We start from the raw sequence: 141,553 nt of genomic DNA on the forward strand, positions 1-141,553 counted from the left end.
CTGCTGTACTTTACCTTAAAGAACTGGTGGGGGGGGGTCTCCAGGGTCGTCTGCCCATCCCACTTTTCTCAGGGAAGGTGCTGAGACCCGGAGAGGTGAAGGGGGTTCTTAAGGGCTCCCCCAAGGCCGTAGGCAGCCTGCAGAAAGGGCCTTGACCGGAGGACGCCGATCTCACTCAGCATCTTGTACTAGGCATGGCTTCTCAGAAAGGCACTGAAACTGCCTCAGATTTTTTTTTTTTAAAACAAAGAGAAATAGAATATACAAAATGTTTACAAACATGGTATCTATTATGATGAAGAATTTTATGTATCAACCTGACTGGGCCACAGGGTGTCCAGATATTCAGTCAAATGTTATTCTGGGTGTTTCTGTGAGGACGTTTTTGGTTGAAATTAGCATTAAAATTGGTGGACGGAGTGAAGCAGATTGCCCTCCTTGGACAATGTGGGTGGGCCTCACCCAATCAGCTGAAGGCCTGACCAGAACAAAAACCCTTCCCTCCCTCAGGTCTGGGGGGAGCGCTTCTTTCCTGACTGGTTTTGGATATGGATTGCAACAGCAGCTCACTGGCTCTCGAGCCTCAGACAGAAATTAAACCACCAGAGCTCCCGGGCATCCAGTCTGCTGACTCCCTGGGTGGATCTAGGGACCTGCCTGCTTTTGTAACCACGTGATCCAGTTCCGTATTACACACCCCTGTTGGTTCTGGTTCTCTGAAGGGCCCCGACTGGCGCCTCCATAGCTGCATAGAAGCCCCCGTGACAGACTCAAGGTCCCTGTGGGCCGTGCAGACTCGGGCCCGGGCGGGGGCAGGACAGGCAGAGAGTCCGGCCACACAGCTTACAAGCCCCACTCCCCCCCCCCGGATTGTGAGCTCCGCCCGGTGAGGCCCGGGGTGTCCGGGTCTCCCCAGGCACGGGGCCACCCTGGGAGGGACCTCGGTCAGTACTGCTCTCAGTGCCGGTCACTTCATCTGTGTCCTTTCTGAGCTGCGGCTCTGGGTCATGACAAAAGGGATGGACATTATTAAGTAGAATTAAAAAATTTTTTTTTTAAAGAAAGAAAAATAACCCCAAATTTCACCTGAGACACCACACCCGGACACGAAGACGTGGTGTGCGTTCACATACCGGACACAGACCTGCCCCGCATTCCGCCCTGGCTGGGCGCCTTCCTGCTCGGCACCTGGGGAGATAACGTGTCCCCCGACACAGCACAGGACAAGTGTCCTTGTCGGTGACTCGCCCGTCACCTTCCTGTCCTGACCCCCCGCCCCAGGACTCGGTGGAAGTGGGAAGGACATGCGTGACAAGCGCGGGCGTGGAGACCTCTCTGCCCGCTGCCCCTCTGCCCGGCCTGTCCCCCGGGAAACCGGGACAGCTTCCGCCACCCCGAGGGACTCTCCACACTGGTGCAACACAGTTTCATCTTACCTTCACGGGGACTCCAGAAAATTCACATGCTTTTTGTTTGTTTGTTTTGCTTTAACAAGGAAACCGAGTCAAGTTAATTTGCCCAAAGTCATTCAACTGGAGAGCAGGACTCGGGGCCGAGAGACGGGCACAAAGGCGGTGAGTCGGGAAGGGTCACTGTCCCCGGCACCCCCACCCCCGCCACATCAGCCATATTAAAACGCACACAGAACCTCCATAATTTATTCATAATGTATATAAGCGTTCATTTGCAGTGGCTTGGCTGCGATAAAGAATGTGACATTGCAGATATATTTAAATATTCATTGATTTCCATTTCGTCGGGTGCGCGGGGTGTTGGCCCGGCTGTCCTCACTCCTTGTCCTCACCCCTCCCTGTCTGCTGGTGCCTGTGGCCCCTGTCCCGGGGTTTCTGCCAGCGGGGGGCCCGGGCGTGAGGAGGGGAGGAGGAGAGTGACGAGGGTGTCATCCCCTTGCTCGGCCACCGGCTGCGTCCTCCCCTGCTCGAGCCCCGTGGCCCCTGCTGCCCCCGAACGACCCGCCTCCGGGACTGGAAGGGACCCGGGCGAGGGACAGGGTGCCTGCTGTCACCAGCTCGGGGGGGGCTCCTCACTTCTGGTGGCTGCTCAGCGACCCCAAGTTCTGTGACACAAGCCCTCCCCTCCCCAGTGTCCCAGTTGGACCCTGCAGACCCACGGCGCTCCTGCACCCTCCGTGTGGGTGAGATAGAGCCAGCGGTCTCCTCGGCCACACAGCTGTGATGGACGTGGACACTCCGTGGGACCCTGCCCCGAGCTGTGCAAATCGTGTTCACTGGTGAGTTCTTGGAGAGTCCTTCCTGAGGAAGAGTGACAAGTGAGGGGACACAGAGGCACCACACCCCTTCTGTCCACTCAGCTCCCCTCTGCGTACCCACCCACTAACACACACCCACAGGCAGGCCCTCAGACCGCCTGGGTCCACCAGGCAGCGCCAGGCCCTGGTCCTGTGGCCCCAGCACCCCGGGAAGACATACTGTGAGCGGAGGTGACCAAGGGCACCCCCAGGGTGCAGCCCGCTCACGAAGCTGACCCGAGAATGTTCCCACCAGCTTTGGGTTTGAGGAAGTGGTTTTGGGGCCCAGCTCAGGGGACCCCACAAGCACAGCCGAGGAGCCCCAGGACTTGGTGTGCCGGAGTTGGCCTGGCCGTGTCTCCCGGGCTCAGGAGGTGGGTGGGGACCTCCCGGTCAGGAAGCTTACAGAGCTGTGCCCCAGTGGGGGCCACCACGGTCCCCCCCTCAGAGTCAGGCTGCGAGGCCACGGTGACTTCACACGGTGACCTTTCCGACCTCACTGCGGAGCCTGGCCAGAAGGCACGTGCTGTCCAGCCCGTGATCGGGCGACTTGAGTGACAAAAGTTCTCTGCATTCTCATCCCACTTTGACTACAAAGTGAGTCCCACAGGCTCCAAGGGCCGGCCAGCTGTCCACAGTTGACCAGAGAGCCCCGGTCAGCGTAGGGTGGCCAGCGGAAGGCGAAGAGGCTCTAAGCAGCCCAGGACCCCTGACCTAAGGACCAGGAACCAGGTCCGGCCCGGAGGAAGCACGTGTTGTTTCTGCAGACGCACCTTCCCCTCTGCACGGGGAGGAGGCGGTCACCTTGGGGAAGGACGCCCCGGAATCTCCACAGGACAGCGGGCTGCTTTTTTATGGGCCTGTTTCTTTGGCTACTCTGATTTGCATATTTGAAAACAACCGAAAAAGCAATTAATTCAAATCTAAATAACTTCCACGCTCAGAATTACGTTTATGGTCTTCCAGCAGACAAATTTATGGGGACGTCGGGGACCAGGCCTCTGACACGGAGCGAGCATCAATCTCCCGGGGAGACCGGCCGCGGGTGCATTTCTCGAACTCGTGCGGAGTGAGGGAGCGAGAGTCTGGAGTGTTCGAGACCTAATGATAATTACACACTTCAGCACGTTTAAATCATGACGTGGCGGGAGAGGCAACCTTGGCTTTCAAGAGTTCCCAGCCCAGTGTTCCCGGAGGACGGCCCTCCCTCAGGGAAACCGGAGACTGCGTGGGCTATCTTCCCGGGGTGGGGTGGGGGGGGGACTTCTGAACTGGGAGTTTTCCTTGTTGTTGTTTCTTTCTTTCTTTTTCTTTCTTTCTTTTCTTTTCTTTTCTTTCTTTCTTTCCTTCTTTCTTTCCTTCTTTCCTTCCTTCCTTCCTTCCTTCCTTCCTTCCTCCCTCCCTCCCTCCCTCCCTCCCTTCCCTTTCTTTTTCTTTCCTTCCTTCCTCCCTCCCTCCCTCCCTCTCTCCCTCCCTTCCTTCCTTCCCTTTCTTTTTCTTTCCTTCCTCCCTCCCTCCCTCCCTCCCTTCCTTCCCTTTCTTTTTCTTTCCTTCCTCCCTCCCTCCCTCCCTCTTTCTTTCTTCCTTTCTTCCTTCCTTCCTTTCTTTCTTTCTTTCCTTTCTTTCTTTCTCTCTCTCTCTCTTTCTTTCCTTTCTCTCTCTCTCTCTCTTTCTTTCTTTCTTCTCTCTCTCTCTTTCTTTCTTTCTTTTTTAGTACCATTCACACAGAGGTCTGGCTGCCAGCGTGATGGTTGAGAAACACCTGCTGGAAACGTTTTCTCTATTAATTGACAATGGTTTTCTCCTCCCCGATCCTCCTCCTTTGGAAAGGAAAAAAAAAAAACACAGCATGAAAGAAGAATTTAAGAAAAGCAAAGAAAGAGAGAAGAAGAGGAGGAAACATCCGGAGAGCTGGAGGTGAGACGGGTGACCCTCAAGACCCGAAGGAACCCGGGTGCGGGCAGGATGGCCGAGTGTGGCCGCGTCCCAGCGCTGGACGCTGCTTTGATGACATCATCCCCCCCCCCAAAGGAAGGCGTCTCTCGGGAAAGGGGAAGAGGCAGAGGAATGCCAGGATCCCCGGGTTCAGTGCCGGTTTTCTGAATCTGTGACCCTCCTCCTGGGCACACGCGAGACTCCAGGAAGGGGCGTGATCCTGGGAGAAGAGGTGGACGGGCTGCTCTAACCCAGACCCCCCTGCGGCCCCTGGCTCCCAGCCCCCAGGCCTCGGCCCCGCCCAGCGTCGACCCGGACTGTTTCCACGACCGCGCCCAGGAGAGAGAGCTCACCCCGAGGGTCCTCAGTGACCGTCCGGGCGCATGCGTCCCGGCTCCCAGCCCCCAGGCCTCGGCCCCGCCCAGCGTCGACCCGGACTGTTTCCACGACCGCGCCCAGGAGAGAGAGCTCACCCCGAGGGTCCTCAGTGACCGTCCGGGCGCATGCGTCCGGCTCTCGGGACCCACACTCCGTGTCGCTGTCGGTGCAGGACAAGGTGGGCCTGTGTGGTCAGCACAGACTCAGCCCAGGAAAGAGCAGCGGATCCTACGTGACCCCAGAGCTCCCAGAAGCCGCCTGGGGCGCCGGGTTTGTTTGACTCTCCTCTGCGTCACGCCGGCCGCGGGCTCAGTGTCACCTCTGTCCCGCGGGCCTTCACACCACAGCATCTTATTCAGTGTCCCTTTGTTACAGCATCACGGAGGGTCTGTGGGAGCTCAGCCCGCCTCATACCCGTGAGCGGTTAACCGGGTTTCCTGCCGCGCCGCTCTGCTCACCTCTCAGACGCACCTGTGCCTTCCGTGCAGCTGATCCCAGCAGCGTGCTCAGGAGAAGAGAGGAGCCAATTCACTCTCCCCTTTACAAAAGGTGCGTCTGCTTCTCCCGCTCTGGCTAAGACCCTGGCGTGGAGGTCACCGAGCCTTGTGACCTGGGCAGTTCCCCTCCGGCCCGGGTCCTGTTTTCCTCCAGTGCGAGGTCAGCGAGGGGGGAGGGCACTGACGTGCAGGCTGAGAGCCGTGGACGTGGCACGGTCCCTTAGAGACCTTAGAGACGCAGGCGCACAGGTCACCCACCTTGCCCGCCCCTCCCTCCCTCCCTGGGGGCCCCGCCTCCTGGTCGTTAGTGTCAGGACCGCCGTCCTGGGCCCTCTGCACGCTGCTCCCTCTTCTGTCCATTGTCCGGTATGCTTTTTTAATGAGTGCTTTCTTTTTTAAAAAATTATTTTTATTTATTTACTCATTTTAGAGAAGAGAGAGAGAGAGAGAGAGAAAGGGGAGGAGCAGGAAGCATCAACTCCCATATGTGCCTTGACCAGGCAAGCCCAGGGTTTTGAACCTGCGACCTCAGTGCTCCAGGTCGATGCTTGAGCCCGTGCGCCACCACCGGCCAGGCTGTCAGGGTGTATTTTTGATGGCAGCGCTGGGTGACGATGAGTCACGAGGAGACTGCGATCCTGGAGACAGTATGGGTGGAGCGAGACGCCCTGAACCAAGTCTGCCCCTGCCAGCAGGTGGAGTGGGTCCCCGGTGGCCCCTTCGCCAGGCGGGGAGGCCGGGGCGCAGAGGGCGGCTGCTGGCCCCTCCCTCTCCCCTTGGTCCTCCTCTCCTCGTCCCCAAGCCGCGCCCCCCCACCTCGAGTCTCCTTTCCCCAAGTCCCCCTCCTCATCCAGGGACCGTCCTGGCTGACAGACCCGCCCCTGAAGGCGGTCACTTCACCACGTCGTGGGAACCTTCTCCCCATCTCATCCTCGTTAGTCTAGTTACGTATACACTGCGCAGAACGCACATGCAGCAGGGTTCACCACCTCCCGAGGGGGGTTTGGAAATGGCGGCCGTGTGCTTGGCGACATTGGCCAAGGCGGCCATGTTCCCGTCCCGGGACTCTCTCCCCCGACCACGGCCCCGGGGAGCACACACTTTCATTAGTTACTATGTCTTTATTGTTTAACTTTATAGATAAACAACACTGCGTGCTCTGTAGTCTTATAGGTCTAATTATTTCACTTAGCATTGTGCTGTGAGGACTATGTCGTGTGGCTGGGTGTTTGATGACGTTCTGTTGCGGAGTGAGATTTCCGCGTGTTGGCTGGACAAGGGTTTGTTTCTCTGTGCACCCTGGGGGTGGACGGTTGTCCTGGTCCCACCCTGAGGCCATGTCCATGCTGTGAACCTGCGTGGAAAATGTGGACATGCATCCCAATTTCTCTCGCGTGAGCACCCAGAAGAGGAGCTTCTCAGGGATGCCGTAATCACGCGTTTGACGTTCCAAGACAGTGACAAACTTTTCTCTCTCAGGGTGGCCGCACCCAGGGACGAGATGTCCGGTTACTCCACATCTCGGCCAACTCTTGGTATTTTCAGGCTTGGAAAGCGTAGCCACGCCAGTGGGCATGCCACAGCATCTCCTCGTGGTTGTAAACTGCGTTTCTCCAGAGCGTGGAGGAGTGGTTGCAGGGGACGGAGACAGGGGACGGGGACAGAGGACAGGGGACAGGGGACAGGGGCGCTGTTGGTCGAAGGGTGCACTTCCAGCTGTGAGCTGGCTGAATTCAGCGGGTCAGGCGTACGGCGTGGTGATGATGGTTAACACTCCTGCATCATGTACCGTGGCTCGCTCAGAGAGTGGACGTGAAGAGCTGTCCCCCTGTGCCCACACGAAACGTCACGATGCAAGTGACGTATGTTGAATTGCCTTCCATGTGCCTGACGAGGTCAGTCTGTCCGCAGGGGCCGGGTGGCCACTCGTAAGCCTGCTTTGCTGACCGTCTTGACGCCGCTCGACTCGACTCCTCTTCATCACCTCCCCTTTTTACTTTCTTGGCATTTATGTTTTCTGTGATGGACTTCTTTCTTCATGCCTACCTTTTGTTTCAATCGGAGGATGTTTGTTTTTTGCCTTTTTGAAGTGCGCGCCGGGCGCTCACGTCCCTCCTGAGCGCGGCTGTGGCCCCGTCCTGTCTGTTACACAGAGTGGACTGTTTACTCTTCATTCATAGCTTGCCGTGCCTCGAGGTCTTTTTCTGTCAATTGAGCGTTATTTAAGTGATTTTTCCCCCCTGAGTGAGTTTTTGCTTCTTACCCCCTAATCCCCTCCTTTTGACATTACTTTGACTCACTTTCACTGTGGTCAGAGAGTAAGTCCTGAGGGACCGCTGCCTTTTTGTGACTCACGTTAAGCCTTTTGGTCTAACACCGAACACCGCTGAGTAGGGGTCCCGCAAGGCCGGTGGCCGCCATGGCCGACGGGTTCCCACTGGGCTGGGGCAGACGGAGGATGACGGGCCGTTGAGTTTATTAGCGTCTCCCAACCACAAACGAGCAAGCAGGAGGGGCAAACCCACTCCCCCCCCCCCCCGGACTCTCCAGCCAGGCAAGCGGGGTGCCGGGGACCCCTTCTCCCGCAAACAATAGCAACTGAGGGCCCCTCCCTGTGGCGGCAGGCAATCGCTGTCTACGCTCTGCCGCCCGTTGGACAGGCAGCCGCAGCCTGGCATGGACGACACTCAGGTGGGGCCGCCCTGTGCTCGTGCACCAATCGGGCAGAGTGCCAGCGAGCAAGCCTCACACGCATGTTTGCCCGACAGTGTGGAAAGCGTTGCCTCCTCGCCTGTTTCTGACATCCTCGCCTCGGACCCGCGCGGACGCCCCCTCTGCTGCTGTTTGTGGTCAGCACCCTGATCTGCGTCTCCGTGCGTGTTGTATAAACCTCAGCCTTCTGTGTTTTTCTCTCCTGCGACCCAGCTGTCCTGTTCCACCTGGTTTGTGTGTCTCTCTGAGGACAGGTGCGTGCCGGTCTCGCTGGACCACTGAGCATCCGGGAACGCTGCCTTCTGGTAAGTCAACCGAACCCTCCCAGAAGCGAGCGTAAGAGACTAGACGTGCACCCCACTTACGGGGGGGGAGCAGCGAGGAGCAAAGGGTCAGGGAGGAGAAGGTAGGGAGACGCCTTCCTCCGCCCAATATTTGTAATAGAAATATTATCAGGAGAATACACAGCCAGGGCGAGAGAGTCAGCACCTTCAGAAGCCCTCGCTCTTGGGAACAGGAGCTCCCGCCCCTCCCCTCCGCTCCCCAGCCCCCCAGAAGGGCACACCCTGATGTCTTCAAGCCTTCGTCCTGTTATTTCTAGAACTCGGACTCACCGTTATTTCTAGGACTCGACCTGGACGCTGTCTGCGACTTCTTGCCATGTTCGAGGGAAGGTTTTCCTTAGTTATATCACCTCCTACGTTTCCAACTCTCCTTCCCAACGTGTTTTTCTCGCCGTTATCAACGTCCCCGTGGCCTGTCTCTCAGGTGTCAGCAGACATGTACGTGATGCTTACCGTGCCCGGGAGCCAGTCTCGGGGACTCAGGTAGAGGTCTGCATTGAAGGTGGGCACTGTGAACACCCCCAGTTCTGCAGAAGCTTCCTCTGCAGGGGGCGGCCGCACTTTCTGGGGCGGCGGAGGTGTAGACATTTCCATCAGGGCTGAGGCGGGATCTCCTGCCGGGCAGGCTGGTTGAGATAAATGGCAGGTAAGATGCGCCCTGGCTCCGTGGCTTCTGAGCAGACAGAACCGAGAACCCTCCCTTCCCGTGTCGGGCTCCACGTGGAAGCAGAGACTCAGAAAACCCCCCGCAGGCGGGGACGACGCTGTCACACGCACGCTCCACCGGAGCCCTCGCGTTTTACACCCCGCGCCCCCGTCCACGGCGAACATCTCGCCGTGCGGGAGACTCGCAGACACAAAGGCCAGATGTACGCACGGGGCTCCCGCAAAACCCCAGCCTTTTTAGTGCCTCGCGTTTAAATCCGAGCGCGTTTCGGAAACAGCGGCTCCGACTGTTGTAAACCACAGAACAAATGGAGAATCCCCGGGGAGACAGATGTTGGAGCTTCTGATGGCAGTAAAACACCCGGGAAAAAAATCGTGTAAATATGAACAAACTTGACTAATCGCGTCTTTGGCAGTTAAGGAGACGGGAGCGTGTGCGCGGTTACCACTGAGCTCCATCCGAGAGCGGAGCGAGTGTCATTAAAAAAAAGAAATATTCGCTCAAATGTCTGTTATTTAGTTTTAAAATGAAAAAATATTGAATAGTTAAACTTTATTAAGTGTAAAATTGGTTTTTAGAGCGCTTTGGCACGTGCGCTCCCAGGAAGCAAAACTTGAGATGTCATCGAAGACAGCTGTTCTCTTAAAAATAAAAAATTTCAAGAGGCTGGTTTTCAGGAGCAGGTCCAAGGTGGAGGCCCCGGGTTCACTTAAAGGGTGTTTGGGGCTGAGGACTCACAGCCCCGGGGGCTCCGCAGCTGTGGTCAGGCCTGAGCCTGGGCCCCACGGACCCCGCGCTGTGAGAGGTTCAGGCCGGGGGCCGGGACCCGGGAAGGCGTTGGGCTGACCGGGCCCTCTCCCGAGCCTCTTCCTTCCTGCCCTGGCGGGACGCGGGGTCCGTCCCTGGTCAGGAAGGAAGAGGTACGGGCACGAGATGGGGCCCCTGTGGCCAGGGTCTCGGAAGGTCCCATCTTCTTCCCGAGGCTGAGCAGGCCTGGCTGACTCACTGGGTTCTCTGAGTAGTTTGACACATATCTTGTTCCACTCTCTGCCCACCTGAGGGACATGGGAGAAGTGGACGTTCGTGTGGGCAGCACCGGGACACAGGGCTCGTTTTCTCAGGACTCAGGAGGACGTCGCTGTAAGCAGGGTTCCAGGTGTGTCCCATGTGGACGCGTGAAGCTAATGTGTCCTTTTTTCTTTTGTAATTTTTTTTAATTTTTTATTTTTTTTTATTCATTTTAGAGGGGAGAGGTAGAGACAGAGAGAGAGAGAGAGAGAGGAGAGACAGAGAGAGAGAAGGGGAAAAGAGCTGGAAGCATCAACTCCCATATGTGCCTTGACCAGGCAAGCCCAGGGTTTCGAACCGGCAACCTCAGCATTTCCAGGTCAACACTTTATCCACTGTGCCACCACAGGTCAGGCTGATGTGTCCTTTGAACTCGTAGCACTCCAGCCTCCATCTGTGTCCCCTTGCAGCGGGGACACAGCGTGACACAGGAGAGACCCAGCTCCTGGGACGACCCCTGAGGTCCTCCCAGCCCCTCCCTGCTCCGCTCACCAGCCAGCTGGGCTCCGTCGCCCTGGACACGTCCCGATGCCAGGTTCCCTCAGTGCCCGGTTACCCCTGAGCCTGCATTTCTGCGGGACGGGGCGGGGCACCGCCTGCCACAGGGGATTCCATCAGAACACGTGCGTGAGCGAGTGTCACCGTGGGCACGCGTCTCCCGGACGGAGGGGCCGGGTCCTCCTGGGGGGTCTTCTCACAGCACACCCCAGTTACTGACCGTCGGCCCTGCCAAGCCCCTGGGTCAACAGTCCCACTCAGGGTGCTGCCCCGTGTGGGGGTTCAACAGCTTTGGCTGCGCGCCAGGCCGCATCCCTCCTCCAGCGCAGCTGCGGTCTGAGGTGAGCTCCACGCTGCGGCGTCGCCCTGGGGAGGGCTGACTGGCAGGCCGGCTCTGCGGTGAAGCAGCGTGGGGGGGGGGGCGCCCGCCGGGGTGTTTGACCGGCCGTCTGCGTGTGCCTAGCGTGTGCCCAGCGTGTGCTTCCTCCGGCTGCTCGTCCCGTCCGGGCTGCAGTGTCCAGCGCCTGGAGAGCCCGGGTTCCCGCCGAGGGCCGTTCCTCGGGAGCCCACGCGAGGGGCCCACAACTCACTCTCTAGTGACTCTTACGCGGGAGCGCGTAGTTATGGCAACAATTACCCACATTCTAGGTTAGAGAGAAACAAGCCATCATCAGCCCAGGTGCTGGTTTTCTGTAAATGCGGAAATGCCCTGTTTGTTACCCCTGAGAGGAGGTGACCCGTGGGTGGCCGGGCCACCGCTCATGGACACGCTGCAGCAGGAAGCCCTGGCCCGGCAGCTCGGTGCCCCTGAGAGGAGGTGACCCGTGGGTGGCCGGGCCACCGCTCGTGGACACGCTGCAGCAGGAAGCCCTGGCCCGGCAGCTCGGTTGGGGCTTCGTCTCCGTGCGCCAAGGTCGCAGGTTCGATCCCCGGTCGGGGCGCATACAAGACTCAGCCACTGAATGCGTGAATAGGCAGAACAGCAAACCAGTGTTTCCCTTGCTCTCAGAATTAACAAATAAAGTTAAAAAGAAACTCTGTAAAGGGAACGCACACCACCCAGCTCACGCGTGTGGCCATGGCCAGTTCCTGCGTAACCGTGCCCACACACGTGCTTCTGACGAGCCGTGAGCGTGGTCCAGGCTGGCCGGAGCCCCGGGCAGAGGAACCTTCCGGTTCTTGGTCTGGCTCAAGGCGGAGGAGGTCGGAGGCTTCGGGACAGTGGTCACCTGGACCTGCACTGGACCCATCGTGCTCGGCTGACCCCGGGCGCTCCTCTCTCATTGGGTGGGTGCGGCTCCTACCTCAACTCCCGAGGCCCCGCCTTCCGCCCGCCAGGCCCCAGCGGCCCCCGTGGGCAAGGCTGGTGTCTGCTTCGAAGGCGGGGCCAGGGTAACTCCCCGGCCAAGGCCCATGCCAGCCCGCTCTGAACGTGGTCCCCACTGGGACCTTGACTTCCCACCCGGGGCTGTCCTGGCCTCAGGTGCACACCGGGGTGGAGAGGACCAGACAGGAGGGGTCTGGGGGCTTTTCTGCTGACCACGACAGTTAGAACCAAAAGCTGAGAGAGGAAGACTGTCCTGATTCATACAACCTTTTCCCCAAAATGGCTTCTCATATGCCTGGTCGTGTGCCCAGGACAGGGGCGTGCCCAGACACGCTGCTGACAAAGGTCACCTCAGGGCCGGCGCACTGACCGGTCCCCCAGCCAGCGTGGCTCCGTCCACCTCCCCCACGCTCTGCCCACTCTCTCCCTCTCTCCCCACTGCGGCCTCCCACCCCACTGACCTCTCCTTCTCCTTCCTCTCTTCCTTCTCGTCCAGCCCTTCTCTGCCCTCAGGGCCTCCTGCTCCTCCCCTGCTCCTGGCCGGACACTCGGTGGCCTGGCCCCCGGGATCACCTGGACTGTGACCCTGTCTGCCTGTCACAGCGTGAACCCCGTCCCCATCCAACACACGTAAAGACAGGGAATCGCCCCAGAGCGTGTGACTCTGTGTGACTCCCTGGGGCTGTCTCTCAGGGAGGGGGGAGAGGTGGCCCGAGCGTGCCTGGGCCCCAAGCGTGTGACTCTGTGTGATTCCCTGGGGCTGTCTCTCAGGGAGAGGGGGGAGGTGGCCCAAGCATGGCTGGACCCCAGAGCGTGTGACTCTGTGTGACTCCCTGGGGCTGTCTCTCAGGGAGGGGGGAGAGGTGGCCCGAGCGTGTGACTCTGTGTGACTCCCCGGGGCTGTCTCTCAGGGAGAGGGGGGAGGTGGCCCGAGCGTGGCTGGGCCCCGAGCGTGTGACTCTGTGTGACTCCCTGGGGCTGTCTCTCAGGGAGAGGGGACAGGTGGCCCAAGCGTAGCTGGGCCCCAAGGACAGGTCGGACCTTGGGAGGGACATTCTAGGGCTGTTTCTTTTTGTTAATTTTTTTTTATTGATTGACTGAATTTTAGAGAGAGATGAAGGAAGAACGAGCGACAGGATCAGCGACGGTTGTACTATACTTATCTATACAAGTCACCGGTTGGTTCTTGCATGGTGCCCTGACCAGGGATCGAACCTGCGACCTTGGTGCATCCAGCTGGGCTTTTTCAGAGAGGACAGCTGGACCGCCTTCCTAGCAGAGCGAGCTCCCTGAGGTCCCCACTTCCTCTGTCTCAGACTTCTCCCTCCCCACCTTCCTTACCAGGCCCCTGCCCCCGGCCCCCCGGCCCCTGGCCCCCGCCCAGCCCCACCCCAGCGGTAGTGAATTCTGAGCAGCTTGAAGGACCATCCGAACTGAGCCCCTGGGGAGAAGGGGTGACTTCGCTCCAGATTTGCTGAACGTCTGACGCCACTTCAGGGGTTCAGGGAACCTGGCCTGTGTGTTGCCAAACACGCTTCTGCTCAACTCCCGGCCCCCAGAGTATTCCAGAGTATTCCGGAGTATTCCAGAGCATTCCAGAGTATTCCGGAGTATTCCAGAGGAAACGAGGCCCACATGTTTCTGATCGTTTACACTTAAATCATCAAAACACTGCCTTTCGGGGCTCTGTGTGTCAGGAAACCCTTGGAGCCCGTTCTGCGGGAGTTCTGCGGCCCCGTGGGAGAGAAGCAGGAAGCGGCGGTCTGCGGAGGATGATCCTGCTGACCCCGGGTCTCCCTGGAGCCCAGGGCCGGGCCCTCCTGCGTGGGCCGGGCGGGGACCCCACTGACAGACGGCAGGGCTCCCGCCGCGGGGTCGGGGGGGCTGGCCCTGTGCCGTCCGTCGACTTGCTGCCCTGGGACCCTGGGCACAGACACTCACCTCTGAGGGTCTCTGCTCTGTTTCCTCCTAGTTCGGGGGGGGGGGTGGTGGCTACAGAGCTAACTGGGTTAAAACAGCATCTAGGAGGGAAACACAGATTCAGAGAAACCTGACAGGCCCGTCCACCAACCTCGACATGGGCCTTCCTCGGGCCTGAGCCGGACGACGGCCCTGCTTCCTGCCTCGCCGTCCAGCCCGTGGCCGCGAGAACTCGTAGCACACGCGGCCCCTGACTGTGCAGTCGGGGCGCTGACCTCTGTTCCCCGAGATCGTCAAATAAAAAACGTGACAGCAGCCAACAAACACAGGAGCGTCCAGTACGAAGGAATCAACGTGATGCCTTGTGTCTATTTTTTATTTTTGGTCAGATCGGCAAAAAATACATTTTTTGGATGTGCCGCGGAATCTTAGTAATGAGCTCACGTGTGCCGTCGGGTGAAAAAAGTAGAATGTCACCCGTTTATTGGTTTACGTGGATTGTGTGTGTCCTGAACCTTTGAGGATATTGGGAAGTAGTTGATAATTTAAAATGTTTTGATTATAGGTTATTTTTAAAAAGATTTCTTACCCTTGAGAAACGCATGTTGAGCTATTTTCTAGGGACTGGCCGTTGGGGGGCGCGAGGGAGCTGGCCGTGAACTTAGTGACCGCGGGATCTCGCGGGAACCGTCTGGTGGGGACGGTGGGCTCCCCCCGGTACTTCCATGGGCGGCTTTAACTTTTTAAGACATTTAACGTGGAAGCTAATCTCAGGGCCTGTGTCCCCCCGAGGATAGGATTGGGGAGTACCTCGAACGTACGATATCAGCAAGCCCCCCTGTGGAAGGTCCAGAACTGTCTGCTGATGAGTCAGAAACCCCACTAAAGGCAGACGGACCTCACTCATTCAGGGTGAACGATGTGAAATTGCAGTTTCTGTAGCTCGAACAGTGTCAGGACGCTGTCGGGCGGGGTGTTGGGAGGGACAGCAGGTGACGCGTCTGAGCCCGGCCCCATGGGGCGGGGCAGGGGAGGAGCTCAGAGTCACGAGCCCGTTAGGTGTGGTGAGGTCTGTGGAGGTGGAGTTTATACACCCACTTCTGGGTGGGTGAGCTGAGTGTGGGTGCGGGTACCACACCTGACTGTGGTCTCAGGTGGGTGAGTACCAGAGCGAGATTCTGCAGGCCCCCGTGCCCGAGCCTGTCCCCTCTTCTGTTGCAGGGGTGACACCAGGCACGACGTTGGGGCAGGTACAGGGAGGGGAGACGGCCCCGGGCAGGAGGGAGGAGACCTCCACTTGTCCTTCACCTGTCACCAGCTTGGGCTTTGGGCCCCTTTCAAGTTCAAGGAAGCCAGACACCTGCTCCCTCATCCGAAATAGCAGACTTCCCACTGGACTTATATTTCAAGGACGAGGGGAGAGAAGAGCCAGAGCCAGAGCCAGCAGGAGGGCCCCGAGTCTGGTCTCGGTGTAGGACCCTGGGCTGGGTAATCTACGGCAGACCCCAGAAGTCTGCTGGCTTAGACGGCGTCTGTCTCGTGGCTGCCGATCAACAATGTTAACGTGAACCATGGCGTGCTTGAACCTCTTTCTTCTTCTCTGCTGTTTGATCCGGGCTGGCCCAGTCCACCCCTGCGTGCACCCTCGGCCGGAGGCATCTCTGACACACAGCCTCCCCCCCCGCCCCCGTCCCTGTCGTGTCCGGCTCACACCCCAGGACACCGTGACTTCCCAGGGCTCAGATGAGGCCAGGAAGGTTGGTGTATGGTCAGCCCCGAAGGGGCCTCAGCTCTGCCCTGGCCCCCAGGGAGAGAACAAGCCTGGGGGGCATCTTTGCTTCCCTTTCGACCCTAGTGACACCCACGAGGACACGGCTCCCGCTTGGGAGCCCACAGCACCCGGCAGGTCCCGTCACAATGAGTGTGTGCAGCAGAGCTGAGGACATGAGGAGCCTGCAGAGGCGAGGGATGGTCCAAGGACATAGATCAGGTCTCCCCCCACCACATACAGCCCCCCAGGATTGAAAAAACAGGGAGACAGAGGAGGGACGAGAGTCCTGCCTCAGCTGGGCACAGCTCCCGCCGGGACCTCTACCCCCGGACAGTCTCAGCCGGGGCAGAGCCAGGGGCACGAGTGGTTCTGGCCGGAAGGGTCATTCCCCTGCATTCCCCATGGGTCCCTCCTCGTGGCACCTTGTGTCACGCGGGCAGTGAGAGCGTACAGGTGGCTCAGCTCCCTGTGGTGACGTCTGTGTCTCAGAGGCACTGCGGATGTCCGCTGAGTCCTTGACTGGGTGACTGGATAAACCACAGGGTGAGGCCCACCGATGACCTGTTTCTATTCTGTGGTGTGTGTTTGTTTATGAAAGCCATAGTTACTATTATGGGGTATTTTAAAAAAAAAAAGATTTTATTTATTGATTTCAGAGAGAGAAGGTGGGAGGAGCAAGAAGCATCAACTCTTAGTTGCTTTTCGTATGAGCCTTGACCAGACAAGCCCAGGTTTTGAACCGGTGACCTCAGCATTCCAGGTCGACGCTCTCTCTATCCACAGCGCCACCACGGCTCAGGATATTGGGGGGTGTTTTTAAAAAATGATTCTACAGCTTGTGACAATTGCATTGTAGAAAATTGTACAAAAGATCAGACTTCTGTCTGCTTTCCACCTCACAGCCCCTGGGAAGAGGACCGGGAGTCCCCTCTGTTTTCTTGTGTGTGTCTGTCAGCGTTGCGGGTCCCGCGGCCTGGGCGTGGCCCCGAGGACGGGTTAGGAGTCTCTGAGCTCCACGCCTTTGCTAATTCGCGTGCCGGGAGTCCTGCCGGGGTGATAGTTTTCCCTGTGACACTTCTGGTGTGGCAGAGGTGCATGTGGTGGGCGTCTCACGCAGAGAAGCAGCACTTAGAGCTAAGTCCCCCCGGAGGGCACCTTCACGGTCGTGCAGGGTCTTCCAGGACAAGGGGGTGAGGAGTGAGCCCGGATCATGGCCCTGCTGGGGTCCTTCCCCAGGCTGGGTGCTGGGCCCCCGATCTCCCCCACATCTGGACAAAGCCAGCTCCATGGTGGGCAGGGGCGGGGGGGGGGGTCTGACAGTGCGAACGTCCACCATCACAGGGTCTTCCTCCCGTTGTCCAGACCTGGCCAGAGACAAGATGCCGGGTCACGTAGCTGTGGCTGCCCCTGTGGGCTGTGCCCAAGGAATTGGGCAGCGGGGGGCCCTGAAAATCAAATTGGACATTACCAATTCTAAATTTTTATTTATTTATTCATTTTTTTAGAGAGGAGAGAGAGTTAGAATGAGAGAGAGAGAGAGAGAGAGAAAGGAGGGAGGAGCAGGAAGCATCAACTCCCATATGTGCCTTGACCAGGCAAGCCCAGGGTTTTGAACCGGTGACCTCAGTGTTCCAGGTCAGCACTTTATCCACTGCACCACCACAGGTCAGGCATGGACATGACCAATTCTAAACGACAACAAAACCCTTAGCCTTTTTCAGAAGCTGTTGCTCAATAAGGGATTTCAGGACACCATGTTTAAGTAATTAATTTTTTTAATGCATCCGGACCGAGAATCTCCCCTCCCCCACCCCCCCACCCCCCGTGCCAAGTCAAACAGAAACCATGAGTGTAAATTGATGAGGTCACATGCTCTCTCCTGTCATTTCCTAACCTCTCATCCCGCCCCCTGGCCTCTCAGCAGCTGTGTCTACTGGCTGTCCGGAAAGAGAGAGCAGGGGATCCTGCGGACTCGCGTGTGCAGACAGTCACACCGTGACTGTCACAAGGACCAGCGGGAGCAGGTCCCGAGTCGGCTCCCTGAGGACAGCTCGTGCCTCACCCCCAGCACAATCGTGGGGATTCCCGCACCTCGGGACCATCAAGTCTGGGGCTCCTCAAGTTCCAGCAGGAAGAGCTCATCTGGAAAGGAGTCTCCTGTCCCATCCTGACGGGTGAGACCACAGGACGGGGCACTGCTGGTCACAGCAGGGACAGAGGCTGGACGTCCCACCCCTGCACTGCCCCCTCCCTCCAGAAGTGCCCCCGGGGCTCCGAGGTCATCCGCCTTTATTCTTCCTGCACTTTCTCTCTTTCCTCCACCCCAACAGCGGGTGGAATAGACTCCAGGATGGTGAAGACATAGGTGGGAGGAGCCTGGACCCTGCGTCACCCCCTGAAGAAGTCCCCACGAGAGCCGTCCGGCCCCCCTGGACTGTGGGCAGGAGTCCGCTTTGGTTAATGCGGGGAGTTTCACGCTAAGCAGGGAGTTCCCGAGGGCAGGAGCCTCGTCCAGGCTACATGGTGCTTTTAGCAGCCAGGTCCATTCATGCTGGCTTCCGCGACAAACTGTCCCCGAGTCAACAGGTTAACGCAGTGACGGCATCACCCTTATGTGGATTGTCACAACGAACTCAGCGCACGGGGGCAGAAGAGAGGAAGGCCGCGTGGGGATGTGTGCACGAGACAGCGCTCTACAGGGGACGGCGCTCTACAGGGGACGGCGCTCTACAGGAGTCGGCGCTCTACAGGAGACGGCGCTCTACAGGAGTCGGCGCTCTACAGGGGACGGCGCTCTACAGGGGACGGCGCTCTACAGGGGACGGCGCTCTACAGGGGACGGCGCTCTACAGGGGACGGCGCTCTACAGGGGACGGCGCTCTACGGGAGTCAGTGCTTTAGCAGGTGGGGCCGAGATCAGGAGAGAACACACAACAGACATCCTGTCTCACAAGTGGGTTCACAGACAGTTTCTCTGGGTACCCGAGCTTGTGCATACCATGCTGAGGTTGGCAAATGGCTCAAAGGGTCTGAGTCGTCCGGGAGTGCTGTAAGCTCAGGGGTGACCATCCTGGGGCCGAGAGGACGGCCAGCTTCCAGACCAGCCTAGCTGCCGCGTGGCTGAGTCTGCTCACAGCAGCGCCCTCCTGCCCAGGGCTCTGTGAAGGAGCACGTGCCCCCTCTCTGCCCTGCTGTGACCAAGCTGCACAGAGCCGGGGAGGGGCCCGTCCCAGCAGGGGCACGCTGCAGGACTGTCCCCTTCCCAGTCCCGGCTGAGGGACCGACCGGCAGGGGCTCTGAATAGAAGCCTGGGCCATCTGGTCGTCTGCCTTGGGAATGTGGCGTCGGAAACGTGGGGAGTGCCGAGTGTCTAGAACTGTTCGGAGGGAGCATTCCGGGGCGGAGGAGGTTAGGACGCAGTTTTCTGATTATAACGAAGTCGGTGCCTTCAAAGGGCAGTGTGAGTCCCAAAGACAGGAGCCGGCGGGAGAGAAAGTAGCTTGCGTTGGGGGGGGTGCACCCCCCGTCCTGAGGAGCAGCAGGGGTCAAGAGCGTACCTGTGGGTGCCCAGAGCACCCTGGGGTTGACCGGAACAAATGTCCGTACCTCCCGGTCAGGAGAGGTTGCCAGGGGCTCGGGGGTCACTGTGGGCGGGCTGAGTGTGAGGGTCAGTGGAAGCGTTAAATGGAGTCTTCACACCTAGGAGAGGCCCCCTGACCTGCTGACACCCCGGGGTGGGCGGAGCCAGTCTAAGGAGGGGCTCAGCTTTTTCTGTCCAGGTTCCCGGCATGTCCAGAGCCCGAGGCCTTCTTTCTCCTGCTGTGAGGCTGGGCCGGCCGGGAGGCGGGACACAGAGCAAGGAGGGAGGAAACAGGACTCTGGGGGTGGGGACCTGAGGTCCAGGTGCTGCGGGGGTGGTAGGGGTCCAGCTGCACTAAGAGGAGGATGTGAGGACGTGGATGGGAAGGGACAGCCTGCTGGTGACGATGATGTTAATGACACCACAAGGGTTATGTTTCGAGAGTCCTGGCTGAGTGGCTGTGAATTCTGGTCCCTCCCCTGCACTCGGCTACTCTGTGAGGAGATAGGACAAAGGACATGGCCGTGCAGGGGGCCACGGCCTTCGGCTGGCACCTCGTGCGTGCTGAGGCCTCCCCACACCGCCCTGCCGGCAGCGACCTTCCCCACAGCCTGCTGCTGGAGGTGTGAGCGCGCAGACGTCCCGGGAGGGAGGGGTCCTCGCTTCTCTCTGTGATGGTTGCCCCCAAAATGTGCGCAGTCCATGCTCGCATAGTCCTTCAACGTCCGTAAGGGCAGCTGCCCCTGTGGCCCATTGCCACAGCCGGGACTCCAGGACACGGATGTACGTCCTCGCCAAGTGTGTGAAGTCTTCCCCTGCAAAGTCTAAGCAGCTCTTCCGATCACAGCCCAGGAGCCTGGGGCAGCACTGGCTACCGGGCAGGAGGGGACCGTGCCCAGTGCCCTCCCTCCGGGCAGAGACAGAGACAACCTCCCTCCAGGCAGAGACAGAGACAACTTCCCTCCAGGCAGAGACAGAGACAACTTCCCTCCCGGGCTACGGTCCCAGCCTCCACCCCATTTGGGAGCCATGGACAGACCTTGTCACCTGAGCTTTCTCCGAACAAAGGACCAGGGAGTCCCCCAGCTCTGCTCCCAAAGCACACGCTTCCGTCTGCACACGCTCCCGACACGAGGGAGCACAGACCACCTGTCACTTCTGGAAGGGAGACGCACAGGGAGAGAAACCTGCAGAGCAACACCCAGCCTGCAGCCAAGATGACAGGTCACTCTCCTTCCGGCCTGTGTCCAGGGTGCGGGGGTCTCTTCACCCCCATCAAAGCTCCGAACCCCATCTGTTCTGCCGTCGGCGGTGCCTTCTCCTCCGAAGCCTCCTCCTCTGCATCGGCGAGTCACCCCAGGCCTGACACGGCCCCTCGAGTGAGTTCATGTGCGCCCTCCATGGGCACACTGCAGTCGCAGAGGACAGCACAGGTACTGTCACAAGGGCTGGTCCTGCCCGGGAGCCGGGAGAGGAGGGCTGGGCATCAGAGGACACTGGGGCACGGCTTCTGCCCTTTTAGGGGAGGAACAAACCCGACAGGATTGTCTTGCCTTTGCCCACACCAGTGACCCGCGATGACACCCTGTGGCTCAGGTGTGGCTGGGGCTCCGACCGGCGTCTCCTGCAGCACCGTGACCTTGCCGGTCTGTGGCTCCCAGCGCCCTCCCGGCCCTGAAGCTCTGCTCGGCCCTAAATAACCCTCCCCTGCACTGTCTGACACAGAGAGCGTCTCCCCGATGAGTTACTGACACACAGACGACAATCAAATAAATCTCGGTCTCGCCACCTGCAGCCGGGACGCCCTGCAGTGTCCCAGGTCACAGCACAGATCACAAGGGAGACGGACAGCGGCAGGCGGCCGGACACACAGCCGGCCCTCCTGGCCAGACAGACTGGCTGTGGCGGACACGCCCGTCACCAGTTCTCGGGGAGCTGCAAGGCCGTGGGCCCCACGTCCAGGAGGAGGGGAGGGAGGAACAGAAAGGAAACTGGCTGCATGAACACTTACCCGAAATCCCGCTCTGCCGGCCAGGGTCTCCCGCTCTGCCGGCCAGGGACCCAGCAGGGCACCCATCCCACCCTGCCGGCCAGGGTCTCCCACTCTGCTGGCCAGGGTCTCCTGCTCTGCCGGCCAGGGTCTCCCGCTCTGCCGGCCAGGGTCCCCTACTCTGCTGGCCAGGGTCTCCCGCTCTGCCAGCCAGGGTCTCCCACTCTGCCGGCCAGGGCAGACCCAGCGGGGTGCCCATCCCACTCTGCTGGCCAGGGTCTCCCGCTCTGCCGGCCAGGGCAGACCCGGCCGGGCGCCCCCAGGACAGCGGCAGGGGCTGGTCCCTCTCTCCTGACGGCACCATGGCAAACAGGGAGCCAGATGGCTGCCTTTGTATTTCTTTTTTCTTTCTTATCCTTTTTCTCTCAATTTTTTTTTTTTTTTACTGCAATACTAAAGCCACCATAAAAAAGCAAAGTTGAACAGACAGAGCTAATAATATAATCATTCAAAACACCTGCAAAACCGTGCAGATGGGCCATTTCTGGCTGCAGACGCATCGGTGCAAGACCGCCTCCCCATATGGGCCTTTCTGGAAGCTCCAAGCCGCCCAGGCTCTGTCCTTACCTTAAGAAAACCTGCGCGGAGCATATGCACGCTTTTTATAGCCGCGCCGGAGACTCGGTGGCTGATTATTTATGTCCTTCTGGTACGTCTCAGAGCCGGGCAGCCCGCAGGGGGTCTGGGCACCCTGGCTCTGCAGGTGGAGCTGTCCTCAGGGGGCTGGGGGCCCGGCGGCAGCCACACGGGCAGGCTGGGCGCAGACAATGGCTATTGTCTGGGTGTGGACGCCATCCTCCGCCAGCCGCCCTGAAACGCACAGCCCTGCGTCCCGCGGCTCCCTGAAGGTGCTCCGAGCGGGTTTGTGGCACAGGGCGGGCTCACCGTGTGGAGGGCCATTCACTCGCTCACTCAGAACGGGCTCCTCATGCCGCTCCTCCTGCTCCCGACGTGGAACTCAGCTCCCAGGAATAACGGGCGTGTCTGAGGCCCATGGGGACTCAGGCTGTGGCCCCACTGCAGGGCTGTCCTCAGACATCAGCCACGCCCCACCCCCACCTGCCTCCCAGGGGGACACTGGGGCCCAGAGGGCAGGGGTGGCAGAGGCCAGGCCGGCTTCCCGTCCGGATCCTTGTTTTCAGATCCGGGGCCCCTCTCCCCGCCTCCCCTCTGGAGTCGGGGTCTCTGTGGGTGAGCTCAGATGGACGGCCGGGTGGACAAGGGTCAGAGGTGAGGCCCGGCCGCCCACCAGAGAGCGGCGTCACGGGCATCTTCATCCAGGCAGACGGGCAGCTCTGTGCTGTGGGCATGACTGAGGGGCCCATGTCAGAGCCAGCGCCAGGCACTGCTGGGGGACGTAGGGCAGGACGGGGTCTCTGTCCTCAGAGGGCTCACGGATTGCGGGGAGGGACGGCTGTGGATGATACAGAACAGAGCCAGGGTGCGCAGAGAAGGCCGCCCGCCCTCACCGCAGGGCTCAGCTGGCAGAGAGTTTAAAACCAGGGTCTAGTTGAGAAAATCAGAGAAGGCTTTCTGGAGGAAGCAGCGTGAGAGGTTTTTCTTCTAAACACACACAGACCGTGCATCTCTCCCCGCGGTTGCCCCTGACATCAGGTCCACGTGTCCTCCTCTCTCCTGAGGGCTGTCACTAGGTCCCCCCATCCCCCCAGGGGTCCCCAAACGTTTTACACAAGGGGCCAGTTCACTGTCCCTCAGACGGTTGGAGGGCCGCCACATACAGTGCTCCTCTCACTGACCACCAATGAAAGAGGTGCCCCTTCCGGAAGTGCGGCGGGGGGCCGGATAAATGGCCCCAGGGGGCCGCATGCGGCCCGCGGGCCGTAGTTTGGGGACGCCTGCCCCCAGCCATTCTTCAGACTGTAGGCAGAGGGGTCATTTTAGACCGTAAACTGACCCTGTTCCTTGCTTAAAACAAACCAGCGGCTTCTCATCACCCTGCCATCCGCATCGTGGGGACTTGTTCAGGATGCTTTGGGCAGCAAGGGGCAGAGTAGCAGACGAACTCAAAGTGTCAGAGGATTAACGGCCTCCCAGGACCGTCCTGAGGTGACGGGTGCAGGTTTGGTGAGCGCTGTGGTTCCGTAGCCGCGTCAGGGAGGCAGCCTCTGTCCAGCCCTCCTGGCCTCCTCTGTAACGGCTTCCTCTGGGGGGGACCCAGGGACGAGGACGCCTGTGCCACACGGGCACGCGGCAGCACCCAATGCCAGAGCACAGCGCCCCCTGCTCTTGTCCCTTTAGAAAGGACAGGAGTTCCTGAGAGCCGCCCACCCACCCGCCTCCACTAGCAGGTTCCACTCACACACGTCCCATTGGCCAGAACTGGGTCACGTGTCCCCTCCCCCCACCTCTGCAACCAATCCGGGCCAGGAGGGCGGCCTTCCCATTGGTCAGAACTGGGTCACGTGTCCCCTCCCCCCACCTCTGCAACCAATCCGGGCCAGGAGGGCGGCCTTCCCATTGGTCAGCCCTCCGCAGTTCATCTTCTGCGATGGAGGTGGGCCCGAGCCAGCCCTGCAGAGGCGGTTTCCTCGTGGGAGGTGACAGCTTCTCAGGGCGTTTGCCGGAAGAGGACGACGAGGGGCCTCGGGGCTCTGCGGTGGCCCCGGGCACGCGGCCGGCTCGTTGCCACACGTGTCTTCTCGTCCTCTCAGATCTTCTCAAGTTTTCTAAAAAAACAGCAACAACAATGTGAATCATCACTAAACTGGAAACACTTCCTCCTCCGTGTAGCCGCTGTCCTCCGAGCGAGGGGGCGCCTGCGTCAGACTCGCCGAAGAGCGGCGTCCCCCGCGAGCGGTGTCCCCCCGCGAGCGGCGTCCCCCCGCGAGCGGAGACGCAGGCTGTCTCACCGGCGTGGAGGTCCCGTCTCGTTCGCCTCGCCTGCGCTGGACGGGCCGGTGGCCCCGGAGAAAGGAGCGCAGAGGAGGTGGCGCGGTCTCTCCTAAAGAAAACCGCAGACAAACCAAAGGGAAGAGGAGGACGAAGCGCGGCGTGCGGAGCCCGCTGCCCGCGTGGCCGCCCCGCCCCCGGTGCTTCGTGACGCCCGGCGCCGCCCCGACGGGCCTGCGACCCGCCCTGCGTGTTCCTGACGTCTCCGGGTCTCCTGGGAGGGACCGGCCAGCCCCCGGGTGTCTCGGGCCGTGACAATGAAGCAGCTCAGAGACTGAGGAGGCCCCGGCTGCCGTGCGGGGCCTCGCGGAGCCCGCAGACGGACGGACAGCCCCAGCGAGGGGGTGCTGGGTCCCGGGAAACGGGTCCTAACCGCCCGTCCAGAAACGGACTAGACCCGCCTCGTGGGTGGGTCGTGGGTGGGTCGCTGCCCAGAGAGGTCTAGGAGCGTCGGCAGCGGTGATGATGGCGTGTCTGCATCGTGGGGTGACGGAGGTGTCCCCGGGACCGCGGATTCTGCTGGGCAGCGCTCCGTTGTCCCAGAACCGGCCTGTTCTCCCTCCGGCTCCCCCTTCGGTGAAAGAGTTCCGGGCTCGCGTTCCCGAGGAGGGAGCTCCCGTGGGCCTGCGATGTCCCGGCCCCGGACCGGGGGTTCTGGGCAGCCACGGGGGTCCTGACCGGCCGGGGTTCCATGGTCTTGACCGTCCCGAGGAGGGAGCTCCCGTGGGCCTGTGATGTCCCGGTCCCGGGCCGGGGGTCCTGACCGCCCACGGGGGTCCTGACCTGCCACGGGGGTCCTGACCGCCCACGGGGGTCCTGACCGGCCGGGGTTCCATGGTCTTGACCGTCCCGAGGAGGTCGTGGCCAGGGTGGAGGGGCCCCTCTCCCGCAGTGCGGCTGTCTGTCTGGGAGTCGGCATTTCTGTCGGAAGAACTGATTTGTGTAATGAGGCGAGTGATTTCCTAGGAAGATTTTGCATCCATTTGCAATATAATTTTTTCTGTAACTGTTAATTGAAATCACTTATCAGGTTTTTAAGCTGAAAAGAGTTAACTTTTTTTTTTTTAAAGGTGTGAACTGCTCATTTTTTATGCAATCTCAACAGTCTTTGAGGCAGCCTTGATTCCTGGTTCACACCCCGGGGCTGCCGGCTTCTCGCGGGAAGACGTGTCCCCCGAGGGAGGCGTTCTCGCCCCCCCCCACCCCCGGGCTGCCGGCTTCTCGCGGGAAGACCTGTCCCCCGAGGGAGGGCGTTCTCGCCCCCCCACCCCCGGGGCTGCCGGCTTCTCGCGGGAAGACGTGTTCCCCGAGGGAGGGCGTTCTCGCCCCCCCCCCACCCCCGGGCTGCCGGCTTCTCGCGGGAAGACCTGTTCCCCGAGGGAGGGCGTTCTCGCCCCCCCACCCCCGGGGCTGCCGGCTTCTCGCGGGAAGACGTGTTCCCCGAGGGAGGGCGTTCTCGCCCCCCCCCACCCCCGGGCTGCCGGCTTCTCGCGGGAAGACGTGTCCCCCGAGGGAGGGCGTTCTCGCCCCCCCCCCAGCTGCCGGCTTCTCGCGGGAAGACGTGTCCCCGAGTGAGGGAGTTCTCGCCCCCGCACCCCCGGGGCTGCCGGCTTCTCGCGGGGAGACGTGTCCCCCGGGGGGGGGGCATTCTCGCACCCCCACCCCCACCCCCAGCTGCCGGCTTCTCGCGGGAAGACGTGTCCCCCGAGGGAGGGCGTTCTCGCCCCCCCCCCCCCCGGGGCTGCCGGCTGGGAGACGTGTCCCCCGGGGGAGGCGTTCTCGCCCCCCCCCACCCCCGCCCCCCGGGACTGGAAACAGCCATCTTCACCCTTCCCAGTTCAGCGATGGTCCTGGGGGACTCTGAGGCGACAGGCACCATAGAAACGATCACCTGAGAACCTCAGGGGGCCGCACTTGTGGGGACCCCCCCCCACAGGCAGGAGCTCCATGTTTGGAGGGCCTTGGGCCGCCGGCCGGCACAGCTGTGCGTCATCGACAACGCAGAGGCCCCGATTAGCGACGGCCCTCTGAGGAGGAGCAACAGGGGACACCTGACCCCAGTGAGCAGGAACGTGAAGGGGACTGAGCAGCGTCCCGCACCTGGGAGGTCGGGAGCCCGCGGTCTGAGGCTCAGCAGCAGCGAGGTGGGGATGAGGGCCTGACCCCGGCCCCCACTCCTGCTGGGACGGGCCTCACCTACACCCACACATCCAGCGTTATTCTACCCAAGGGGCCCCCCAGAAAGACGGTGGTTGGTTGAGCTGAGGTCACGGCTTGACCAGGAAGGGAAAACAGCTGGGAACAGGCTTTCGGCCGGGGACGTCCGCGTACGGAGGTAAGAGACCTGAATTCTCGTTCCCCAAACCCGCGTGCGTGTGATCAGAGAGAGGGCCTCCCTCCCCAGGACACCCCCACAGGCACGATCCTAACATTTATGCCCCCCCCACATAGGAGTACAAATATTTTTAAATGTTTCAAATCAAGTTACAGAACTATTAAGTAAAACATGTTACCTCCTCCTACCTGGATACATACAGCTTCATGTTACCTCCTCCTACCTGGATACATACAGCTTCATGTCGCCTCCTCCTACCTGGATACATACAGCTTCATGTCGCCTCCTCCTACCTGGATACATACAGCTTCATGTCGCCTCCTCCTACCTGGATACATACAGCTTCATGTCGCCTCCTCCTACCTGGATACATACAGCTTCATGTCGCCTCCTCCTACCTGGATACATACAGCTTCATGTCACCTCCTCCTACCTGGATACATACAGCTTCATGTCGCCTCCTCCTACCTGGATACATACAGCTTCATGTCGCCTCCTCCTACCTGGATACATACAGCTTCATGTCACCTCCTCCTACCTGGATACATACAGCTTCATGTCGCCTCCTCCTACCTGGATACATACAGCTTCATGTCGCCTCCTCCTACCTGGATACATACAGCTTCATGTCGCCTCCTCCTACCTGGATACATACAGCTTCATGTCGCCTCCTCCTACCTGGATACATACAGCTTCATGTCGCCTCCTCCTACCTGGATACATACAGCTTCATGTCGCCTCCTCCTACCTGGATACATACAGCTTCACACCGCCTGCGAAGGCAGGTTTGCGTTTGGAATTCCCAACCACCGCAGGGTTCTGGCTCCACAGGGGGCCACACCCAGTCGCCCCCACACACCCCTGCCACAACCCGCCCCTGCAGACCACCTCCGCTGGCCACCTCCGCTCAGAAGTGGTGTCCAGGGGGCCACGACGTGGTGGCCAGGTCACCACACGGCTGTGGGCCTTGGAGGCTTTGCTGCCTGGAGGCGTCTTGAGCCGCCTGTCTGGCCCGTGCTTCTCACCTGGGCACCGAGCAGTACCCTCGGGGCCCAAGTGCTTCCCGGGCCTCAGGACGCAGCACCGGCAGCGCTGTCCACGGGATGCGTTAGGGGTGCGCAGGAAGGGCTGGCCTCGCCGGACATCTGGACTTGCTTCTTCCTTCCCAGAGCCTCTGCAGACAGTCCCCCTGCTGGTCCAAACCCATATGGCAGATCAAGGGGCAGGCAGGCCCAGACGCACCCTCTCCCCCGGTGACCTCTGTCACTTGGCTGAACACATCTGGACTTCGCATGCGTGTCCTTAGGCCAGGGTCTCGTGTCTTCATTTGGGCGTATCTGGTACATAGCGCCGAACCTGGCACTCGGTAAGCACTCAGCACACCTGTGGGCGGAGGTCCTGCCTCCCAGGCCACCGCCTGAGTGCGACGTGGCCGTGTTGTGTCCTGCGGGGCCAGGTGGGAGGTTGGTGTGAGGGAAGGAGACCCCCCTCCGGGGAAGCAGCAGCAGCAGGGACAGCGTGGCTCAGCCCCGTGGCCTGTCCACTGGCAGCTGAACTGTCAGCGAGCCTGGGTTCCGGTCCTGGCTTGGCCAGTCGAGTTCAAGCTATAAACAGGCCCCTGCATTTCCCTGGCACCTCCGTCCACTCCAGTTCGGGGGGTGGGGGGGATGAGAGCCGGAAGTCACAGAGGACGGGCATGTCAATCTAGCAATACAGAAACCTCTAGAAGGTGGATCTTCCCCCAGAAAGGCCTGCCTGGGTGAGCAGGGCTCGGATCACAGACACATGGACTTTGTGTGAGAAACGCAGGGCACAGCATTGAAAAGCCACGGATTTTTTTTTTTTTTAAGGTGAGAGGAGGGGGAGGTGGAGAGACAGACTCCCACGTGCGCCAGGCCCGGGATTTACCTAGCACGTCCCATCTGGGGCTGATACTCGGACCAATTGAGCTATTTTAGCTCCTGAGCTGACACACTTGAACCAGTCGAGCCTTGGCTGTGGAAAGGAGAAGAAAGAGAGAGAGTAGGGAGAAGGGAGGGGTGGAGAAGCAGATGGGAGCTTCTCCTGTGTGCCCTGACCGGGATTCGCACCCAGGACTTCCACACACGGGGCCGGCGCTCTATCCCTGAGCCAACCAGCCGGGGCCTGCGAATGTGTCACAGTGGAAGGGCTGCTTCCCAATATGTTCCGCCTCACGCTGACAGAGCTCATGGGGTCAGCACAGGGAAAGGGAAAAGGAGCCACGGACCCCGGGGGGTTCCCGGAGCTGCAGGAGCCCCCAGGATGGGAGCGTGGGGGTGGAGGCCTGTGAGCACGCGTGTACTTCCGCGGCTTCTCCAAACCCTCCCCCACCATCTCCTGCCAGCTCCCCTCCCCTCCCGTCCTCTCACGGGAAGAGCTCGCTGCCCACAACTTTGTCCGACAACTTTTGAGAACGGTGCCCAGCGTTCATCACACGGGTGCTCGGTGTGTTTCTTACACGGAAAGAGCTGACAGCCTGCTCGTCTATGATCGATGTACTTATTTCTTCTAAACTATCACTAACCAAGCACATCATCTTTATGCAGTAAGTATATATTCAATTTTCTACAGTTTTGTCCACTAACCAGGCTTACCGGTGAGACAGATGACAAATAGATTGCAGCGTTACCAGAGGCTGGCTTCAACCCACGCGAGAGGGTGGCCTCCGCTCTGTTCCCAGCTCTCCTCGCTCAGAAGGGGAGAGCGGGGGGAGGGCTGGGGGTTGGGGGTCCTGACCACGCCTCCTCGCCACCCCACTGCTGTGGCTTCCGGTCCAAGAGGCTGGCGTCCGGGGCACTGCGCTTCCCACACACGGTTTTTTATCTGGAAAGGCGTTCTGAAACTTGGTGATTTTCTGTCCTTCCCTGGTCCCCCCAGAGGCAGCTGCTGAGACCAGGATGTCTTGACTCCTCCAAGGACCCTACTGCCCGGTCCCAGGGTCCAGGCCCGGTCCGAGCCACGCCCAGGGAGCCTCAGGCCTCTGGTGGTGGCAGCTGCACTCCTCACTTCCTCCTCCTTCCTGCATTTGTTCACACGTGCCCCCCCCCCCCCCGGGAGCCTCACACAGACTCCCCCCCCAAGATGGTCAAGTCTGAAGGAAGTTCGGGCGATTCACACTCAGAGGTGCATTAGGGGGAGGTGTGGTCTCAGGGCGAAGGCCGTGGTGAAGGAAGCTCAGGACGGGCAAACCCAGAGAGGGACCTGGCGTGGGCCCAGGGGCGCGTCGGGGTGGGGGCGTCAGTAATGGATCTGCCGCGGTTCAGCCCGGAGATGATGTACGAGGCTCTCCCGCTGTCATTGAATCAGGTCACTGGGCCCATTGCGTGCGATACAATGTCAATGAAACTGTTATGTGTTATTGATGTCAGTCATGGAATAGATAAAAACATTATAAAAATAGCTTTTGTCACCATTTACATTTTTTTTTTCATAAATGGTAAAAGGCACCGGTCCCCACCAGCCGGGGAGTAGCCTTGTCCCCGTGGCTGTGGGATCTGGGAGGTCAGAAACGGGGCCGGACAGGACTGTGGGCCACACAGCTCCTCACCAGGGTGGACGCTGGCCCCAGAGTCAGCGCCTTCCTTCTTTCCCTCAACGAACACACAGGCTGTACTGAGTGCCCGCGTGGGGTGTGGACGTGACCCTCCCTCTCCCGATGCCCTCTCCGGTCCCCACCTGGGCTTGGGGACCACACCTGCTCCGCAGAGTTGGGAGGGCACCTGTGCAGCTGACATTTCTCCTTGCTCCCCAGAGTTCTCCATCCTCGGGGCACCACGCCAGGACGGTCCTGAGGGCAGGTGTCGGCATCAGGACCAGGCTGGGAGCTCAGGGTCTCGTCCTGCGGTCCCCTGGCTGGGCACCCCTGCTGCAGGGCCGCGTCACCAGCTCCGAGTCATGCAGGAAGACAGTGACGTGACTTGTCTGAAGCCACAGGGTGAGTAACTGGCACAGCCTGGTGAGGTCCAGGTCTGCTGGACTCTAACACGTGTGCTCAATTCACTGCTCTTTGCTGCTTCCTCGTGGGACAAGGTGTCAGGGTGCCACCTGGGCTGCCATGGTTGGCACTGAGGGGTTCTGGATTCATTCGGAGGGAGGCTGAGACTTGAATTTCCTGCCCAGTGCTCCTTCTCCTGGACCCCACTGCAGGGACCGTCCATGCCCACACCTGTCCCACACAAGGGTCTGCATAGCTTACAGACAGGCAAGTGGTCTCAAACACACCAGGCTCCAAGACATAGGACCCTCAGCCCAGCATGGCCCACCTGATGTTGGGTGTGTCTGCAGAGTCAGAAGCCTGAGACCTTGAACCCGGACCCATGTGCCTTTTATGCTAATTCCCATCTTCCCGAGTGAGCAGAGGCGGGGGTACCAGAGCCCGAGAAAACCAGAACTGTGCTAGTCCATCCACCAGGCTGAGCCTCCCCACCCTGAACTTCTCCACAACAAAGCCAAGGAGACCAGATGGCCCCATGTGGGGTGACATCCTCTGAGCCATCGGTCAGTGATTCCATCTGACTGCTGGTCCCCCTACTTATAGACTGTTGGCCCCAGCAGGGCTCATTCTGAACTTCCACGGGGAAATGTTCCCCTTAGGACAGGACTCACCCCCCACAGCTCACCCTCAGGACATTTTTGCCTTGAGTCAGAAGCCAAGTGGGGCCCCTTCCACCCAGGGCCACCACCCATGTAATGAAAACTAAGTGACCTAATCAGCTAAAAGGAACCCAAGGGAGTGGGCACACGTCTACTACCAAAAAAAAAAAAAAAAAATAGACAAAAAAAGAGAGAAAATGGGAAATTAGAGGAAACAATCATGAATAATAATGTAACAATACATCCTTTATAAGGGTAAAAATATTGCCCAGATGCTGAAGTTCTTTACAAAGAAAACACTAGAATCCATTCTGACACATTTATCTACGTACGGAACAGTTATTACATAAAAGATTCTGAGTGAAAGCATTAGCTTTTTATTAAGCAGTGTATTAAAAGATTGTAGTAAAAGACAGCTCTCAAGAGACACACATTTTCTTGGCAGTAGCTAAGGCAGAAGTGTGGGGCTCACCTCCATGGTGGAGCCTGCGGCTACCCCTCCCCACCACAGCCCCAGCCTGAAGTGCTGGTCATCCTCATGTCCTTCTCTGTGATGGTGTCACCTTCTATGGCTACCATTCACCTCTGCAGCCCACCCCCTGGAGCCTTCCACTGACCACTGACCCCTCCTGAGCTCCTGGCTCTTGGATCACCTTTGAGCTAAGACTTGGCCTCCCCTGGACTCCTGAATAGAAAAAAAAAAAGCCAGAAAACAAAGAATATTTGTTTTTTCCTCTTAAACAAAATAACTTTCAAATAAGAATTCTATATCCCTCAAAATATTGTACCAGAATGAAAATGAAATATATTAAAATAAGACATCAGTTTCCCCCCCAGGAGGAAATGGGGTGCTCTTGATGCAAATGGGGTGCAGCTGCTATGACTGCACCACTTTTAACAATTATACTTAGAGTCTGGAGACAACACAACGTCCAGGGGGCCACAAGTCACAGGAAGAGCAGCAGAGACTCCGAGGTCTGTGGGGCATGTACCTGGAAGCCGAGAATGACAGGAGACACTAAATGTGGCAAAAGGTGTTTGAGGACATAATGCCTCACGTACTTCTGAATCTTGTGAGAGACAGGTTTACAGAGCTGAGAAGCTCAGAAAGACTCAGGTGTAAAAACAATTCACAAGGAACCGCGCTAGGCACACCTTTGTCAAAGTACTGGAAATCCAAGACAAAGGAGAAATCCTGAAAACAGTTAGAAGAAAACAGCTCGTGATGTTCAGGGAAACAGCACTAGATGACAGCTGACTTCTTCCCAGGAACACTGGGAGCCAGAAGGCAGTGGAATGTCACTTCTCAAAGACGGAAAGGGAAAAATAAAACAAAAAACCGTCACTACAGAATCCTTTAGCATAAAGGTAACATAGACGTTTCCAGGTCAACTAAAACTACGAGACTGTGTTGCTAGTTGACAAATAGTACAAGAAACAGTATCAGAAAGCCTCCAGGCTGAGGTTAAATAATACCACACAGAAACTTAGATTTTCAAAAAGGAATGAATGAACTGTCCCAGGAATGGTAAATATGTAGAACTGTAAAAAAAATTCTATTTTAAATGAAAAAAACAAGCACACATTAATCTCTTCGAAGCAAAACATATGACACTGAATTGTGGGATTTATAAATAGTGCAGTTGTTACAAATGTATATTCCGTATTTCCCCATGTATAAGACGCAACACTTTTCAAAAAATTTGGGGTCTATGAACGGTGCATCCTTTACAGTGGTTGTAGATTTTTTTTTAAAAAAACTTTCATTTCCCACTTTTTCGCACTTGTAGTCTTTTTTCAAATTTCGGGCCCCAAGATTAAAGTGTGTCTTATACATGGGAGTGTCTTACACATGGGGCATATGGGTAGATCACAACTCTAGCGTGGGCATAGGGAGAGGCATGTGGATCAGAGGTGAACGATGTTAACACAGACACGAACCTAACTCAGTTAACAGAGTATGCCCCGGAAAACAAGGGGTGTCTTATCTTCATCCGGAGAACAAATCTGCAGCTCACAAACACGATGGGATATTTCAGAATGAATATGAAGTGATAAAATATCCCCTCGTGTTTGTGAGCAGCATAGTAAAAAAATAAAAATATATATAGCTAAAAATCTAAAAATAATAAAACCATAATATATCATTATTAAAGCAAAAATAAATAAATAAATAAAAAGGCAGGAAAGAATGACCAGAGGGAAAAACAAAGGACGTGGCCGTCCGGCATCGGCTCGGGGCTGAGAAGGAAAGGTCCTGTTCTCTGTAGAAACCCCGCTTCCGCTGGCCTCCATTCCCTTTGGGGTCTACGGACGATACTTTTATTGCCTTTCTCAGCCCCTAGAGCCACCCCACTCCTCGTCCCATGGTGTCCGACCTCCAGCATCAGGAACGGTCAGGAGTGGTGGCTGAGCCCCTCCCCTGTCCCCTCCCTGGCCCTCCCTCTATGGTGTCTCTTTCTCTGACTCGGCTGGGGGACGTGCTCCTTGGTCCAAGGACTTGTGGGGTCAGAGCAGGCAGCCCTGGACAGGGGTCAGAGCAGGCAGCCCTGGTCAGTGGTCAGAGCAGGCGGCCCTGGTCAGTGGTCAGAGCAGGCGGCCCTGGACAGGGGTCAGAGCAGGCGACCCTGGTCAGGGGTCAGAGCAGGCAGCCCTGGACAGTGGTCAGAGCAGGCGGCCCTGGACAGCCCAGGCTGACCTGCCGTCCCAACGTCTGTACTCTTCGTCCAACTGCAGGGTCCCTGCCGCCATGTAAATGAACATATACACAGGTTCTGGAAATGAGGGGGGCAGACATCTTTGGGGGCCGTTATGCTGCCTACCACAAAGAATGACTTAAAGGTCTCCCAGGAGGCCTGACCAGGTGGTAGCACAGTGGATAGAGCGTTGGACTGGGATGCAGAGGACCCAGGTTTGAAACCCAGAGGTTGCCAGCTTGAGCGTGGGCTCATCTGATTTGAGCACAACTCACCAGCTTGAGCCCAAGGTCACTGGCTCGAGGAAGGGGTCACTTGTTCTGCTGTAGCTGCTCCCCCCTCTGGTCAAGGCACATGTGAGAAAGCAGTTAATGATCAACTAAGGTGCCACAATGAAGAATTGATGCTTCTCATCTCTCTCCCTTCCTGTCTGTCTGTCCCTATCTGTCCCTCTCTCTCACTCTCTCTGTCACCAACCTCATTTGGAGTCCTCTTCATCCTCGGGACTTGGGTCCATGGTTTCCTCTTTGCTTACAGAGTCCAAGCCCTGGGGGGGGGCACCGCTTCCTTGGCTGAGCCCCTCTCTTTAATGCCGAGTCCTCCTCTGAGTCCTTTGTCTCCCCCGGGAAGTGACCGTGTACAGGAGAGTATGACGGTCAGATTGTGACGCTCCTGTCTGCAAGCGTGGACGCACACATGGGGCACCTGAATGGACAGCCCATTGGGTCTGCAAACCGTGAGGTGAGAGGGCCTTCCCTCCCACCCAGACTGGGATGCTGTTTCGAAAGAATGTGGGCAGCTAAAACAATAAAACAGAAACATCGCCCTACCAGACAGCCCCCCTGTTCTTGGGAAGGAAGTTCGCCAAGCTCTGACCTCAGACCTGCGGGAGGAACACCCAGGAATTAGGCCGGGTGACGGGACCGAACCCTCTGATCACGTTGGCCCGAACGTGAGACCGGCCAGCTCACACCTTGAGCTCCTCCTGAGGGAGGAGGCCATCATCGTTGCCTCTAAGTACACTGAAACTTTTAACCTTCAGGGTGTGGGGCTGTGGCCAAGTAGAACAAATTGCCTACGGTACACAAAATCTTATAGGGTACTATTATCCTTAATTAATGGGTAAATGCATGGCTTTTATTCAATGAAACTGATTTATTGTCTTAATTTTCAGACCTTCGGCCTCGCGTTTCCACCGCGCCCTCCACGCGCCACAGTAAAGCCAGCGGAGACGCCTCGCGCATGTGGGCTCTTTTATGACCTGGGCCTAATTAGCTTTTTATTGTCATCTCCCAACTCAGGCTTACACTGTGCAAACCGGGCCGTCTGACTCCCAGTCCTGATGAATAAGCCCCAGCCCCCGGCCCGCAATTAACAGGGAGTGTTTAGGGCGTGGGCGCAGCCTCCTGGCACTTGCTTCTCCTCCCTCCCGGGCAGATCCAGGGCCGGGCGAGTGTGGGGCTCGGAGGGGCCCCCCCCCCGCCCTCCTGACTGCAGTGCCCTGCCTGTCCATCACCGCCTCTATTAGGCTCGGCTGGCTGAGGGAGAGCAGGAGGACTGAGAGCTGGTGGGTGTCGGAGCTTCCACGTCCCTGGTTCCCGGCTAATTGCTGGTCCTAACAGGCACAATTAGCTGCTACAAGCCCTTTGAGACGGACGGCCCAGGGCCCTTCTCAGGTAGCAGCCATCAGCAGATAAAGGCTGAGACGCACTCCCTTAGAGAGACACGGGCAGACAGCAGTGTCACAGCCTGACAGTTACACTCCCCTGTACACAGTCACTTTCTGGGGAGACGGAGGGACCCAGAGGAGGACTCGGCATTAAGGAGACGGGCGTGGGCTGCCCTCGGCCCCCCCGGAGCCGGGCTGCGCTGTGGTGGGCTAGGACGTGGAGGGGGGCTCTGCAGGTTAAACACCATGGTTGGGTCCATTTAGAAACTCCACATACATGTCCCCCCCACCTGGAAACTTCTGGGCAAAAGGACCTCCCTGTGCCTGGCTTTTGTGCCTTGGGGAGGGCTGAACCCGTGAAAGAGGGTGTGTCACTGGGTTATAAAGGCAGCCGGTGTCCAGGAAGCTGCTTACTTAGGGGCCAGGGTCACCGTGCCTCCAGATTACTCAGCCAGCATTGGAGTCATAGCCTTCCCAGAGGGCGGGCCCCGGGGCTCTGGGCTCACAGGGGGCTGTGTTCTGGGCTCTGGGCTCTGGGCTCACAGGGGGCTGTGTTCTGGGCTTTGGGCTCACAGGTGGCTGTGTTCTGAGCTCTGGGCTCACAGGGGGCTGTGTTCTGAGCTCAGGGTTCAGGGGATTCTAGGTGAAACGAAAGTCACATTCCAAGGTTTTTTTGGCTGCATAAAATGCCGTGTATGTGCATTTGGCTAGGTAACAACACTTAGTAATTTCTATGTATCAAGGTTAATGGCATTGTAAAGCAGGTACCGAAACATAGAAATAACAATGTAATTTTTATCTTAAGTTTCATCAAACAGGTAAGAATTGCTGGTGTCTGTACATTAATCTGCCACGTGGCACTGGGAACATGCCACACCCCCCTGCGAGATGCACCTTCCCTGCTGCTTGCACAGGATGGCGCTGCCACGCTGGGGCCTGGGATCGAGTCCCCCCCTCAGTGCCACCGACGTCCAGGTGGCTCTCTGTGCCTAGCCTTCACCCACTCTTCTGAGGAGCCACGTGGTGGGACGGTGCCCACACCTCCAAACCGTGCAGCTGGCGGTGGCCCCACCCTCCCGCACATGGGGTGGGTGAGCAGTGGTCAGGGTGGGGGAGGCCTAGAGGCTGAGAAAGCCCCCAAGGCCTGGCCACAGTGTGGTAGCAACCAGCTGGCTGTGGAGTAACGTCAGATGACCACTGTGGAAATTAAAGGAAAGGGTTAGGTGCTCTTTTTCTTTAAGTGATAGGGAGGGAGAAAGTAAGAGGGAGCAAAAACCGACAGGGAAGAGCCCTGGCCGCCTGGCTCAGTGGTAGAGCGCTGGCCTTGCGTGTGGACGGCCCGGGTTCGATTCCCGGGCAGCACGCCATGCCCCCTGGGAGATACAGCCCCCCCGGGGCTGCATCTCCTCTGCTTGTGCAGGGTGGCGCTGGAGTCCTCGTCCATGCTGTTTCTGCCACGTGCTGGTGTCCCCAACATGGGGGGGGCACGGGGACCGAGCCCTCGCCCCAGTGCCACCACCACCATCTGGGTGGGCATTCCTGGGGCCACGTGGTGGGACGGTGCCCACCCACACACTGCTGCTCTAAGGCGTCCACACCTGCTCCAAACGGTGTGGTGCAGCTGGCAGAGACCCCCCCCCCTTCTGCACATGGTGGGGGGCAGAGTGGGAGGGAGAGGTCTAGAGGGGCCTAGGAGGGTCTAGTAAAGCCCCCAAGGCCTGGCCGCAGTGTGGGAGCATGTTGACTGGCTATGGAGTCATTGTCAGACGACCCCTGGAAATTAAAAGAGTGGCGCTCTCTCTTTAAGAGTGATGGAGAGAAAAGGGGGAAAGAAAGAGCAGGCAAACACCCTGGCCTCACTTGGCTCAGTGGTAGAGCGTTGGCCCTGTGTGTGGAAGGCCCAGGTTCGATTCCCGGCCAAGGCACCCTTCCCTTTCCTCCCACTTTTTCTGGCTTGATTGGCTTGAACGAGTGGCCCTGGGTGGTGCTGAAAATGGTGCCACAACCTCAGCCACTTAATAAAAACAGCTCTGATTTCAAAGGAGCAAGGGCCCCAGATGGGCAGAGCATCACCCCCTAGTGGCCTTGCCTGGTGGATCCTGGTCGGGGCGCATGCAGGAGTCTGTCTGCCTCCCCTCCTCTCCTCTCACTAGAATTTAAAAGAGAGGTCAAGCTGCTGTCTGTGCCCTGACCAGGATCAAACTGGCAACCTCTGTGCTGCAGGAAGAAGCCCTAACCAACTGAGCTGTCGGGCCAGGGCAGGGGACAGATAGCTCCTGTGACCAGTCTTCTGCTTCCTGGCCTTCCACACCCACGCTGCTTGAGAGCGCCCCTCCCGGTGGCCCTGTGAAGCTCCAGCCTCTGGCCCCAACAGCATCCCAGGGAGGGAGGCAGTGGGCACAGCCCAGCCTCAGACACCAGTGGGTAATGGGAGAGCCGGCCCGGCCCCACCTCTGCTGGTCCCCTGCTGTGTGACATCGGGCAAGTCCCTCAACCAGTGATTTCACACGTGAAGCGTCTGTGCTGCGTTCTAGTGATGGTTTATTCCAGCTTCCACAATGCGAGATTCTGCATTCTCCTCCCTGGCCCGCTGCCCCCCCACTCCTGGGAGAGAGGGAGGGAGCAAGGGAGGAGAGAGGGAGCGAGGAGGGAGGGAGACGGGTTACACCTGCCCAGGGCTCCATGCCGTGGGAGGGAGCATTCCTAGCGAAGGCCTTCACTGATCAACCTGAGGTCCAAGTGCTAAACACGCTGCCCACACTGAGGCTGGTGGGAGTGTGTGAGTGTGTGACGATTTTATTGATTTTAGAGAGAAGAGGGAGGGAGGGAAGGGAGAGAGGAGCAGGAAGCATCAACTCTCACATGTGCCTGGACCCGGCAAGCCTGAGGTTTCAAACCAGCGACCTCAGCGTTCCAGGGTGGCGCGCTATCCACTGTGCCCCCACAGGGCAGGTGTGGCTTGTGATGATCTGAGGACTCCGCCCTGGAGGGGAGGGCGCCCGGCCGTGCAGACCCGAAGCCTGCGAGAGGCCCAGTCCTGGTTCCGGGGAGATGGGGCAGGGAGTGGACTCCTCCCGGTCCGTCCCAGCAGCCCGCACGCCCCCCACACCTCTCCCTTGCAGGGCGCAGACCCCTGCCTGAACCAGGAAGGTGGCTTCCCTGGGTGGCTGTCAGCAGAGCTGCACTTCACAGACGACATGGAAATAACAGTGACAGGTGGGCAGGGCCCCTTCCTCCCCCTCACACTCAGCCAGGCAGCGTGTCCTTCCCCTCCCTCGGAGCCCTCACACACGCACAGAGGGCCTGCGTGTCCACCCTAAAGCAAAGGGGAGCCAGGCCAACGTCGTGGTGGACAGGGGTCACAGGCAGGGCCATCTTCCTGGGCACAGGGCTGACTCACCCTGTCTCCACCCACAGAACAGAGCAGCGCCCCAACCTCTCGGGGCTGAGGACACGGGAGTGCTCGTTCCGTCTGGCCAGGGTGTGAGCTGCAGGGGGACCCCTCCACTGTGTGTGGGGTGGAGGTGCAGGGGGCTATGGGGCCCTTCCTGTGCAGCCTGTGGCATCTCCTCAGCAGAGGGGGGTTGTGGGAGGAGTCAGGTGCCCCGGCTGCCAGGTCCCCGGAGCCAGGGGAGGCCCAGGGTTGGAGGGCGCAGGAGGAGGGACAGGACACTGCGGAGCCGGCAGGCCCCGTGTGGGCAGTGCCGTCCAGGACCAGTGACGCGGCTGCAGGGCCCAGAGTGCAAATACAGACACAGAGCCGTGTGAGCAGAGGGGAGGAAGAGTTTCAGGACAGCAGCAAGCGGACAGTAAGTGTGGGGGTCCGGGTGAACACGGGACCCGTGGGAAGCCAGCCCTGATCAAGTCTCACAAGGGACACCTGTCCAGGCTGGAACCCAGCCCTTCCCAGTGCTGCCCCGTGGACCCCACAGCCCAGGGTGGAGGGTGAGGGCTGAGAGTCACAGACCGGACCTCGAAGGCCCCCAGCCCGAGACCCCCGCCGCTCAGATGCCTCCTGCTTTGCAGAGCGGCTCACAGCCCCCTCCCTGTTCTGTCCCAGAGCCAGATCTAACCACAGGGCCATCCCCCGGTCTTTGTGGCCTGGGAGTAAATGCAGCCAAATGGATAGAAGCCTGTTGTAGGCAAATGCAGAGCCTTTCAGAATCTGTTTATCAGAGGACTGACCACCACGTGTCCACTGTGGAAGCTCCCAGTGCACAGTGACTGTCATGTAATTGTGCGGAGAGAAATTCAACAGATGCAGAGCCAAAGCCGGCTCCTCAGAGGCTCTACGCTGGGCACGCTCCTCTCCGCAGGGACAGCCACGTGCATGCCACGCCCCCCCGGGGCGTGCCTCCCTCCCTCCCTCCCTCCCACCAGGGCCTGGTCATTCCCGGGCAGCTCCACTTAGCACCGGCCTCTCGTTCTCACCAGGCTGGGCCGCGTGACCTGAGCTCAGGAAACACCCCTCCTCCCAGACACTGGTCCTCACGGGTCACCCTCTGCGGTCACCACTCCCCACACCCAGTGTGGTCACTGTGCACAGAGCACAGTGGCTGGGGACTCAGGGCTTTCCGGAGGCAGGGACGTGACACTCACCTGTGCACACCTGCGTTCACCTTTGCCCCTTCAGGCTGCAAGTGGTTACTGAGGACCGACTCTTCCAAAGCTGCCTTTTTCCTGTGGGCTTTAGGAGCGAGTTCTGCTTCATGACGCTCACGTCCAGCCCCGCGGTCCCAGTGGGTCGTGCCGTGTCATCCACACAGGCAGCTGTGGCAGTGCTCCTTTTCAGGGCATTACTTCTGGTCACTCAGCGATCTGGGGGCACTGGTCAGAGGACCTCCACTACTGACCACTGGCCAGGGTGGTCCTCACAGGGCAGCACTGCCTCCTGACCCCTGCCTTCCCTGGGACGCTGCCCATGCGGACACGCTCATCCATCAGGGGACGCTGGTGGGGGTGCAGAGAGCAGTGACACAGCACACATCAACTGTCCCTTCACATTGTCCAGACATGGACTGCACACGCATGCACACACATGCACTCACGCCTGCACGCACACACATGCACTCACACGCATGCACTCATGCACACACATGCACTCACGCCTGCACGCGCACGCATGCACACGCATGCACTCATGAACACACATGCACTCACGCCTGCACGCGCACACACAAGGCACCTCTCCTCCCCAAGAGCCACCTCAACCAGCGTCCACGTTCAATCTGGAATAGGGCTGTGTGCTGCGGGGGCCACGTGTGGAGCACACAGACACGTGTGTGAGGTGGCTCCTGCCTGGTGGCACCAGGAGCCGCACCACCAGGCTGGGGAGCCACAGCCACACAGCCACACAGCCACAGGACCCCTGCACCCAACACCAAACACCCTTTTCCCAGGACGAGTCCCCAGTGACAGCAAACCAAGGGCACACCCAGGTGACGTGGGTGGAACTCGGAGCTGGTGTCAGGAAGTGTCTTCAGTGACGAGGCACGAGGAGAGGTGGCCACCATGGAGGAAGAAGGAGAATCACCAGTGAGTGTCACTCGGTTCCCAGGACACCTGCCAGCAGGTGAGCCCTAGAGGACAACAGTGGGCGGTGGATGGGGCTGGGAAAGACTCTCTTAACCACGAGAGGCCTGAGCACATTTAAATGTGGGCGGGAAGAAGGCAGGATGAGCAACACGGGTCTCACGCTGTGACAGGCTGGCCTCCACCATAAGAATTGTGTGTGTGCCAACCCTCGTCATCTTTAAAACAAGCACGTTAGGTGGGGCTGTATCACCTCCAGGGGGAATGGCAGGCCCAGGGTGACAGCCGCTCTAGAGGGCGCATTGAACACCGTGCGGAACGCACCCTGCAAGGAAGAGAGAGGCCCAGAGGAGCAGAGAAGCCGGGGTCCCAGAGGAGGCGAGGTGATTGGTGGGGCCGTCTCCCTGACAGGAGGGAGGACAGAGGGATAGTGTGGTGTTCGCAGAGCAGCAGGTGTGGTGACAGCATTCAGGTGAGGGTCAGCGAGACCACCCCTGAGAAGTCAGGGCAGGACGGGGAGCTGGTTCAGGAGGGGGACCTGGAATGGTCCTCGGGCTGCGAGGTCTAAGGCTATGAGCGAGTCAGAGGTTCCGGCCAGAGGTTCCGGCCAGGCTGGCTGGACATCCCAGAGGAAGACCTTCCAGACGCCCCTTCCACTGCCCATCAGCACTGGCTGGGGCGCAGGGAACAGCTTCGGTCCAGATGAGCCATCCTGGGAGAGGGCAGCTCTGAGCCAGGGTGGGCAGGCCTGTGGCCGGAGGCGTGTGGGCAGGAGAAAGTACCCCCAACTGGGAGTGGAGTCTGGCGGACAGAGGGTCTCCTCCTGGGTGAGGTCTCCCCTGCCGGTGACAGAAGGCGGAGTTCCCTCTGGTTTGCTGTCCCTTCTCCATGTTACGAGATCCTTGGTGAGTGGATACACCTCATGTCTCTGTCCCGGACACACCTATCCCCCCCTCACTGCTACCTTCTGAGCGCCTCTTCAGTGCCCAGGACCTGCCCCCAGTTGTCACCACCAGAGGCCATAGGGACAAAGCATCAGCCATTGCCCGTGCCAGCCCAGGACCCTATCTGGCACCTTGATTCCAATGCCCTCATTTATTCCACGCCTTCCTGCTCACCTGGACAGCCAAGGAGGGAGGCCGGGCCAGCCCAGCCCAGTTGTAGTTTGGGTCTTTATCTGCTTAATTAAAATATTCTTCATTGTTTCGGGTTTGATGAGAATGTTTTCCCCCACGTGTTTAAACCCACATCCAGGTGTCCTCTGAGTCACGGCCACCTCACTCATCTCGCCGCCGCTGCCCTCGGCGTGTTCCATGTCCAAGGACCTCCCCAGAGGCCCCACCCCCAGGTTGGGGACGTTGCCAAGTCCGGGAAGGGGTCCACTCCACATTGGAACCACACGCTTGAATGGCCACCTCTGGTTTTCTCAGAAAACAACCCTTCCCAGGGCAAAGGGTCTCCATGTCCCTTTTTGGGTGGGTGGGGACACCCCTAAAGTCAGAGGTCAGACCTTTGGGCTTGAAGGTGACCACTGTTTTTTCTGGGGACGCTGCCGTGGAGGGAATGCAGATTCATTTCCCAGCCAGACCTCGCTCTGTCCGGTGGCCGTGGCGGGTTGATCTCAGTGTTGGAGAGCAGCTGGTCCAGAGGTTCTGGGCATCAGTCTGCATGTCCCCTGGACCCGACCATTCTGGGTCCTGAACGGGGACACAGAGCACCGTTGAAGCCCAGAGGGATAGCCCCAGGGACACCTCAGGGAGACAAGTCACCCCTACCCCCCGCATTCAGGCCAAATGACCCCCGCAGACGCCGTGGGCCGCGGCTAGCCACCCTCAGTCACGCTCCCATGGCGTCTCTGCTGCAGGTAGAGAAACAGGCTGCTTGAAATGTCACAGACCAGGGACGACTTGAGAAGCTGTTCTGAGCTCCCTCGAGCAGCTGTTTTTGTTTTGTTTAGTTTTTTGTTTTTTGGTTTTTTTTTTTTGGTCTTGAACTTCGGAGAACCCCCTTCCTTGATCTGTGGGGTTTTCATAGGAATACTCAGCTGCCTGTTGTTGAGAGACTTCATTTTGATGAACACTCACGTTGCAAAATGCTGTGGGCAGTGCTATAACCATCACGCCACGCCTCCTGCCCGCTCCAGGGGACCCAGGCCTGGAGAAAGGGGCACGTACCCCCCACACGCGTGAGCCGTCCAGGACCCCGCAGTGACAGCGAGGTCCCCAGGCAGCCGGGGTCGGCTCCAGGACCCCGCAGTGACAGCGAGGTCCCCAGGCAGCCGGGGTTGGCTCCAGGACCCCGCAGTGACAGCGAGGTCCCCAGGCAGCCGGAGTCAGCTCCAGGACCCCCTCAGCGCCCCCTCCCACCACGGCGGCGGGCTCTCCATTTGGTAGCTTGAATTTGGTCGCTGGCCAAGCCAACACTGGGTTCTCGGGACCATCTGCAGCTTCCCCTCGGGTGTGATGCCCGCGTGCCCTGTTGATGTTCACCGACAGCCTCTAGGATGGGAGGACCCGGGTCCAAGGGCACAGGTCCCTTTGGTGGTGCACACCTGAGTGGGTCCCCCACTGCAGCAGCTGGGGGGGGGCCGGGGAGGCAGGAACGCCTCGGGGGGAGGAGGGAGCAGCCCACAGACGGTTGGTCTCTCTCCCGTCTGCCTGCCTTCGCCGGGAGGATGTGGAGGACCGGATTTATGCACGAACCGGTCACGTTTTCACACGTAGCTCCAATTATCTCGAGGGGGTTTAACAGTGTATTCATATTGATAAGCTTCGCGGCGTTGAACTGCGGCTCTCGGCTGGTCTGTTACCGCTCACATCCGAGGAGACCAGAAGGAATCATTGGAAGCCCTCCAGCATCTCAAGAAATAGAGGCAGCCTTGGAGAAGACGAGGGCTGCTGCCCAAGGCCCCGGCGTCGCTGAAATTACCACATAAATTCCAAGTGCGGGACGGGCCGAGAACATTCCAGCAGCGGCCACCACGTCTCTGCCGGAGACGCGGGAAGCGCCCGGGCTGGAGGGGGCGGAGGCGTGAGCGCAGACCTCACCCGCGTCCGCCGCAGGAAACGCCCACACGCCGCGGCCACCGCAGACCCAGCGCCACGCAGATGCTGGACAGACAATATTTTTTTTTCAGTTTGCTGCCACTTCTTAGCGAAATTTTTATAGAGTTCTGGGTGGAGAATGTCACAGATGGTCCTGCCGTCTCGCCTGTGACGCCCCTGTCCTGGCAGGAGCCTCAGCTTCTGAGACGGGGCTAACGGCACACAGTGCTGTGTCCCTCGCCGAGGGTCCCTGGTGATCGGCACTGGCTCCGCCCCCTGGCTCCGTGCAGTGGTGGCTGGAGCAGGGTGAGGACAGAGTCTCAGCCCGCCGTGGGCGCCTGCACCTGTGCCTTCCACTCTGCCTGCACCTCCGAGTGGCCAGCAGCTGAAGAGGGTCAGCGAGATGGTGCCCCAATTACCCTGGGGTGCCCCCCACCCCCACGTTGAAGGCTTCGGTGGCTCCCGCAGAGGGGACCTAGGAACAGGACGTGCAGGCGGCCTGCAGTAGCAGTTCAACGTCTGACGAAGGTCACCGAGGGTCTGCTGTGGACGGGTGACAGCCACCGACCTCACTAGCGTGCGGACCTGGCCCCGGTGGCTGAGCCACCACACTCCCGGCCACGGTGGCTCTGAGGAGCTCACAGAGGTGAGTCTGGGCAGGACGCTGCCCCAGGAAGCCAGTCCTGGGCTCCCCTCGGCCCCACCACACACAGGGTGCTTCTGCTGTCTGTACTTAACGGCAGAGACACGTGACAAAGAGGGAGGTGTGGGCGGGCAGCCACCTGGCCTGATTCGTAGCAACACCCTGAGGACGCTGCGTCTGCCCAGAGACTCCAGATCGCCCACCATCACGCCTCTCGTCGGACGACGTGTGTTTTCCTGTCCCTGCCCCTGCCCTGCCCCTGCCCCTGCCCCTATCCCTGCCCCTGCCCCTGCCCCTATCCCTGCCCCTGCCCTGCCCCTGCCCCTGCCCTGCCCCTATCCCTGCCCCTGCCCCTATCCCTGCCCCTGCCCTGCCCCTGCCCCTGCCCTGCCCCTGCCCCTGCCCCTGCCCTGCCCCTATCCCTGCCCCTGCCCTGCCCTGCCCCTATCCCTGCCCCTGCCCTGCCCTGCCCCTATCCCTGCCCCTGCCCCTGCCCCTGCCCCTGCCCTGCCCCTGCCCCTGCCCCTGCCCTGCCCCTGCCCCTATCCCTGCCCCTGCCCTGCCCCTGCCCCTGCCCCTGCCCTGCCCCTGCCCCTATCCCTGCCCCTGCCCTGCCCCTGCCCCTGCCCCTGCCCCTGCCCTGCCCCTGCCCCTGCCCTGCCCCTGCCCTGCCCCTGCCCCTAGCCCTGCCCCTGCCCCTGCTCACCACACTCTGCATCCAGAGGGCCACAGGGCCTGGTTCTCTGCCGGACCTCACGCCCAGCACGGCTCCTGGGCAGAAAACCGTGATAACTCACTCAGCCCTTCATAGTTCACATGGAAGATGAGAATGCCAGAGACATACACACCGTGGGCAGACCGGGCAGCCACGCACTCGTGCCCCCGCCGCGTACGGCACACCCACCACCGCCCAGGCTGCCGTGGGCACAGGCGTGATGCTGGGTGGCCCGGCCAGGGCCCTGCACGCACAGACGGCTGGATAAGGAACAAACGAGCCAAACGTAGGCGAGTGGGCGAGGGGGGAGGCTCTGTAACCCGGGCAACGCTGGGAGCTATGTCCCACAGGCCTCTGGGGGGGGGGGTGATATCTGTGCTGGAAACTGAGTCAGCAGCCAGGACCCGGCAGAGGGCAGACCTGTGGTGTGTGGATTCTGGGGCGCTTGTCATTCGGGGACCCTCTTGAAGAGAAACACATACAGGAAGGGACGTGAGTGTTCGTTAGGAATGGGAAAAGCAATCCCAGTAACCGAGGCCCCCGGAGGAGAGGTCCTTTGGTGTTGACCCGAAACGCTCCCCAGATGCTCACTGGGCCCCCCTCCCCACCGCTACCCCACCCGGAGCTGACGGCCAGCTGGCAGGGGAAGGACCCAGAGCTATAGGAGCAGAGCTTCCCGTCAGCTCTGCGGGTAGGGTGTTCTGGGCAATGGGACCCAGAGGCCCTGCCGTGTGGCCTGAGCAATCTGACAGGGGCTCAGATGAGACGTCAGAGGCTCCAGACGGTGGCACCACAGGAATACCCAAGACGCAGGTGGCCGGCAGCCCCACCGGGAGTGCAGGTAGGTCCTAGCGCACCTGTCCCCTCGCGCACCTGTCCCCTGACGCACCTGTCCCCTGGCGCACCTGTCCCCTGGCGCACCTGTCCCCTGACACCTGTCCCCTGGCGCACCTGTCCCCTGACGCACCTGTCCCCTGGCGCACCTGTCCCCTGTCCCCTGGCGCACCTGTCCCCTGGCGCACCTGTCCCCTGGCGCACCTGTCCCCTGACGCACCTGTCCCCTGGCGCACCTGTCCCCTGGCGCACCTGTCCCCTGGCGCACCTGTCCCCTCGCGCACCTGTCCCCTGTCCCCTGACGCACCTGTCCCCTGACGCACCTGTCCCCTGGCGCACCTGTCCCCTGACGCACCTGTCCCCTGGCGCACCTGTCCCCTGACGCACCTGTCCCCTGGCGCACCTGTCCCCTGGCGCACCTGTCCCCTGACGCACCTGTTCTCTGGCGCACCTGTCCCCTGACACAGAACCCATGCAGAGAGGAGCAGGAAGAGGGTTCCTTGCACAGAACACGCTGCCACCCACTGGCATGGCAGCTCTCTGCTTTGTCCCCGCCCCGGCTCTCCACCTGGTGCGTGATGTGTGTGGCGTCCTTGTCCCCGAGGCCCCACCAGGGCGCCGTGTCACCCTGTGCGTGCTGATGAAGCCGCCCGAATGAACGTGCACACCTGCCCTCTGCAGAGGGGGAGGATGACGTCCCTCCCTGAACCCACCAGGGAAGCACACATGCTCCTCTCACCTGAGGTTGCAGACAGAAGCCATCACCCTGTCCTTGTCACACAGAACAGACAGTTCAGAGTCAAGCCACCGTATTGTCCATGAGAATTAGACGGAGGGAAGAGAGCAGGACCCCGGAGAGCCAGACGGGTCCCAGCTGCCCCCCTCCCCCCCTCCCCCTCCCCCCCTCCCTCCCTCCCTCCCTCTCCCTCTCTCTCTCTCTCTCTCCACCTTGTCTCCCCACTCCTTCTCCATTTTCTTCCGGGTCACTTTCCCCAGCTCAGGGTCATATTGTAGAGATCTGTAGCCCTCTCTGCTGGGTGACTTCTCCCAACGGAAAGGACAGCAGAGGAAGACCAGGACTGTCTCCCGGGACTCGAGGACCACGTGCCCGGCTATCTGAACAAATGATGACGGTGCCTCAGCCGTTGGAAGGCCAGACCCAGAAATTACAAGTGTCTGTTTGCCGCTGGGCCACTACGCCTATTTAAGGTCATACCGGGGTCACGTCTGGGGAGACCGGGTAGTGAGTCACGCAGACTGAAGCTTGGTGGGGGCAGGAGAGACCAGCGTCAGACGGAGAACCAAAGGGCTCTTCTGGAAAGGGGGGCTTAAAGTGAAAGCTTCGGGGGTCCACAGACAGAAGAGAGGGCCAGAGGCCTCTCCCATCTCAGAGGACCCATCCACACATGCCCAGGGGTCACCCTGTCCTAAGACCACACCTCCCCAGAAAAGAGTTACCCCAGGCCATAGCATAGTTTATGTTTTAACTAACTAATCCTCGTTACAACTCTGTGCGATAGATTCTCTGTATTACCGATGGGAAAACTAAGGCTCAGAGAGGTTTAGCAACTTGCCCAAAGCAACACAGCTTCTCAGCAATGGGCGGGGATTGGAATCTAAGGATCGTAGCTGTCGAGTCCTAACCAGAACTCCTCGGTGCCCGGCAAATACAGGGGCAGAGGGGGAAGGTGGCACTTTCCAGGAAGGGTCTGTCACGAAGACCAAGCAGGGGTGCGTCTGGAGGTGTCAGAGCCGGGGTGGGGTGGGCGTGGGGAGCCTGGCCCGGCAGCGGGAACTTGAGCTTGGGGCAAAGCCGGGGTTCACCCAAGGCGCCATGTGGTCGGTTGGGTTGGGAGGATGGGCAGGTTGGAGCCCGGGCCACGCGTCACGGGAGGCAGAGGTGGCAGGGACGGAGTGGGCGCTCAACACTACATGAACGAGGGCCTGTGTTTCAACAACGTGCCCACGTTATCAACACCCCACTCTCCACGAGGTCTGCTCTCCAAACCCCATTTATGGATCTTGCTTCATTGGCGTCTCCTGGTCGGGGCCGGGGGTGGGCAGCCCAAGTCCGGCTCCACAGGGCACAGCTGTGATGCGGCTGAACTCAGGCCTCCTTTCCCCTGGACTCAGGCTCTGACCGGAGGCTGGCCACCGTCCTCCAGGGGCGCCCCACCTCTGCCTGCAGGGTTACTGACCAGAGCACGGGGCCCCACCAGCACCCCAGCAGCTCTGCCTTAGCCTAACCGCGGCGCCCTACGAGATGCGGTTGGAGGAAACCCCTCCAGGATCAGCCTCCTGGGACCTCTAGACCCCACTCCGGAACAACCGTGCACACGCCTGAACATGGAGACACGTCCCCTCCCCCTAGACCCCACTCCGGAACAACCGTGCACACGCCTGAACATGGGGACACGTCCCCTCCCCCCAGACCCCACTCCGGAACAACCGTGCACACGCCTGAACATGGGGACACGTCCCCTCCCCCTAGACCCCACTCCGGAACAACCGTGCACACGCCTGAACATGGGGACACGTCCCCTCCCCCTAGACCCCACTCCGGAACAACCGTGCACACGCCTGAACATGGGGACACGTCCCCTCCCCCTAGACCCCACTCCGGAACAACCGTGCACACGCCTGAACATGGGGACACGTCCCCTCCCCCCAGACCCCACTCCGGAACCACCGTGCACACGCTTGAACATGGGGACACGTCCTCTCCCCCCAGACCCCACTCCGGAACAACCGTGCACACGCTTGAACATGGGGACACGTCCCCTCCCCCCAGCAGCCGACAGCGTGCGTCTTCCCTCCCCCCGTTTACGGAGACGCCCCCGGCAGCTCTGACCACTCCACACCCTCACCTGAGCTCCCTCTGCTCCTGAGTGAGGCCCTTGCCACATCCCGCAACACGCAGGGGTGCGACCACGCCACAGCCGTGACACGGTCGCCGCCGCGGGGAGCCCAGCGGGTCAATGACGACACGAGCAAGGACTTCTCCCGAACATCGCGAGATCACGCTCCGTGTGTGCCCAGCTGCCCACAGCTGACACAGGTGTTCCCGGTAGTGATCCGGGCGTGACTGGCGGGAGCGCTCAGTGTGAGGACGCGCACAGCTGTTGTTTCCTGAGTAATTCACGGAAATAAGGGGCTCTCGCCCGGAGGGGCAGGAGGCAGCTCCTGTTCAAGATGGAGCAGGGGTCAGCGGCCAGACAGGGCAAGGGCCATTGTTGGGGACCGAAAGCCAGCAGGGTTTCTGCAGTTTAGATTTTGGGGGGACAGAGGTGGGGGCGACTGTCAGTAATATGTTGGGGACTGCGAGCCAACAGGCCATTAATCAGGCTGACCAAGGGCCTCACGTCTGCCCCATGGCCACTCACCCTGTGCTCCCCAGGACAGAACCAAACATTCTTCGTGTCTTAAGACAAAGATCCTTTCTATCTATCTACACGGAGGGGAGAAAGGAGGTGCTCACAGAGGTCGTCTTGTTGGGGCCAGTCCTGCGGGGACGGAGACTCCTGCCTGTCACTTCCCCTGTGGAAGGAGACATGGTCTCAGGTGCCAGGGACTTCCTGTGGGTGAGCCCCAACTGGCCACATCTCAGCCAAAAGGGAGACTGATGTTCGAATGAAAACACCTGGGCTCACAAAGTCCAGGTCCCATCAGCTGAGGCCACTGGGAAAGGGTGGACCTTTCAGAACAGCACAGAGTTCTAGCAGGTCCAGTCCCTGAACTGTCCCTGCCCACAGAGGCACCAGAACACCAGCCAGGTCACCACCCCAGGCTGGGCCTCCCGGGCTCTTCCTCGTCCCTTTCCGGCCCCACAGGCCTCTGGAAGCTGAGCCCCCGTAAAGTCTCACACACTCACTGCCCGTCCCCGCCCCCACCCTGGCATCCCTGGGCAAATTTCAAGACGGACGCTCCACTCGGTAACACGTGCCGGCTCCACGCTCTCGCCACAGTATTCCCGGCAGGGGTGAGACCCAGACGTTCGCGGCTGAAAAGGATGCATCGTCAAGTAGGAACACTGCAGGCCAGAAGGTCTGACACTTGAAATCGCATTCTGCACATGAAACATTGCATGGGTTTGAAGCTAATTGATATAATCGGAACCAGAAAGGATAATAATGCAATCTTGGCGACCACCTTCGTTTAATTAACTGACAGCAAGGGCCACTAACTAAAAAAACAACAACAACAAAAATGCCGGATTATCATATATTAAAAAAAAACAAGAACAAAGGCAGGGTGCTCACCTGCCGTCTCGTGTTACTGAGACCCCTTGTCAGCAGGGGAAGAACCAGGGTGTGCTGGGGGAGCCAGACGCGGGCCAACGCAGACGCCAAACTTCCACCCAAGTTTGTAAACACCGTACTGTATGGAAATTCCAGTGCATACTGGCTTTCCTGAGCACGGTGAAGTGTTTTATTATGAAAAAAGTGGATAAGATACTTATCTTTTAAATTGGAGTTTAATATTTTATTAGTGCCAGACACATAATTCTCATCAAATGGCAGGAAACTCTCTCTCTCTCTCTCTCTTTTTTTTTTTTTGGTATGGATATAAATGTCTAGAGTTTAATATTTCAAAGATAAGTACCCACCGCGACATCTATCACACGGCGGCTTTAATGGAATTTACTTTTTCTTAAATATTTATACTGTATATGTGTTTGCTAGTCAAGTGACGATAGCACTCTGGGGTGGAGGGCGAGACTGTCACGGGGTTGAGAAGACCAGCCACCCAGGCGTCTGGCGTTCTCGGCCCCGGTGCCACCGCCTGGCCTGGCCCGGACGGGGACAGGGACAGGGACCAGGCAGACAGGTCCCAGCGCCTGCCTCTCTCCAACCCCGGCAGCCAGGAACTTCTCTCTGCTTTAACCTGAGCTTACAGACAATCTCTCAGAAGAAATTCAGTTTAAATAATTAGAACAGAATGAGGAGGCCAGAAAAGGCGTTTGGCGTTCAAAGGAAAATCACATTGTGCGGAGACCCCCCCCCGCCCCCCTCGGCCTGCCTTTGCGCCCGACGGGTGGGCCGCTCCCCCGGGGACGGGGCTCAGCGGCGTCCACCTCAGCCCCGCAAACTCGTTCACGGGGCCTGAGAAATGCTTTCTGATCCATGCTGATACAATTACCTCGCCTTTATTGGCAATTTAGACCTGCTTTTAGGGACATTTTAGAGCAAATGATGTTTTCTTGATATTTTAAAAAAAGCGGTGCTATTCTCGAACCCTTTGGGATAAGGTAGAAACCGAGTTAGACGCTCATTAGAGGGCTGATTGCTACAATGTGGTTCTTTTTTTTCTTTTCTTTTCTTTTTTTGCCCTTGATGTCGTTGGGACTGAGCTGCCCGAACTGGAGGTGGGGGCCAGCTGACTCCCCCACTGGAGAATATTTCTGTTCTGTGGATTCTGCCAAATGCAAACCAGGCTTTTCCGTCAACCCCTGGTCTCAGAGCCGTCTTAGGACCCTCCCATTAGCAGACATGAAAGTGGGCGCAGTACTTTCTGTTTTTTCTCGTGGACCACGTGCCAGGGCCTGACGCTGGGCTTCCTTCTCTGGTGGCGGCGAGGCCGACGTGAACCACGGAGCCGTTACTGGGACAGTCAGGGGGGCCAGCTCTCCTCACGGCTTTCTGACCGGGTTGTAGACGGTGATGTGGGGAGGCCACGGTGGAGACAGCGAGGTTCCCGAGGGGGAGGCCACGGTGGAGACAGCGAGGTTCCCGAGGGGGAGGCCACGGTGGAGACAGCGAGGTTCCCGAGGGGGCGGCCACGGTGGAGACAGCGAGGTTCCCGAGGGGGAGGCCACGGTGGAGACAGCGAGGTTCCCGAGGGGGAGGCCACGGTGGAGACAGCGAGGTTCCCGAGGGGGAGGCCACGGTGGAGACAGCGAGGTTCCCGAGGGGGCGGGGTACGCAGCGGGCCTGAGCTCCGACTCTGCTGGGGCAAACCCGTCCAGCGGGGCGCCCTCCTCCCTCCCCGTGTCCGCAGCCAGCAGAGCGGAGGGACGGCGGCCTGGGCTGTGCGCAGGGCTGGGTCAGGCTCCGCTCACGCCGGAGCAGCAGGGAAGGACCCTGCCAGGGAGGCAGGCTGGTGATAAATAAAAGCTGATAATTTAAAATGCTCTTCAGCGGGGCTGTGTGAGGAAGAGAGAAGCCGCCTGTGGTAAATAAAACCTGTTAATTAAAAACGTGTCCTTCTGAGGAAGTCGCGTTTCCCCAGATCCCTGCGCGCACTAGCCGGTGCCACACCTGCGGTTCGCCTCCGCCGGGGGCGGGTCACGACGACCGCTCCGCCCCCAGGCTGTCCAGGGACCGTCCAGGTCCTGGCTGTGGTCTGTGACTGCGCCCGCCGCCGCCCGGACCGCGCCTCTGAAGCTGCCGGCCTGGTCCTCCGCGCCCCGCGCTCAGGGCCGCGCTCAGGGCCGCCTCCCACTCTCGGGCTCTGCCTGACACTGTCCTGTGTGTGCAGGGCTGGCGCGTCCCCGCCCCTTGCTGTCACCTCCTTAGGCTCTAGTGGTGACACCTGTCCCTCTCACCTGGTCCCTGTGCCCCAGCTTATCTCGTTCACGGCCCTTCTCGCTGTCGCTGTCTACGTTTCTTTACGTCCGTGTGTCTGTCACCCCCTGAGCAGGAAGCTCCTCTTGTCTCTGCGGAAGCCCTGGCGTGCCTCTCGAAGGTACACAGTTGGCGCTCAATGAGAAATCTGGAGGGCCTCACGGGGAGGCAGCTGCCTGGTGCCTTCTGGGGACCTGCCCCCGTTCAGTGGGTGCGTGTGGCTCAAAGGCAGAAAGCGTGCAACGGGCCACTGAGGAGGCCGCCGTGGGGGTGACCCCTGGGAGCCCAAAGGAGCAAACAGCCGCCCCGCCTTGTGTCTGTGCACCTCGCGGGCACCTGGAGGCTGCAAGGTCCCACGTCTGTCCTCTGCCCCGCGGGGCTCCAGCGAAGGCGGCCAGGCCGCTGGTGGGTTCTAGCGAGCCCAGACCACCTGCTCCCTAACCGCCGGCACAGAGCACAGGCGGTGGGTCAGGTGGGAACAGGTGGGGAGGCAGCCCCTGCCCGGAGGAAAAGCCGCGGCCCCTCCCGCCTCTGCTGGAAAAGCAGCTTCTCCTCTCATTTCTAGGACAGATTTTGCAACAACTCACAATTTGCGTGTGTATGTGTATGGGTGTGCATGCATGTGCACGTGTGTGTGTTGTGTATGTATGTATGTGCACTGTGTGTGTATGGGTGTGCATGCATATGTGCGTGTGCATGTGTGTACATGTGCATGTTGTGTGTACATACGTGTGTGTATGCATGTGTGTCCGTGTTGGGGGGTGACTGAAGGCGTGAGGAACACAACTCCTTCTGGGTCTCAGTCACATGGTGCACACGGGCCTCCCCCCCCCCCCCCGTGGCGCCCTGCGTTCCCGCAGAAACGTGAATGAAGAAAATAGGAAAGCTGAAGACGATGCAGGGAGACCCCGGGGTCGTGCGGGGACACCAAACCGCAGTCTGTTAGACGAATGCGGGGCTGAGACTGCCCGGCCGCCCAGTCCGCGCAGCGAGGGGACCCACTTGGCAAACGAAGGTTCACTTTCATAAAAGTGATTTTCAAGAGCCGCTCTGAGCGTTGTAGATGTTGGGTATCTTATTCCACCCCAGCCCCTTCCACCGAAATGAATAAAAACTTTATGTTCAGTGCGGCACTTAGGTATTGGTTTTGTTAATTTCTTAAAACAAGCGGGCTCCCCAGTCAGCCCCAGACTTGGACAGGCACATTAAGCTAGCGGTGGGGGGGCGATCTGCCTGTGATTATCCGGCGGGGGAATTCCCAGAATTTCATCCAAACTATGATTTGTTCTGTGATAAAAGGCCTATAAAACCCAGCACAGAAATTCCTGCAGGAAACGCAGTGTTTAAATATCTGCGATTACTCTCTCGTGAGTCAAGAGAGATGCAGGACAGGACGCCGGCGCACGGGGACCGCGCCAGGGCGGAGGATCTGTCATGGGGCCTGACGCGGTGGACCAGAGGCTTGGGACCCTGAGTCTCCTAGCGGGCCGGGCTGGGGGCGGGGGTGAGGCTGGGGGCGGGGCGCCCAGCACGCCCTGCACCACCGAGCTGGTTGGTGGACAGCACCGTGAAACCTGCCGGGGAAGGGAGGCCCCGGTGGTTCAGAGTGTGACCACGGTGGGGCGCGCGGGATGTGGGGTCGTGGATTTGCTTCCTGTCAAAGCCATGCTTCGTGACATCCTCACACACACACCATCACACCTCATGGTTGTACCATGAGCACACGCCGTACCACATGTCTGTGTCCAGATGCACACACTCTGGTCAAGACGCCAAGCTCATCCGCTGGGTGGCCTTCTCTGGCCCCGTGTGCCCCTCTGAGCCAGATCGGCCAGTTGCTTCTCCAGGCGCTCCATCTTCTAGCTGGTGATCTTCAAACCCGTTCCCCGTGATGGCAGCTAAGGAGGTCACCGGTGCTACCCAGCTGTCCCAGGGGACAGATGAGGGAGCAGAGGCCCAGCCCGTCAGGAGCACCAGCCCGTTTGCCCTCGATGCCCCCACTTGTGGGAGCCGCCCTGACCCCAGCTGTGTGACCCCACCTGTGTGCACACCCCAACAGCCACCTCTGCCCATGGTGGTGACACCTGTCCCTCTCACCTGCCCCTCCAGCCACCTCTGCCCATGGTGGTGACACCTGTCCCTCTCACCTGCCCCTCCAGCCACCTCTGCTCATGGTGGTGACACCTGTCCCTCTCACCTGCCCCTCCAGCCCTGCAGGTGTGAGGCTCCGGCGGTCACCAGGGTCCAGGCCGCTTGGCATCTCCCGTTACCACCAGCAGCCCTGGACGGAGTCGCCCAGTTGAGCCTGAGCGTGTGGTGTGGAGACTCGTGGGCAGCAGCCCTCTGGCCCCCGTCTCCGCAGCACAGTGCCCAGCGTGCCGTGGGCACTCACGACGGGAATGTGGAGCAAATAAAGGAATGGCCCTGAAGGACACTGATGGGTGGGCACTCTACCCCGAAGACCTGTGTGCACATCCTGTCAATCAGCCCCTCCCTCCTTCCCACTGGTCATCAGAGACGCTGGGCCAGCTGCACGAGGGGGAGGGCTGTTTCCCGGGGGCATGGGTTTCCTCACGGACCTCCCAGGGGCTCAGAGGACACTGGCAGGTGGCACCCAACTTTGAGACATTTCCTCTGCCTCTGTCCCTCCCTCCCTCCCTCTCTTTGTCTCTAGCCAGCACCCCGCCTCTCAGAACCTGAAACGATGTTTGAAGGGCTCCAAGTCGAGGGAAGGCGTGACCGTGGAGACACACACACACACAGCACAGGTCTGTGTACGCCCTGGACGCCTGTGTAGGTCAGAGATGACAGATGGCCGAGCCCCAGAGCCGTGCAATCCATTTATTGATCCCTGGCCTGCCCTCCCCCGCACTGTGGGCCTGGGGCGGGGGTGGACAGAGTCACAGATTCCTCGGGCAGAAGTTGTGCAGGAAGGACACAGTTTCCTATTGGCCACACATCTGAGGACGCCTGGCCAGAATGTGGAGACCATTACCGGGAATGTGGTTCTCGTTTCCGGTGCAAACAGCCGCACGTAGGCGAATGCCCCTGGTCTCTGTGGCACTGGAGCAGCTGACAGCAGCGAGCACGGCTCTTCGGGGCCCCCGGGGCCCTGGGGTGCGTGTCGGGGAAGGGAAAGTGTGGGGAACACTGACGTGCACTAACAGTGGGGGCCTGCTGGGTGCTCCAGTCCACAGCGGGCGTGGGCTTCTGGTCCCACATCTGTCACTGACCTGCGGTGTGGCCTTCAGCAGGTCACGTGAGGGCGCTGAGCCTCAGTGTTCTCATCTGTAAAATGGAGACAGTCTCACGCTCTCACGCCCTCCCGCCCGGCCCGAGGGAGGGAACACCACTGCTTTGCGAGCAGGTGACCTCCTGGGCCCCCCACACTCTCTTTGGGGGCGTCTCCAGTGGGACTGGCACACGGGTCCTAGGATCAGAGAGCAGAGAGGGAAGGGCGCCTTCTACACCGGAGGGGCGGGCACTGCTTCCAAGAAGGGCTGGATGGCTCGTGCTTCCGGTCTCGGGGGTTTCTGCAACAAGCCCTGCACCCCGCTGACCAGCAACCGCAGTGGACGATGATGCGGCCGGCTCCCAACAGCAGCTGACCTGCAGAGGCGGGTCGGGCCCGTGTGGACTGGACTGGGTCCACAGGCTGGCTCTGCCGAACCAGCGACAGGCACCTCCCCGTCCCGTTCAGGGGACACCTCCCCATCCCGTTCAGGGGACACCTCCCCTAACGTCCAGGAGTGATGAGAACACGGTTGGAGTCGTGCAAGTCAAACCCTGTCATCCTTCCCTGTCTTGCCTCTTATTTCAGGGATGTGCGCGCATAATGAGGTGACCTTGATGAAGACGTTTGAACTCCCTGGGCCGGGCCGGGGTGGGCTGTGGGAGGAGGAGGCTCACATTCACATGTGTGGGGGAGGGAGCCCAGGGTTTTAACATCCGCGCGCAGAGTTCACCCATGTGAGCGCCCGGCGTGGTTTACCGGATTATAACTGACGAAAGAAACGGTGAAATAGATTAATGTTCACACAGGTGATCAGTCCCCTGGAGCGCCGTGCAGGGTTCCTGGGCGTTCGGATCACTCCCGAGGCCCCCCTCCCGTGGCCCGGCCTCGGCGCTGCCCCGTGCGTGCGGGGATTCCTCGTGCTGCGTGGGGGTGACGGGCCCACGTCCCTGCGTGACTCAGAGCCGGCTGGCCGTGTTCCGGTAACACGTTCTCCTAACCTCAAGATAAAGGTCCCCACACATCTCCTCACCCTTTAAACAAAACGCCGTCGTCATGGTATGTAGTCCGAGGCACGGTCTGCATACCAAAGCCCGCGCACGCCCGGCTAACCTGTTTAAGTATGGAAGAAGTAGTGTCTAATAGCATCAGGAAATTGAAATTTAAAAATTTTTCTCACTCACTTATTTGATGAGAACTGGGTATGCTGACAGCTGAAGCAGAAAGCCATTTTTCAACTTAAATGCCAACTGGTTATATAGCATAATATCCCGTCAAAATTAACCAGCTCACTGCTGCACGACACCCCACCCAGCATACTCCATGCCAACAGTTCCCGCAAAGGCAACGCGGGCCTGGGGAGCTCCACAGGAGGGAGAGAAACTGTTACTAATACTCTGGTTCCGCAGGAGGGAGAGAAACTGTTACTAATACTCTGGTTCCGCAGGAGGGAGAGAAACTGTTACTAATACTCTGGTTCCGCAGGAGGGAGAGAAACTGTTACTAATACTCTGGTTCCGCAGGAGGGAGAGAAACTGTTACTAATACTCTGGTTCCGCAGGAGGGAGAGAAACTGTTACTAATACTCTGGTTCAGCAGGAAGGAGAGAAACTGTTACTAATACTCTGGTTCCGCAGGAGGGAGAGAAACTGTTACTAATACTCTGGTTCCGCAGGAGGGAGAGAAACTGTTACTAATACTCTGGTTCCGCAGGAGGGAGAGAAACTGTTACTAATACTCTGGTTCCGCAGGAGGGAGAGAAACTGTTACTAATACTCTGGTTCAGCAGGAAGGAGAGAAACTGTTACTAATACTCTGGTTCCGCAGGAGGGAGAGAAACTGTTACTAATACTCTGGTTTGCAGGAGGGAGAGAAGCTGTTACTAATACTCCGGTTCCGGTTCCGCAGGAGGGAAAGAAACTGTTACTAATACTCTGGTTTGCAGGAGGGAAAGAAACTGTTACTAATACTCTGGTTCCGCAGGAGGGAGAGAAACTGTTACTAATACTCTGGTTTGCAGGAGGGAGAGAAACTGTTACTAATACTCCGGTTCCGCAGGAGGGAAAGAAACTGTTACTAATACTCTGGTTCTGCAGGAAGGAGAGAAACTGTTACTAATACTCTGGTTCCCCAGTGGGCCCGACTCTCTGAGTGGGAGGGGCAGTCGGTCTGGTCCGCAGTCCAGTCCGTGGACACCACACGACACAAATCGTCCTGCCTGCCATCTCCCCCCAGGCCCCTGAGCCCAGCCCCAGAGACTTCTGGATTTACGTGGGCTCCTGGCAGACTCCCTACCCTAAACCCTTTTGCAAGTAACACATGGACCCTGCCAGCAGGCAGAGGTGCCCGGGGTGCGGGAGGCTGGCTGGGAGCTGCTCCCCCGTGGCCATAAGGACACCCTGGTTCTCCACAGCAACGGGGTTTGTGCCCAGGGCGGGGTGGGGTGCCCAGGCAGCAGCAGAACAGAGTCATCCTGGATGGGTTCAGAGTCCAAAGGGGAGCTGGGCGCCCCATCAGGAGTGGGCAGAAGGGCGAAGATGGCCGATGGTTGGATTCTAGCGTTCATACGTGCACAACAGGAGTCGTGGGAAGACGCCGTCACTACCGACTACAGAAGCCGCCCATCGTCTGGGCAGCACGGTGCATCCTGAAGGTCAACTTCCTCTGCCTGAGCGCCCATGCTCTCCAAACTCCACACAGAGTGGCATCTGGGGGGTCGGCTGCAATGCGCTTCCCGGCGAGGCGGGTGCCCTGCCTCTGGGTGAGGGTCCTCAGGCGGGCAGAGCACAGGGACCTCCTCCAGGGCTCTGAGCCACGGCTGGCTGCGTCACCGACACACACCGTCTGACGGGAAGTCCTGTTATTTCTGGAGGAAGACGTGCACATTCCGTACTACACACAAAAACAACATAAACCTTTAACAGATAACTGTAACTGCTTATAAATATTTAAAGAGTGAACCTCAAGTCCCGGGACAGTGGGGAGGGTGGGGAGGGCAGGTCCGACGGGCACAGCACTGAGAACGGGTCCCGGCACGCTGGGGGACTTTGCCTGCAGGGAGAACATGTCATCCGGCCTGTTCAGAGACAATGCTGGGGCACAGGGACCATCACGGGTCATTAAGTAAGGGAACCAGTAAGGGCGAAAGTGACCGCAGGGGACCGTGGAAGAGAGAGACGCCCACACTGTCCATGTTCCGATGACAGGAGTCACCCTCGGCCTGGGGGAGGCGGTGAGTGCCACGCCGGAGCACACACCCATTGGCCTGAGGGACGTTCAGGAGTCACCCACTGCGTCTGAGAGCCGTGTGCCAGGGCTGAGTCTCTCCACCAACGTCCACCAGAACTGTCATCGAGCCTGACCAAGCAGTGGCGCAGTGGATAGAGCGTCATACTGGGATGCCGAGGACCCAGGTTCGAGACCTCGAGGTCGCCAGCTCGAGCGCGGGCTCATCTGGCTTGAGCAAAGCTCACCAGCTTGGACCCAAGGTCACTGGCTCGAGCAAGGGGTTACTCGGTCTGCTGTAGCCCCCCCAGTCAAGGCACATATGAGAAAGCAATCAATGAACAACTAAGGAGCCACAACGAAAAACTGATGATTGATGCTTCTCATCTCTCTCTGTTCCTGTCTGTCTGTCCCTATCTATCCCTCTCTCTGACTCTATCTCTGAAAAAAAAAAAAAAAAGGAATTGTCATCGTCCCTCTGGTTCCAGATGGCAAAACTGAGACCAGAGAGGTCGACACGGCCGGGCGGGGCCCCCTGCTACCGAGGGCCCAGGTTTGCCTGAACAGGAGCTCCGTGTCGGGGTGCTTTGCCCAAGACTGGCGCCAGAGTAGGAGTGTCCACACCTCAGCCCCCGGGAGGGCGCAATGTTCCTCTCTCAGGCCGCTCATGCGGACACGGTCACCACGCTACATTCCCAACACCCAGGGCACACACATCCATCTCTAAATGCTGGCCCAGGGGCGTGTCCTCGAGAGAGAGAGAGGGCCACGGGCTGTCACGTCTGGAGCTGGACGGTCACCTCAAATACAGGGGATGTGGCCTCGGTGAAGGAGGTGCTGAGGACAAGGGAGGGGACAGACAGGGCCACCTGGCCTGCCAGGATGACTGAAGCCGTCCCCCTTATTACATATGACAGCTGGAGCCAGGACATCCTGTGACCTGCAGCCGGAAGTGTGCTCACTGATCTGGGGACGTACCCAGGCAGTCATGGGGCACCACGGGCGGGCGGTACCTTAGAATGAGGCTGATCGGGCAGAGCTCCCGTGGGGTCAGGCTCAGCCAGGGGACAGGGGACACCACCGGCTGCCTCCCCCCCACTCCACTGTCCAGCCCTCCGGCTCACCCCCTCTCAGGACAGGGGACACCACCGGCTACCTCCCCCCCACTCCACTGTCCAGCCCTCCGGCTCACCCCCTCTCAGGACAGGGGACACCACCGGCTGCCTCCCCCCCCCACTCCACTGTCCAGCCCTCCGGCTCACCCTCTCTCAGGACAGGGGACACCACCGGCTGCCTCCCCCCCACTCCACTGTCCAGCCCTCCGGCTCACCCCCTCTCAGGTGTGGCTGTGGGAGGGCGGGGCTGATGGTTGAGACCCACTGTGAATGGCCTCAGGTCCCACCTTGAGCCCATGAGATGAGACAGGTCTTACGGAAGTGACTGTCTCACTCTGCTGGGACAGACGGTGTCCCCGGGCAGCATCCGTACCCAAGCTTTGTCCAGTAAAACACCATTGTCCTCAGGAAGCCCCATGGCTCCCCCGGACCCGACTGACGGGGGTTGGGGGCCTGGTCACTCCACATCTTTGCCCGCCTCCAGGTCCGACGTGAGCCGTGTGCCGTGTGCCGTGAGCCGTGAGCCGTGAGCCGTGAGCCGTGAGCCGTGTGCCGTGTGCCGTGAGCCGTGAGCCGTGAGCCGTGAGCCGTGAGCCGTGTGCCGTGAGCCGTGAGCCGTGAGCCGTGTGCCAGTCTGGGCCCACCCCCTCCAGACAGGCTCCTGCAGCTCTGCCCACGCCCTCCTCCAGCCATCCTCACGTCCACTCAGCTGCCTGCCCGCCAGCCTCAGCCCTCACGGACTCTCCGTCCCACACGGGGGGACCTCGCGACCACCTGCTCTGCCTCTGTGGTCTTCCTCAGCACTGCCAACTCACACCCACGCCGCCTGTGGGCACCTGCGTCCAGGTGTGGGCCTGGCGTCTCTGCTCAGCTAGACCTCGCCCTCCCGGGGACAGAGGCCTCCCGGGAGGGACGCAGAGACGCGCCACCGTCCCCCTCTGGGGCGCCCGGCACACGCAGGCAGCAGGGCCACCCAAGTGGCCGCAGGGACCATGAAGGACTCACCTCTCCGGGCCTGGGAGACCCCCGGGTGGAGTCTGGGAGTGCCAGCGTGAGCTGTGACAGGCGAGAGGAGAGCCGACCGCCCAGCGCCAGGCGAGGGCAGGGTCTGCGGGCCCAGCGGGGCCACGGCGTCACTGCCTCCCGCTCCGTATGTCACAGGTGGGCGGACGGGGTTCCGGGGAGGGTGGTTTTCCCAAAGCCCCGAGCGGCGTCGCGGACGCGGGCAGACCAGAGTCCAGGTCTCCCGACCCCCCTGGACGGACGGTCACTTCCGTGGCCACGACTCCTCTGATTAACACTTGGTCTCACTCAGCTTCGGCCCAATTAGGAGTTTCTCAGAACGGACTCTTCAAGGTTTTATTTCGTAGGCAAGACATGAAGGCAGGGTTCTGTGGTCAGATAAATTGGAAAAGGGACGAACCAAAAATTAAATTGATTTATCGATTCAGAACATCGCAGAGCTCTTAGTATGTTAATCCTGAAGGCGGGCATCCTGTGTGGCTCTTCCCAAATTTAATTGATTGTGGAGTTTCTCATCCATCATCCAACAAAGTGATTTGAGATTTGAGTGTGCCGGGGCCCACAGCTGGGGAAAGGGGGACCAAGGGACACTTTCAGTGAACGGAGGCTCTCCGTGTCCCCTCAGAAAGTCCAACATCCTCCTCATGGCCACCAGCCCCTCGTTCTGGGGCAGACGTGCCTGCCGCCACCAGGGAGCCCCCCGGGCTTTGTCCGCTTGGAAAACCCTGAACGTTTTCAACTCGGTCCTTGAGCGTGTCGAGAGAGGGGAGGGCTGGTGGGAGGTGTTGTTTCCTGTCTCTTGGAATTTTCAATGAATTTTTAATTAGAAAAAGTTAATATTTAAATCTCAAACAAAATAAAAAAAGAAAGAAAGAAAGAAAAAGAAAAAAAAAGCATCCATTTCCAATTACCTCTCTCCTGGGCTGCCGTCAAAGAGCTGTTGAGAGCGCGGGGTGTGCCTTGGAAGATTCCTCGCGGGTCCCCCCAGAGCCGTGCAGACAGAAGGACACCGTGGGGACCTGGGTGGAGCAGAGGACCCATCAGAGAGAGGCCCCGGGGGGCTGTGGCTCGAGCTGCTGCGAGGGAAGGCTTCATCACGACTGCCTCTCACCACATATTTCCAATTGAGTTATCACAAGGGTATTCCAAGAAAAAAAAGAAGGAAATCGTGCGTGTTGGCAGGAACTCCGTAAATAAAATCACCACTTTAATTGCTCCAGTGTAACAGGTCGATCATTATCAAGAAAGGTTTTGATATATTTTTTAATTAAATGGTGACTGTGTTGATTGATTTCACTGATAATCAAGCTGTCCCCTCCCCACCCTCCGAAACGGCTGGCTTCCCAAATAGGACCGTCCCTTGTCCCTCGGTGGTGGGAGGGAGGGACCCCACCCGCCCCCTGCAGTGCAGCCTCAGGTGACCACCCCTCTCTGCACCTCAGTCCCCAGTCTCTGAGGGTGGGGAGGGGGCAGGCCTGACCCCAGCCCTTGCGCACTCTGGGTCGATCCGGAACGCAGGGTCCTGGCTTTTCCTGGACCGTATTTTTACAGCTGCAGACGCTGACACAGCGTCATTCCTTTCCAGGACACCTACCAGAGCCAGTGCGCGGCCTGGACCAGTGTGGACCCTCCGAAGGGGCCTGTGGACCCTCCCCACCTGAGCTGAGTCCTGGTTTGCGGGCCGGGATGCTGGTTTCTGGTAGACTTACAAAAGCATCATCCTGACCCAGGGACGGGCGAGCCTGCGTCCAGACGCACACCTGGCCGCACACCTGGCCGCCTGACGTCGTCCCCGCCCCTCCTGCCGCACACCTGGCCGCACACCTGGCCGCTGACGTCGTCCCCGCCCCTCCTGCCGCACACCTGGCCGCACACCTGGCCGCTGACGTCGTCCCCGCCCCTCCTGCCGCACCCCAGCCGCACTGACGTGGTCCCCTGGAGGCAGCTCAGAGGCGGAGCCTGTGGGCCCTGCAGCGGGCACCTCCACGGAAGCCAGGCGACCCGGCTTACCAGTTCTGTGGCTTAGACAAGCTGTGAGGGCTCATGTTATAGGCAGGCAAGTTACGGTACCGACAGGCTAACAGCAGGACGTACCTGGTGGGGTACGAGGAGAAAACGCGGTCACGACACGACACGTGTGAGGGGCTTAGCAGGTGTGTGACCCGTGGGTGTCCCTGCCTCCCACCTCCCGGGACCCCCACGTCAGCATCCAGCCAAACAAGGCGTTCATGCCACGTGACTTCAGTGACGTCGCGGGCAGTCCTGTGACCACTGTGCCCTCTCTCTCTGCCCCACGGTTCCCCCGTCAGGTGCGCGGGCCACCCTGGGAAGTCCTGGACGGAGGCCCACAGGCCACACACCTGCTGCCCCAGCTCAACCCTCCCTGCTGCTCCTCGGGGTGCAGTGTGGTGGCCCCCCAAGGACGTTCCAGTGACAAAGTGAGTCCTCAGGGTAAAGCCAAGCGTCAGCCGGCGTTTGTCCTTGGATGGTGACGTATGAATTAGGGAGGTGACTGCGGGCGGCTTCGCCCCGTGACTGTGCATCAGAGAGAGGCTGCCGTGGGCACAGGGGTGGCCTGCCCCGAGCTGGCTCTCAGGCGCCTGTCCTGCAGCTCCCCTTCCCAGCAGAGGACTTCCGGCAATGGTCGGCCGATGTTGGGGTGCCAAGGTCAGGCCTCTGGGCCGCGACCTGGGGAGCCCTGCCGGCCCAGGCATTGCCCCTGTGCCCACTGCCCCCCCACTTCCTCACGGGGGTCCCCATCTCCCTGAGACTGCCCCAGGGAACCCAGCCCGAGCCCAGGGCTCAGCGACGAGCACTTCCTTCTCCTGCCCTCCAGGATGCTGGTCGGGACACTGTCCCTCACCACAGGTTTCAGAGACGCCAGGGACAGAGGACCAGGTCACTGCAAAGGGACCAGGAGGAGGAGGACTGAGCAGAGGGCCTGGCACACGAGCCCCGTCTGCCGGGAGTGGGTGCTTGTTCCCAGGCCTCCGGGGACCCTCAGAGGGACCAGCCTTTGCCTGCACCCCTGAGCTGCGGGTCTGCAGTGAGATCTCCAGGTGCCGGCGCCCGGAGACGCCGTGTGCCTCCCGCCCCCTGGCTGTGCTTCCTGCCCACCCGCTGACCGTGGGGACAGTGGCCCCGTCCTGGGGCCGCAGGGGAGGGCGTGGCCTAGGCGCAGCAGGACGGGTGCAGGTGCCAGGGGTCCTGGCGCGCGTGGGACGCGGCAGCTGGATTTCCCGGGGGGTCAGAGCGGCGCGGGGGCAGGGCCACTGAAGCCCATCTCCTGGACACGGCAGGGCTTTCTAGAAAACTGAGGAGTGCAGCAACCCTCAATCTAAGGGGGGCGGGAAATTCTCTAACTGCAGGAGGGTCTCAGAGACGCCCCCGGCGTCGGCCTGGGCTCCGGTCAGACACGCCAGACCAAGCTCCCGGGGGGACCTGCAGAGAAGGTACCTCTGGCCTTTTTAAACTCTCTCCCCCTCTCTTCTTCCTCAAGTGGGAGGTGTAAGTGAAGAGAAAGAAGAAAAAGAAAAAAGAAAGGGAGGACAAGGGCCCATCCCTCCAGGTCAAAGGCCAGCACTGGTCACCTGGGTGTGAGCAGCTCTTCTGAGCTCTACCCCCCAGAGGGCTGAGATGCCACCAAGTCTCCCCTGGGGGGCACCCCCCCCCTTAGAGCTCCTCTCCAAGTGCACCTGTCTCTGCCCTCAGGGGCTGGGCGTGGGGAGGGTCTTTGTGTTCTCAGAATAGCTTTCTCCTTTACAGAAGGAGTTCCCTGCACCTGACCCTCTGCTCGCCCTGTGCACGTTGCTATCCGCGATGGGCCTCATTCTTATTATGGGATGTGTGCCCCTCAGCTTTACACGTGGAAGTCTCACCCCTCCGACAGGAAGGTGACTATATCTGGGTCTCTCAAGAGGTAATTAATTTAAAATGAGGTTCCCTGAAAGTGAACCCCGATCCCATAGGAGAGGTTTCCTTACCCGAGGCAGACAGGCAGGCACACAGGGCAGCCACCAGGACATGGGAGAGGGGGTCACCGTGAGCCCGGGAGAGAGAGGCCTGGGGGGGCGGGAGAGAGAGGCCGGGGGGGGGGGCTGGGAGAGAGAGGCCTGGGGGGGCTGGGAGAGAGAGGCCTGGGGGGGCGGGAGAGAGAGGCCTGGGGGGGGTGGGAGAGAGAGGCCTGGGGGGGGGCTGGGAGAGAGAGGCGGGGGGGCTGGGAGAGAGAGGCCTGGGGGGCCCGGGAGAGAGAGGCCTGGGGGGGGTGGGAGAGAGAGGCCTGGGGGGAGCGGGAGAGAGAGGCCTGGGGGGGGCGGGAGAGAGAGGCCTGGGGGGGACCGGGAGAGAGAGGCCTGGGGGGGCCGAGAGAGGCCTGGGGGGGCGGGAGAGAGAGGCCTGGGGGGGCGGGAGAGAGAGGCCTGGGGAGCCGGGAGAGAGAGGCCTGGGAGGGTGGGAGAGAGAGGCCTGGGGGGCCGGAGAGAGAGGCCTGGGGGGGCCGGGAGAGAGAGGCCTGGGGGGGCCGGGAGAGAGAGGCCTGGGGGGGCGGGAGAGAGAGAGGCCTGGGGGGGCGGGAGAGGCCAGGGGGGGCAGGAGAGAGAGGCCTGGGGGGCGGGAGAGAGAGAGGCCTGGGGGGGCGGGAGAGAGAGGCCTGGGGGGCCGGGAGAGAGAGAGGCCTGGGGGGGGCAGGAGAGGCCTGGGGGGGCGGGAGAGAGAGGCCTGGGGGGCCGAGAGAGGCCTGGGGGGGCGGGAGAGAGAGGCCTGGGGAGCCGGGAGAGAGAGGCCTGGGGGGCCGGAGAGAGAGGCCTGGGGGGGGCCGGGAGAGAGAGGCCTGGGGGGGCAGGAGAGAGAGGCCTGGGGGGCGGGAGAGAGAGAGGCCTGGGGGGGCGGGAGAGAGAGAGGCCTGGGGGGGGCGGGAGAGGCGGGGGGGGCAGGAGAGAGAGGCCTGGGGGGGCGGGAGAGAGAGGCCTGGGGGGGCGGGAGAGAGAGAGGCCTGGGGGGGCGGGAGAGGCCGGGGGGGCAGGAGAGAGAGGCCTGGGGGGGCGGGAGAGAGAGAGGCCTGGGGGGGCGGGAGAGAGAGGCCTGGGGGGGCGGGAGAGAGAGAGGCCTGGGGGGGCGGGAGAGGCCAGGGGGGGGCAGGAGAGAGAGGCCTGGGGGGGGTGGGAGAGAGAGGCCTGGGGGGGCGGGAGAGAGAGAGGCCTGGGGGGGGTGGGAGAGACCAGGGGGGGCAGGAGAGAGAGGCCTGGGGGGGCAGGAGAGAGAGAGGCCTGGGGGGGCGGGAGAGAGAGGCCTGGGGGGCCGAGAGAGGCCGGGGGGGCGGGAGAGAGAGGCCTGGGGGGCGGGAGAGAGAGAGGCCTGGGGAGCCGGGAGAGAGAGGCCTGGGGGGGCGGGAGAGAGAGGCCTGGGGGGGCGGGAGAGAGAGAGGCCTGGGGGGGGCGGGAGAGGCCAGGGGGGGCAGGAGAGAGAGGCCTGGGGGGGGCGGGAGAGAGAGGCCTGGGGGGGCGGGAGAGAGAGAGGCCTAGGGGGGCTGGGAGAGAGAGGCCTGGGGGGACCCCGGGAGAGAGAGGCCTGGGGGGGGCCCCGGGAGAGAGAGGCCTGGGGGGGCGGGAGAGAGAGGCCTGGGGGGGGTGGGAGAGAGAGGCCGGGGGGGGGGCGGGAGAGAGAGGCCTGGGGGGGCCACGGCCTCACTGCCCAGAGCCGGCCTCACACGCACACGTGGATCCTGTGGCGTTCGGGGCAGTGGCTCCAGGCTGGTGCCATCGTAAGGTCCTCCAGCAGAGCCTCTATTTTATCCTGTTGGGGAACGCAGCCCAGAAAGACTCCTTCATGCCCTGTGTTCGCGTGGTCCCTGCAAACTGGTCCTCGCTGGAGACGCCGCTCTGCTGTCCCCTCTCTCTCCTCACTCTCTCCGACCAAAGCGCCGTGAACCCCAGGTTATCAGAGAGCTCCCGTCCGCCTTCCCATTAGGACAACGTTCGTGATAAACAGTGTTTTATGCCCCATAAGGAAGGTCCAGGTAACGAGCAATTATGCAGATCATGAATTAATTATATTTAAAACAGAGGCCATTATGATCAATATTCACCACGTTTCAGCTGCATTCCAGAACTCATACCTCTAATTAAAAACTTGGAAAGGGCGGAGGCCTGTTGACGCCACCACCTTCCCGAAGAGCCCAGCGGACGGCTGTCTGTGGACCCGCGTTCCACGAGGACATGGGTGCACCGCGGTGTTGGCATCGGGTGGGGGGCTCTTTGGTGAGCAGGAAGGAGTAAGGCCCACCTGGGGGACAGTCCGACGTCTCTGTCGTGGGAGCGGGTCCTCCGGGGTCGACGTCTCAGAGCCACCGTCTGGACGTGAGGCTGGCGAGCACGGGGTGGGCTGGCGGCTGGCTGGGGTTGGGAAGGACCACCCGGTCCCACTCGCTCTCCGTGCCCAGCGTGGCTGACCGTCCCCAGCACGGTGGCTCTCCTCATGGACCCGAACATCAAGTCATTGCTGCTCGCTGGGCTGGCCACAGGAACGGTGTCGCACCCGGGCCGACAGCTGTCGGAGCCACCGTGGCTTTGCTGGGACGTTGGAGAGTCAAGTTCTCCTGGTTTCCACTCAGAGCCCAGTGAGCTGGAGGCTGTGCCAGCCCCCTGTGCCCCGTGCGGAGCAGGGCCGAGCGGGGAGAGACCGCGTCCGGGCGCCCTCGCGCGTGTATGGCCCTTGGCCCGCGAGAGTGCTCCCCTTCTATGTCAGCCTCTCCTGAAGGGCTCTGGTCAGCTGTAAAGTGACCGACACACTGGTCCGCACACACGGCTGACTCTACTTCCACAGAGTTGTTCTACTGAGCTCCTCTTAAATAAAAAAGTCCCAGCCAGAAGACGGGGCTGAGGGGACAGACAGACAACGGGAGGGGTCAGGGGAGACGGTGGCCCGACACCTGACCGAGCTGTGAGGTAACTGAGGAGCCGGGACTCACAGCAAAGGACCCGGGAAGGGCGGAGTTGGGGTGGCAGGCGAGGTGAAGGTGGCGGTGAGGGAGGGGGCTGGAGGGAAAGGCGCAAGCTCAGCCCGTCCGTGTCTCCACCGCGGGTGTGACTCCCTCGGCCCCATCGTGACAGGTCAGTGTGGAGCGTGGTCCATCCCTCTTCTGGAGGACAAGGAGACGGTCACCTCCCGCTCCCTCCCACCCTGCGCCGTGTCTGGAGTCCAGCGTGGAACTGGACTCGGTCTGGGCCAGCTGGCTGCTGTCCTGGAGGGTTGGCACGGGGCTGGCAGACTCCAGCCTCCCTCTGGCTGGCCTCTCGTGGGAAGGGTGTACATGCAGGAGCCGTGACTGGTGACTGGGGCGCAGAGAGCCGGCAAGCTGTTCAGGAGAAAGGAGGAAACGGGGGGGGGGTGAGGATGCCCCCCAGGGCTTCCTGCCCCTGCAGTTCCCACCTCGTGACATCGCCCTTTCCCGTGGACAGGGCTGTGCTGTTTGGTACCTTCAGAGTTGTTTACCAATCCTCACGAATTTCAGAACATTTCCACCAACCCCCCCCTCAAGGAAACTCACTCACCAGCAGCCAGTCCCCCCGCCCGCCCCGGCCCCTGACAACCACTGTCCACGCCCCGGCCCCTGACAACCGCTGTCCACGCCCCGGCCCCTGACAACCGCTGTCCACGCCGCCGTCTCTTGGTTTGCCGACTCTGGACACACCGCATAAAGCCCGGCATTATCAGTCCTTCACTCCGTGTGGACAGAGCGGCCGGGGTTGACCCACTCGCTCTGCCACACCTGGAGGCCTGGGAGCAGCCTCGCCCTGGTCCCCGGGGGCCCTGGTGCCTCCGGCCCACCCTGGGCAAGTCCCCCTGTGCGCTCAGGCCCGGAGGAAGCCGCCTTCTCTGCCCCTCAGTCCGGACACGGGAGGTGCTGCTGGCCACCGTTCCTGAAGCCGGTGGGACCGTCGGGGCGGAACGAGAGCCGATACTTGCCCGCAGAGGAGAAAGGGGCCAAGCATGTGGAGGGGCGCTGTCCAGGGCCTCGAAAGACCCAGAGGAGTGCAGGGCCCTGTCCCCCAGCACCGGGCGGAGCAGCCTGGCCGGAGCTGGGCAGTTAGGGCAACAAATGAGAAGGGAGGACGGTGCCTGGTGAGGCCCTCAGAGTCACCGTGTCGGTGCCCTTGTCTGTGCAGCTGTGGCACGTCTTTGGCACAATGAGATATGTCGGCACTGGGGGTAACTGCCTCTGAGCCCCCCTCCGTCCCCACAGGAGGGTCCCATGGCCCCAACCTCAGCCCCCCACGTGCTCCTGAGCCCCAGACGGCGGCAACTCCAGGGACAGAGGCTAAACCGCCCCCATGCTAGGTAAGGCACCCGAGCCCACTGCCCCTGGCAGCGGGCACCTCACTGGGCCCCCCGGCACACGGGGTGAGTGAGTCTGAAGAGTGGGGTTCGGGCCCATCACTCATGAAGAGCTGAGTGACTTGTCACAGTGGCTCCGTCTCGGGGTGCTGCTGCTGCTGCTCTCTCTGCTTCGGCCGGAGCCTCTCTCGACTGGGTTGTGTGGGGATCCCCTGAGCCGCCGAGCTGTCTGTGCGGGGACTTCGGCCTCGTTCCTCTACTGACCACAGATAGCCATCACACACCCACAAGCCAAACAAGGGATTGTGATTCATCAAAGAGAAAGAGAAACATCAACTCTGTCTTTATTGACCGAATGGCAAAGTGTCCCTCCAGATGTCGCTGGGCACCGGTTCTGACCTCCCAGGGAGCCCCGTGTGCAGGGCGGGCCTGCCTCACATTGTCCACCTGGCTCCCCCCAGCCCAGGGCACCTGTACCCCCACATCGGCCTCGCCCCCTGCATGCCTCAGGTGCGGCTGGTGAGCCCCAGCGGGGGGGCGGCGTCCGGGGAAGCAGCCCCCCCCCCCATGCCTTGCCTGACCTGGCCCTGCGGCTCTCCTCTCTGCAGACGACCAGGCGTGGCCGAGCGGATCCGCAGCCTGACGTGGGTGCCGCCCACAACCGCCCCTCACCGTCCCCGTCCCCGTGCGGGGCTCTGACACCGGAGTGGCAGTATTTCACGACTCCCCCTGCTCCGTGTCAGCGGCTCGCCACGGCTGAGGATCAGCCCCATTTAAATCTGCGGGAAAACAGCCGCAGGTGACATAACCTCCCGTGTCGCACCACTGTGTACACACACAAATAATTGGGGCTCTTGACCCTGTCGGGGCCCATACAACTCTAAGTACAAACTTGACATTTTGATACCGCTGCCAGCCTTACCCGTTGTTATTTTCTGTTTCAATAACCCATTGCAGGTAGAAAAATGAAAGAAGGAAGCATGAATGATTAATGCTGTCAAGCTAAAATAATGTATTTAGAAAAATCTATAAATCTGTTATTTGCGGCATTTTAAAACCGAACACGACACTTCTGTGCGCGGGGGCTGCCTGCTCTCGGCGGCCCGCGGGGCAGCCAGGCGGGGCTGTGGCAGTCCTGGGACAGGCTCAGGGGCTCCCTGGCTCCTCCTGTTCCCAGGGTCAGGACCAAAGCCCCACAGGAGGGCTGGCCAAGTGCTCCCCGTCAGGGGGAGGCGGGGAGGTCAGCCTCTGCCTCCCCAGGTTTCTGGTCCCCTCTCCTGGGCCTGCAGCCCGCAGGGCCCGGCCGCTGGCTGTCCCAGGCTCCAACCCTGTGCGAAGATGCCCGCCTCACTCGGGCGCTGGGCCTCCATGACTTAAAATCAACTCAACTCGCCCTGCCTGATGGCTCGGTGGGTTGGAGCATCATCCTGAAGCACAGAGGTTGCAGGTTCAATCCCTGGTTAGGACACATATAGGAACAGATCGATGTTTCTCTCTCTGTGTGTGTGTGTGTCTCTCTCTCTCCATTCCTCCCTTGCTAAAATCAATAAATAAAAACTAAAAAGTTTTTTAAAAAAATGAAATTAAACTAACTCTCTCAGCACAGAAAGTGACGGCTCTTTCAGCACCCAAGAGCAGGTGCCTCGTGCAGGGCTCTACACGCTAATCCCGAAGGACCGGAGGCGCCCGCGCAGGAGGGATCTTGCTCTACGTGCAAGCAGGCAACCGCGAATTAGCGGAGCTCGTTCAAGTCACACCTGCAGTGTCTTGGGCTCCGTGAGTGCCAGACCCAAGTAGCTCTGAGAGCCCCCCCCCCCAGGGCCCAAGACTCTGTGCCCCTCCTCGCTGTGGGTCAGAGCCCGGGAGGGCCGGCCGGGGTCACTCATGTGCTTGTGGCCAAGCTCTGAAGAGCTGGTGGGTCCCACAGAGGGCGTGGTCAGAGACGTGGGTGGGTCCCACAGAGGGCGTGGTCAGGGACGTGGGTGGGTCCCACAGAGGGCGTGGTCAGGGACGTGGGTGGGTCCCACAGAGGGCGCTCAGGGCGTGGTCAGGGATGTGGGTGGCGATGAGATGGGCCCAGCACGGGGTCTCCCTGGTGCTGTTGCTCTGCAGGGCGGGGTTAGCGTTTGTATTTTTTAATTTGAACAAAAGGGCATTGCTAATTGGCCGAGTGTTGAGGACCAGCAGTTTCAGCGGTTCTAGCTGAGTGGCCCCAACCACAGTGGGGAGAAAGCATAGAGCTCCCCACCCGCCAAGCAGGGCGAGGACCAGCCTGCCCTGTGCTCTGGGTGCCTCAGGGTGGGGAAGGTGACACGGTGTCCCCCAAAAGAACCGGATTCGCTGTCGGCCACCACAGCAGAGGGATCAAGGGCCAGACACCCGCTAACACGTCTGGCCTCAGGCTAGGGGTGAGCGCTTCTCCAGCCCCTTGCGCAGGGTCTGGCCCAGGGCGGTGGGGCAGGTGTGAGGGTCCTGCCAGGGCAGGGAAAGTCCACCCTGCACACGGCGGCTCGCTGGCAGGGAGGTGGTGGTGGCACCGGGTCCTGGAGGCACCTGCAGGGCGTGCCCAGGCCTGCCCAGGCCCCACCGGACCACAGTGGGGCAGCCACACCCACTTCCAGCCGAGGCCAGGGTTTCCTGAGGGGCCCACCCTTCAGTATCAGATCCCAGGTTCACGGCCTGGTCTCCGTTGTGCTGGACGTCACTCACAGAAAGGTCAATACTGGTGGCCAGCACAGGGTCAGCTTTGGGAGGTAGGTGGTCTCCGGGTCCACGGGCAGGGGGGACCTTGCACCTGTGGGCCAGGCCATGGTCACTGAGGGGTGTGGGAGGCCACGAGACACACCAGCACCCCGGGAAGCTGCTGAGACACCCCAGAAAGACGTAAGGGGGGCCCTGAGGTCCTGGGAGAGTGACCTGGGGAGTGACAGTAGCAGTGTAGGTACAGCCTCCGTGAGACTCCTGGGCTGAGCTACCCAAATGATAGTCCCTGTGGCCACTCCCGCATGGCCAGACTCTGGCCACGGTGATGCAGGGATCCCAAGGCAGCAGTCTCCAGGCCTCACAGCCTTAGGAGCCCAGGAGCAAGGCTGACCGCACCCGGCACCTGGCTGCCCCCTGCCACCAGCACCACGTGTGGTTCGGCCCCCCACGGCCCCCACCAGCCACGCCCAGCACCCGCGGGAGGCCACAGCGGCGGCTGCCCTGCCAGCTCCTCCCCGTCCCTACCAGCCCCTCCCCGTCCCCGCCAGGCCCCTCCCCGTCCCTGCCAGTCCCCTCCCCGTCCCTGCCAGGCCCCTCCCCGTCCCGGCCAGCCCCTCCCCGTCCCTGCCAGGCCCCTCCCCGTCCCTGCCAGTCCCCTCCCCGTCCCTGCCATGCCCCTCCCCGTCCCTGCCAGGCCCCTCCCCGTCCCTGCCAGGCCCCTCCCCGTCCCGGCCAGCCCCTCCCCATCCCTGCCAGGCCCTCCCCGTCCCTGCCAGCCCCTCCCCGTCCCTGCCAGGCCCCTCCCCGTCCCTGCCAGCCCCCTCCCAGTCCCGGCCAGCCCCCTCCCCGTCCCTGCCAGCCCCCTCCCAGTCCCGGCCAGCCCCCTCCCCGTCCCTGCCATGCCCCTCCCCGTCCCTGCCAGGCCCCTCCCCGTCCCTGCCAGGCCCTCCCCGTCCCTGCCAGGCCCCTCCCCGTCCCTGCCAGGCCCTCCCCGTCCCTGCCAGGCCCCTCCCCGTCCCGGCCAGCCCCCTCCCAGTCCTGGCCAGCCCCCTCCCCGTCCCTGCCATGCCCCTCCCCGTCCCTGCCAGGCCCCTCCCCGTCCCTGCCAGGCCCTCCCCATCCCTGCTATGCCCTTCCCCATCCCTGCCAGGCCCTCCCCATCCCTGCCAGGCCCCTCCCCGTCCCTGCCAGGCCCCTCCCCGTCCCTGCCAGGCCCCTCCCCATCCCTGCCAGCCCCTCCCCGTCCCTGCCAGGCCCCTCCCCGTCCCTGCCAGCCCCGCCCCGTCCCTGCCAGGCCCCTCCCCATCCCTGCCAGCCCCCTCGCGACCCCGGCAGGAGAAGGAGCTCCATGTGCTGTGTTCTCTCTCCCTGGGACGGAGGGGTGGGTCCCCGCGCCCCCCCCCACCCCGGTGCACGGGGCACAGACCACTCTATGCTGAGCGCCCGGCAGCCCTTGTGCCCTGTGCTGACTGCTGTCAGACAGAATAAAGTGAAATAAATCTCAGGGAACAGAAAAATTAAGGCACCTAAATGTGCTATTGTTTTTGATTTGGTCCTGGACTCATAAAACGGTGCTTTTCTTCCCTTCCCAAGTAGTCGGATAAATAAATCCGCCGTAAAGCCTGGAAGGAAAGTATATTCGTGGGCGAGTGCTCTGTGGAGCTCTGACTCCGTCCGTCCCTCACCCACCCTCCCTCCCTCCTCGGCGGTCCCGGGGCTGGGGCCCCAAGGACAGGCGCTGCTGGGGACGTTCCTGGCGTCTCTGCCCCGGGCCTCCCTCCAACGTCAGTTTCATGCCCCCCTGGTGCCCCCTTGCCCCGCTGGATGGTGTCCTGCGTGCCCTGACCCGGGGGTGCCCGCACGATGGACGCTGACTGGGATGGGCGTCTTCGGGAGGCGGGACTCTGCTTTGTCCCCTTCCGGTGTGAAATACCTGGGAACGGGCTCACCTTCCAGACCGGTGAGGGGTGGGGTCATCTCAAGACCAACAGGTGGAAAAGCCACCGCCCCTTAGCCTGGGATCCAAGGGCCCCGCCTCTCCACACACAGGCCAGTCCCCACGGGGTCAGGCCAGCCGCAGCCGTGGTGACCCCTGTCTGGTGTCCCTGAGCCGTGGTGACCCCCGTCTGGCGTCCCTGAGCCGGGCTCCTCCTGGCCCTGTCCTGCTGTCTCAGGGATGCAAGCGCAGGGACCCTGGCTGGCCGGGCTGGGGTCTGTGCCTGGGGGCGGAGGGAGGAGAGTCCGGGGGCAGATTTTTCCTGACCTTCCACCCACACCAGCCCGCTTCACCCACCGCAGTTCTGTGGAAGTCCGTCCATCATGATGGGACACCTGTGGAAACCGGAAGCTTTCCACTGATTAAAATAAATTTTTGAAACCCCTGGCCAAGTGCAGTCTGCTCTATTCTGAGGGGGGAGCCTGTCCCACTGTCTTCTCCCTGATCCATGATGTCAGGCTGCCTCGGGGGCAGGAAGGACTAGCAGGTCCCCAAAGGGAAACACCCAGGAATGGGGGGAGGGTGTGAGGCCAGCTCCGCAGGGAGACTGAGGCAGGGCCCCTCCTGAGGCCGGAGGGAGCGATGCCCAAACCATTCCTGACCTGTGGTCACTGAGAGCGGGGGAAGGTCACGGGGGTGACACTGTGCATCCCGTTCACAGGGAAACCCAAGACATTCTCTGGAAAGACAAGGAAGACTGACATATTCCCAGTTACTTACCAGACCTGTTCTAAGTGTTCCACTTGTTTAGAAGTTGGTTTGAGAGAGAGAAGGGAGAAAGAAACATCAGTGTGCTGTTCCACTTATTCGTGCATTCACTGTTTGATTCTCGTATGTGCCCTGACCCGGATCCAACCCACAACCCTGGCGTATCAGGGTGACGCTCTAACCAGTGGTCCCCAACCCCTGGGCCGCGGACTGGTACCGGTCCGTGGGCCATTTGGTACCAGTCCACAGAGAAAGATTAAATAACTTACATTTCTGTTTTATTTATATTTAAGTCTAAACAATGTTTTATTTTTTAAAAATGACCAGATTCCCTCTGTCACATCCGTCTAAGACTCACTCTTGACACTTGTCTCGGTCACGTGATACATTTAGCCGTCCCACCCTAAAGGACAGTCCGTGAAAATATTTTCTGACATTAAACCAGTCCGTGGCCCAAAAAAGGTTGGGGACCACTGCTCTAACCAACCGAACCACCTGGCCAGGGCCTCTAAGTGTTTACGTCTTCATTCATTTAGTTCTTACGATGACAGAATGAAGTAAGTGCTGTTGTTATCCCCATTGTGCAGATGAGAAAACAGAGGTGCAGACAGGGAAGGCAAGCTTCCAAGGTCGCACAGCAAGCCGTGGGCAGGCCCAGAAGTGAAACCCCAGCAGTGGAGCTGGAGTCTGTGCCCCCCGCCGGCCCCTGCACCCCACTCCTGACCAGGTCAAAGGGGTCTCCGTGCCGTGCAGCCAGGCCACAGCTCAGACCCTCGCCAGCATGGCGTGCAGGGGACAGGCTGTCCTGAGCCCCAGGAGGAGCCCACTTGTTTGGGAAGGCCGCCTGTGGCTCTGGGGGTGAGGGGCTCCCGGGCACCCAGGCCCCGCCAGAGCGCTCAGTGTGCGGAGAGGGGCCAGCAGTGCTGCCCAAGCGGAGCCGCTGCCCATGGTGAGGGGCTCTGGGCACCCAGGCCCTGCCAGAGCACTCAGTGTGTGGAGAGGGGCCAGCAGTGCTGCCCAAGCGGAGCCGCTGCCCATGGTGAGGGGCTCCCAGGCACCCAGGTCCCGGCCAGAGCACTCAGTGTGTGGAGAGGGGCCAGCAGTGCTGCCCAAGCGGAGCCGCTGCCCATGGTGAGGGGAACAGAGGGAGCTGGGGACACGGGCAGTGGGGCAGTGAGGACACGGACGCTCAGGTGACCTGGTGACGGCGACGTGGACGGGGAACTGTGTCAGTGTGCTGGGACCACGGAGGGTTTGTCCAGGAAGTCAGGCAGCACGGTGCAGGAAGCCAAGACCTTGTGCGGTCCGGCGCACCCACCTGTCTGACCTGAGCACCGGCGTCACTGTGAGTCAGGGCTTACTTTCCCACCACGGGCTGTAAGAGGGGAAGTCTCGGTCACGTCTGCTCCGTGCTGTGGTCACCCCACAGTGGCTTCTCTGCACATACAGCTGGGCAGAGGGTGGCAGGGGACAGCCTCAGGCCCACTGCAGCCAGGAGTACACCCTCCATCCCCGCCTGGGAGGTGAGGGTGTTTGTGGCCTCATTCTCGTCTGTCTTTCTTTGATTTGATTCTTCCAATTGTCCAATGGGCTGAATCAGGCACACATACATACTCACACACACACGCAAACATGCACACACTCATGCATATACATATACACATGGGTGTGCAGGCACACAAATATGCCATACATGCATGTGCACACATGTGAATGCACACACTTTGCACACTAACACATGTGTGCATGCATGTGCACGGTCCTGCATATACATACACATGTGCACACATACACACATGCACACACACATGTACACACCTGACCAAAACCAACTTCCATTCTCAAGGCTGTGCAGCTGAAGCCACGAGGAAGAAATATTGGCCTATCTGGTCCATAATTTGCACGAAAACTCTCTTCCGGTGAAATCAGCAACACAGCTCGTCTGCTCTCCACCTTCCTGACCGCGAGGAGAACAGCCACGCCGCTGAGCCTCTCTCTGGCGGAAGACACTCCCGGCCAGCAGGACCCAGCCCTGTGAACGCTCCCGTGGACTAGCCACTCCCCCCAGCAGGACCCATCCCCGTGAACGCTCCCGTGGACTAGCCACTCCCCCCAGCAGGACCCCAGCCCCGTGAACACGCTCCTATAGACTAACCACGCCCCCCCAGCAGGACCCAGCCCCGTGAACGCTCCTATAGACTAACCACGCCCCCCCAGCAGGACCCAGCCCCGTGAACACTCCTGTAGACTAGCCACGCCCCCCAGCAGGACCCAGCCCCGTGAACACTCCCGTGGACTAGCCACGTCCCCCCAGCAGGACCCCAGCCCCGTGAACACTCCTGTAGACTAGCCACTCCCCCCAGCAGGACCCAGCCCCGTGAACACTCCCGTGGACTAGCCATGCCCCCCAAGCAGGACCCAGCCCCGTGAACACTCCCGTGGACTAGCCACGTCCCCCCAGCAGGACCCAGCCCCGTGAACACTCCCGTGGACTAACCACGCCCCCCCAGCAGGACCCAGCCCCGTGAACACTCCCGTGGACTAGCCACTCCCCCCAGCAGGACCCAGCCCCGTGAACACTCCTGTAGACTAGCCACGCCCCCCAGCAGGACCCAGCCCCGTGAACACTCCCGTGGACTAGCCACGCCCCCCAGCAGGACCCCAGCCCCGTGAACACTCCTGTAGACTAGCCACTCCCCCCAGCAGGACCCAGCCCCGTGAACACTCCCGTGGACTAGCCACGTCCCCCCAGCAGGACCCCAGCCCCGTGAACACTCCTGTAGACTAGCCACTCCCCCCAGCAGGACCCAGCCCCGTGAACACTCCCGTGGACTAGCCACGCCCCCCCAGCAGGACCCAGCCCCGTGAACACTCCTGTAGACTAGCCACGCCCCCCAGCAGGACCCAGCCCCGTGAACACTCCTGTAGACTAGCCACGCCCCCCAGCAGGACCCCAGCCCCGTGAACGCTCCTGTAGACTAGCCACGCCCCCCCAGCAGGACCCAGCCCCGTGAACACTCCCGTGGACTAGCCACGTCCCCCCCAGCAGGACCCAGCCCCGTGAACACTCCCGTGGACTAGCCACTCCCCCCAGCAGGACCCAGCCCCGTGAACACTCCCGTGGACTAGCCACTCCCCCCAGCAGGACCCAGCCCCGTGAACGCTCCCGTGGACTAGTAATCTAGGCCCCCCAGCAGGACCCCAGCCCCGTGAACGCTCCCGTGGACTAACCACGCCCCCCCAGCAGGACCCAGCCCCGTGAACACTCCTGTATACTAGCCACTCCCCCCAGCAGGACCCAGCCCCGTGAACACTCCCGTGGACTAGCCACGTCCCCCCAGCAGGACCCCAGCCCCGTGAACACTCCTGTAGACTAGCCACTCCCCCCAGCAGGACCCAGCCCCGTGAACACTCCCGTGGACTAGCCACGCCCCCCCAGCAGGACCCAGCCCCGTGAACACTCCCGTGGACTAGCCACGTCCCCCCAGCAGGACCCAGCCCCGTGAACACTCCCGTGGACTAACCACGCCCCCCCCAGCAGGACCCAGCCCCGTGAACACTCCCGTGGACTAGCCACTCCCCCCAGCAGGACCCAGCCCCGTGAACACTCCTGTAGACTAGCCACGCCCCCCAGCAGGACCCAGCCCCGTGAACACTCCCGTGGACTAGCCACGCCCCCCAGCAGGACCCCAGCCCCGTGAACACTCCTGTAGACTAGCCACTCCCCCCAGCAGGACCCAGCCCCGTGAACACTCCCGTGGACTAGCCACGTCCCCCCAGCAGGACCCCAGCCCCGTGAACACTCCTGTAGACTAGCCACTCCCCCCAGCAGGACCCAGCCCCGTGAACACTCCCGTGGACTAGCCACTCCCCCCCAGCAGGACCCAGCCCCGTGAACACTCCCGTGGACTAGCCACTCCCCCCAGCAGGACCCAGCCCCGTGAACGCTCCCGTGGACTAGTAATCTAGGCCCCCCAGCAGGACCCCAGCCCCGTGAACGCTCCCGTGGACTAACCACGCCCCCCCAGCAGGACCCAGCCCCGTGAACACTCCTGTATACTAGCCACTCCCCCCAGCAGGACCCAGCCCCGTGAACACTCCTGTAGACTAGCCACTCCCCCCAGCAGGACCCCAGCCCCGTGAACACTCCTGTAGACTAGCCACGCCCCCCAGCAGGACCCCAGCCCCGTGAACGCTCCTGTAGACTAGCCACTCCCCCCAGCAGGACCCAGCCCCGTGAACACTCCCGTGGACTAGCCACGTCCCCCCAGCAGGACCCCAGCCCCGTGAACACTCCCGTGGACTAGCCACTCCCCCCAGCAGGACCCCAGCCCCATGAACGCTCCCGTGGACTAGCCACGGCCCCCCCAGCAGGACCCAGCCCCGTGAACGCTCCTGTAGACTAGCCACTCCCCCCAGCAGGACCCAGCCCCGTGAACACTCCCGTGGACTAGCCACGCCCCCCCAGCAGGACCCAGCCCCGTGAACGCTCCCGTGGACTAGTAATCTAGGCCCCCCAGTCCTGACTGGAGCCGGGGAGACAAGGGCAGTTCCCTTTTCGCCTGTCTCATCTCCCCAACTGACCTCTTCCACGGGAGGAATGCATTTCTCTGGGTTTTCTCTCCTCAGTCACACCCAAACCACGTGTCTGTGCGCAGAGAGAGGTTTAGCGGTGTCCTGGGGAGCTGTGCTGAGCGAGCACGTCCTGTTGTCCTGCTGAAAACCACTGCACTTGCTTCTGTGCGCTGGTCTCTTCCTAGAACACGTCTCATTTCCCGGTTTCCGGAGACAGGACAGTCTGGCGTGTTCGCTCCATCTTCCCTGGGACGCCCCGCACGGGGCCAAGGCGGGGGAGGTACTCAACCCAGGGCAGGTGAACAGGGCAGCACAACGGGTGCGGTGGTTGTCTCCCCACGCCAGGTCCACCACCGAGGACTCGTCTCAGCCAGGCCTGGCCATCTCACCCCACTCAGCACCAGTGGCTGCTCCAGGAGGAAGCCTTGGACCCCACCCTGGCCGGGGAGATGTGACTGCAGACCTGGGTCCTCTGGGAGGGGGTGCTCATCCACAGGGGGAGACAGAGCGAGGCGGCACCACCTTCTTCTGCCCGGGTGTCTGGATGGGACCGCTGGGCAGCTGCAGCCAGGCCGTGACCAGGCTTCTGCCCGGGTGTCTGGATGGGACCGCTGGGCAGCTGCAGCCAGGCCGTGACCAGGCTTCTGCCCGGGTGTCTGGATGGGACCGCTGGGCAGCTGCAGCCAGGCCGTGACCAGGCTTCTGCCCGGGTGTCTGGATGGGACCGCTGGGCAGCTGCAGCCAGGCCGTGACCAGGCTTCTGCCCGGGTGTCTGGATGGGACCGCTGGGCAGCTGCAGCCAGGCCGTGACCAGGCCCCGGCGGGTGATGAGCTGGCTCTGACGGGCGACGTAAAGAACCCGCACCCTGGGCAGCGCTGTGGTGCTGTGATCCCACCTTGCCCCCTGCCGCTCTGCACTGGGGGGGGGGGAGCTGATGAAACAATTGATTTTCGTGTTAAAGCCCCCGTACGTCAAGAGCTTCTGCTACTTGCAACTAAAGGCATCTAAACTGCTGAGCTGGACGGTGAGAAGATGTTCTCCACACTCTCCAGCACGGTAGACGTCCCTCCCCAGGTGCCCAGGGAGTCAGACACTGTTTCACAGACAAAGAAAGTACCTGTGTGTGCTCGGGATGCCAGGGGTGGGGCAGCCGGGTCCTCAGCTGGGCAGACCCCTCTGCCGGGCTCAGCTTTTCTCGGAGCTGCTGCTACCCACTCCCAGAGACCCAGGGCTGCCCGATTTGCATGTTGAAAACCTCTAATGACTCACAACAGTGATGGGTCAACCAAAAGAACAAGTTGGGGTTTCTCTTGAACCCCATCCACTCCAGCCCTGGCGAGCCCCAGAGTGGGGAACTGCTGAGACCCAGCACAAAGGAATGGGTCCCCAGGAAGGGTCCCCTGAGCATCAGGGGTGAGCTCTCCGGGCCCATAACCCTGCCTTCCATGGAACTGGGCATTTGTGATGACAGTGACTTTGCCCAGGGCAGGAGTCCGGATGAATCTGACACGCTGACAGGTCCAAGGCGAAGTGGACTGGCATAAACTCTCCACCTGCAGGTCCAAGCTCTTCCTCCGCGGCCCCTTTGTGAGAGCTGCTAAAGCCACCGTCTCCAGGTCTTTCCACGTCAGCGGGTCACCTCCCAGCTCTGTGGGTGGTGGCCCGGCCATCACCAGGTGTGTAGGCTGTCACACAAACACACTCTATTATTTTTTTTTGTATTTTTCTGAAGCTGGAAACGGGGAGAGACAGTCAGACAGACTCCCGCATGCGCCCGACCGGGATCCACCCGGCACGCCCACCAGGGGCGACGCTCTGCCCACCAGGGGGCGACGCTCTGCCCCTCCCGGGCGTCGCTCTGCTGCGACCAGAGCTACTCTAGCGCCTGGGGCAGAGGCCAAGGAGCCATCCTCAGCGCCCAGGCCATCTTTGCTCCAATGGAGTCTTGGCTGTGGGAGGGGAAGAGAGAGACAGAGAGGAAGGAGGGGGTGGGGGTGGAGAAGCAAATGGGCGCTTCTCCTATGTGCCCTGGCCAGGAATCGAACCCGGGTCTTCTGCACACCAGGCCGACGCTCTACCACTGAGCCAACCGGCCAGGGCTGTCACACAAACACACTTTAATAAACACGTCACCCCATACAGTGTGTCCCAGGCTCCCTCGACCAAACACGGCTGCAGGAAGGGGACCCAGAGTGGACACTGCTGGTCCACTGACTTCCAGCCGACAGCTCCACCGCTGACCAGGCGTGAGATGCGGACCTGCTCGTCTGGTTAGCAAAACTCCCGCACACGAAGGAGGGTCGGGCTCGGGGCAGGGGGGACACCATATTGGGTAGAAATAATAGCAAAATCCTCAGCTACAGGGGCCTTTTAATTTGACTCCTATCTTGAAAGCTACGTTATTTTATATCTGCGCGGAAAGGGTAATATCAAACTTATGAAATATTTACCAACATGGCCTCGCAAACAACAAATCACCTCTTTCCCATTAAATTTTCTTTTTGTGAAGGATATGTTAGTAAAATATTGCAGCTTGCAATTTAATTACAATGAGTAATTAAAACTTAGAGCATAATCATTTTTGGCAAAAAGTCAGTTTTTGTTAAAATTTTAAGATAGAAAAAAAGACGCCTATTCCGACCATAATACTGCTCGTAATTAAGATAAATGCATCAATTATTAAAGATGCAAACACGTCAAGCGAGCATAACTAATTACTCGAGCATGTTAACAGTTGTTTAATGTTAACAAGCAGTGAATTATTAAAGACCCCATGTGCCGCATTCTGGACCGCATAACATAGAATGTTCTGGAACATTATGTGAATTCTTTTTTTTTTTCAGGTTTTTTTTTTCCCCTCGGTCTTCTCCAACCGGGTTAGCCATAAAGTGACGGTCACTTGCCTTGAAAATGTGTTTCTGAAATGCGTAGCCGGGATCAGGCTCCCGGAGAAAACCACACTGACCCAGAGAGGGGTCGCAGGCCCAGCACCAGGTCCGCAGGGAGGGCGTGGGGCCGAGGGCCAGTTCCCCAGGGAAGGCTCAGCCCGGGGCCTCCTCGGGGCACAGACACGGGGCGGGGGGCGGGGAGGCGCGGACCCCCGGGAGCTCCTCACGCACCTCCTCACAGCTGTGGGCTTCCCCCTTCTCTATTTAGAGATACACCTTGCTAACAGCACTTCACGCAATCAGATAATCAAGATGCCAATTAAGACACTTGTACAAATCACGCGCGGCGCGGAGCGGGGTTATTTCTGACTGTCAAGCCGCACATCAACACCGGCATCGCGCTCTCTGGAACCCAAAGGCCCCGGTGTCTGCTCCCCCCACCCGCGGCACCCCCCCCCCCAGCAGCACCCTCGGGAGCCCATCTGCTGGCGGGCAGAGAACCAGTTGGGGAACATCGCATGGGGTCCTCCAGCCCCAACATTCTGTGCTCCCCTGGCCCCTCACCCTCCACTCTTGACCGTGCTCCAGGGGGAAAGGGGGTTTTCCGGGAGGCTGGCGGAGCCGCTGAGCTGAGCGAAGGTCCCGGGGGAGCTGGGGAAGGATGGGGTGGGGAGAGCAGACAGACCTAGGCCTGCCCCTGCCCGCTGCCCCTGAAGGGGCCCTGCTGTGCCCAACATCTTCTAAAGGCACCGAGAGCCGCTGGCTGTGAGCCTGCCTCTTCCCTGGGCAGACTCTGCCTCCTGTCCCGTGCCAGGCGGGTCGGCAGCAGCCGGCTAGGGTCCTGCCACAGGCTCGGCCCTCCACCAGGCACAGGCCGTTAGTGATGACAGACAGGGGCTTGCAATGACCAAGAGGAAAAGCCAAACACAGAGGAAATTGCAAGGCAGTGTGTGACCCTTCCCTGAAATAAAGATCTGAGGGTTTCTATCTGTTCCTCCTTCTACACATCCAATGAGCCTTCCTCCCAGCAGTTACTGTGCACGGGCTGTTCCTCACACCATTCCAGGTACAGGCAGTGAGGCAGCTTCCCAGGACAACCAGCCTTCCTCCCAGCAGTTACTGTGCACGGGCTGTTCCTCACACCATTCCAGGTACAGGCAGTGAGGCAGCTTCCCAGGACAACCAGCCTTCCTCCCAGCAGTTACTGCGCCCGCACTGTTCCTCACACCATTCCAGGTACAGGCAGTGAGGCAGCTTCCCAGGACAACCAGCCTTCCTCCCAGCAGTTACTGTGCACGGGCTGTTCCTCACACCACTCCAGGTGCGGGCAGTGCTGGGCTTGGTGCATCTGTGAGAACCACCGATCGAAGCACACTGAGGGCGTGTCTTGGGAGAGAAGAGAGGGCAGCCATGGCCGACAGGCCCAAGCGTGGGGACTGCACACAGGACACACCGCGGGATGCTGCAGGCCCGACCTCCGCGCACTGCACCTCAGGGACCATCCTGTCCCTCTCTCCACAACCCGGGCACACACAACCACATCCTTTTCACCCATGGAACACGAGAGGAGGGGACATGTGTGCCCTCAGGGACACGGCTCTGTGGGAGGAGGACCAGACCTCACTGGATGGCAGAGCCACAGGTGGACGGAGCCTCGTCCCCAGGGGACACCCGGCCCCTGGATGCTGAGACCTCTCTGGACAGGAAAAGGAAACATGGATTGTGTTTGTTTCGTTGCCCTCTGGGATCAGTTTGGGACCGAATGTCAGTCCCCGCTAACTAAACCGCTGTGCAGAAACCGTGTGCACCACGTGATTGACATCTGCCCACGGAAACGGGGTCAGGCTTTCCTTTGGCAGGTGCGACACCCATGAGGGGCGTGTCTGCACACTCTGTCGCCGGCAGGACGGGTGCCCGGGGGCTCCGGCTCGTCTCCGCGTCCACCCTCACCGACGCCCCTCTGTGCTGACGGCGTCTCCTCCCAGCAGCCGCCGGTGGCAGCTCCAGGTAAAAGCCAAGCCTCCTCGCTGAGTCCGAGGGAGACCCCCAGCCTTGGCACGCCTCCACTATTGTTTCCATGGACCCCCCTGGCAAAGCTGCACCAAACTCTCTGCTGGCGACACCGAGAGAGGGGCGCTGTCCTCCTGGGGCAGGACGGCAGGGAGACTCTGGGACCCGCCTCCCAGTGCCGAGTCCCGGAGCGCCCGGCACGGGGGATCCTGGAATTGTGTGCGGGTCCCCTGTCAAGCTGGAGCGGCGCGGCCGCCTCTCTCTCCCTCTCTCTCTCCCTCTCTCTCTCCCTCTCTCTCTCCCTCTCTCCCTCTCGGAGTGCTGGCTGGCGCCGGGCCAAGCGCACCCCTTCACGTGTCAGCCCTGAATCTCTTCATATGTTCGGGTGAGCTGCGTGCACACTGGCTCTGCTCTCGCACGGCGGCTCCGCCATCTGTCTGCATCACGGGGTTTATGGCACAGAGTACCTCCAGCGCCGGAGCCTCCGTTCCTCTCCCTGGCGCGCCGCCGTCCGGCACTTTATGAACAGAACGATTAGAAGGTGGGGGCCTCCTCCCTTCTCTTCCCTCCGCCCCTCCACCCCCCACCCCTCTCGTTTTTTTCTTGGCACATTACAGAATTCAGGAGGATTTTTACAGTGCGTTTTATGAAGATGAAAGGTGCTTTGAAAGAAAATTAAGAAATTATCGGGGAATGGAAATGTGGCTGCAATTCAGCTGGTATAAAAAAAAATCCTTTAATCTCAGTCGTGATTAACTGGATTCTCCACATTGTTCCTCGCGGCCCGTCCTCACAAAGGCCACATTCAGGCATCTTCTAAAATCTGCAGAGCAATTCTGGGGTTCAATGTCAGGTGGTTCCTGTGTCCGTGCGTGTGCGTGTGTGTGCGCGTGCGTGTGTGTTAAAGAGTCACATGCCGCTTCGAGTCACAGAATTTCAGGTGCGTTCCGTACCACGCACGCAGAGGACCACACCTCAGCTTTTAAGACGAGGCGCAAAGGTACCGAAATCCCATGTGAAAAAAATCTCACCTCTCAGGGGCTCCCGGGGCATGAAATACATTCCCGCACGCACGCACATCTCTGTGTTCTAAGTGACCCGTTGTGTCTACATCTGCTTGCTGCAGCCCAGGTTTTCATGGCCACGGTTGCGCATCTCAAAGGGCGCTGACGTGGTGGACGGTGACCTGCGATAGCTCTGGACGCGGTGGCGAGAACAGGCCATGGCGCGCCTCCGACTCTCCCCTGTGGAGGTGACTAATGTCTCAGATAACACCCCCGGGAAGCCCGCTCGTTGTCTGTGGACAGGTGTTTGCACGGGGAGCGAGTGGGACTTCCAACGGGAGGGTCTTCGTGTACAGTCGGGAAAGGGCTCCCGCGTCCCTGGAGTCCAGGAAGTTCCTGCCTGCTTTGACGCGTCCGAGGAAACGACGGTGAAGAGACCAAGACCAGGGACTCGGACTCTGCCGGGCTTCGTCGGTGACTCTGCTTACTCATCATGAGCAACCGCACGAAACCCCGCCCCTGCGAGATCACGGTCAAGGCTGCCCCGCCCCGTCGGGGTCACAAGGCTGCCCCACCCCGTCGGGGTCACGAGGCTGCCCCACCCCTGCGAGATCGTGGTCGAGGCTGCCCCGCCCCATCAGGGTCACGAGGCTGCCCTGCCCTGTCAGGGTCATGAGGCTGCCCCGCCCCATCGTGGTCGAGGAGGCTGCCCCGCCCCGTCGGGGTCACAAGGCTGCCCTGCCCTGTCAGGGTCATGAGGCTGCCCCGCCCCATCGTGGTCGAGGAGGCTGCCCCGCCCAGTCGGGGTCACGAGGCTGCCCTGCCCTGTCAGGGTCATGAGGCTGCCCCGCCCCATCGTGGTCGAGGAGGCTGCCCCGCCCCGTGGGGTCACGCGGTGTGGTTCTGGCTGAGAGGGAGAGCAGGAGCTGGCCGTGTCGCTGGGGCACCCCCATGAACCCCTTCTCTCCTCCACTCTCTGACGGTTCCTGAGGGCCAACCTGGACCCTGCTCTCCCTTGCCCTTCTCCGGAGTCCAGTTCCCCAGCATGCTCGTCTCCAGCCACGCTGGGTCGGCATCCTGTATCCCCACGGGTGAGACCGACCTCCCACTCCCCTGCTCTCTGCACCAAGCCCTTGGTGGGCCAGGGGTGAGCCCCAAAGCTGGACAGCCCGCTGGGGTCCCCCATTGCTGGCGTGCAGGCACTGGTGGAAGGCAGGGCACAGACTGTCGGGAGTCTGCTTCCTTCCTCGGTGAGCGTCCACACAGCTCGGCTGCATTCGGGCGCTTGTGTCCCCTCCCTGAAGGGCCTGTTACTGGCCGGTGTGGCTCACAGAAAAGTCATGTCCCTGAGATCCGAGGAGCAAACATGAGCACAGGCTCTGTGTGGACAAACTCTTCCGCCGCCACTACTCCCGGGAGAAGTGTGGAAAACGGCCCCTCTGCTTTCTGACACGGGGCCCCAGAGCCACGCCCCGGCCACACGGCGGGTGGGGAGCCCCCCGTTGGGATCACGCTGGTGGGGGCATGGCTGCCCCCAAAACCACCAAACCAGCGTCTCCACAAACTCCTGGGCATCTCGCGGTCCCCCTCACGAAGCAGGGCCCAGAGCTGTTGACGTTCATTTCTTCCTGGCTGCCTATCACTCCACCGCAAAGGGACTGTCTCCTTGACTCAGGCTCTGAGCGGTGGGCTTCTCCCAGGAGCCGGGACTGGCCTCTGGACGCACATTAGGATTCAGTACTAACAGTGCTCCCCCAGGGGCCCCGGCCGGGTGGCTCAGTGGATAGAGCGTTGTCCCCGTGCACAGAGGTCACAGGTTTGATCCTGGTCAGAGCATGTGTGAGAAGCAATCTATGAGTGCACAGTTAATGGAACAACTAAGTGAAATGAGTTGATGACTCCCTCTCTCTCTCTCCCTCTCCCTCCCCCTCCAACCCCCAAATCAATGGAAAAAAGTATTTAAAAAGTGTCCCACTTGGACCACCATGGGGTGACAGATCTTGTGGCCGCACAGCATTCCCCGTTCGCTCAAGCACCGTTTCTCTATTTGCCTGAAACCAGGACGTACGTTTACAGAAGGCCTCCTCCCCGTCTCCACCAGGAAGAACCACGGTGAACCCTCAGAGCCCCCGGAGACCCTAACCCATGGAGAGCGTGCCTCTGGTGCCTCTGGTATTCCCGGCCCCTCCCTGTGAACCAGCCTCCCCAACACTTTTCTTCTGTCTGCAGCTGAAGGTGGTGGCGTTTAAGCCTGAGTTCTGAGCCACGTCTGAGAGTTCCTCCCTTTCACTGGGCATCTCCGTGTGCACAGGAAGCACGTGTGTTCATGAATGTTGGTTTCCTTGCCCTCGTCCGTCTGTCTTCAGTTACAGGAGGCAGGGATGGGGTCCCAGCTGAGCACCTGGAAGGGTGCTGGGGAAACACTCTTCTTCCCTATGGAACTGAGCCCCAGAGGGTGCATGGCAGCCTTCCCGGCTCCCTGGGGCAGGGACCCCCACCTTCCTCTTTGACCCCTTCCCTGACCTGGAATCTCCTCATTAGAACCCAAAGGGGTTAAATTATTGGCAGACTGGCTCTCCCCACCTGGTGCTAGAGTGTCGGGTAGCACTGGTCTCTTGAGACTAAGTATAGGACGTAACTCAAGGTCACCCCGCATGCCAGTGACTGCAGGGACTCGGGGTGTTATGTGCAGTCTCTGCACTCGTTGTGGGGTAGTGGCCCCCCAGGAGACGGGCTCGGGGGTCCCAGGGCATCGAGGTGCCCAGTAGACACCGATTAAACACCACACATTGTCACGGGCCAAGGAGGCGGGGCTTGAGATGTGGGTGGTCACCGGAGGTGTGTCCCCGCCTCAAAGGGAGGATGCCCACTCCCTTCAGTCTGTGCCTCGGGCCATGTCCTGGGGCGCATGGACGCAGGTACCCGGGTGGCTCTGTCTCAGGCGGCCGTGCATGACGGAGCTCGTCACTGCCGCACGTGGAGCCCGACCTCGCTGCCTGTGTCCCCTGGGTGCCCCCTCCTCACAAAACAGCAGAAGAGCTCCTGGAACGGCAGGGGCCAACGACCGTGACGTGTGGCCTCCGCGGCCCCAGGCGAGGCCTCCGTGCTCAGAGGGGGTGCGCTGAGGCCAGTCCCGACGCGAGTGGACGCGGCTTCCAGGGGCGTGGGCCTCGAGGCAGGAGGAACAGAAGTGAGGAAGTGATGGTGTCCCTGGTGCGGCTCGGTCCCCCCCTGAGCTGGGGGCCCGCGCCGGGCACGCCGCCCTCCTGCGGCCCGTGAGAACCCCTTCTCCCGCTCGGTGTGGCTGCCGTGAGCCCCGGCCCTGGAATTCCAAGGTCAGGTGTCTGTTTTCTCCGGCGACACCCGGCCAGGCCGCACGGTTCCCAGGCGTTTCTGGACATTTCTCCGGCGACTCCTAAGTGGGGATTACACTGGAATTCAGGACCCTCCTGAAAACCCCCTCTGAAGTCTCGGGAAAACCCAGGGACGGTAAAAATCCCCAGCCAAAGGCGCTTAATTCAAAGTGGGCTTGGTGAGTGAGCGGGCGCGTCAGAGCCGGTGACAACAGGTGCCCCTAAGCCCGTCAAGGTCAGGTTTCCCAAGGCCCCTCTCGCGAGGTACCCGCCCCCCCAGGGGGGAAGGCTTGCAGCTGCCGGGCTGCCTGTGAGGGCCAGCCCACCCCCACCCCGCATGCCTTCGCTGGTCCACGTTCTGGCCGGTTCATGTGGTCACATGATCTGATTTGAGGTGAAACAATTTGTTTTCTGTGTTTTTTTTTCCCCTACACTGACTCTTGTTTCTGGGCAGCGAGGCCCTCCCCCCACACCAGGGGGAGGTCTGCGGGCAGTGGTCAGCAGTGGACACACTGTGTGGGGAGACTGTGGGCATCAGCATGCCCTCCCACAGCCCCTGGGGGAGCACGGGCCCCCGCACTCTCAGTCAGGCGGCTGCCCCTATCTAAACAACGCACCAGGACCCTGCCGTTCGCAAGACCTCCCCAGACAACCTTCTCAGAGGTGACGAGTGGAGTTGGGTCCGGGTCACGTTCTCAGCTCTGGGGGGCACTGTGATGTGTCCTGCCAACCTCCGAGGTGCCCACACGAAGGCCTGTGTGGGAAGCCCCTCGTGTATGGGTCCCAGGGAGGGAGGGCACGGCTCCTGCAGAATGCTACCCGAAACCACACGGGCAGACCAGCCCTCTGTCGAGACGCACTGGGGGTGGCTTCACAGAGACCATGGTGCTTCCGCTCTTTTAGGGGGTCTGTCCTTGTCACCAGGGGTGTAGACACAAGTGGGGGCCTAAGGTTTTCAACAGCAACCCTGCCGGCTCCACTGGGGTTGTGGGCTGGATAAGCCTGGACACCCGCCAGCAGTGAGGAGACGGCCCCACACGGGCTGCTGGCTCAGGTCACAGTGTGGTGCTGGCTCGGCACAGGGGGCTCCCGATGCCACCGCAATGGTGTCACACCCAACCACCTGCCTGCCCCTCGCAGGGACCACCAGAGGCCTGGACAGAGGGTTTGGTCCTGTGGGAATGGCCCCCTAAGCCCCGGAGTGTGGTGAGTGGCCATTTTTATGTTCATAAAGGACCGATGTGAAGAAATGTCTGCCCCCAGCCAGCAGATCTCTGGGATGACGCTCACCGTGCTCTGTCTGACCTTCCCTTCAAGCCCCTCGTTCCTGTGCAGACCAGCTCCTCTCAGAGCAAAGCCAGGCTGTTCCCATCTCTGTCTAAACAGGTCACATTTTCTTTGGGAAGCAAGAAGCTAACCCCCACTTTTCAAGGGAACTATAGGGAAGTGAGGGCCTGAGACTTTGGCCAGTAGGGCCGCATACACCCCCCTTCCGTTCCCACGACCCCCACAGCAGAGGTGCTCTGGCGGACGCCGAGATCTCCGTCCCAGGAGCCGGGGTCCCTGGGCAGCTCTGTGGGCTGTCGTTCACGGGGTTCCATAGGTTTGACCCACATCTCACATGACCCTAAAGGGCGCATGCCTGCCCTTCGAGCGAACGCCTGGCCCCCGACGCAGCCAGCACCCGGAGACCAACCATAGCAGCCTGGGGGTCCGTGACGAGGGCCCAGAAAGACCCCTGAGGTCGCGTGTCTAGCTCAGTTTCGGAACCAGTTCAAGGACGGTGGGGTTCACAGGGACACGCCGGTCCCGGCGACGGCACCGCAGAGCTGGTTCCGACCCGAACGCTCAGAAGGAAAGCCTTTCCCGCGAAGCCTCAGCTGCCGCAGACGCAGACCTCCGAGGAGCTGACCGATGTCGCTGCCAGAGGAGACGCCGGCTGCCCTTCCCTTCTCCGACGGGGCGATGGGGCTGGAGCCTGTGGGTCTCGGGATGAGCCGGACCCGGGACGGCCGCTCACCGCCTGACGGCACCTGGACTTCGCCTGCACCACCAGAAGCCCCCGCCTTTCCACCCGTTCGATACTCAGTCCCAGCTTGGGACGCTGACCCCCGACAACGCCAGGGTCCTAAGAGTTAAAAGCATCCCGGCCACCGGCCTGAGCCTCTGGGCTGCTCCGTGATTGATGGCCGACGGGGCCCTACAGGGAACTGACAGTCACTCTCATTTTCTTGTGTCCCCCCCAGCCTCACGGCCAAGGTCAGGAGCGAGGGGCCTCTTCCAAGTTTCCGCGGCGCGTCCGCCCTCACCCCGGACACAGGCGCGGCCTCATGAATCATCCCGGCTTCACATTGAACTCCCCACGCGTCCCAGCACCAAACCGCCCGGCTTCCGCAATTTTTCTTCATTCTCACTAACAATTTGGTAATGAAATATTGATTTTTAGTTAGATTCAAATAGATGTTATTAAGTTTGCATTGATAAATCGTTCCCTTTCTCAGGCTGGAAGTTCCTCAGTCAGATTCTAACTGCGGTTTCATACCTGGTGATATATTAATCCAACGTGTCATGGCCCAGGCCACCGGGGCCAGAGCCAGTGCCAACCTCACTGCGGCCACCTCCGGGGAGGGGCGGTCCTAGTGGCTGTCGCCCTGGGCCTCCAGGGGCCCCGCTCTTTATACCTGTCCTCAGTTCTCCAGGAAGACCATCCTCATGGGGACAGAGGAGGCACCTGTTCCATCTGCCCCCCCCCACCAAGTCTTCTGTCAATTAAAGGTGCCACACCCAGGCCATGTTATAAAATAGTCAACGGTCTGATAAGCGTGTGGCGCCCCTCCTAAAGTTGCGGGGGCGGTTCTGAATGCCCCAGGCCAAGGGCAGACCTGGGCCCTCCAGCTTTGAAGGCGCACCTGGGAGACATCCCACGTAGGTGCCTTCAGCTCACCCTGCCCCCTGCAGACGCTGCTCGGTGCCCACAGGGCCCGGCCCCGGCCACCTGGAGAGAGCAGGACGGCTTCCCTGAGGACGGCAGCCTCTCCCCCTCGCCTGTCTGGGTCTCCGGGAGGGATGGCCGCCCACTGGTCAGGACACAGGGTCCCGCCTACCTGTGGGGAGCCTGGCAAGGGGAGGGGACAGGGGCCGTGTCCTCAAGCCGGGCGCCTGCTCCCTCGGGGGCTCCTGGACTTCCTGACCTGAGGGTGCCCCGCCAGGCCTCCCAGCCGCTGCTGGACGGGAAGGGCAGCTTTCAGGTGCGGACACCAGGGGCCAGGGCGAGCTCTGCGGGGGACACAGTGTCCACACACACAGGGCCCCGTTTCCGGGACACCAGGGGCCAGGGCAAGCTCCACTGGGGACACAGTGTCCACACACACAGGGCCCCGTTTCCGGGACACCAGGGGACGGGGTGAGCTCCGCGGGGGACACAGTGTCCACACAGGGCCCCGTTTCCGGGACACCAGGGGACGGGGTGAGCTCTGTGGGGGGACACAGTGTCCACACAGGGCCCCGTTTCCGGGACACCAGGGGACGGGGCGAGCTCCACGGGGGACACAGTGTCCACACAGGCCCCGTTTCCGGGACACCAGGGGACGGGGCGAGCTCTACGGGGGACACAGTGTCCACACAGGCCCCGTTTCTGGGACACAGGACTGACCAGAGAGCCCAGCAGAGCTGGCCCTGGGCGCCACGGAGCCATGGTCCTGTGTCCAGTTTCTCCCTCTCCATGCCGCCAGGGGACACAAGGCCCGGGAACCTCTGTAACTGGGACCAGGGTGCCCGCGCCATCCTCACCCCCAACACCGCCGCCCAGGAGACAAGGACCTGCCTTGGGGGCGACTGACAGATGGCGAGGAATCCCGCTCGGCCCGCCCCTTTCTCCGCAGCTGCAGCCTGTGCTCACCTGAGCTGCCCAGGTCAGCCCGCGCCAGTTACCCCGAAGCGGAGCGGCCCCCAGCCCCCCGGCCCAGCGGCGGTGCCTGCTGCTCTCTGGCCAGGCCAGCAGACAGACGGGGAGGGACGCGGAGGCCTCCCTTTCGGCCCCTGCTGTGCGGGGTTCCCTCCTCTGGCCGCAGTGAATGCGGTTTAGATCTGATTGATTTTATCTGTGAAATGAGCTGAAAATCCCTCCCAGGGAGAACCGCTCACCTCCCTCCCGCAGCCCAGACACTCCGGATAAATCAGTTTGCCCAGCGCCCGCCCGCCCGCCCGCCCGCCCAGAGCACGCAGTGGCTGCGGAGGGCAGTTCAGCAGTCAGGCTGCCCCTTGGCTGAGTACCTGGGGCCTGGCGAGCCTGCCCGCCCTCAGAGGTCCCCACCGCCCGCGAGGCGTGGCTTGTGTTTTACACAGAAGAGTCTGGAGGCGGGGATTTGGGGCAGGTGGCTGGTCCCAGGTGGTGGCCCCAGAGGTACCATGGAGGACACAGGGATGGAGCCAAGGAGGAGAGAAATCCAGCATCCAGCACAGGGACTTAGGGGTCCGGGGGCCTCCGAGAGCAGCCGCTGAGGGGCGTGCATGGAGACTGTCCCCAGGGGACGAGGACCTCGGGTACTCACCCCTACCTCCTGCCCTTTGCCCTTCTGGGCTGCCCCGGGCATGGCTCATCATGCCTCCTCGGCCAGAGGATACCCTCCACCTGGGACGCGGAGGCCATGGGCTAGGAGAGGACCTGTGTGCTGGTGACAGCGAGGTGGGACCAGGCGCAGCACGGCCGGGGCCCTGAGGTCAGCTCCCTCTCCCCCTCACCAGCCCTGCCTTCCGCCATCACTCCCCGCGGCCCAGGTGATGACCCTCTGTTGGGTCTGCACAGCCACAGGCCCCTCAGAGAGCCCCGCCCCCTCCACCCAGGGGCGAGGTCCCCCAGTGCCTCGGGGGTGGTGAGGGAAAGCGGGGACCTCTGTGGAGGGACAGAGGGACAGGACCTTGGGGTCGGGAAACAGCAGGAGGGGCAGGCTTGCTCCCCGCTCCTGGGCCAGGGGCCCCCACCCCTAGGTCTCATCTGCAGCAAGGCCGATCGTCATCATTCTCACTAAGGAGACCCCCGTGGAGTCACGGATGGGGCTGACGTGGTGGGACACTTGGTCATCGGATGCCAGCACCCAGTCACTCCCGGGTAACACGGAAGTGATGGGGAAGGCCCGCAGGAGGCCGCAGCCCGGGACGTCGCGAGCAGAGCAGAGGCTGCAGGCGTGGCGCAGGCGCAGGCCCAGGCCTCCGGCCCTGAGTGAGCCTGGGGTAGGGGCCTGGGAGTCCCCAGGCCGACACCCCCACGGGTCCTTCCCCACAAGAGAGCCTGAAGGCTGTGAGGCTCGGCCGGAAGCCCCAGGGAGAGGGGCCCGCACGGGAGGGGAGAGAGTGCAGAGATCACACTGGCCTACGGACCCTGGACCCCGGGACGCCACCGACCACACCCCGTCTCCTCCTCTGAGACGCAGCGGCCCCGCCCTGCCTGCTCCTCCGAGCGAGCGCTGTCCCCTAGATGTAAGGACACGCCTGACGTGAGGAGTGTGCAGGCTGAAGGCACAGAGAAACGAACCATCGTGGTACAGGGCCCTGGGCCCTGGGACGCTCACTAAATGCGTATTTAGGTGACTGATCAGAACAGGCACAACCATGCACCCCGGGGCCTGCGGGGCTCCTGAGTCAGCCCCCCCGAGGGTGGGCACCGGCCGGGGGACGCGGCTCAGAGCCCAGATGCCCACGTCCAGGTCGGGGGCGGTGACGCTGGGGGCAAGGTCAGGGGCAGGGCGAGGCGGGGACGCCCTCCACTGTCCTGCTCTGCATCACGTCTGCAAGGAAGTGGAGTAATTCGGTTTCCGGGACTCTTAACCTTTTCACTCGCCATCCATTGCGATCCCCCAAACAAACGCAGGCAAATCACATTAAAAAATATGTATACGGAGCTCGTTTATTCAAGACATCTTCCAACCCTGAAAAGTGCCCGCCACTTACCGAGGAGAGAGAGAGAGAAGGAGCTCCCCCCGGAACCCCGGGCATCCGTTGCCGTCTCTGGTGGCCGCGGAGGGGGCGTTCTGACTCGCCACGGCCCTGACGACCTATGACCCCACCTCAGACGGGTCAGAGGCCACAGACACCCATGTCTCCTCCATCCCAGAGTGGCCGGGGGAGGGCGTGAGACGCATGAGCAGCCAGTCACGGGGGGCCGAGGACGCCCCAGCCAGTCAGTCGCAAATCATGCCTCACCACGTTCGGACTCCAACGGAGGGGTTGATGGACTAGGACTGTCCGTGACCACAGATGTTCAACGGAGCAGGTTTCTGAGCATGGTGGGCGGCACTGGAAACCAGCTCCCCATCTGGAAGGAGCCAGGGTTGCCAGAGGCAGAGGCCTGGGGCCATGGCCTCCGGAAGGTGACCCCTGCATGGGGGCAGCCACAGGACCGGGGCCCCTGCGGGGCTTGATGCCTCCTGGGCCCAGATTCACAGGGATGTGTGGTCCTTGGGCTCCAGGGGACCCCATGTGGGCAATGCCCCTGAGACGGTGGCCTCCCACTCATCACTGCCGGCCTGCTCAGGTTCCGGAGAGGTCTGGCCTCACGGGAGAGCCAGGCAGGAGGCGGGTCAGGGCCCGGGGGGCGTGGGGCGCTGCCTCCCCCCGTGTGCCTCTCTGCTGCTGGCCCGGGCAGGGCTCTCGTCTCCCTGAGGGCCGAGCAGAGACATGTAGAGAGCCCAAAGTTACCCTCGCTGATGCTGCACTCGCTCTGTGCCTGGGGCGGGGAGCGGAGGCCCCAGACCAGAGCCCTTTGGGGCAGGGAGCAGGGGCACCAGACCAGAGCCCTTTGGGGCAGGGAGCAGGGGCACCAGACCAGAGCCCTTTGGGGCAGGGAGCGGAGGCCCCAGACCAGAGCCCTTTGGGGCAGGAAGCAGGGGCACCAGACCAGAGCTCTTTGGGGAGGGGAGCAGGGGCACCAGACCAGAGCTCTTTGGGGAGGGGAGCGGAGGCCCCAGACCAGAGCCCTTTGGGGCGGGGAGCAGGGGCACCAGACCAGAGCTCTTTGGGGAGGGGAGCAGGGGCACCAGACCAGAGCTCTTTGGGGAGGGGAGCAGGGGCACCAGACCAGAGCCCTTTGGGGCAGGGAGCAGGGGCACCAGACCAGAGCTCTTTGGGGAGGGGAGCAGGGGCACCAGACCAGAGCTCTTTGGGGAGGGGAGCAGGGGCCCCAGACCAGAGCCCTTTGGGGCGGGGAGCGGGGGCCCCAGACCAGAGCCCTTTGGGGCGGGGAGTGGAGGCCCCAGACCAGAGCCCTTTGGGCCGGCTCCACTGTGGCTCCCGGCCTGGCTTCCCAGGGAGAAGAAAGGACAGTGGGGCCAGCCACCGGCTGTGTCCAGGTGCTCCATGCGGGCAGCATCTAAAACCTGCAAAGAGCTTCCGCTCCCCTGACGCCTGGAACTCACAGACACCACCCCCCCGGGGCTGCCCTCGTTACAGGCCCCGCTGTCCGAGCTGTGCCCCCCCCCCCCCCCCCGCTGCAGCCTTGGGCGGGGACAGCTTTGCTGTTAGTTACGCTGGCTCTCTCGGCTTCTGCTGAGTGATCGGACGTCATGCACTAAGCCCCCCACCGTCTTCCCAAAACCGTTCTCTTGCTGTTATTAGAACCGCCTTATAAAATATGAATCCCAATTCCATGATAGCCATAAAAGCCATAAAAAATTCCATGTCTGCCATGAAAATGCCCCGTGACTGATTTCTGTGTGGAGCACAGATTACATCTCCCGGCCCAGAACAAGGGCCCCGCCTCCTCAGCATCACGGACTTTCTTAATAAAACACACGCCCTGCCTTCACATCGCTACAATGTGTAGGTCTCTTTCTTCGTGTCACAACTGCTCTCATTTTGAAACGGGCGGAAAACTGTCCTCGTCCTAGGTCCCAAGCGGAAGTCCATCTTCACCGCAACTCCAACTCCCTCCCTTTTCATGGCCGGCGTTTCTGTTTTCTGCGCGACACAGTTTCTCTGCCTCTGATTTGTTTTGTTTCGTGCCAAGTGGCTTTGGAGAAATAGCAGGTGGATTAATGAAGCCCTCCGACAGTGGGGGTGGGGTGGGGGCTGCCATCTCAGGGTCACGGGTGGGTCTTCGCACATCCCGAGGGGGGACCTGTGGCTGGAACAGAGAAAGGCGGGGGTGGCATCCAGGGGAAGGGAGGGGGTGGGAAAATGCTGAAAATCTCTCTTCCCTTCACTCCAAAGCCCCTCTGTCAATCAAGAAGGCTTACCAAGTTCAGAGTCTGCCAGTGAGCCAGACATTGACCCCCAGAAGGGAGGGCACTGGCTGACAGGGGAGACGAGAGCCACATGGGGACCCGTGGGGGGCTCGCAGGGCAGGGCTCTGCAGCTCCCACCAGGGCATGTTGGGGGATGAGCGCGGCACGCTGGCGTCCACGCAGGTTCATCTGTGCAGACGCACAACTGGAGATGGTCCCACGGGACAAGGGACAGGGGGAGTTCCGAGGGGCAGGGGCGACGCGGGGGTGGGGGGCTCTGGCTCAGACAAAGGCAGGGTTCCGGGGAGGGGGTGGCACCAGCATGAGCCCTGAGCAGCCCCCCCTCCACTCCTCCTCCTCCCGCACCTCTGCCAAAGGCCATGCCGAATTTGAAACAATATCAAAGGTGGCGAGAAGACGGATTTCCAGCCTGGAGGATACATTGTGACATTTGGAATGAGTTGAAACTGATCTAAGTTTTCATTTCAAAAGACATCTGATAGGATGTGTCGATGGGGTGTTCCACACACCTCATCAGAGTTCAAAGGCGGGGGCCGTGAGCCCCAAGGTGGGGAGCAGATGTGCAGGCTGGAGGGGGGGTGTCTTGGCCTCTGCAGACTCACCGCAGCCGTCTGACCCCCATGGAGACAGAGCCCGCTCCACCCGGCGGCCTCCAGGCACGGATACAGAAATGCACGGTTTTGTCTTCCATTCCCCCGACCTGCGCTCTTGTGTCCCCAAGGCTCGGAGGGAGCACCGGAAATAGGATGAGAAAGTGACCAGCCAGCTCTTTCTGACACCACCGGGCACCCAGTAACCTGCCCAGAGCACCTGTGTCTGGGGTCCACACCACATAACCGGGCAGAAGCTGAGGTGTGACCACCCTGTCAGGGAATGGACGCCGGGCAGTGGGCGGCCGGGGGGAGGGGGGTCAAGCCAACGTGAGCATGCATCTTCTAGCTGGTCACCTCTGAGCAGAGGACAACTTCCCCTTGCGGACTGCCGTCTGAATGACGTACCACACCATGCTGCCTCCAGACCGTCCATGGGCGCGGGTGGGGTAACAACCAGGATGGAAGACATCGTCCCCTCGGGGGTCTGAGATTTGCCCTGTAGGATGTGCAGGCATTAGTCAGGGTTCCTGAGCGTGGGGGGGCAGGGGGGTTCCACAACTGGGAATGAACAGAATCTCCGGCCAGGCGGTTGGTTAGAGGCCAGCGTGGCGGTGGGAGGGGCCACCTGTGCGACGTCCTGGGACGTCTTCTGCAGAGAAGGGGCCCTGGTCCAGACACCGCTCTGCGTCCAGTGTCCTGCAATCCAGACCACACTGCCTCTCTGAAGACACCCTGTCCTGATTCACTGAGGAGGCCTTCTCCCCACGGGCCACTCTGCCCCGCGGTGTGTCACCGGGCTGTGGGGGAGCATCGGGGGACAGCTTAGGGAACCAGCACCCACATCTGAGGGGGGCCGAGGAGGCCCGCTGACCCCGGCCGCGCACAGCCTGTGCAGTGAGAGAAAATTCCGTCTCGCAACCACAACCAGTGACCTTTGTATTCGATATGAAACCACCTCCCAAGTCCGTCCCACAATTCAAGCAAGTCCTGATGTTCACTCTTAAACCATAAAGAATCAAATAACACGGTTTAGAGCATAGAGACCAGGACCCAGTTGGTTGACTTGCTTTGCTTTGTTTTTTTCCCCAAAATAGAATAATACCATCACTTCCATTAAAATAATAAAAGTGGCAAGAAGATAAAATAAGTTAAAATGGGCAGAAAGAAACTCGAGGCTGAGGCAGAACATACCTGTTTCTAGTCTGTCTCCCAGAGAGCCCATCTTACATGAGCGGCGGTCGGAAAGACAGGAGGTGGGGGCACCTGGAAAAATACAAAGAGTTTGGTGAAAGAAAATCAATCAAGAAGGATATACAAACCTGATAGGAAAAAAACAAACAAACGTGTGCTGTAATGTATAAAGCCTTCTGTAAACGGGTGGCTGGTCCCCACAAGACTGGGCCAAACCCCTGAGGTCAGGGCTTCCTTCTCCTCCACCCTGTTCTCTGCAGGCACCTGGGCGCTCCGCCTCCTGGCTCCCGGTGGTTTGCAGAGAAAGACTATTTCTGCTGCTGAATGATCTCGCTCCCTAGAAGTTCCTGCAGCCCGGGCTCTGACACAAACGGCCCGCCGGGGGGACTCAGGGAGCCCTTGCACGGGGCCCCACCCCCCTGGGTTTTGACAAGGTTCTGGAATAGGAAGTCAAGGTCAGAACTAGGCTCCCGGTCTGTGAGATCCTCCGTCTAGGCGAACGCATCTCACTGCTGAGCCAGGAAGGTGCATGTCAGAGAGGTGCCCCAGGACAGGCCCGGGGGACGCACGGCGGGGGGGGGGGGGGTGTCGACGACCTGGGTCCGACTGCTGGTTCCCAGGCCGGCGGTGCGGAAGCAGCAGCAGGTGGAGGCGCACCCTCCACCAGGCCCCCCGCCTGAGGGGGGCGGCTCTTCTACGAGGGCTTCGCCGTGACCAGGAACGCCAGGTCCACACTCCCCACGGCCGAGTGGCTGGGCGGGGGCAGCTGTGCCCGGGTCCAAGTGGTCCTGCCCTCCCTCTGCTTGGCTCCGACCCCCCACTTGGCCGAATCCTGTGTTGCCCTGTGGTCAGATATTTTGATACCAAAACTCAACGTGAGATATGAACACATGTGGAAATGAACAAGCGAGGTTGAAAACCACCATCGCCTTCACTCACCTCTCAGACACGTCGGGAGTAATCCGACCGTCTGATTTTGGTGACTTGTTCCTTTCCACACTTGCATTTTTCTCTACCCCTGGGGGTCGATATTAACGACCCACCTGGTCACTCGGCAGTGGAGAGTATGAACGTGGAGGTTCTGGTCACGGAGGACCCTTGGGGCAGGAGCCCCCTTGGGCGGGGCCTGGTGGAGGGTGCGCCTGGTCCTGCTTCCTGAACTTCCGGACTGGGGACCAGCGACCAGACCCCAGTCTTCTACACACGCGCCCCCTGTGTCCCCGGGCCTGTTCTGGGGCACTTTCCTGACATGCAACTTCAAACCTGGAGGGAAAACCGCCCGTCCCCAGCGCCAGGCTGGCGGGCACAGAGCCGCGTGGACAGGGGCGCTGTGGTGGAGTGGCAGCCTCCTCGTCTCACGGAAAATCAAACGCCTGCTGAAGACTCTTTCTTCCATTTATCACGACGGGATTTTGCATGTATGTCTCTCTCTCTTTTCTTTTAAACAGAAATATAGAGATCGCACCCCCATTTTCAGAAATATAGAGATCGCACCCCCATTTTCAGAAATATAGAGATCGCATCCCCATTTTCTAACGTATTATCTAGTATCCGTTACAGGGAGAGAGAGTTTTTTTGTCTAATCACAGCGTGTTCAAGTTACATTATTATTCACAACAACCAACTGCTGAAGACTGTATCACAGTAGCAAAAAACAAACAAACAAAAGAATAAACATTGTTTTTAAAGTGAAACTTCATTTCAAGCATGTCTCTTTGGAGAGAGTCCAACATGGGGAAGAATAAGAGGGGAACATGTAATAAAATACCCTGGCGAAGAACATTTACCAGGAAAAAGAAAGGTAAACGGATACATAATATCATGGGACGCTAAAACCCTCTGCGGAAAAAAAATACAGTAGGAGCTGCATGACCCGACGCCATGTGCTTGTCAGGGTCCCCCAGATAGAGAGAGGAAGCCAGGCTGGGGCTTCCCCCGTCCCCGCGACTCCTCACGGTGACTCCTTGTCTCTCCGGCATGGACGCCCCTGCGGAGACGCCTTGTTAGCTGAATGACCCGTTTCCTCGTGGGTACCGTGTCCCAGACGGAACCGATTCCGGGTTGTCATTACGTGCTCGTGGAGGCCCCGCCCTCCTCCTGCGTGTCCGTCACCCCGGAGGCCCCGCCCCCTCCCGCGTGTCCGTCACCCCGGAGGCCCCGCCCTCCTCCCGCGTGTCTGTCACCCCGGAGGCCCTGCCCTCCTCCCGCGTGTCCGTCACCCCGGAGGCCCTGCCCTCCTCCCGCGTGTCCGTCACCCCGGAGGCCACGCCCTCCTCCCGCGTGTCCGTCACCCCGGAGGCCCCGCCCTCCTCCCGCGTGTCCGTCACCCCGGAGGCCACGCCCTCCTCCCGCGTGTCCGTCACCCCGGAGGCCCCGCCCTCCTCCCGCGTGTCCGTCACCCCGGAGGCCCCGCCCTCCTCCCGCGTGTCCGTCACCCCGGAGGCCCTGCCCTCCTCCCGCGTGTCCGTCACCCCGGCCGCTGGAGTGGGGCCGGGAGCTCCGTCTGCTGAGAGGACACGTCCCGTGTGGGCCCTGCCGTGATTCCCACACGTGGGCGGCCTGAAACAAGATGTCCGTGGGTTTGGACGGTATGTGTCTGTGGGCACTTTTTCTCCATGTAATAAAATTAAAATTGGCAGATGACTTTTTTTTGCAACAGGTTTTGGGGAGAGAGAGAGAGAGAGAGAGAGAATGCGGGCGGCCCCTCCCCTCTCCTCTCCCCGGGGCGGCTGCTTGGACAGCCGTCTAAACAAATCGCTCGCCGCGAAGACCCCGCGTGCTCGTTTCGCGCGGTGTTGATTCATATTAAATTCGTGACAGCCCGGACGCAACTCGGGGCGGTTTGGGGAATGACCGCTGTTTAGCGCGCCTCCCCTTCCTCCGGGCGCAGCGGGCCCAGCGCCCATAAAACTGCCTGCTGTCTCGTGTCACGAAAAGGAACGGCTTTGCCCGGGAACGCCATTACCGGGTAATGAGGCGTGCAGCGAAATATACCTTGCGCAGCCGCTTGATGAAGGCTTCCTGACACACCAGACCAGACAGAAATGTTTTTTTGTATGTTCTTCCTTATTTTGTCCATCAATCACATCATTAGTCAAAGCAGACAAGCCTGTCAGCCGGGCCCAGATGCGGAGTGTGGCGGGCGAGCCGTGGACAGGTGTTCCCACTCCCCCCGAAACAAAACTCGGGAATGAGAAACAGCCAGGGCCTCGTTCCCAGGGCCGGGATGTCAGTGAGAAAAGATGGGCCCAGGGGAGGAGTTCGGGCGGACGTGAGTGGCCCAGTGTGGCCCCTGGCACTGCCCACCGAGCCTTGCTGCGGCTCCGAGGGGGAGAGCAGGGAATGGAGAACAAAGTCCACACGTCCGCTGGTCAGCCAGGTGCTCAAATGCCATGTTCAGAGGCGATAAATTAATTAATCTCCCTTGGCGCCCTCTTCAGAATCCCAGACGCCTAAAATTCTGCCGTGTTCAGATCCTCGGACCGCCCAGACCCACCCCTCTGCCCACCGGGGGCTGGGAGTGCGGGCTCCCAATTCCCCGGCGTCGCAGGGGCGTCCCTCAGCGCCCGCCGGCAAAGCCACCCCCCTCTCTGTGGGGACCCCCACTCCTTTCCAGCTCAGCCTGGCATGTCTTCCTTCTCAGCCGTGCTTGTGTGACACTTCCGTCCGGAACGGAAGGGGTTAACGAGACCAGCCATATGGAGTCATCGTGATGGTTAATTTCTAGCTTTCCAAGCAAGCCCTGAAACGAGTCTGTGTAATGAGCTCATTGCTGGGTTCCCTCCTGGTTCCCGGGAGCGGGACCCCCACGTCAGGCCCCGCCCCATCTGGCCACGCGAGACTCTGCCGTCCTCCGGCCGGACGCCCGTTTCCCCACGCCCCGTGCTGACAGTTTCATTCTTAAGACAGAATTCAGTTTTGTGTGTTTAGAAACAAAACCGTTTTAGATAGGAAGGAAAAATCGAGAAGAGAAGAGGCCGTGGCCCCCCGGGCTGCCGAGTTTCTCGCACTGTGAACGTCCTGAGTCAGTGCGGCGCGTTTGTTACAATTAATGAAGCGGCCTGACACGTCGCCATTAACTAAAGTCCACACTCAGATTGTCCCAGTTGTTACCTAATGTCCTTTGTCTGCTCCAGGATCCCAGCCAGGAGATCACGTTACCTTTCTCTCTCCTGTCTCCTCCGGCTCTTCCTGCAAGTTTCCCAGGCTCCCTCGCTTCCGATGACCTTGACAATCTTGAGGAGACGACCACGGGCCATTTTTGATGAGTTGCTTATATTTTAAAATTTAGAATGTGTGTGTGTGTGTGTGTGTGTGAATACAACACCTCTGACACTCTAATAACTAACAGTGCTCAAAAAGGGGGGTCAGGGGAAGGGACCCCCCTGGAAAGTCTGAAGTCTCTGGACAGCACTGAGGAGAAGACTCAGCCCACGCCTTCCCGGCGGTGGCCTCTGCGGAGATGGGCTGAGCAGGAACGGGTGAGGCCTGCCCGAGACACGCTGCACACCCACACGTCCACCTCTCACTGAGAATTACGTCTGCCGGCGTCGCTGACCTGTGACTGGCCGTCAGACGCCACCATGGCCTGACCAGACACTGTTTATCTGGACCCACACGCCAGGGCTGAGCAGGGGCTGTGGAGGCATCAGCCTGGGGTGACATGAGGGTGGCAGCCCATGAGGACCGGGGCTAGGGGGTCACCTGGTAGCCGGAAACCACCCACCTGCCAGGGCAGAGCGGAAGGTGGTGGGTATGTGACCCGTTTCCTTTCCGATGCTCCCCACACCCTCTCTTTCCTCTGGTTGTCCCCAATTTCTCCTCTCTTACATTTTAAGCCTTCTCCACAAAGCTCACAGGGTCCAGGAAGGAATGGGCAGTTGGCTTGGGACATGGGCAGTCACCTTTGCTGATTAACAAAGACTATTCACTCCCCCCCCCCAACCCCGCTATCTGAGCTGATGAGAAGAAATACAGCGTCTCTTACAGGACCTGCATTTGCCAAGACACCACACCCGCAGCAGCTTGGCACCCGTGGCATCCGACCAACAGCCTCATATATGTTACATTATACTTTACAATGTATCCTTGCACGTAGCCAGAGCTTCTCAGCTATACACATGTTTTACGAGCCTGCCTTTCGCTGAGAAGTTCTCAGAAAGTGAAATTAATGAAGAAGCCGCCCTGCATTCCACCTGGATCACCTGACACTTGTCCTCAGATGGAGCGAGTGACAACCACGAGCTGGGCTCACACCATCGGGACTCCCAGGTCCAATCGGTTCTGTCCATAACCCGTCCATTGATTGGTTTTACAGAAAGAAACTGAGGGGCAGTTTCTGTCCTCAACAACGGACGGACGGATGGACGGATAGACAGCTGGGGGGAGAAGGGCAGCCCCTTCCCCGCAGTTGACTGCTGATTCTATGGGGGGGGTTCCTGGGACTCAGCGAGGGTCCCACAGAGCAATCTAGTCTTGTTCTTGGGACAGACATGGAACGCAGATTGTCTAAGTCAGGTCTCTATGGCTCCTGGTTGTAAGGACAAGGAAGGTCAGAGCTTTCCTGCCCTTGAGAAAACAGGGGAGGGTGAGATGCTGAGGAGAGAGAGAGAGAGAGAGAGAGAGAGAGAGAGAAGACATGCAGAGGCTGAGACGAATGCCAGACCAGGTGGTCTCCGAATACAGGTGGTCCTGCCCTGACTCCAGCGCCTGGCTGCCTGGGGGCACTCCTCACCCACATTGCCAGACCCCTATAACCTTCCAGCTAACCCCATCTTCCCTGAAGCAAGCCTGGCGAGGGAGCGCTGTGCTTTTTGTCTCAAATGCCCCTTCCTGAGAACACACCTGTCCTTGGGCCCTGGGTACAGAACAATGGTCACTAAGACAGAGGGAGAGATGGCAGTGGGGAGAGAGAGCAGGGAGGGGCTTCGACCTGTTAAGTGCTGGAGAGACTCAGGTGGTCAGAAGGGGAGCGATTACAAACACAAAGGCGATATCCAAGGAGTGGCCCCCTCCCTTCCAGAGATACTGGAGGACTAGGATCAAAATCCTGTGACACTAAAGACATGACAGGGACATCTCGACTTCTTCACCGAGACGGAGACACCTCTGCCAGCTCCTGGGACCCTGCACACAGGGGCAGCACCATCCAGGAGAGGACACGGGGGACACACTCCTCCGTGCCCAGCCCACGGCCTGTCCGCTCGGCGTGCACTCAGAGGCCCACACAGACACGGAGTACCAGACGTCCACCTCAGGCGCACGCTGGCGAGGCCTCCCCCTGCCCCGCCCCTGAGAAATGTTCCCTTTTAGTAAAACGCTCCATGAATGACACGAATAGGAGAAAACACGTAGTTCCTGTGAACGAGGCTGTTTGTTCTGCGTGTGTGTGTGTGTGTGTGAGAGAGAGAGAGAGAGAGAGAGAGAGAGAGGTGGTTTGTTGGAGAACTCCAGGGGGGCCAGTTCACTGGACGGATGCATTTCCACTTTCAGGAGCCCCCCTGGGCGTGTCTCTCACTCAGATGGCCCCACCTGATCTTCCTTCCTGGTGCCTTGACCGGCACTGGGGGGGGGGGGTGGCTCAAGCAGCAGTCCTGGGGGGACCATAACAGTAACTATCTGTCGGGGTCTTCAGAGGGTGGGGTGATACCAGCCCCTCTGAATGCTGTCACCTCCGAACACCAGCCAGACAACGTGGCGATCACCACCCCACCCCCCATAATCCACGTGAACGGATCGATTTGGGGGAGATCAGACATGCTTGCCGTGTTCAGGTTTCCTGTCTCTGAGGACTCTTCAATTACATAATCTCCCTGATGTTCTTTACAAACTTTAATACTTTTACTCATAGAAGTCCTGCACGTTTTCTGTTAGCTTTCTTTTTAGATGTTACAGGTGGCCACTTACTACCCAACAGGATAATAATGTCACAGTGTCTTTCCTAGTTGTTGTTTAGACATGACCCTTTTGTACATTTATCTTGTATCCAACTACCTTCCAATGCTATTTCCAAGGAATTTACTTTGGTCTATGAGTTATGTAAACGTATCCACTACAAACAGTGATGAAATTTTGTTTCTCCTGTTATGGTATTTACCAACCTGTTTAATTTCACGTCTGTAAAATCAGCTTCTGACTTCGTATTGTTAGTTTGGATTCCATAACCTTTCCGTTGGGTGAAGATATTTCCTTCCTTTCCTGGTTTCCTGTGGCTTTTAAAAATCATGATGAGAGATCACTGGCCTATTTTAATATGACATTTCTCTTTTCATCTGTCCATTCCATTAATTATGGCAACAGGTTTCTGAAGATTTAATTATCCTTTCATGATGAAAATAAACTCAACTTCGTAACAAGCAACAGAAATATATTTTAGAGTTGTTTTACTATGCTCCTCCATAAAAAATTTTAATTTTAACGCTAGTCTTGTCTTTTTTTAACTGACAGAGAAATATTACCATGACATAATGAGTTGGGAAGGTTTCTGTGAAATATGAGAATATACGTTTCTGAAGGTTTAGTACAACTTATCTACAGATGGTCCAGATCTGATGGCATTTTTTAAAAAAGATTTTTTTACTATTTTTAAAAATTTTCTTCTACAAATTCTGATCTTTAAAGTTTGTGCACTAGAATCAATCCTGGTAATTTGTATTCACTGGAAATTTTTATCATTTGGCTACAGCTTAGAATGTAATAATATTCATTTAATTTTACCTTGTTATTTCACATTTTATTATTTTTCTCACTTTTAATATTATTTACACTTGTGATCATGGTATTGCCCTTGCCAGGTAAGTATTCTAACATTATATATATTTGTATACACTGTTTTTTTCTTGACCACACTGACCTGACAGTTCTGCCTTTCCAAAGAACCAGATGTTAAAGCTACTGGTGCTTTTTCTATTTCGTGAATTTTGAATTTGTTATTATCATCAATTTTGTCCTAGTTCATTCAGATTCCCATAATTACCTTTGCTCCAGCTTCTCAAGTTGCTTGTTTAGTTCGTTAAACTTTGACCGTTTTTGTTTAGAGTATACCCAGCTAAGGCTCCTACTGTTGTCATTTTTAAAAATATTTGAGTTACTCTTAGTTTACATCATGAACTTAGCAGTGTTTCAATCTCCTCTTTAACTCAGCAGTTATTTAAGAAGTCTGAATTTCTGATGTGCTTTGTTTTTGTGATCAAAATGATCTCTCATTGGAGAAATTTATAGAAATGGTCTTTGTGGCTTAATGCACCGTCCGTTTTGTAAATATTTCCTGTGCGTTTGAACATTGTATGAGTTTTCTGTGTGCTTAGAAAAAGTATGTGAATAGATCCACACATATATAGTCAAACTTGCTTTATTAAACTTTTTTTTGTCTTTTTCCGAAGTTAGAAGCAGGGGGGCAGTCAGACAGACTCCTGCATGTGCTGAACCAGGATCCACCCGGCATGTGCACCAGGGGTGATGCTCTGCCCATCTGGGGCGTTGCTCCATTGCAGCCGGAGCCACTCCAGCGCCTGAGGCAGAGGCTGTGGAGCCATCCTCCTCGCTCGGGCCATCTTTGCTCCAGTGGAGCCTCCGCTGTGGGAGGGGAAGAGAGAGACAGAGAAGAAGGAGAGGGGGAGGGGTGGAGAAGCAGATGGGCGCTTCTCCTGTGTGCCCTGGCCGGGAATCAAACCCGGGACTTCCACACGCCCGGCCAACTCTACTGCTCAGCCAACCAGCCAGGGCCTAAAATCTTGTACAACATGGCCCTGGCCAGTTAGCTCAGTTGGTTAGCCTGTTGTCCTGAGACACCAAGGTTGAGGGTTCAATTCCCGGTCAGACTACATATGAGAAACAACCAATGAAGGCACAACTAAGTGAAACAACAAATGAATGTCTCTCTCTCTCTCTCCTTTCCTATCTCTAAAATCAAGCAATAAGAATTTTATTTTTTTTAAATTGCTCATTTTAAAATGTGCTTTTAATTTACTGATTTCTAAGAGAGGTCAGGTGAATATCTCCCATCATGAGGACTTAGCACATCTTTCTGTATTTCTATGACACTTTGCTTTCTATATCTGGAAGCTATGTTGCTGGGTATATCAAGTTACCTTTTATGAAATCACTAAAGCATCTACGTCTCTCTGGGACTGAACAGAGCTCGCTGCAGCCTGGACGGAGGCATCGTGTCAGGAGAAGGGGAGTGTGGCAGGTTAGACGCCATCACAGAAGGGTCCAGTCGTGGTTGGGACGTGGTCAGCTCTCGCTGACCTCTGAGAGTGACGGCAAGGAGGGTGGGCAGACCAACAGCGAGTGGCCGCTCGTTACTGAAGATGGTCCGTGGAGGAGGCTCTCGAGCGAAGGAAAGAGGCAGCGTGTAGAGGCGTCCCCTCGCAGGACGCCGCGTCACAAAGCACTTCACAGAGACGCTGACCTGCCGGCCAGGTGGCCGTGGAGGCTGCTGGGCAACGCACTGGGAGAGCTCTAGTATTGGGGATGAAAGACCCTGAAACGGGACAGATGATGAAGCCCCTCCCCACCGCCAGCCTGGAGGGACAGCTGTAGCTGAAAACAGAGAGGAACTCCCACACGGGGTGACCGGTTCACGAATGATGACACCCCCCAGCCCCGCCCCGACAGGACTAGCGGGAAAGACAAGGTGGGTGTGGCGGAGGCCCTGCCCGGAGACAGACCTGCGGAAGCACCGGTGGAGAGACCACATCGTCACGGCGGGGCTGGCCAGGTGGGTGGCCGCGTGGGGCTCTCTGCTGCCTTCTGACCCATACGGGGTGCAAGGGGCAGTCACCGGAGAGTTCGCACGGTCACTGGCTCCTTAAACCCTAAACTAGCCAACATCAGCGTCCGATGGGGTAGCTCTCTTCTGAGTGGCACGTAGTCCCTCAATCCGGGGACACGTCCGTCCTGTTACCCAGAAAAGATGTCCCGGCAGCCCCCGCGTGCCCCAGCCGGCCCACACACAGGTGCGTCTCTCTGACTCGGGCCCCTCACACACAGCTCCTCACAGCCACCCCGAGAAGCAGGTCAAAACGAAGCCGTGTTTCTCTGAGGGAAGCCAGCAAGTACAGAAGGTTCCAGGGGAGGGAGAAGGCAGGAAACAGCAGAATAAATTAAACGTGCAGTTTCAGTGCTGACCTTGAGCATTCCATCTGTTTCCAGAACTCGGGGATCAAGCAATGTCCATTCCCAATTAATTTATTTGTTATCATTTTCTTAAAGGAAAATACGCCTTTAGAATCAAGAATGTCTATTAAGAAAATAAAAAGACCAAGAAATCTGCCACCATTTATAATTTGCTTTTTGACACAGAGAAATGTGCAAATTTGTGACAAAGGGGTTTAGAGAGAACTAATTGCAAATGTCTGTTATTATTTCATGGGGGAAAAATATTTGTTTGTTTTTTTCTGAGAAGTTACCTAAGTAGTGATTTTGAAAAGACACTCATCACATCATGTTCAGTAAATTAAATAAACAGCAAGCATCTGATATGTTTTGTTTGACCAAAAATATGTTTTTTTAAAACTTTTGTATTTTCTTAGTGCCAACATTTTAAAATCAGGGCTTTCACTGAAAGGTGTGCCTTTTTTTTTTTTTATAATGAAAGATGGAGAGAGCTAAAAACATTTCACAGAACACAGCAAGCACTAGGAGGCAGCGCCTTTCAGGTGGAAGCACCCGGCCCACCCTGACCCCCGGCCCGCCCTGACCTCCGACTCTTAGCCCGTGGGCATAGCGCCACTTAGCATCCAGTCTGCACGGCACAGCTGCGTAGAGTGAAGAAGCCAGTGATGCTCAGGTCGCTGTCAAAGCACAGAACTAAAAGCGCAGCCTGACCAGGCGGTGGCGCAGTGGATAGAGCATCGGACTGGGATGCTGAGGACCCAGGTTCAAGACCCCGAGGTTGTCAGTTTGAGCGCAGGCTCATCTGAGCTCACCAGCTTGGACCCAAGAGGTCTGGCTCAATCTGCTGAAGGACCGTGGTCAAGGCACATACGAGGAAGCAATCAATGAACAACTAAGGTGTCACAGCGAAAAACTGATGATTGATGCTTCTCATCTCTCTGTTCCTGTCTGTCTGTCCCTGTCCATCCCTCTCTCTGACTCTCTCTCTGTCCCTGTAAAAATAAAAAAAAATTTAAAAAAAGAACTAAAGGTGCAGCCATGAAGTTCAAGGGTGTGTGTGTTTTATACTGAGCTGCTTTGCTCACTGGTCACTCCCCTGGCCTCCGTCAGCCTGGTGGTCAGGGTCGCTCCCAGGCCACTTCCAAGCAGCAAGGACACACACCCGAGGTCCTCGGGCACGGCTCCGGATGGCCCTCGTGGGGACATTCATCCAGGGACGTTGGTTCATCTTCCCTGGGGTGCTCAGCAGCCGTGAACGTCACCAGAGGGCTGATGGAGAACAGGGGACGACGTGCGGGGAAGTGCTGCGTGACTTACAACAGCCCCTCCGTCCCCAAAACATGAACCACACAGCTGGGCCCGAAGAAAGGAAACCCTCAGGGTAGGGAGTGACGAGAGCAGAGAGGGTGGTGGCCGCTGTGGCTTCTCCCACGTGGGCAGGACAGGGGCGTCTGAGTCAGTCCTATGGGGGTGCTGTCCAAGCCACCACGCACCGCGGGGGTTAGAGCCACAGAGACACGTGTTCCCGGTTCCGGATGCAGATTGTGCCAGGCGGTGGTCCCGCGGACAGTGCCAGGTGCTGGGAAGGACGGGTGATTTCCACATCCTCTGCAGTCCTTGACGTGGACATGCATTCACCCGTTTGTCTTAAAAATCTCTGTGGCTTTTACCCCCTAGGGTCCAACCACTGGCCGTGGTCACCACATCTCTGCATCTGCCGCCGCGTGGAACGGCTCTCTCCCCTTGGACACAAAGGAATCATCCGAGCCAGTCCCCTTGTGAAACGGCACCAAACCTGGACTCTTGTTGCAGCTCCTCCTGACTGGACACAGGCTCACCCCATGTCACTGAGACGACAGGCCACCGCACACGTCCCTCCACCTCCGGTCAGCAAGCTGGTGTCGGACGTGCTGTCAATAATTAGTAACTATGAAACTGCCATCTGTAGATTGTAGCTCAGAGCAAAAAAAAATTACCGTATTTTTCACTCCATAAGATGTACTTTTTTTCCCCCCGTGGAGAGGAAAACGCCCGTGCATCTTATGGAGTGAAAAATATGGTATTTTATTACATATTTTAACATTTGGTTCAATATATTTTCTTTCTTATCTTCTTCCTTAAAACCCTAGGTGCGTCTTGTGGTCAGGTGTGTCTTGTGGAGCGAAAAGCACTGTACCTGTGGCGGGGTGGCGGGCGGCAACACTTCTCACCGGGAGAGAAAGGAGCTGCCCGTGTCGATGGGGTGGGGGTGGGGGAAACACCTCTGTGTTTGAGTCAAATTGGGGAGGTTAGAGTTTGGAATCACAATTTTGTCAAAGAAAGAGAAAAAGAAATTCAGAAGGAACGCCCCGTTTCCCAGCTCTGTGCTCCCGGCTGGCCTCGCGGACACAGCCCTCAGCAGCAAGGCGCACACCCAGAGCCAGGCCTCCCGGACGGCGAGGAACCAGGGTCCTTGGAGAAGTGCTCCTTCCAGGGACAGCTTGTGACAGAAAGCAAGGAGGTGTCCCAAGCTGGAGAGGGTCCTACCGACCAGATCTGGGACAACCTGAGTGTCGGAAGGATAGCCGTGGATTACCGCACGCGGACTGAGGCAGCGCCCAGGAGTCCAAGGCGATAGATCCCTCTTCCTGTGTCAACGCCGGCTAATCACGGCACACGCAGGAGCCGCCTCAGAGAAACACGACCGTCTGTAAACAGGAGTGTAGTCATCGACCCAGGCGTGGGTTGTTCTAAAATCACGTGTTGAAAAACCCCTGGGGGGGACGGTGTTTCCGTGAGTTCTAAGCTTCCGACCCCAGACCTTTTCCTGGTTTACAAAATGCACAAGTGACTTCTTTGGTGGTGGTGGGGGGGGGGGGTGGCCACCGCCTCACCCAGGAGTGACCCAAGCCTCGCTGATTAATGAGCAAATTGACAGGCTGGTGCTCCTGACGCGGTGCCACAGGACATGCCCATCGTCACCCGAGTAATTACTGTGAAGGGGGGACGCGCTGTCCCGGGGGCGGGGAGCAGGCTGCACGGACGCAGAGGGAGGGAGCACGTCTCACAAAGCCGTGCTGGGAGGGGGTCCCCCACTCCCCAGGGGCTGCCGCTGAGCCCAGGCACCTGCTCTGTCTCCCCTATGGTCCCTTCTGAACGGCACTAACCGTCAGGCGGATGCTGTGTCCCCGGCGCCCTCCAGGGGAAGGGCGCGGCCCCGGCTGCAGCTACGGTTATTTAAACCGGGAAGCCAGGCACTGGTCTGGCACAAGCACATTTCGCTGAGACCCAAAAGCAGGTCCTGAGCTACCCTGACTGCGTCCAGAGGACACTGGACACCGGAGCCCACTGCAGATGCGTGGGGGGACTTGGTTTCTGTTCATGTCCCCCGCCCCAGCCCACCCCCTAGGCCAGGCAGAGCAACTGCAGGTCCACCTGATGTAGCCGTGACCTCCTGGGGCCTCAGAGCTGGCCGCTCCATCATCCCCGCTCGGACACCACGTTGAGCATGAGTGGTTCCGGGCCTCAGCGAGACAGGTGGCTGCCAGGGAGGCCGGGAGGTCGCGGGGCTGCCTGTCAGGGGCTGTCCAGAGACGGGGGTCCGCTCTGGCGGGGGGGGGGGGGTGGCAGGGGGCCCGGGAGGAGGGGTGACGGCTGGGCTTTCCAGTGGGCCCTGATTTTACCTTTCACGGGATCCTTCCTGGCAGGTTGTAAAATGCATCCTTTCTCCCTGGGAGATTCTCTGCCGCAGTCCATCTAAACAAATATGTATTTACAACGGGTGCTTTTTAAAAACATGCATTATGTGCCTAATAGACTGAAATGACTCTTCGGGGGAAGTGCGTCCTGCGCCCGGCCGTCTCGTGCCGTCTGTAACATCTACCTCTTTTATATGGCTATTTATTTCTCTGCTGGTTTGGGTGGGAAGAGGGGCCCGAGGAAGGAGAATCATAGACCTGCCGTGAACCGCCGTCTGTCGAAGCCGAGAGACGGGCGCTCAGCCCGAACGATGCGGGGGGGGTGGGGTGGGCGGGGGGGGGGGGGGTCCTGCAGGGACGCCCCGCCCCGGCTGCGGGCTGCTCCGCGCGCCTCTGCCCAGAAGGACACTCCTGCACCAGGATGCTCGTGGCTACCAAGTGGAGGGACACCCGCCCCATGCCGTAAACGCAGAGGGTGCCCCGTGTTCCCAGGTGCTGCAGGGACCAGAGGGTCAGTCCTTCAGGTCAGCCGGCAGGTGGGGGCCCCAGGGGTATATTTTCATTCTTCTACCTGTCGTGCCCCAGTGTGTGGTCACAGGAAGCCCGCTGTAACCCTGGCTGTCACATGAGGACCCGCTGATGGCCCGCGGAGGAGAGAAGCTGTCCACCTGGGTGGACACAGCCTTTCCTCCTGGCCGCGGCTGAAGCCGGCGCCGTGACTGAGACAGGACGCCAAGATGAGCCCTGACCGAGTGCCTCAGCTTTCTGGGGCGCATCCTGCCTGTGGGAACGGAGCCTGTTAGACACAGAAACCAGGCGTGCTGCTGGCTCCTTTAGGACAGGAAAGGCTGTCGGGGGCTCACACCAGCAGCACTCAGTTATGAAAACAAGTGTATTTTACAAAATGAAAAAAAAAAGCCAACCAACCTTGAGGAGGGTGGTGGTTCCCAGGCTTGGTGACTCGGGTAGGGACAGCGTCACAGAAGAGGGCGGGGCTATCCTGCCTGGTCTGCGCCCAGCCTGTTGTGATGTGTCATCCGGTTGAAGCGTCTGAAGACATCTAGCCTCACACAGCTCAACCAGCGGGAGCTTCGGAAGGCTGCGCGCGGCATGGAACCCTGGGAAGGGATGTTTCCTGTTCCGTGGCGTTAAAATCCTTTGGTCCCTGAGTGGCTCTAGACCCAGCACCACGTGTAACGTCACGGAGTTCGGAAGGGCTCCCCGCCCTGGCGTGTTGCATCACGCAGCACTGAGACACGATAAACCCCCAATAACGTCACCTGTCTTGTCAGAAGGTTCTTAAAACACTGGGAAGCTGTCAAGCTCCTCGCAACAAACAAAATTTTTCTAAAAATTATAATTTGTTTTTCCTCCAAAGTTGAACGTCACCACTAGCAACAGTGCTGTCAGCTGTTTGGCTCCGGCTCATTTCTGAGGATCTGAGACGCCCCCTCCCCGCCCGGCCCCAGACCTGAACAACCGCAGGTGTCAGACACCCACCAGGCACAGCCGTGCTCCTTCAGAACAGCAGCCGGCTCTGCACAGACTGCAGCCCACCGCCGGCCGAGAGGTGCCCACGCCCAGCGCGGTGGTGAGCAGCGGGGTGGTGAGCTGCCCTTCCCACCTGCCCCGTCTGAATAATGAAACAACACGTACTTCAGAGTTCGGGGGAATAAGAACCATGACCTTCCGTCATGATGAAGGGGGCGCTCAAATAAACCGGAGGAGGAAGGGGAACGGCCAGGGGTCAGAGACTCGGATGAGAGGAGCTCGACCCGACCGCGGAAGGAAGACAGAGTCGCTGACGGCAGGGCCGTGAGGGCGAGGCCTGGCCACGTCCACAGAGCACCCGCCTGGCCAGGGCCAGGGGCTGCCGCTTCGCCCTAAGGGCCCTCGCAGGACAGATGCAAGGTCGCGGCTCCGAGCGGATGGCCCCTGAGGGACCCCAGCAACATGTGACAAGCGCACCCCAACCTGCTTGTGTCTCATCCCAGGGTGTCTCTGCTCAAACACCACAGGCCTCGTAGGACCAGGCCCTGCCTGTGAGTCAGTGCGTCCTGCGCTCTTGGCGGGACTTCTTATTTATTTATTTTATTTATTTGTAATTAATTTTAATGGGGTGACATTGATTAATCATTAGCGGGACTTTTTTAAAACATTCATCGCCGATGAGATCATAAGCTCCTTTGATGAATAAGACCCCCAGGCACCAAGGGGTGAAATACCACGATACTTGGTACAAGAATGCACCTGTTCAAGAAATCTGCTAAGCAAAGAAAAAAACATATGTTAACGTTGTACATAACAACACTGAAACTCTCTTAAAAACCGGCCGACACACTCAGCCTGTTCGGAGGTTGGACTTGCGGCAGCCAGGGCCGTGTGTCTCCCGTTTGGGAGCTGCCGTGTGACTCACTCGCTCCTCCCCGGTGGCCCTCTCACAGCGCCCGTGCTGCTGCTCCCGTCGTCTCTGCACCTGCACAGCGAGGGCCCCCGTGGACACCGCACCCGGCCTGCCGCCCATCACGACAGCGGCCGCGTCCCTGGGCCCGAGGTGGGTCTTCCTCCAGTCTGCATCTCTGCCCTCTCTCCAGCCAGCCCACCAGGTGGGAAACTGATTGGAACACTTTGTCCGTGGTGCTGTTTCCACAGGGAGGAGGGGTGCCGAGACCCGGGCTCCACCCTCTGCAAGCGTCCCCCCACCGACGTAACCCACCCCCTCCCCTCACCCTGCGTTCCACCCCAAACCAGGAGCCAGCTGGAACCACAAGCCTGCGTGTAAAAAATTCCCTTCCTGGCCCTGGCCAGTTGGCTCAGTGGTAGAGCATCGGCCTGGCATATGGAAGTCTCCGGTTCAATTCCTGGTCAGGGCATACAGGAGAAGCACCCATCTGCTTCTCCACCCCTCCTCTTTCTCTTTCTCTCTCTCTCTCTTTCTCCTCCTCTCCTGCAGCCATGTTTCAACTAGAGCGAGTTGGCCCAGGTGCTGAGGATGGCTCCATGGCCTCCGCCTCAGGCACTAAAAAATGGCTCCAGTTGCAACAGAGCAACGCCCCAGATGGGCAGAGCATCGTCCTCTGGTGGGCGTGCCGCGTGGATCCCGGTCGGGGTGCATGCGTAGTCTGTCTCTCTGCCTCACCTCCTCTCACTGAAATGAAAGAGAGAGAGAGAGAGAGAGAAAGAGAGAGAAAGAAAGAAAGAGAGAGAGAGAGAAAGAGAGGGGAGGGAGGGAGGGAGGGAGGGAAGGAGGGGAGGAAGAAATGTCCTCCCACCTCTATGAGGGTGTCTTGACATCTCCCTGGAGCAGTGTGGACTGACATCAAGACAACACCTTGGACTAATAATGAAATAACAGCAATCCCACAAGGCTGAGTGATGTTTGAGCAAAAAACACAGCTCACGTGAAATTCCTTGGGTGAGAAAGTGTGTCTTAAAGATAGGGAACAAGGCTGCCATATCTAAGAGCTCCTTGATGCGGGCAGGAAGAAGACTGTCAATGAGAAATAAACATTACAATGTAGCATTCAAGTATCCATAGCTGTGAGCACTAAACATTACAATGTAGCATTCAAGCATCCACAGCCATGAGCACTAGTTGCATCTCTGAGCCTCCAAAGTGACCAGGAGTGGCCCCGGCCCTGGGCCGCGGGAGCTGCCCCCGCCCGCCTGCTTGGCCGCTGGCTCACCTGACGGCGTGTTTCTCTGCCTCCCCCCACACACACACGGGCACTGGCCTCCGCGCGGGTGCCGATCCACCAACTCGCAGCCATTTTTCCTGAACGTAAGCAGCCTGCATTTAAAACTCCAGCTCATCTGTCTTCATTTGAGGACTGAGTTAAAAAATAAAATTAATGATTGCTATCAGGGGGAAGACGAGCAGCATCTTTGGTGAAAAGTAGGGCTGCCACGTTTGGCCAAGGCTGACATCTTTCACTGGCGGGAAATGGCTGGAGAGACTTGTAAACATTATTAAAAATAATAACTTAATGTTTCCTTCCTGTGACTTGCTCGCATTAGCAAGGTAGTTGCAATTAGTATTTCCTCTGAGCGAGGTGGGCCTCCGAGGAGGAGGAGGAGGAGGAGGAGGAGGAGGAGGAGGAGGAGGACGAGGAGGAGGAGGAGGACGAGGACGAGGAGGAGGAGGAGGACGAGGAGGAGGAGGAGGTTTCATTTCAGAGAGGATTTGTTTTCGGATGTTGACTTCTTCCCCCTTGTCAATATCGGACCAGAGAGAGCCCAGGGACAGACCACCCTCCCGCCCTTCTCTTCCATTCTGCAAAAAGCCACCATGAAGGAATATGCGTCTCTGATTTTATTTGTTTTAGCTGTGCTTGTTTGGAGAGAGAGAGAGAAGACACATTTACGTCCCTGGGAGCTGGATAGTGCTGCCTAGAGTTTTAAAATACAAGTAAATCACACCAAGGGACTAAATCATTTTGCAGGATTTCGAGAGTGAAGGCAAATAATGTTGGGTAAATGAGTATGAACGGCTCAGGACGGGATCGCTTTCCCTGGAAATCGCAGCCTCAGGCCCCTCCGAGGTGGGCTGTGGGTGGAGGAGGGGAGAGGTGGTTGGGGGGGGTCTCTAGAACCAGGGGCTCAGGTGTTCTCGGCCCATGCTCCCTCCTCCGGGCGTTTGACCCTCTGGGCCTCCTTCCTTCCTGTGAGTGTCTCTCTTTAAGGCACTCATCCCGCTTTTATTAAAAGTCAAAAATATGTTTTTAAATGCTAAGCAAGACGCACATTATTGCAAACGTGAAGCTGCAAAATGTGTTTGGCAGCCTCGAGGTAATCATTTCTTCCAGTTTCAACACAAAGTTGGTGAATATGTCAATGGATTACGCTGGGCGATCCGGTTGTCATTTAATTACATTAACGAACACAACTTGCGTCTTTCCTCAACTCTCCTTATCTCCTAGCCCAGGACGTCCCCCAAGGCAGCAGGCGTACACGCACGCACGCACACACAGGCACACACGTGCACATGCGCACGCACACACAGGCACACAGACGCACACACAGGCACACACGTGCACACAGACGCACACACAGGCACACACGTGCACATGCGCACGCACACACAGGCACACAGACGCACACACAGACACACACGTGCACACAGACGCACACACAGACGCACACGCCCACTCGTGTCCTGTGGTCGACTTTTATAAGCAGAGTCCTCCTTAATGTCCGAGCTGTGCAAACGAACGCCTGGGAGCTCGGTGCCAGGACAACAGAGCGAGCCACTCGGCAGAAGATAAAGAGGCATTATCCCCAACATTCGTTACACCCTGGGGGGGGGCAGGAGGGAAAAAGGGGGCCGCAGAAATCCACTTTACTTGGTCTCAGCGCTTCTGCGAGAACCAAGCCTTGTTCCTCTCGTCACCTGGAAAGTCGAGGTCGGTGTAGAACACGGAGTTTTTAACTTGTGCCTGTGTGGCAGGTGCTTGGGCTCTGCCTGCCCTCTGTAGCATGGTAGCACCCCCACCCCTGGGTCCCGGGAGCGCCAAGAGCCACAGAGGCCAGTGCGGGACCGGAAGCCGGCTCGATGAGTGTGCGTGGGCAGACGGGCCGGCTCCCCCGTGCCGCGGGCGGGCAGGACGGAGGAGACGCGCTCAGGGCCCCGCGTGCCGGGCAGACAGAGGCCCCGGCGGGGGGAGAGGCGGCAGGAGAGAACTCGTCCCCCCCGTGCCCGGTGATTTGTTGGGGGGATCTCAGCGTTTGTTCTGTGACAAGTCAGACTTCGGTACAAGGTCAGCTCCTGAATCTTGATTACGCTCCTTTCCCCCTTGAGCCAGGAGACATTGATCTGCACATCTAGTTTACCTTGTTTTCTTAGCCATTTGTGACACAGTACAACAGTTCCCATCGAAAAAAGTGTCATGTAAATAAATTACAACGTGGGACGTATACATTAAATAATTTTATAAATGAACTTTAAAAACGAAGGAATGAAAGAGAAAAAAAAAAAGAAAAGAACAACAAGCCCGGTGTGGACGGTCGAGCAGAAGTGATTATTCTGATCATGTTGTCATGTGTAATGGAGCGCAGACCCATCATTAATCAAAAGAACCAATCAGATAACTAATTTAGGCAATATTCTTTACCACGGGACATGTCGGTCAGTAAAAATGCATTAAAATAGCAGGAGATCAATAGCGGACACTGGGGACCGTGTTTACAAACCGGTCTTAAAACTTTAGGGCATTAAATCCTCAGTCATAGCGGGGATCTGTTTGGGGGAGATAAAGGAAAAACTTCAGAAGGAATGGAAGTTTTAAGTTAATAGCGCAGTCATAATGCGTGCTGTAATAACAGACGGCGTGTGGCATTTTGTGTGATGAATGCTGTGGGTGTCCCCAGCTCCCCCCAGAGCATTATCGAGGCTCGGGAAGAAAAAGGGACGGGGAACGAGTGGGACTGACAAATTGGCCCAAAGATGGCCGTGGGAGGTAGGCAGGGCCCCCGGCGGGTAAGGACGATTTATGTTTTGAGCGGCTGGAGTCAGAGCCCAGTGGGCAGGCCCAGCGAGGGGCAGGGAGTGACCGTCCCCGGCACCGTGCTCCGCGGCCCGGTGCTTGACGTGACCGGCATCTCTCCGCGGGGTGGCCTCAGCCTCCCTGCAGACGTCCCCTGGCCAGAAAGAAGCCTCAGCTCAGTCACGCTGTGTGATGAGAACTTCCTCTCGGACGTCCCCGCGCACAGAGGGCATCTCTGCACGCAGTCCTCACCCTCGTTCCGGACCTTTCCTGACGCACTGCGGGGACCCGCAGCGAGGTGTCACCTGGGGAAACCCAGACGCGAGACTTATGACACGTGAGCCAGGTGCCACGTCCTCCACGACAGCGGGGAAGCCACACGCAGAACGTGACCCGTGGACCAGGGACCCACCGCCGCCAGCCCACGACGCAGGATCGCTGAGCTCGCCAGGAGTCATTTATTAATAAAGCTATTGACACGCTCTAATATTTATAGTTATTTACCTTGCAGAGAACTGCACGGGAAGTGCAGAGACCCAGTCCCTCAGGCGAGGGAGTGTTTACCCAGCTGATAGCTTCTTCCCGTGGAGAGCGGCACACGTGCACCAGGCTGCCGGCCCAGAGCCCTTCCCAAGGACTCGGGGAGGGGGGCCTTCCCTGCTGGGCACCTCCCGCTGCTCCTCTGAACCACCGGGGCCATCCCCCAGCCAGTCCCTCGGTGAGGACCCCCCAGCCGTCTGGCCAGGAGGCTTTGCCGTCCCTCTGTCCTTTGAATTTCTGGGCAGGGTTTTTATCCCATCTAACAGCTCACGGGGTCCAAGGGGGACCCCTCACTCCCCGCCACTGCGCCCTCCCCCCCCACAAAGGCCTCCCTCCACCTGAGCGCGGCGCATGGCCAGCTCTGGATTTCATTGTTCAAGGCCGGCTGGCCGAGCGTTGAGCCGACATTAGGGCCACTGTGGCCAGCGATAGTGAGGGTTTCCTTCTGCTGCCGAAACTGCTCAATACGGCCCTGTCCTGCTCAGTGAGATAGAGGTGCCTTTCAGAGACAGTGGCCCAAAGCCACAGGTCATGCAGCCGGGGCTGCACAGAGGAGAGAACTCTGACCCCCCGGTGGCACCAGAACCAAAGTTCTGCTGCCCTCCCTGCCCCCCCCCCACAGACACGGAACCAAAGCACGGGACAGGCCCAGACCTTGAACACGGAACCTTCTGGAAGTTGCGGGTCTGCTGTCCAGGAAGATCGGTGCTGATGCACCAGACAGGCCCACACCCTGAACACAGAACCTTCCGGAAGTAGCGGGTCTGCTGTCCAGGAAGATCGGTGCTGACGCACCGGACAGGCCCACACCCTGAACACAGAACCTTCCGGAAGTTTCGGGTCTGCTGTCCAGGAAGATCAGTGCTGACGTCCTTCACCATGAACAGCTGAGCTCCAAGGTCACCTGCTAAAACCTACTGCCCATGCTCACATTCCCGCCGCCCCCAAACCCCTGTCCACGCTCTCCTGGGGGGCACCACTCATAACAAAGCAGCCTGTCTGTCTGCAGCGAGGGCTGAGGCTCAGAGCAGCGTTCACACCGGTCAGAGCGACGGGCACCTCTGTGCCACCCTGGGGCATGCCCCCCCAGCCGCCACGAGAGAAGCAGCGTTTGGACGTGCACACGGGGATGAGAAAGCCCAGGCTCGCAGGCACTACTGGGCTCCTGCTGACCACGGTCTCAAAGAACAAGCTTCCAAACCCGGTCGCCCGAGCCAGACGGGGGCGAGGGAACTTGCGGCACACACTGGACAGGGGAGCAGGGAGCATCCATCTCCGTTTCCACCCGGGCACGACAGGTCCGCGAGGACTCCCCTTGACCAGAGGACATCCGCTACTTTTCACTAACCCTGTAAAGAAAGCAGCTCGCTCACTTCAAACCGGGACCCCTCCGCTGTTGCTGGTGGTGGTGACAGAAGCTTTTGTACCCAGCTAAGCAGTCTCTGCAGCGCTTGGCTCTGCTCCTGTCCGGAGGGCAGCGTTTGGAACAGATGCTGGCTCTCCCGAGCTGGGAGGCTCCGAGCCGTCCGCAGATTAGTGGGCTCTGTAATTGGGCGTGACAGCCTGGAGCTTCCTGGCCACAGGCCATTCCTAACGGGGAAGCCGCTCTGCCTCTGCTGGGAGGCACCCCTCTGGAAGTTCCTCTGTTAACCCCGTCACTCCCGCCGTGCCGGTGCACACGGGCCTGGTGCCCCGGGGAAGCCGGCCCAGGCTGACAGGAACTCAGCATCCGTCCCTGTCACCTGGTGTGTGTCTCTGAGAGGACCCACGATGGCTGCCCAGAGCCCAGTGCAGGGGACAGAGCAGAGGCGGGCAGGCGGGCAGCGCTCGCTGCGGAAGGCCCACCTGGCCTGCTCAGACCACACACGGCTGGCCGGGGGCCAGGGCGCAGGCTCACTCTCCCTTGGTCCAGTAAGTGCAGATGTCCCCAGCCGCAGGCACGGTCCCCATGCCGACCCCTCACCCACACAGGCAGCTGGGGCAGAGAAGAGGGCGGCTCTGCACACCCCATCTCCAGGCAGGAGCTCCGCTGGACACAGGGGCGTCTGACCGGCAGACCTCCTGGACTCCTCTCTGCCTGTCCCATGCAGTCCCCGTCACGGCGCTGAGAGGATGCTCCCTTCCTTGAAGCAGGTTTGGTATTCTTTTTTTATCTGAATTCCTTTAGGTAGAGAAAGGGAGTATTTCATTTCTCTAAAGTCACCAGCTTAAAATGGTCAATATCCCCAGATGGTGGTATTGGGGTATCAAACTGCCACCCCTAAGCGGCCTTTCAGCTCTGCAGCCAAACCTGGGGGTGATGGACTCCCCGAGGCAACAACTCTGTATCACATGTGCCTCTCCTTAAGGCACAGAAGACGGCTCCTTTTGAAACATAGTAGCAGGCACTGCAGAGCTACTTATTTTCCTTAGAAAATGCGCCTGACCTGTGATGGTGCAGTGGGTAAAGCGTCGACCTGGAAATGCTGAGGTCGCCGGTTCAAAACCCTGGGCTTGCCTGGTCAAGGCACATATGGGAGTTGATGCTTCCTGCTCCTCCCCCCTTTCTCTCTCTCTCTCTCTCTCCCTCTCCTTTCTAAAATGAATAAATAAATAAATAATTTTAAAAAGTTATTAAAAAATTAAAAAAAAAAAAAAAAAAAAGAAAATGCAAGGGGGAGACAGCCCCCTGACACTGTCAGTGGGGGGAGGGCGCACTCAGAATGGTAGCAAGTGTTCCCTTCCTCTTGATAACAAATTTCACAGCGTCTCCTCCTCTGCCCTTTCCTGGGCACATGTTTTACCGTCACCCTAAGCTGTCCCAGGGCGGTGACCCGGCCCCCCGCCCCCTCCTCCCCTCCGTGGGCACACACTGCGTGTCCCCAAACCAGCATGGTGCTGCTTGGAGCGGGCGGACTTCTTTTTCTTAAATCAAAGAGTAGTCACATACCTCATGGGTAGCGTGTGGCCACGGTATTTTTTTATTCATCTATACATTTCTAATTAAGATTATGCCATGTGCCTGACCAGGCAGTGGTGCAGTGGATAGAGCGTCGGACTGGGATGTGGAGGACCCAGGTTCGAGATCCCGCGGCCACCAGCTTGAGCGCAGGCTCATCTGGCTTGAGCAAAAAGCTCACCAGCTTGGACCCAAAGTCACTGGCTTGAGCAAGGGGTTACTCGGTCTGCTGAAGGTCCGTGGTCAAGGCACATATGAGAAAGCAATCAATGAACAACTAAGGTGTAGCAATGTGCAACAAAAAAGCAATGTGATCGATGCTTCTCATCTCTCTGTTCCTGTCTGTCTATCCCTCTCTCTCTCTGTCTCTGTAAAAAAAAAAAAAAAAAAAAAAAAGACTATGTCATGCTTGAACATCACACCCTAACGCACGCACACAAGCCTCTTCATTTCCCAGCAAAGTGTTTGAACATCTGCCCTCCCTGAGAGGTGGGGATTTCAAAAGGCATGATAAGCCAACAAGAGGAAAGAGGGAAGGAAGGAGGGAGGGAGGAAGGAAGGCCAGAAACCAGAAGTGATTTCTTTTAGACAAATGTATAGGATACACTTAATTTGAAAGAAAAGCAGTTCTGAAATATAAAAGGAACCCTCTAGAAACACGAAGCGCTCGGCCCTTTGATGGCGCGGTGCTGCCGACGCTGTCGCCGTCGGTGATTAAAGGTTCTTCCAGACGGCCGCTTAGACCCGCAGAATTGAACTTGCCTGGGAGCAGCTCCCGCTGCTCCCCGACCTGGCCCCAAGGAGGGGGGGAAGCCTGGCTGTTTAGGGGGGTTCAACCCCACTGACTTCAAAGAGGCGAGCGCTAGGAAGTACTGAAGTGAAGTGCCGAGGGCTGGGCTCGCTCAGGCGGCTGGCCCCGCGGGGGGACCGTCGGAGCCCACGCTCTGGGCCCCAGCTAGCGCAGGGGACCGTCGGAGCCCACGCTCTGGGCCCCAGCTAGCGCAGGGGACCGTCGGAGCCCACGCTCTGGGCCCCAGCTAGCGCAGGGGACCGTCGGAGCCCACGCTCTGGGCCCCAGCTAGCGCAGGGGACCGTCGGAGCCCACGCTCTGGGCCCCAGCTAGAGCAGGGTCCAGCAAGAACAGCTGCTTTCCTGCAAGTCGCCGCCTCTCCCTCCCACGCAGGGTTCACACTCCACTCGGCATGTGTCTGATGCTCTTACTCCCGTCTCCCCTTCGCTGTGGGGAGAAAACCGGCCCCTGTGACCTCGCCCTGGTCAAGGCAAGGGCCATCTCTGAGTGTCCCCTTTGCCTCCTTCTGGGTCTGAGAAGCCTGGGTGGACCTGAGTCCGTCCACGAATGCTCCCCGACTGCAGGGTCTCGGGGAACCCCACACGCCATGGGAGCCCCGCCACCCAGCGGGGTGGGCAGGGGACAGGTGCCTCGGGGCTGTGACCGGCAGGGCTCCCGAGGTCTCCCCTGGGTGTCACTTGACCTGCGAGGGATTCTCCCCAACGTGAAGCCTGGTTGAGTTCTTCTGGGAGACGCCCACCACCATCTGGTCTTGATCTTGCAAAGTGACATGGCGATGATCGGGCCCGCAAACGCCGGGCTGGACCCGAGTTGGGAGGAATGGACGACCTTGGTGTTGTTTCGCCGGGCGGGTCTGTCTGGCTTGGGCCGCACGGGCACCCGCTGGGGTCTGGCCACGCTGCCTGGAAGCTGAAGCCCCGGAGCTGCTGAGGTAGAGACTCCGCAGGGCAGCGGGGAGGGGCCGCCCCAGACCCAGGAGAGCCGAGGGTGGGCGGGTGCTCTCCGCTCAGACCACAAGGGACACGCGCCTCCTGTCCTCGCCTAGGGCACGAGTGTCTGCACCTGGCCACACGTATGACCACGCATGTGCCTGCGTTCAGAATGCACTCAAAATTTAATAACCCTGCTCTAGCTAACAAATTAATTCAAATCTTGTACTCACATTAAAAATGAACTCTATTTTATGTTGATCATTAACTAAGAATATTTCACGCCGGAGATTTGTCATATTAAGGGAGAATTGAAACCACTTATATCAATTAAATGTACAGCATTATACTTAATCTCAGCTGAGATTACCAAAATACTCTGCGCACAGTTTTACAGAAATGTAAAATATAAATTAGACAGGGGAATATTGGCCTTCAGACGTGCACGCCCCTGCCCGCCCCTCGAAATCCGGCTGCGGCAGGTCCGTGGGCTGAGGACAGCAGCCCTGCTCTGGGGAGACTCCCGCCGTCCCGGCAGAGGACACGCGAGGGCAGAGAAGGGCCGGTGTGGATGGGTGGGTGGGGGTAAGTGTTGCCATGAAGAACAGGCTCCCCCGGTTCAGCCGGGGCGGCCGGGTCCCCAGGACAGACTGGCCAGGGCTCAGGAGGGCCCAGGCCCCAGCGGCCCTCTCCTCACCTGCCCGCGTCCCTGTGGCTGCACCAGCGCCTGCTCTCCGGGCAGAGAGCCCAGTGAGTGTCCCTGAGCCAGCGCCCCCACGGACGATGGCCATGCGTGAGTGTGGCGCCATGGCGAACACGCAGCCTCGTGGAGGTGACGGCTGGACGCTGACCTGGAGAGTCCACGGAGGAGGAGGAGGCTCGGGTCAGGGTCCCGGTGTCTCCTGAGGGTCTGGTTTTCGGGCCGTGAGTGTTTCTGGGTAATTTTTCAAGTCCGTGGTGTCCCCTTTCTCTTCATGGGTTGGCCCATGTCATCTCTGCTGGGTTTGGCCAAAGGTGGACAGACACCCGGCCAGCGCTCCCAGGCAAGGCTGCCAGCTGCCCAGCTGCCCGTATGTGCATCCCCGCAGAGGGCGGCTGTGTGGGGCTGAGGCAGCCAGCTCTGTACCGCGGTGCCACCCCACACCCACCCCTCCCTCGTGTTACCGCAAACGCCGGGCACAGGCCGGGCAGCGTCACGGTGGTGGCACTTCCAGTTTCCATGTTTTTAAAACATACTCTTACTGGAAAAATTTTTTCCACCAAGTTGCTGCTATCCAATGCCACAAAAAGCGCACGACACACTTCTGATACATAAAATCATGCAACAGTCGTCTGGGAAAGAGGGAAGTCTTCCTTTTCAGGGCGTGTGATTGCCGCCCAATCTTGAGGTGGTGATTTTGAGCCCACAGGTTCCGCAGCAAGTGACCTTGGGGACAGACCAGTGACCCGGGCGAGAGGTGGGACAGCACTGTGAGAAGGAGCCGTCTCTGCAGAAGGCGCTTCTCCACCGCCCGGTCCCAGCTGTAAGGTATCGACAGGCTGACAGGACTCTGATTATCTAGTCAGCAGGAGCCTGAGACGTGTCACCTGTCAGGCAGGAGCTGACGGCCCCGGTGCTGATGGAACAATTGCAGGGAGGTGGCCTGTGTCTGAGGAGGGCTGGGGTCAGCCACCCGAAGGTCTCTCCGTGTGGCCTTGCTAAGGTTCAGAGAAATCAGCCGAAAAGGTGGCAGTGGCTCCGGCCATCTCCCGGGGAGGGGACAGTGGTTAACAGCCTTCTCTGCCCCTCCCTGCCCACCCACCCAGCAATGACGCCTCCACACAGCTCCATCCACTGCCCACGTCAGAGGACCTGGGCCAGCTCCCACCCCGCCTAACGCTGAGCTGAGATATCTCAACAGCAGAGGAAACCAGGTCAAGATGAGCAGCCGACAGGTGCCGGACGGACGAGGCCACCAAAGAACGGGTGTCTGTCGTGCCAAGTGAAATGGCATCATCAACAATTATGACGCAGTCTCCACGACGCCCGTCAGGGTGCTCGGTGCCTGGCCCGCGTCACGGGGGCAGGACGGTTCCCTGTGCCGCGCGGGTCCCGGGGCTGTGGCGTTTTATGCATCAGCTGAGGGCTCGTGGAGGAGGCTGAGCACTGGTCACGTCACTTGGGAACCACACCGGCCATCAGCCCGATGACGGCCTCCAACCTCAGTCCTGAGCCTTCGCTACCTCTCAGCACTCCTTCACCTGGAATCACACCCTGAGAAATTAGGCTCAAAACAAGGATTTCTGCACCACGGTGGTGGGCAGTTTCTCGACAGGTGTGTTTGGTGGTGCGCACAGACCTGTCTGGTCAAGTCCCCGCCACACTGTGCTGGAGTCGGTTGTCTGTCCCGAGTGCCTTTCCGGAGGTGACCCTGTCATCCGTCAGGACTCCAGGAGGCTTGGACAGCTCCAGCAGCACAGGGGCCAGTCCCAAAGCTCCCGCTCCAAGGGAGAGGGTTTCCCTGGGTGCTGACCGGAGAGGCGCCCGTGGGCAGCCCCCCAGGGCCGGTCGGGAGCAGAGCCTCTGACCGCTGGAGGTGACGTCCACCTCAGCCCAGGGGAGCACGGCCCTGCTGCCCCTGCCAGCTCCTCCCAGCGTGCCGACTGCTCCAGCAAACGCCCGTCCAAGGTCCCCGTGGAACTCCCACCTCAGGATCTGGGCACACCGGCTAATCCATGCTTTAAAGGACAGGTGTTCTGAGGTGGACACTTGGGGTGACTCCTGGCCACAGAAAACTCAAAGACGGGAACCCTGGAGAGCCGGGGAGCCAGGAGGGACTTGACCAGCCGCCCAGAGCTGCCCCGAGAACCCACACCCCCGGCCCGGTCACTGTGGGGAGGCTGCCCCTCTCTCTGGGTCCACATCTTGGTTTCTTCATTACACCGTTCACTCCTGGGGGACAAGAGCTGGGCTTCCCACCTGTTTCCTTTACCACAAATCCTTGCTTAGCTGAGGAGGCACCACTGGGGTGTCCAGTGTTTGCTGGGGTCAGGACAAGGCTTACTGTACAGTAGACATAAGTCTTCATCCGCCTCTGAGACTGTGCTGCTCTCCAACCCAAAACTGTGTCTGTGGGACCAGCGTGGTGCTCTCGCAGGCCCCTCCCCTCGCAGTCGCCGACAGATACTGTTACTCTTGTGGAGACTGTTCTTCCTGAAGACACACATCGGTCAAGCCAGGACCGGTGTCCACAGCAAACGTTTTACACAAGCTGGACAGACTGACTTCAGAACTGAGGGTACAGAATGCCCGCCCCACTCAGAGAGGCCCCGCCAGGGCCCACGTGGGCAGAGAACCAGCGCTTTGTGAGGAGAGGCGACGTCTCGACAAAGGCAAGGCCGAGGCCCAGGGCACACGGCTCCCCTCTGACGTCCAGCTTTGGGTGACAGGCCTGAGGCAAGAGCCCTACGCAAGGTCCCCCTTGGCCAGGTTCTGCTCAGACCACCCTGGGACGGGCCTGAGGAGACACCGTGATGCGTGGCCCTCATGACAGGCGTGTACCCAGCTAGGACCTGGGGGGCTCCTTGCACGTGGGGACACACTCACCCCGCAAATGCTGCCAGACACACCTTCACGGAGATTACATTCTGCTGGGAAGATGGAGCACGAGAAAGTCACTGCAGTCACTGTCAGGGGACGGGTCCAGGACTGCCCCGGAGAAAAGCCTCGATTCTCTGTCCACTTGAAACAGCTACACAACTGTGCCCAAGGGTGACAGCCCCAGGGCGGCCGAGTTCCTACCTCACCCTGAAATACAGACAGAGAGAAGCTGGGCGCGGGCCCCTGTCCCCACTAACTGTCACACGCTGCCCACAGAGAAGCCATCATGGGCCTCGGGCCCATCCGTCTGCCCTGGCCACCTCCCCGTGGGGCTACGGGCAGCTCTGTGCAGGAACACCCTTGGAACCCGGAACCCCCAAGCTGCCCGCACTTTGAGAAGGTCGGGAGTCAGAAGCCCCTTCATCCAGGCGTTGGGCCAGCGGACATCCCGGAGGTGGACTCTAGCCGACCGTGCCTCTCGATGAGGGGACATGAGTGCCACACCAGGCACCAAGGCAGCGAGGGACACAGCTCTGGGAGGCACGGCGCATCTGCGCACAGACAGGGCCGCAGCCAGAGGCAGAACGCGGTGTCTGGACCCACGGGCTCCTGTGGTGTCACAGGCTGGGTCCCGCAGCCAGAGGCAGGACGCGGTGTCTGGAACCACGGGCTCCTGTGGTGTCACGGGCTCCTGTGGTGTCACAGGCTGATCCCGCAGCCAGAGGCAGGACGCGGTGTCTGGACCACAGGCTCCTGTGGTGTCACAGGCTGGATCCCGCAGCCAGAGGCAGGACGCGGTGTCTGGACCCACGGGCTCCTGTGGTGTCACAGGCTGGATCCCGCAGCCAGAGGCAGGACGCAGTGTCTGGACCCACGGGCTCCTGTGGTGTCACAGGCTGGATCCCGCAGCCAGAGGCAGGACGCGGTGTCTGGACCCACGGGTTCCTGTGGTGTCACAGGCTGGGTCCCGCAGCCAGAGGCAGGACGCAGTGTCTGGATCCACAGGCTCCTGTGGTGTCACGGGCTCCTGTGGTGTCACAGGCTGGGTCCCGCAGCCAGAGGCAGTGGCGGTGTCTGGACCCACGGGCTCCTGTGGTGTCACGGGCTGATCCCGCAGCCAGAGGCAGGACGCGGTGTCTGGACCACAGGCTCCTGTGGTGTCACAGGCTGGATCCCGCAGCCAGAGGCAGGACGCGGTGTCTGGACCACAGGCTCCTGTGGTGTCACAGGCTGATCCCACAGCCAGAGGCAGGACGCGGTGTCTGGATCCACGGGCTCCTGTGGTGTCACAGGCTGGATCCCGCAGCCAGAGGCAGGACGCAGTGTCTGGACCCACGGGCTCCTGTGGTGTCACAGGCTGGATCCCGCAGCCAGAGGCAGGATGCGGTGTCTGGACCACGGGCTCCTGTGGTGTCACAGGCTGGATCCCGCAGCCAGAGGCAGGACGCGGTGTCTGGACCACGGGTTCCTGTGGTGTCACGGGCTCCTGTGGTGCCACAGGCTCTTGTGGTGTCACAGGCTGATCCCACAGCCAGAGGCAGGACGCGGTGTCTGGACCCACGGGCTCCTGTGGTGTCACGGGCTCCTGTGGTGTCACAGGCTGGATCCCGCAGCCAGAGGCAGGACGCAGTGTCTGGATCCACAGGCTCCTGTGGTGTCACAGGCTGGATCCCGCAGCCAGAGGCAGGATGCGGTGTCTGGACCCACGGGCTCCTGTGGTGTCACAGGCTGGATCCCGCAGCCAGAGGCAGGACGCAGTGTCTGGACCCACGGGCTCCTGTGGTGTCACAGGCTGGATCCCGCAGCCAGAGGCAGGATGCGGTGTCTGGACCACGGGCTCCTGTGGTGTCACAGGCTGGATCCCGCAGCCAGAGGCAGGACGCGGTGTCTGGACCACGGGTTCCTGTGGTGTCACGGGCTCCTGTGGTGCCACAGGCTCTTGTGGTGTCACAGGCTGATCCCACAGCCAGAGGCAGGACGCGGTGTCTGGACCCACGGGCTCCTGTGGTGTCACAGGCTGGATCCCGCAGCCAGAGGCAGGACGCAGTGTCTGGATCCACAGGCTCCTGTGGTGTCATGGCTCCTGTGGTGTCACAGGCTGGATCCCGCAGCCAGAGGCAGGACGCAGTGTCTGGATCCACAGGCTCCTGTGGTGTCACGGGCTCCTGTGGTGTCACAGGCTGGATCCCGCAGCCAGAGGCAGGACGCGGTGTCTGGACCCACGGGCTCTTGTGGTGTCACAGGCTGGATCCCGCAGCCAGAGGCAGGACGCGGTGTCTGGACCCACGGGCTCCTGTGGTGTCACGGGCTCCTGTGGTGTCACAGGCTGGATCCCGCAGCCAGAGGCAGGACGCGGTGTCTGGACCCACAGGCTCTTGTGGTGTCACAGGCTGGATCCCGCAGCCAGAGGCAGGACGCGGTGTCTGGATCCACAGGCTCCTGTGGTGTCACGGGCTCCTGTGGTGTCACAGGCTGATCCCGCAGCCAGAGGCAGGACGCAGTGTCTGGACCCACAGGCTCGACCCCGCAGACCTGTGGTGGTTGAGGCGGGAAGGGGTCAGCAGGATGCTCTTTACCACCACGTGTGGCACGGTGACCTCTGAGGTCCTCAGTGGCACCCCGGGGCTCCAGAATCAGGGAGCGTGACCACGGGCCCCGCCCGGCTGTCTACTGTCTGACCTGCCAGGGGACCCCAAGGAGATGCAGGAATGTCCCCAGGCTTTGAAGTCGTCCCTCTTAGAGCCGTGAGGCTCCCAAGCAGCCCTCCCCTCGGTCTCCTCAACCTTCCCAGCACCCCCTTCCTCCCTCAGGACGGGGTCCCCCGACCTCCGCCGGCACGGCCCTCACTGCCCGCTGACCCAGCTCACTCTGGCGTCTAGGAGAGAGAAGGGCCTTTGACCTCACAGCCCAGGACCACACCCCAAGGGGCACGCAGACTTCCAGGCTGGGGGCGAGGACACCGAGGGGTGGGACAGTGACTACGGTTATAATGCCGCCTCTCACCCCCAAACAAGGAGCTGTGCGGGGCCCCAGACTGGGAGCCGGGAGAAAATCGCTGAGAAAGCTGTGGTCTCTGTCCCCAGAGCCTAGTGAAGAAGGTCATCCAGTGACTAATTAAGGGGGGAGGGACCCAGGGGAATGAGGACCTGCTGTTCTGAGAGAGGCTGGGCATTCCGAGAAGGCTTCCTGCAGGAAGTGCTGCTGAAGCTGACATGGAGAGATCCGTGACCAATGGGTGGGAGAGCGGGGGGAACAGAGGCCTGTGGGCCGGGGTGGTCTGGACGCCAGGCATCGAGGCGTGGCCACGTGGAGGACATGCAGAGTCCCTGGGAGCTCAGGCAGAGGTGGAAGGGACAGTCCTGGCCCTCAGGCAGCTCCCAACCGGTGAAGGGAAGCCTCCCCAGAGCAAGGGTCCACCGGTCAGAGACCTCTGCCTCGAGAACTCTAAAAGGCTCAAATGACTGTCTGCTGCCGTTGTGACCAGCTCACAACCACAGGCACCCCAGCCAGCCCCGCGCCAGCCCCGCGGCCGCGGGCTCCACGGCGGCCGCCCCGCAGCCGTCTTCTCTGCCCTGGGAGCGCTGAGGCCGCTGGCTCCATCCCGCCCGACCTCCCTGAGCCTGCCTGGGGCCGGCGGGGAAGCAGACGGACACCCGCAGGGGCCTCTGCGGGAAGCTGGCCCCTCGCCCCTCAGCGAGGACCGAGCACCTCCAGACCCAGCCCGACGGCTGGCCAACTCAAGATGGTCGGTATTGATTCCAAAAATACTTTTGCTTTCAGTAAAATACATTTTTAATTACTTTCCCACTGGCTGTCATTTCCATAAGAGCGGTCTCGGCAGCTCGTGCCAAACCACGCAGGCTGCTCGGTGACGGGCCTTTTCTTCACATCAAAGACCACGGAGGGTTTGAGAACTGCCGTCACGTGTGACGGGGACGGGGACGGGGACGGGGGCGGGGGCGCAGGAAGGACACGGTCCCGCGCTCTGCGTCACCGACGGGCAGAGAAGGTCCTCTGCGCCCCCTGTGCCCTGTTCCCATCCCTGTGACACCTGTACCGTGGTCGGGCAGACACACGTCTCTGTGCAAATAGCATGCACGTCGCCTCTGCAGGTATTCCCCCCCGCAGCTCAGCACAGAGACCCACGGAGCACCTGCCCGCCGAGGGGCAAGGGGCACGGCTGCGCTGTTCCTCCTCACTCTCAGGAGAAGCCGCCACGCGGCAGCGCGTGCCCATCGGTGCCGTGGGAAGGGGTCGCGACGCGTTGGGGGCTGGGGAACTGTGACTCCGTGCAGACGGGGCGTTCCGCGTCGGAATTGTGTCCGGATCCCGAGTCGATACATCGGACCGGACCGTGACAGAAGTCCCCTGGCGTTCTCATTACCACGTGGGAGCAACAAGTGTCTGTCCGTCACCTGGGAATGACTGACCCCCCGGATCCCGGCCAAGGAGGCCGTGACGGACATTACCTGGAGGGCGGCTCAGCCCGCGGCTCCATTCCGCTGGACTGGCCGATTATGGACAGGTGAGAGAGGAGCCAGGACAGTGGGCAGAGGCACCGAGAAAGAGCCCCATGCAGCTGCCGGCCTCCGAGCAGCGTTCTGGGGTTGGGTTGAAGCCATCGTCCTCAAATCATCAGGTCCCCAGCCCCTGACAATGATGAAGACTGGTAAAAGTCCCCATCAAACTGTAGGTGCAAAATATATCAAAATCACTGTCATTTGGAAAAGGTTAATAGCCTTGAACATGTGGACTGGCCTCTCAGGAAGCAGGAAGCCCGTGGCCGGGACGGAGGAGACAGTGCCAGGGCTCAGGACACAGGACACAGGGCTCAGGACACAGGACACAGGACACAGGGCTCAGGACACAGGACACAGGGCTCAGGACACAGGGCTCAGGACACAGGACACAGGGCTCAGGACACAGGCTCGTGACCTACCCCGCCCGTGAGCCGGACGGAGGAGACAGTGCCAGGGCTCAGGACACAGGCCACAGGGCTCAGGCCACAGGGCTCAGGACATAGGGCTCAGGACACAGGGCTCAGGACACAGGACACAGAACACAGGGCTCAGGACACAGGACACAGCTCATGACCTCCCCCGCCCCATAAGCCAAACGGAGGAGACAGTGCCAGGACACAGGACACAGGGCTCAGGACACAGGCTCGTGACCTACCCCGCCCGTGAGCCGGACGGAGGAGACAGTGCCAGGGCTCAGGACACAGGACACAGGGCTCAGGCCACAGGGCTCAGGACATAGGGCTCAGGCCACAGGGCTCAGGACATAGGGCTCAGGACACAGGACACAGGGCTCAGGACACAAGACACAGCTCATGACCTCCCCCGCCCCATAAGCCAAACGGAGGAGACAGTGCCAGGGCTCAGGACACAGGACACAGGGCTCAGGACACAGGACACAGGGCTCAGGACACAGGACACAGGGCTCAGGACACAGGACACAGGACACAGGCCACAGGGCTCAGGACACAGGACACAGGCCACAGGGCTCAGGACACAGGACACAGGGCTCAGGACACAGGACACAGCTCATGACCTCCCCCGCCCCATGAGCCAGACGGAGGAGACAGTGCCAGGGCTCAGGACACAGGACACAGGGCTCAGGACACAGGACACAGGACACAGGCCACAGGGCTCAGGACACAGGACACAGCTCGTGACCTCCCCCGCCCCGTGAGCCGGACGGAGGAGACAGTGCCAGGGCTCAGGACACAGGCTTGTGACCTGCTCCGCCCATGGCCGGGATGGAGGAGACAGTGCCAGGGCTCAGGACACAGCTCGTGGCCTCCCCCACCCCGTGAGCCGGACAGCTCCCGTCTCTGCGTTCCAGACGGCACCCGGTGCTCAGCAGACGACACTCAGTCCCCTGCAGACGGACACGGGAGTCCGGGAAGGCCCGAGCCTCTGTGGTGAGACCTCCCGCTGTCTGCCCTCCGCCAGATGCCGAGACAAAGACTTCCACCTGCGACGAGACTCCATTCGAGGACGACAGCCCCCAATACTCTGCCATGTAAAACCCAAGGACACACTGGCCTCCGTGCTATAAGGATGGAACAGAGGGAGGTCAGGGGGTGTGAGAGCCAGGGGCAGGGCGGTGGTCTCTGGGACGGCCCTCCCTGCACGGGATGCTCATTCAGAAGTCAGGACGGGCCTGACCAGACAGTGGCGCACTGGATAGAGCATCGGACCGGGATGCGAAGGACCCAGGTTCAAAACCCCGACGTCACCGGCTTGAGCTCAAGTCCACTGGCTTGAGCAAGAGGTCACTCGCTCTGCTGTAGCCTACTGGTCAAGGCACGTATGAGAAGCAATCAATGAACAATTAAGGTGCTACAATGAAGAATTGATGCTTCTCATCTCTCTCCCTTCCTGTCTGTCCTGATCTATCCCTCCTTCTATCTCTTTCTCTGTCTCTTCCACACACACAGAGAAAGGAGAGAAAGAAATCAGGATGGAGCCCCCCTGTGCACCCCGCCTGCTACCTGAGGCCGCAGAGCCCGTGCCTGGAAACTTCTCCGGCTCTCCAGGGCTCTGTCCCCGCTGGGCCGACGTGGCCGGGCAGCACAGGCCGGATGAGGGAGGCAGAGTCTCAAGCACACTTTGCTGGAGTAAGAATCATGTTCTCTGGTTCCACTTGTTGGTTGAAACTTAAGAAATACATTTAAGAGAAAGACTCCACAAAATAAACTGAATAGAGTAAAATAACACTCCGTTCCGGCTGGGGGGGTGCTTGTGAGTTCACATCATAAAGGCTCCTTTGACAAGCGGCGTTCTGTCACCCAGCAGCTCGTGGGTGGCCGGCCTCAGGACAGTGGCCCGACTGTCAGCAGGCGGGTTAAGGGCTGTCCCCTCGTCAGGTGCCAGCAGGTCACCCTCAGATGCTGGTTGTTGGTGATAACAGGTGACAGAGAGTGGCGCTCCGAGGAGTCTCCGGCTAGGGACGCTGGGGTCAGGACAGACCCACAGCCTGAAACCGGCTGGAAAGCCCCTCGCCGACGGGACGCAGGCTCCTTGGGCCAAGGTCCAGCTCTGGCTGTTCGCACAGCCGACCGTCTGTCCGCCGTCCCTGGGCTCCCACGGACTCCGGGGACGTGGGGGGTGCTTCCCGCCTCCTCCTGGCGCCCAGCGCCCCCCTCTGCGGCCCCCGTCTCTCCTGATGGCCACGAGGACACCGCCTCCCGTTGTTTTTATTGATTTATTATTTTTGCATTTGATCTTAATTGTCTTAAAAAATTAATCAGACACATGTTCACTCTGTGTTTTATCCAACTGTCTCCAGAATGTTTTTTGACAATTTGGAAAAATGTTTTGAAAAATAGGAAAGGGAAATATTTAAGTCATTAGGATCCTCACATGGCGAGGCCAAGTGGAGCGGAGGAACCGGCAGCAACGTGTGCAGATCTGTGCTCATCACTCCAAGCACAGTGCGGCGGCCTCACTCAGAGCCGGGCGCGTCGAAACCCGGACCCTCTCCTGCGTCCTCTTCTGGGGGGTGCAGACCTCACCCAGGAGCCACCAGTGGGGCTGGGCTGGGAGTGGCCTGGGTCGGATGGGGGGCAGGAGTGAGCGGTCCCCCCACCCTGTGACGTGACTTCCACGGGCCCTGCCCAAGCTGCTCCAAATAAACACACACAATTGAAGTCAAAACCATATGCTCGCTTGGCGGAGGCAGCTTGAGGAGCCTCGAGCCAGAACGCGGTCCCGGGGACCTCCCAGACACAAGGCCCGCCGCTGCCGGCGTCCACACACGCCCTTCCCACCGCCCAGCCCCTCCCGGGGGCTCTGCTGCCACCGCCTGTGGGGAGGGGATGTGGCCAGGGCGTCCCCCCAGACCAGACCAGACCAGACCGCAGGGCCGGGGAGGACCCCCAGGCCGTGTCCCTGCAGGACTGGCCGTTTCCTGTGTGGTGTGAGAAGAGGGAAGGTCGTGCCCCCCCAACCCCCCCAGCCCCCCAGCTACCTCCTATGGTGTTGCTGCTGGGCCACCGCCCAGCTCCAGTGCGGGCCCTCTGGGCTCCACGCAGACCCCATCGTCCCCACCCAGACTGCCTTCACGGCGGACTCCAGTGTCCCGGGTCACTCACACTTCTGACCAGCTAAGCACAGCCTGGGGAGAACCCACGATGCTCAGGTTTGAGAACCTGCTATTGATAGAACAGCTCACAGATCACATTTTATGACCACAGTTTTGTCACAAAGCACACACAGCAGGACCGGCCCGATACAGAGGCACGTGGGTGACCCTGGGCCTCTCCCCAAGGCTGCAGTCAGGATGCACTGACTTGTTCCCCACCCAGGGGTCCCCCGCCCCCCAAGGCTGCTGCTGGGGCTTCGACCCACGAGCAGGGCACATCCAGTCCCCGTCCGGGTGACTGAGACCACACCCCGGCCCCTTCCGCTCCCTGGAAGTCAGGCAGGCTCCAAGACCACAGCCAGTCCTCCTGGTGACCACCACGTCCTGAGTCCTCTCGTGCGCACAAGCCCAGGGGCTCGTGGGGAAGAACACAGACGCTCCTATGACGCGGGGCGTTCTGAGGAAGTGTCTCTGCCAGGAGCCAGGGGCAGGGGCCAGTGCCTGTCACCTCGCCCTGTCAACCCAGAGAGCCCGCAGGGATGTCCCTGACCTTCACCTCTGTGGTCTCTGAGGGCCCAGACATGCCCACAACTTGTGTGACTTTCATGGGCCTCCACGCCCAAAGTGCCCACGGCCCGGGCTCCTGGTGTGGGCAGCTGCTTCGGTTTCCCTAAGTCCAAATTGGAGCGAGACTTTATCTGGACTTCCTACCACCACACTCAGCAAGCATTCTGGGAGTCCAGCCACATGGACCTGGAGTCCGGGGGTGGGGCCCTCTCAGGAGGCACTGACCACCCTGCTCTCCGGCCACTGTCCCCACCACACCCTCCGGAGCATCGCAGCAGCGCTCTGGCCCCTCACACAGTGCAGCTTCTCCTCAGCTGGGCCCTGGGGACTTGCCCTCGGGCCACACAGCCAGTCGATACATTTCTTCTAATTAATAGAGTTCCCCCTCCCGGAAGACGGCTAGAGGCCCCTTCACCCCGTCTTCGTGCTTCTGATGGCACAGCCCCTGCTACCCCTGGACACATGGACACCTGGGGCCTCTCACCAGAGACGGGACAGGTGTGCGAGGACCGGGAGGTTGCCCCTCCATCCTGCCACGGCACCCGTGTGAGTGTGGGTCCGAGAGAGCCGGCCTCGGCTGGGACAAGATGGGACGCCTCAGGGAAGCGCTCAGAGCTGCGTGAGCTCAGAACCGCTGTGAGCAAAGGCCCTGGGGGGGGGGGGACGCGGCCACAGAGACCACGGTGCAGCTCAGGTCATCTGGGAGCCCGCTGGGACACCGTGTCCCTGCCACCCACCCCGCAGGCTTTCTCAGAGCCTGCAGTGCCTCAGCGCTCCCTCTGCAAGGCCTGGAAACAGCAGGGTCCTCTCCCACCCTGCTTCCTCCCCAGGGGGCCCTCAGCCCAGAGCAGGGCCCCCAGGCTCTGCAGGGGCACAGCGGGGCAGGACCTCCCCTCAGGGTCCCAGGCTGCTGTCCCATGGGCCTCCGGCTGGCCCAGAGCGGTGTGACCTCCGGAGACTGGGCCGACCCACAGCCTCACACTTGAACAGATGCGCCCAGACTGCGTTGGGCTTCTGACGTTTCACTCCTGTTTCTGCCGTTCCGATGGGTTTGCAGCTGTGGACGGGGACCAGGCGCCTGGCAGCGTCTGCTCACAGACGGGCCGGGCAGCTGGTCAGGAGGCACAGGGCGGCGAGGACTGGGGGCCCTTGCGCCCACCCCCTCCCAGGGCCCCGGGCACACGCAGTCTGGGGGCCCCTCTGGGAGGTCCGGGCCCCCACAGAGGGAGCAGGGGGTTCTGAAGAAAACGTCTGCAACTCCTCAGCCCACCAGGACCGAGCGTAGGCCAGGCTTCCCTGTGGGGCATGACACTGGCACACGCAGGGTGGTCAGGGACCAGGAGCCCCCACCCGCCTCCAGCACACAGAGGAAAGAAGCGGGTGCACATGCTGACGTGGCCATGTGGGGGGCGCCCGGGTCACGCGTCCAGGGAAAGAGGATGTGACGTGATGGGCGGAGGCGGAAGCTGGGCGTGGACTGCGCTGTGGACAGCAGGAGCTCGGGGGCTGGCTGACCGCTCTGCCCAGGGTGCCAGCTCGGTGACGTTTCCAGAAGGTGCATTCTGGCTGCCGTGTGAAATGACTGGCAGGTGCTGGTTTGGAAGTGAAGGCCGGTTGGAGCAAAGGGGCCGAGTGTCACGGGGCTGGGAGCAGGTGACAGCAGCAGAGTCGGGGACACGGGAGAGCGGCAGTCCACACCCCTGAGGCGGAGGACAGGGGGACAGAGACTCACGGACGGGTGCGGGTCGGGAGAGAAGGGACAGAGGACTTCTAACCTGCCCAGTGCGGGGACGGGGACGGGGATGGGAGAGGGGACGGGGACGGGGACGGGAGAGGGGACGGGGATGGGAGAGGGATGTGTTGTTTTTTCTTACCGCCGAACACCTCATCGCAGCCTTCAGGGCTCAGAGCAACACCGATCCACTGCCTTGCCATCTCTGCGGGTCACTGCCAGGCACAGAGCTGGACTCTGTGCACGAGGAACAACTCAGTGCGTCACCCTGACCCCTGAGCATGGGGGCGGGGCTGCAGGGACATCAGGCTCTACAGCCCGCTGGCCTGAGGATGACCCTGGAACGGTGGAGACGGCACGAGGAGAGCAGTCCCCACTGGGGCGCCACGTCCTGTACGGCCACGGGCACGAGGGCGCCACGTCCTGTACGGCCATGGGCACGAGGGTGCCACGTCCACAAGGCCACTCCCCGTGACCCCACGGGCGGGTGCTGACGGGAGCAACTCAAGTGTCAAGCGGGAGGAAACCCTGCTCTGACCAGTTCAAACAAAACGGACGTTTGTATCACAAGCGACAGAAGCCCAGACTCGGCGAGGACCCTGAGCTCGGTGAGTTAGCAGAAACGGGGCATCCCTGTCCCCCAGAGCCCCTCTGGTCGCCACCATCCTCTTCGGTGCCGTCGACCAGCACAGTTTGTCCCAAAGCGTCACCCTGCACCCAGACGGTCACAAGTCCTGGAGGGAGGGAAGGTTTGCCTCCACCGGTTACAGCTCCCTTCAGGGTGGGGACGCCTCAATTCAAGGTCCCTCCCCCCACTCTGATCCAGCCGCTCCCGCTCACAGCTCCTCTGGCCAGCAGAGCACCTACATCTACCTCAAAGCCAGCCCACGACTACTGAGCGGGGGTCACTCCCATGCTGGGCACAGAGCACTGGGGGCAGGGGTGGATGGTGGGAGTCCACCACTCGGACCACTGAGAAGATCACCACATGGGCAGCAAAGCTGATTGTTTTGGCAAAAGAAGGCCTGGCCCTGGCCAGCTGGCTCAGTGGTAGAGCGCCGGCCTGGCATGTGGGAGTCCTGGGTTCGATTCCCGGCCAGGGCACACAGGAGAAGCGCCCATCTGCTTCTCCACCCCTCCCCCTCTCCTTCCTCTCTGTCTCTTCCCCTCCCGCAGCCAAGGCTCCACTGGAGCAAAGATGGCCCGGGCGCTGGGGATGGCTCCGTGGCCTCTGCCCCAGGTGCTAGAATGGCTCTGGTTGCAACAGAGCGACGCCCCAGATGGGCAGAGCATCGCCCCCTGGTGGGCGTGCCAAGTGGGTCCTGGTCGGGCGCATGCGGGAGTCTGTCTGACTGCCTCTCCACTCCTCACTTCAGAAAAGTAAAAAGAAGACGTGATTTGGTGAGATCCGTGACAGCAGCCCTCAGAAGTCTCCCTCAACTGTGGACATGACGAGTGACCCCCAGGAAGTCCTGTCCCCTTGGCAGACCTCAGTCTCCCCTGAAGGAGGGCGCGGGCGTGGGTGTTTTGTCTGTTCCCCCCGAGCCAGTCCCGGTACCTCCCAAGCCCCAGGGCTGAGGCACCAGCGCATGGAGTGAGGGGCTGGCACCGAGGGTCCCGGGCCAGCCAGCCTTCCCCTCTGGCTCCTGAGGAAGCTCAACTTTGGCTGCAGCTGGGCCCCGGGGCCCGGGACGGAGTCTGGCTGTGTGGCGGGTGCACGGGGGCTGGGCGCGGTGGGAGGACACAGATGCTTTGTACGCACATCTGGGCCGCTCTGCTGGGAGAAGCGCTGACAGGCTTTGCAAGGAGGATCGTCGTGGCCTAATAGCCACCAGGTGGCCCTGCAGCCGTGGCCTTCCTGGCTGGCTGGCGGTGCAGGGAGGGCCTCGGGGGCCCAGCCGGCACTTCTCCCGGGGACCTGCAGCAGAGCTGTCCGGGCCCCCATCCTCAGCCAGGAACCGAGAAGGCTGTGCCCCTTTCCTGAAGGGGGACCCGTGCTGTGGTCTCCGGTCCACAGGGAGCTCCATCTCTACGGCCGGCTGCTGTCTGGGCCAAAGCGGCAGAGGCTCGCGGTGGACGCCCAGAACGTCCAGCCCTTTCTCCCCATCTCTTCCTCCCCAAGAGGACGCCTGCGGCCCTGAGCCTGTCTTCTCAACAACAAGGACGTCAAGCTTTCTGGGGCAGGGCCCCATCTGACACGGTTCCCACCCTGGGGTCAGAACCGAGCACGGCACACTCACCCACACGTCCGAATCCATCCCTCAGTGGGAACAGAAGACCAGGACACAAAGCAGAGAAACCACGCACCCCTAACCCTAACACTAACCCTAACCCCTAACCCTTAACCCTAACCCTAAACCTAACCCTAACCTAACCCTAACCCCTAACCCTAACCCCTAACCCTAACCTAACCCTAACCCCTAACCTAACCCTAACCCTAACCCCTAACCCCTAACCTAACCCTAACCCTAACCCTAACCCTAACCTAACCCTAACCCTAACCCCTAACCCTAACCCCTAACCCTAACCTAACCCTAACCCCTAACCTAACCCTAACCCTAACCCCTAACCCCTAACCTAACCCTAACCCTAACCCTAACCCTAACCCTAAACCTAACCCTAACCCTAACCCTAACCCCTAACCCTAACCCTAACCCCTAACCCTTAACCCTAACCCCTAACCCTAACCCTTAACCCTAACCCAACCGAAGAACCAGGCCGGCAGCAACCGGGAGGCCACACAGAACCTCAGGACTGTAGTTTTCAACCACATGGATGTACAGAGACCCCTCTAGACTCAAAGTCTTACTCGAAGGCTCTACACCTAACACCGAGGGGAGGGGGTCCGTCACATCACGCTTCCCCGAGGCTCCTCCATCCCTTCTCCCCAAGGACAGACACCCCGAGAAATCCCTGGCATTCCTCCGAGGTCTCTGGGCCGTGTGCACGCACATCCCTGAACCAGCCCCTCCCCCAGCCTCCTGGTGGGTCTGCATCTTGGCGGTTTCCAGGGAAACAGGTGCCTCCCTGGCCTTCTCTTCTACAGGGACCTCCATGCAGAAACCCTGGGCCCCAGTGCTGAGCGAGCCCAGGGCCCTTCTCGCTGAGGGACCTTGGACTTAACACCTCTGAACCTCTTTTTCCTTCTCATCTCAAGGCGAAGGTGACATTCTTGCCAAAACCAGGAGGACACACCTGCCATTGTGGGCTCCAACCGGCTCCCAGCCACACTTCACCGTGGCAACAAGGAGGACAGAGGCCCTCGGGGTCCCAGCTAGAGCAGGGGCCATGAGAGGCCACCACGGTGGGGCAGGGGCAGGGAGACGGCACT

This window comes from Saccopteryx bilineata, chromosome 9 (genome assembly GCF_036850765.1).
Source record: "Saccopteryx bilineata isolate mSacBil1 chromosome 9, mSacBil1_pri_phased_curated, whole genome shotgun sequence".
In the NCBI taxonomy this organism is placed as follows: Eukaryota; Metazoa; Chordata; class Mammalia; order Chiroptera; family Emballonuridae; genus Saccopteryx; species Saccopteryx bilineata.